Source organism: Cibotium barometz, chromosome 60, assembly GCF_041138505.1.
Source record: "Cibotium barometz isolate CiBa-2024 chromosome 60, ASM4113850v1, whole genome shotgun sequence".
Lineage (NCBI taxonomy): Eukaryota > Viridiplantae > Streptophyta > Polypodiopsida > Cyatheales > Cibotiaceae > Cibotium > Cibotium barometz.
Genome location: NC_141105.1, coordinates 37703725 through 37847903, shown reverse-complemented (window position 1 = coordinate 37847903; position 144179 = coordinate 37703725). Strand labels below are relative to the sequence as shown.

Below are 144179 nucleotides of genomic sequence, written 5' to 3'. Positions count from 1 at the left end.
ACAATGTTTCCATCATATTCCTCAATATTCCAATTCCAGTCCAAGTTCCAACTTTCCAATTTCTATCCATAAAATCCAAATGGACTCTCCGTTGAAGATCAGCTAGATCAACCAACAAGATCCAATTACCAAAAAGGCACCATGGACTCATCCGTTGAGAAGACCAGCAAGGTCAACCAACTAGATCCAGGCCCGTGTACAGAAAACAACTAGATCCAAGCCCGTGTACAGAAAACAACTCCAACTCAATGTTCCATTTCTTCCTCGACACATGCATGGGTATCGTGGGCAATCGAGAGCCGGAAGCACCGTATGGTCATCACCCTCTAGGATCCTTTGCAGGTGACATAGCGCTTCACTCATAGGCCGCTTCCTTGGCCCCTCATCCACCGTATCGGAAGCTCACCATTTTGACCAAACTGAGGCTGGTCAAGACCTCGATCGACCTTGCTATACAAGATGTTCTTATTTGACTCTGCGTTTGGTTGTTGCAACATTCTCAACCTAGGTCCACGACCTCTTTCTAGAAGATATTCAAAGTGCTTCCTCCACCATTCTTGACATAAAACAATCTTTAAAAACAGGTTTCACTTGCAAATACATTCTCCAAGTAAGATTCCCATCTTTACACACACCATTCCTCATCATTTCTCAACATTCCACATCATTTCTCATCATTCCATATCATTTCATATCATTCCACAACTTTCCTTGATCTAGTTATTAGAATTTTCGTTCCACAATCAACCAGGTTAGGAGTACAGTTACTCTACTTCAGTAATAACAATGAAGCTATGGTAAATTTTTCTAGAAAAAAATACATATCTTATTTTTATCCATAATACTAAAAGAGGAACTCCTACCATATTGTAGGTTTAGAAATTCAAAGCAAAAGAATGATTTTGACCATATTTAGGAAAGAATACTTTTTATTGTATTTATGCATAATTATTTAATTAAGAAAAATAAGAATTTTTTATAAATTTATTTTATGTATAAGAATTTTTCTAAATGATCAAAGAGGAATTCCCATGACATTTGGAATTCAAAATTTTAAATGCAAAAAGAGGAATTTTTGGCATATTCAAAATAACGGATATTTTTATTTTTATTTTTTTAAAGAGAAAAAAAAAGAGAGGAATTTTTTTAGAAATTTATTTTATACATAAGAATTTTTTTAAGATGATAAAAGAGGAATTCCCATGACATTTGGAATTCAATCATTTAAATACAAAAAGAGAAATTTTAAGCATATTCAAAAAAATAGATATTTATATTTAATTAAAAAAGAAATTTTTATGTTATTTTAATCATTGATCCAATCTCTCGATTATCAAGATATTTAGATTGTTGGATTTTTAGACTGCAGCTTGTTCAGATCGTTTGTAATTTAGATCGTCCATCTGACACTAGGATTGACATTTTGAGTAGATTTCTAGAGAGTGAAAAAATAACAAAAGATTAACAAAAATCTTAGTTGCATTATTTGCATGCAACCTTGTGTATTCTTTCTATTTTTTATGTTAAGAGAATTGAAAAATACAAAAAACATTATGAAAAGACCATAAAACCCCACTCAACTGACCTAGGAGTTCACTTTTTCCTATAAATAGAGGCCTTCCCCTTTGTTGAAACTCAATAGTGTTTTATGCACTGTTACTCTATTCCACCCAAGCCAAGAACTGTGAATTCATTAATAATTCACTAGTTTTTGACATTTCTCTCTTCCAAAGATTGGTGGCCACTCTTGTTCAAACAAGAGTTGAACCCTCAAACCCTCAAGCCAAAGGAAAGCTATCAAAGTCTTTAGTAAGTTGGTGACTCTTCTTTTTTCACTTATTTCATGGTTTTTATGGTTTAAATGATTTTTATGCTTTATGTCTTCTCTAAAAATGTTATGGCTCATTACAGAAAGACATTCCCCTCTCTTCTCTAGCAAAACCAACCATTCTCTATCCTAGGTGAATGGTTAATGATTAATTATCAAGTTTTTATAATGTTGTTTTAATTAAGAGGAAAACATATTTACTTTAGGATAAATTCAATACTTTTGGTGTACTTTTATCTAGTTTTTAAGACTTAGAAATTTGAAAAATGGTCAGCCATACAAAGGAGGTTATGGCAAAATTTTTAGAAATTAGTGAAATAAAATTCTTCTTTTATTATTCTAAAGAGTAATCCTTATGGTTTCTATATTCCAAAGTATCATTTTTTATTGCATAGAAGTATGCATAAAGGATAAAATTTTTATATCAAAAGTGTTACTTTTATCATTTTTTATTGCATAGAAGTATGCATAAAGGATAAATTTTTTTATATCAAAAGTGTTACTTTTATCATTTTTTATTGCATAGAAGTATGCATAAAGGATAAAATTTTTATATCAAAAGTGTTACTTTTATCATTTTTTATTGCATAGAAGTATGCATAAAGGATAAAATTTTTATATCAAAAGTGTTACTTTTATCATTTTTTATTGCATAGAAGTATGCATAAAGGATAAATTTTTTTATATCAAAAGTGTTACTTTTATCATTTTTTTATTGCATAGAAGTATGCATAAAGGATAAATTTTTTTATATCAAAAGTGTTACTTTTATCATTTTTTTATTGCATAGAAGTATGCATAAAGGATAAAATTTTTATATCAAAAGTGTTACTTTTATCATTTTTTATTGCATAGAAGTATGCATAAAGGATAAATTTTTTTATATCAAAAGTGTTACTTTTATCATTTTTATTGCATAGAAGTATGCATAAAGGATAAATTAATTTATATCAAAAGTGTTACTTTTATCATAATTGATTTTCATGCATAAAAGTATGCATAAAAGAAAATTTTTAATTGGAGGTCGAGGTAAATGAATATTCCTCAAGAAATCCATGTTTTTGAAATCTGTAAAAACGAATATTCGTTGAAAGAAATTTTAGAAAAAGAGAAATTGAGATAGTACCTTCGAGAAAGATAATTTTAGGAAGAACCTTTCCAGACCTAAACTCTGAGACGACTCAGACTATTGACCAAGACCTAATTCCTTCGTCAGTCTCAATCAATGACGATGTGCCTAGTTCAGGGAAAATATACTTAAATCACCTACCGAATCTGAAACTAAGTTAAGACTTGTGATTTTGGATCTGAGGATCAAGTTAACAGAATTCGAGGAATTCTGTATGGAATTGAAAACTGGATCTAGAAGTATTGAGATACGGATTTACGATATACTCATGGTATTCAAACGAAAATCAACACTGTAAACTTGCATAGAAACCCTGCCTTCTTAAAAGACTGTCTTACGCCAGAATGCTGGAGGGAGCATTTGGCATATATGTTTATCTAAGGGAAGTTCGGTTACAACAGCTGCGGGGAGTGTTCGAGAGACAGCTCACGCGGCAAAACCTGCCGAGGTCTTGACCAGCCTCGGTATGGTTAAAATGGTGCGCTTCCGGTACGATGGACGAGGGCCGACGAAGCGGTCCCTGAGTGAAGTGCCAGGACACCTAAGGAGGATCCTGGAGGGTTCTGACCAGGCGATGCACGGGCTTGTGGTGCCGAGGACATCCATGCGTATGTCGAGGAAGATATTATATGATGGACCTATGTTTTTTGTAATCTATCACTGGATCTCGTTGTTGACTCACTAGTCTCAACGGAGAGTCCAGAGTGATACTGTTTTGTTGAGAAACAAAGACTCAATGGAAATTTTGAAGTATGACATGTATAACCCGTAAATTGTTTATCAAGGATTGTTTTTATTAAAGTTTTAATAAAGAGGAGTGTGTGTGTATCTGTTTTCTAAAGCTAAAGTTAAGAAAGGCAATTCAATTATGGCTGGGTGAGTACTTGTTTGGTGGTGGCTAACCCATGGGCCGGATGGGGTTAGGCTGGAATCAGTGGAGTTTTAATAATCAAACTGAAAAATCTTAGGATTACGCTAAGATTCGAATAGTTAGACAATTCCTGATAATTTTTTCAAATAAGTGGATCAACGGCTGTGCCTGATCTTAATCAGGAAAAAAGCATTGAATTTACTAAAATGATCAAAATTATCAGCAATAGTTTCCTTCTATCTGATTTATTCAGTTGAAGGATATTTTAGAATTGATCACGTTAGAAAAATTCGTTTTAAAAAAAAAATTCATAAAGGTGGAATCGTCCCCGCTTTCCGGGCATGGGAATTTTTCCCGATTTCGGTTTTTCGGAGTGAGCACCAACCTAGTCTCGTGCTCGGATATTCGAGGGCGAGGCCCCGAGTGAGAAACCCTACCCCGCGCATGAGGGGGCTGCTTCCGCTGTCAGCTACCGGAGTCCGGCGCGCGGAGGGGGCTCAGGGGTCTCACACGACCATAGCTGTAAACGCTACCCTATACTCAGCTTCAGAGCTAGCAGTGGTGGCCACAGTGGGTTGCTTCTTGCTGAGCCATGATATACATGAATCATCAACACAAAAGAAAAAACCACTCATGGACACTCGTGTGTCATAACATCCAGCCTAGTCCGAGTCTATAAATGCATGCAGCTGTGATTTTCCCCCTTGGGATAAGACAACCCAAAATGCTTAGTGCCCTTTAGGTAACGGAACACCCACTTGATAGACTGCCAATGCTTTGTGCTTGGACTATGCATAAATCTACTTAATACTAAGACCCCATACTGAATTTCAACTCTAATGTTACATAAGAAGATAAGGTATCCAATAACTTCTTGATTGAGGCTAGCATTAAAAGGATCACCTGCATCTTCAAGACTAAGTTGTAAATGAGGTTCCATAGGTATAGATAAGGTATCCAATAGCTTCTTGATTAAGGCCAGCATTAAAAGGATCACCTGCATTAAAAGGATCACCTGCATCTTTAAGACTAAGTCGCAAACGAGGTTTCATAGGTATAGCAAGTTTGCAGTCTCCAAGATTAAACCTCTTCAATAATGCCTCTATGTATTGCATTTGCAGCATAACAATGGCATGATTATGTTGTTGAAGCTCAATGCCCAAATATTAGTGCAACAAGACAAGATGACATTTCAAAAGACCTATGTAAATCAGCTACTATAAAAGCTGAAATATGATCATCATTAGGGCCTATGAGCAGCATGTCATTAACATATAGCACAATGATCAAAAATTCATCTTTAGTCCTCTTAATGTAGAGGGTACTATCAGTAGGAATGTTACAAAAACCTTGTGCAACCAAGTATGCATCTATCTCATACCATGATTTGGGAGCCCGCTTAAGACCATACAAAGATTTTTTTAATCTCCATACTTTTGATTCCTGACCTTTTTGAACAAAACCATGAGGCTAAGATACATAGACCTCCTCATGCAAATCTTCTTTCAAAAAAGAAATTTTGATGTCCAATTGATGTACATTCCAGCCTTTATGTGTTTCAACTGCAATGATAATCCGCAATGTAGATATACGACATGTGGGTGCAAAGGTCTCACCATAGTCAATGCCTTTTTCCTGTTCATAACCCTTTGCAACAAGCCTTGCTTTGTATTGCTCTCGACACTACTATGAGCTTTACATTTAAGGTTGTAAATCCATTGTGCGCAAATGGCCTTCTTGCCATGAGACAAATCAACACCATTTTTGAGTAAAGCATCATATTCAGATTGCATAGCACTCATCAAAGGAGACATGTTCCTTTTCATTACATAAACTTGCAAAAGAGCATGACATGTGTCAACATGAGATATGTGATGAGAACCTGCACGTGTTCTGCTAAGCAAAGGAGTGGCCAATTTACTGTCATGAAGTATTTGCCCCAACCATTTTGGCATACTTTTTGACTCCTCAATTTCCCTTCTTTTCTCATCACTTGCATTATCCACATTTGACTCCTCAATTTCCCTTCTTTCCTCATCACTTGCATTATCCACATTTGCCTCATCAATAGGCTAACCTATGGGCTAAAAAACATGTTGATTTTTAACCTGTGTGGGTGGATTTTCAACATCCCTTTGATTACCCGGGTGCTCTACATCAAAGTATCCTGCATTGAGCAATGGAAGGAGAGTGTCGGATATGTCCTGGTTTTTATGGAAAGATGAAGGGGAGAAGGGAGCTTAAGCTCTTGCAAGCACACACACACACACACACAAACCCTAGAAGAGAACACACAAGGTGAGGCTGAAAACCTGTTCTTCTTCTTCTTCAACAAAAGAGGTCTACAAAAAAGATAAAGTGACTAATACACATACTAGAGTATATACAAGCGCGGTCCATAATGTGAACACGCTAAAGTGGATTGGGTAGGTTAAAAAAATGTAGAGGAGAAGGGAGCTTGAGCTCTTGCAAGCACACACACTCTCTCACAAACCCTAGAAGAGCACACACAAGGTGAGAGGCTGAAAATTGTACTTCTTCTCTTCAACAAAAGAGGTCTACAAAGGAGATAAAGTGACTAACACACATACTAGAGTATATACGAGTGGTCCATAATGTGAACATGGTAAAGTGGAGTGGGTAGATGTGGACTAGTCGGTATAGTCTAGTTGTAGAATCTTTGGCGAAGATATGTCGATGCCAACTACCAAACCCGCCAATGATGTAAATGTCGAATGGTCATATATGCACCTCGTGAGTGTCAGCTCATGTTGAGCTTGACATCTCAACACTCCCCCTCAAGCTCAACTCCAGATCATGAACTCCAAGCATATCTTGAAATCTATGGAGCTTCTCAGCTTCCAAGGCCTTCGTGAAGATGTCAGCGACCTGATCATGCTGTGTGCTGATGTAGGCCAAGTCGATGTCGCCTGCTACCAAGACTCTCTCCCTGATGAAGTGGTAATGTACTTTAATGTGCTTCGTCTGCACATGAAGTGGTAATGTACTTTTCCATGTGCTTCGTCTGCACATGGAAAACTAGGTTCCTGGCCAACTAGGCCAACTATATACTGCTAAGATTGTCATAATATATGGCAACCTTTCTCTCCACATGCATTCCCAAATCAGCAAATAACTATTTTATCAACTTATTTTACATGATATGAGAAGTTATTTACAGATGTAACAGTGTTTTCCTGTGGAACAAATTCAAGTGATGAGGATAAACTGCGATGAGAAGTAATGTGCTTATTAGCACCAGTGTCAAAATACCAAACATGTACATCTGTAATAGTGATGCATACATAATAAAAGCCCAATTATCATGTGCATAGTTTATATAGATTCTTTGTTTTCTACATTAGATGCTGATGGATCAACTCTACAGCCATACTAAGTCTTTCTTTTTCTCGTTCTCAAGCTGCTTCTTGCACTTATTAATGTAGTGACCAGGTTTCCTGTAAATAGTTGCATTTTCTCATTTTGTTTGGCTTGTTGCCTTCCTTGTTTGTAGGCTTGCCCAATGACTCAAATTTTGGCTTATAACCCTGAGGAAAGGATTTACCTTTGCCTCTTTGTTGTGATTGGTATAGTAAAAGCCTAATCTCCTGTACAAATGACAGATCTATTTTGCATGGATTGCTCTTCTTGTTGCAAGAGCATAGAAACCAACTCCTCAAACTTCAAGGCATTTGGATTGCCTTTCATCATGAGTCTCATGGTAGTAGAGTAAATTGAGTAGAGATTTTATTCGTAAGATGTAGAGATTGATGTCGTTTTGACGTGTAGCTCGTAGAGATAAGATCCAGTGTGGTGTGTCTAATGATGCTTTCACGTGTATCTGCACACCCGTCTGATAGATCTGATAATCCTAATCCAGAATCTGATAAAGAACATTGCAAATTGGTCCCCAAAGATGTTTGCAAAAAATTGAAAACCATAGGAATGGCCCCTGAAACATGCCCGAAACAAAAATTTGACTGAATGTCTGGACACTTCACGGTACTCTTTCTTCTCCCAGAAGGGATCTTTGATCCAATTCAAGAAGACAGGCGACTCAGGGGTGGTGAAGGGTAGGCAACAAGGGCGAGGAGCGTATGCTCTCTGATACCAAATGTTTGAAATAGAGTTACATGAATGCAAACACATGGGGAGCCAATATAATCATTAAAAGGAGGTTGTAGGGCCTACCTATGCTTACTAGTGTGCCAAGAAGATGCAAACATTAGCATTGCATTGATCGTTTTACTTGGTAGAATATTGGTAGTGGCCATATAAAAGAATTTGTGTGCCTTGTATGTATGTATGTGTGTACATACATACTTAGATATATTTATATCTATACATACATACATACGTACTCTCATTACAAAACACACATGTAGTAAAAGCATTGTATCCATCAAAAGCTTCACCCTCACTTCACTTTCTTAAGTTAAAATCTCCATGTCATCATCATGTAAGGAAGCTTTTATAGTCAAACTAGAGGTGGCAAGTGGTGTCTTTGATTGTCACATAATAGCTCAATTGACTGTATCTTAATGTACTTCGTGCACAAAGTGATACTGGATTTTAATGTGCTTAGTGCGACCAAGGGAATATCGAGTTCTTCACAATTGCCATGCAAGGTACCTCTGATGACTCCTCTTGAGAGACCTTCTTTCTAGATTGTCGAGAAAACTCTGGTTCCGCTAGACCTATGACCTCTATTGCCGCCTTCTAAGATACTAGTGTAGAGGAGGAGGCTGGAGTGAGCAAGAATTCTTTCCAATCCCGTATTGCTACTGCTTCTTCTGAGAGCTCTTCTTCTTGGGACACCTCTTGAATGGGGTTTGTGTCCAACTACACTATGCCGCACATGATCAAGTACATCCTTTTTGAGTCCTAGCTAGAAGAAGCTTTTCTTCACAGACATATAGGTTTTTATAAACCCTGGATGTCCAGCTATCATGCTATCATGGGCTTCTCTCAGAATTCTTCCCTTCATTCCCTCATCATTGGGAATGCGTAGCCGATTATTATATAACATGCATCCTTCATCCAATTTGTACCCAAGAACTCGACTCATTTCTTGAGGAGTCCTGCTTTCCTGCATCAGAAGGGTAGCAATAGGAGCAAAGAATTTGTCCTGCATGATTCTCTCCCTTGATTCACTAATTAATGGATTTGTCACCACTGTAATTGCAAGCAAGGAGGCTTTTTTGTTGAGTGCATCTGCTACCACATTTTCTTTCACTGGCCGATACTTGATTTCAAAATCGAATTCATGCAGGGTCTGCATCCATCTCCTTACGCATGTTGAGATCCCTTTGGGTGAAGATCCACCTTCAGACTTTGATGATCTGTCATCAAGGTGAACCTCTGTCCCAAAAAGATAATGTCTCCACAACTTCAGAGCCTAAACTACTTCAAAGGTTCACCTTGATCTGTCATCAAGGTGAACCTCTGTCCCAAAAGATAATGTCTCCACAACTTCAGAGCCTAAACTACTGAGAGTAACTCCAAGTCATGGACGGCATAATTTCTCTCATGTGTTCTGAGCTTTCTGGATTCATAGGCCACTGCATGACCTTCCTGCGTAAGAGCATCGCCTAAGGCAAAACCACTGGCATCAGTAACTACCTCAAAAGGTTTCGTAAAATCTGGCAATTAAGGACAAGGTTGGTTACTAAGGCTATCTTCAGCTTATCAAAGACACTCTGACACATAGCAGTCCACTAAAATAGGGTACTCTTCTTTTGAGAAGGTTAATTAAAGGGGATGCTATCTGAGCATACCTGGGTATAAAGATTCTATACCATCCCATTAATCCTAAGAATCCTCTGAATTCCTTTACCGACTTGGGTTTCAGCCAATCTATGACTGCTTGGATCTTTGCGAGGTCAGGAGAAATCCCATCTTTAGACACTATGAATCCCAAGTATTCCACCTGGTCAACAGAGAAAGAACACTTGCTCTTTTTTGCAAAGAGTTGGTGCTTCCTTAGAATTTCCAAAACCTTACGCACATGATCTTCATGATCTGCAACATTCTTCGAGTACACCAAGATGTCCTCAAAGAAGACAAGGGCATTAGTCAATCCAAGTATTCTTTGAGAATATCTTGCATAAGACAATTAAACGTCACCGGGGCATTAGTCAATCCAAGTATTCTTTGAGAATATCTTGCATAAGACAATTAAACGCGTCACCGAGGCATTAGTCAATCCAAACGGCATGACTGTGAACTCATAATGCCCATAACGAGTATCGAATGCTATCTTTGGGATGTCCTGTTCCTTGATTCTGATCTGGTAGTACCCGGATTTGAGATCTATCTTTGTGAACATTTGGGTTCCACTTAACCGATCTAGAAGTTCATTGATCTTAGGGATAGGATGCTTATTTTTAATTGTTAATTGATTCAATCCTCTGTAGTAGTCAATACAGAGTCTTAACGTTCCATCTTTCTTCTTTTGAAAGGGAATGGGCGCACACCAAGGTGAGACACTGGGTCTGACGAATCCCTACTCTAATAGTTATCTTAACTACTCTTAAGTTCTCTAGCTTCTGGGACTGGTATTTTGTATGCACGCTGGGCTACTGTGGCTGAGCTCCAGGGGTTAACTCGATCTCATGATCTACTTTGCGAGACGGAGGCATCTCAGTCAGCTCTTATGGGAACACATATACATACTTACTTAACCACTCTGGTTCTTTAGCCTTGCATTTTATGTCGGACTCATCTTAACGACATAAACAGTTTGACTCTTTTTGAGCCCTTTTAACAATGTAGAAGCCTTGACTAATTGCAGTATTGGGGATCTCGAAATTCCAGTTCTTCGAACTTTATTCTCGTGAAGGTCAAGGAAAGAGATGGTTCCATTGTGACAATGAATGTGAGCCAATCCTTTCCAAGGATTCCATCATAGATTCCCAAGGGTAGGACTCTGAACTGGCAATCTGTTACATTCCCAGAGCTAGACTAAACTGAATAAGGTCTTTCTCAAGGTGTGTGAAAATAATCTTTCCACTGGCCAATTTGCATGGAGGTTACAGGCTGAGCTGGCACTCTTTTGGGGTTACCCTGATTTTATCTCGCAAGGGACCCTTATTGGACTAATACGAAGGAGTCTGTCTCTGAACTCTGGGACCCTGGCTTCCTTGGCCCATAGAAGGAGATGGACAATCCTTGAGTTGGTGCCCAAACCCCTGACAACCAAAACACATGTTCTCACTTCGAAGCTCTTCCCTCTGCATTCTTGAAAGAGCCAAAGTTCATGAGAAAGAGCTTTGAGGAAAAGGTCTTCCTTCATTCCTGAAACTTCTTGTCTCCAGATTCTGATTGCGACCTTGGTGTCTCTTTGGAGGCGGAAGATTAGAAGAACTTCCCGGTGTTTGGAATCTCTTGAAGGATGAGGGAGCTGGCTTTGGCGGGACTTTAACGATGAAGGCTTTGGCAAAGTCCTTCGCCATCCTTACAGCTTCAGCCATGGAAACTAGCTTGGCATTCTTAACCAGGGCGTCTAAAGGTTCATTCATTCCCCGAATGAACCTGAGTTACTCTTCGTCTAGCGGTGGTGAGTACTTGAGGAGAAGAGCAAATGCCTAGTGATAGTCTTCAATAGTTTTGCTCCCCTGGTTTAGCTCTAAGAATTCATTCATCTTGGTTTCTAAAAATCTAGGGGGACAAAATATCTTCCTTAGATAAGCTTTAAGATCATTCCAGGACTGGGTGTTCCTATCCAGATGGTTGGTATCGCAATGGTTTCTCCATGTCACCCTCACTGTTTCCACAATCTTCAGCCTCATGAGAGCCATTTTGCTCCTCTCGTTGTATCCGGTGACATCAAAATATTCCTCCATGGCCTCGACCCACTTCTCCACCACAGCCTTGCCCAAGTTCTCCCCTTCACCTTTGAAGGGACCTGGCTGAGTTCTGTGAAGGGCCTTGCGAACGTCGGGGTCAAGCTCTTCCTCATTAGTGAGAGGATCTGGCCATTGGCCACGGTTCGCTTGCCTCATGATTCTGCCAAAAATGATACATTATTAAAATTTTATTTGATTTCTTCAACGAGACCCTAAGACTTAAGAGGTTCGAAAAATAATTGCTTAACAAGATAAACTCTTATTGGGGATCTATGACATATGTCCGAGTAACAAATCTTGCTTCTTCAATTCGTCATATAATAAACGATCACTTAAATATCAAGGAATTTTCCACAAAACATTTCTTTATTTATATAAAGGTTGCAATATGTACATAGAGCATCTCGGCTCCAGAAAGTCAAAACCTCCTCGGGAAATGCATAGCACGGCGATATTGGGCTACAGACATGGCCCAATACAAATGTTCCCTCACTGCCAACAAAGGAGCTACTATCTTACTACTTGGGATAAAACATCTAAGAAGTCTATAGATATGGCAGGAAAGTCTGAAATCTCGAGGCGTGGGGTGATACTGAATAACATCATGAATCACTTTTAATCTCAATAAGACCATGGCCAACAAGATATTATCCCTCAGCATCATGCGCCGGTTGCATGAGGCGTGGACATATTGCACTACGTGCCTTGTGCTCCCGTCTCTCCACTGGATCTCAGAAATATAAATCCTTGAAATGGCTTGCGAGTCTCTGGCTCGACTCGTTCGAGTCATAGCAGAAGAGATGATATGCTCGAAGGCAAAGGCAGTCATATCTTGTGACTGGGTGAGATCGGGAATACCAGATAAGCGTGAAACTTCCATCTATAAAACCAAATTCTTTGATTAAAAATCTTCATTAATGAAGCTTAAGAAATGAATATACAATATGTAAATTCTCTTTCTGAGTTTTTATCATAAATTTTCTGATAAGAATTCATTTTTCCTTATTATTAGCTTTTCACAAAGCTCTGATACCAGCTGTGAGACCCCACCCCCTTCGAGATACCCCCTCCGAGGGCGCTAGAGCGGCGGCGGAAGCAGCATCAGCCTCTTGTGCACGGGCAGGGATCCACACTCGGGGCCTTGCCCATGGATATCCGGACAAGAGACTAGCCCGGCGGTTCCTCCAAAACTGAACCCAGAAAAAACTTCCCTCGCCCCCCAGGCAGCACAGGCAATTCCACCAGAAAAATCAATAACGGGAGAATTGATCTAACAAGTCAAAGTCTTAACTAACCAAACTGATCCGACCAAACCCGAAAGTCACATGGTCAGATCAAGGAAGAGACTTGCACATGGAATCACTGCTTTTTTTCCCCTTTAGAGCGAGGCACAGGCTGATTCCCTCTCCCACAGAACAAGGGTTTTCCTAGGACTTAATCTAACTAACGTAACTTAATCGTAACTATTTGTATCATAGAAATCCCCTGATCTAGCCTAACCCCAACTGTCCCATGGGTTAGCCAACCACTGTATTGGTGGGATTCCTTTATAAAAATTTGGTTATGTTTTGCTGAGGTACCGAGGAAAAGAGTTCCCAGGCCCCCTAGCCGGCACTTCAAGCAAAATTCAAGGTAGTCATACCACTTACACACCCAATTTGAAATTGCCATTTTAATAGATTTGGATGTCTTTAAAACAATCTTTCAATGAAATCATAGTATTACTGATCATAATCCTCCAAAATATTGAGTCCATTGTTTTATAAAATATATCATCCGAACTCTCCGGACCAGCTGGTCAACCAAACGAGATCCAATATCAAAATTCAGTTCACAAAAGTAATTCTTTTCAGTTCATCTGTATCTTCCTCGACGTACGCATGTGTGTCCTAGCAACTGCGAGCCCGTGCATTACCTGGTTAGAACCCTCTAGGATCCTACTCAGGTGTCCTAGCACTTCACTCACGGATCGCTTCGTCACAGTCCTCGTCCATCGTACCCCGTAAGCACACCATTTTAACCATACCGAGGCTGTTCAAGACCTCGGCAGGCTTTGTCGTCGTGAGCGACATCCCTAGACGACTCCCCGCCAGCTGTTTATAACGAGTCTCTCCTTAGTTAATCACATACCAAATGCTTCCTCCAGCATTCTAGCGTGAAATAGTCCTTTAAAAGAAAATAAAGGTTCTATGCAAGTAGAATTCCCGGTTTGACTTTGATTCCACAGAATCCTTTTCCCATAATCCAGATTCTCTTAATGAGAATCATTGATCTCTCATCAGGGTAATCTACCCATTATTGACTGAATTTCCAACTAGATTCTTGGTGATTTCAGTCAAGGAAAAATTACGCTAATTTAACGGTAGTCTAACCTTTGTGTCAAGAATTGGAATTGATCTCGAGGTTTTTGCTTGATTCAGATCCAAGAGATGGGCAAGTAGTTTACTGGCTGCCCCTCTCACAGTCGTGGTCTAACCAAAATTATTCGGTTTACTTCTAACTTTGATTCCTAAGGATTTTCTTCAGATAAAAATCTACTAAACTTCTAACCGGAAGGAAAATGCCAACTTTATGAATTTCATTCCTTCCTAACCACAATAGATTAAGAAATAGTTCTATACGAGAATATCGAGATTTTACAAAAATACTCTTCTTCCATTAATCCAATTTTGGGTAAATATCAATTTGGTGATTTATCCTCATAAAAATATCTAAGAATATTCTTTCCACCAATTTAATTATCAACCCTAATTTTCTAGGTGGAATTATGGTAAAAATTCCTCTTTTGTCATTAAAATTAATTTAAACCTTTTTCTAAATAGTAGTTATTATGATCTGGATCATAAACGATCTAGAGATAGGATTGATAATCGAAAAAATGACCCTGATTTGACTTTGGAATTGCCCAATCTAAAAGGATAACAATCTGAAAAGAGAGGTGATGTGAATCCAAAATGATTTAGTTTCTACAATCTTAGAGTAGGATTGGTGATCTAGACTCTTGAGTTGAGATCGATGAATGGGATTGGATGTTGGGTTGGGTTGGTGATCCGAATTTGGGATTGATGATCCAACACACTCCAATGTCATGATTTTCAACTAAATTTTACTAAAATCTACAATTATAAATATTAACGCCTTGATTAAGCTAACTTTGGCAGAAAATGTAAAAAATGCTAATGTACACTAATTTCCTAATTAATTTAAGGCTAATACTCATAGTAACGATGAAATCAACCAAGTGAAGAGATAACCTATCAATCACACCCGTGAGTGCTTGCTCTTCATTCCACCACTCCCATGCGATAAAGAATAGAACAAATTAATCACCATAAAACATAAAAAAGATTAAGGTTAGATTCAAAGCCTACTCTAATCATGCAAATCCACTCCTAGCATACACAATCATAGAAAACAACTCAAATCCTACTCTAGAACACATCTCCTTGACATTCTACCAAGGATTTTCATCCAAGGGCAAGATAGAGTAAGAATAATAGAAGATTTTTGAGTATAGGGAAAGCTCTACTTCCTTACCTCATCAAAGACTAATCTAAGACTAATTCAATCCCCGATAGCGATGCCATTTGTTCATATTAAGAACCTTCTTACTCTCTTAGTAAGGAACCACCACTTATCTTGGATCATGGAATTCCCTATTGGAGAGGCTAAAAAGGCTAAGAAGTGTGTTAATCCCTCTTATTTGAGCCCTTCCTTTAGTCTCAAATCAACTGAGTAATCCTTCTAAAAGTCAATGTTTAGGCTAGAAATCTTAGACCACCTTCTTCTCCAATCATGCTCAATCACACTCTCATCACTCAAGCTAGCAAGCATGCACACTCAACACATTCCATCCACATACAAGCATGCATCCTACAATCAAGCAAGTAAGAAGGTAAGAGCAGCAGAGCTCAAGAGAAGAAGAAAGCTTTGCCCTTGAGAAATGATTGAATTCCCCCATTCACATTATCAAAAGTTATATAGTATAAATGGGCTTTGCTGCCCATTTATCAAAAGTTATATAGTATAAATGGGCTTTGCTGCCCATCCACCCAACTTAAGTGGGTGCCCGTTGCCTATCTCTACCTACATGTATAATGGTTATGGTGGCTAACTTTTGATACATCATTGGGCTCACATCCATACATAATGTGAACTAATCCTAGGCTACAACAGGAATGCTGGGGATTTCAGCTATACAAAAAGAGTTAACAATCTACAACCTCAGCACCATTGTCTTTAGTCTCACAATAAAATCATCCACATAAATCACAATGGCTGAGTCCAAAAGCTTTCTTTCTCACATATAAAGAATGGTCTGTAATCTTGTATGTCCTGCACATGGTGCCTGCTCTTTAACCCACATAAAGCCTTTTTTAACCACAAACATAATCTAGGTGTTTTAAATGCTCATATCCTAGTGGTTTTTGCAATTCACCATTCAAGAACGCATTCTTGACATCCATTTGGTGTAATTTTCTAAATGTTGCCAAAGCAATCACACATCTCACTATTGCCATCTATAAGAATGATTCCTCATAGTCAATCCCATAAGTTTGTGCAAACTCTTTTGCAAACCAACTTTGCTTTATACCTGCTTATGGAACCATCCAAATTGTGTTTAATCTTAAACACCCATTTACACCCGATACATTTCTTATCCTTAGGCAACGCAACTAGATCCCAAGTACCATTCTCATTAAGTGTATTCATCTCATCATCCATTGCCAGTTCTTGGCCAATGTTTATGACCCATCGCTTCTTCCACACAAGTGGCCAATGTTTATGACCCATCACTTCTTCCACACAAGTGGGCTCAAACATCATGTATAACCATTGTCATATATGCATAACTCATAGAATCAAAAACATCATAAGTAAGTCTATGTATTGGGGATATCTGACTCTTGGTGGCCTCCTTGGTACACGCATAGACATCATCTTCCTTACACCAGGTGTGTAGATAGTAGAAGGTATCACGAATTCTTCATCTATGTCCTGATCTAACCCACTAGATATGTCACCAATGTTTACACTTTTTTCCTTTCATTGCCACCACTATTAATGTCCTTTTCACTTAGCACAACACATGGACTAGTTTGCCGCAATCTCCATGGTGAAGTAGGTGTGGACGCACTTGATGAATCATGTGGTCATGACATGGTACCTATACTTTGTGTACCTTCCAACCAGAAACACCATCATCTAAATCAGCCCTCAAATCATCATCCTTTGATGAATGCCAAAACCACTCATTTCATCAAAGATAACATCCTTGCCACTCATTTCATCAAAGATAACATCCTTGCTTATCACCATTTTCTTTGTGACTGGATTGTAGCACATGTAGCCTTTATGATCCAGTGAATATGCAATGAATGCACACTTCTCTACCTTAGGATCTATTTTTGGCCTCTTTTCATTAGGCACATGTACATAAGCCACACATCCATAAACTTTCCAGTGACTTATATCTAGCTTATATTTCATAAAACTCTCCTCAAGAATTAAACCATGTACTGGCTATGGGTGTTCAAGTACACTATTGTTTTCACGGATGTACATTCCTTTCATTCATTATAGCTCTTAAAACCTCTTCAATGTGCCTATTCTTCCTCTTAGCAACTCCATTTTGATGAGGTGTGTACCTGCATGTAAGCTATCTACATGTAAGCTATCTCCATTTTGATGAGGTGTGTACCTGCATGTAAGCTATCTACATTTTGATGAGGTGTGTACCTGCATGTAAGCTATCTACATGTAAGCTATCTCCATTTTGATGAGGTGTGTACTTGCATGTAAGCTATCTACATGAGTTCTCAAGAATGCATAGAACTCACTAGAGATTTAATATACATCCCTTTCTACTTCTCAACACAAAGGCCTTAAATTTTTGAAAATGCCCAAATACTTCACTCTTCTCTTTCATGAAATACACCCATACCTTCCTTGTATGGTCATCTATAAACACATAGTAATGATAGCCATTAAGATAAGCTATCCCATACATCTACATGTATAACCTCCAAAGTTCTTCTATTTACATTTCCTTGCTTTGGAAAAGGATGCCACATACACCATGTGTACCATCAACTCTAAACTTTGGCAATACTTTATCCTTTCCGCTATGCATTTTGTCTACATAAGCTTCAATGTCCTCTCAATGTTCACATGACCTATCCTTTTGTGCCACATCTCCATGTCAAAAATGACACTTGTACCAATTGTAAACAAATCACCTTTCACTTCTAGCATACTAACATCTAATGTAAACAACCTGCCATCCTTCTTACCTTTTGTGATAAGCTTGCACTTGTTTCTAAAATCTTTCACACAAAACATCGCACCTATAGCACTTGGTCAACCATTTGGCCCATTGACATAAGATTCTTTATAATAATAGGTACTTAAAGCACAACTTAACCTTTCCATCCTACACTTCAAAGGTACTTTCCTAATATTATGCATAGTTGAGTGAGTAGTGTCATCACCCGTACATGGCAAATACATGGCCTCTAGTAGTGAAAGGTTCCATCTCATGAAACCATTCACCATGCACGGTCTTATGACTTGAAGCACCAAAGTCCATGTATCATACATCATTACGTGCATCATCAACAACAATACCATATATCATCATGTGCACCATACACTATCATGTGCATCATCAATAATGAGACTGAACCCATGGTATGCGTCACAGCAAACAAATGTTCCTACATTGAGCATCCTTACCACTTGTTGATGCATAGTTACCCTACAATTTGTCATTTTTGGCATTCTCTTGCTTCTTTCAAAACTCTTTCTATATATGGCCCTGCTTCCCACAATAAAAGTGCCATCCAAAATTCTAATTTATTGGCTGGTACTTCTTCCTCTAGAGGTACCCCTATGTCTACCTCTAGAGGTACCCTATCTCTAAAGCCATATCCACTGCCACACCTTTACCACCTTGTGAAGTCTGCTCTGTTGTTGGGGTTTTGCTACTGTGATTGGTTGAGGGTTGTACATTGGCCTCAGCCTCTACCTATACCACATCATGAGAGGAGGATCTCCCCTTTCTTCCTCTACCTCTATCAGTGTAACAGACATGTTCACCTCCACCTGCATGACTAGGAGGTCCTCCTAGTCTAGTCTCCTCACTCAGAAGGAGAGGTACCAACTCTGCAAAACTTGGAAAGTTCTCACCAACACTAATGGAAATCTCAAATGGCTTGTCTTCCTTTCCAAGGCCACAATAAGATCATCATCATCAATGGGTGATAATACCCGATGCATATGTAACACCTTTTCACCTTTTGCACATTCTATGGGATAGACGTGGTACCCTCCTTTATGCTATTCAACTCCTGCTTGAGTTGCATCTTTTTTGGCTTTCATGTTTGTCTCATAGAGACCCATAATAATGTACCATGCTCCTTTTGGAGTCGTACATCTTGTATATACACAATCATATGGTCACTGATACTCACATAAACCCAATGTAGCACCTTGTGTGATCTTTCCTCCCATGCCTTGTACATCTTGTATATACACAATCATATGGTCAATAATACTCATAGAAACCCAATGTAGCACCTTGCAAGATTTTTCTTCCCATGCCTTTTACACTCATTTTGCATAAGCCTTCTCTCTTGGTTCTTTCTCATCACCTATAATAAAGCCCCACATGACTTTGCCCATTAGAAATTTCTACATATAGAATTTCCATGCCTGTAAATTATTCTTTTCAAGTTTCTCACATTTGATTTGAGATAGACTTGACTCTCCCATGGTCATTGCGCACAACACTATGTAAAACGCATGCAATGAGTAGTCAAGACCACATCTCTTGAGCTCACCTTAGTGAGTTTCCACAACCAAATGACCTTTGCAAATCAAACCTAAAATATGCTTCCAAGAGCTGCAACAGTTCCATTGTTGAGATTCAAGCTCGATGTCAGTGTGAACCAGCTATGCTATGTGCTGGCAGAGTAGGTAGGAACATGTGTGAGACATAAATGACCGCGTGTCCAGCTGGTCATAGTGTGTGGACATTAGCTAGGGTTAGTTGAGTGTGGACACAACTCATTGTGTGTTGTGTGGATTATGGATTAGTGCATCATGCTTTGTGTGAGAGTGGACATGGCTTCACTCTATGGTTAGGGTTTGCAATATACATTAGGGTTTTCTCCTGTGTGTGTGTCTCCTCCCCCTCTACCGTTCTTTCAACACGGTATCAGAGCCTTGTGCTGTTTATTAGGGTTTATGAGTGAGTGAGTGAAGAGGGAAGAAGAAGCTGTGAAGAGAAGCTGTGAAGCTTGCCATTGGAGCTGTGAAGCTTGGAGCACACCAAATACTATCAGATCTGAGAGCTTGGCCTACCGGGTAAGGTCTTCTAAACATCCTTGAGTGGATTGCAGGTGATACAGGCAAAAACAAAGCAAATCAAAGCAAAGCAAAGCAAAGCAAAATTCTGGTTTTTGAAGCTTTCCATTAAAGCTTGGGAACATTGATGTATGGTGGAAATACGTGTGATTCTGGCAAAAGACATATGTATTTGACAATGAGGGATGTAATGGCAACTCTTATGCAAGCCCTATTGTGATTTTGGAGCAATTTGAATGCATTTCAAAGTGTGAAAATCTCTGGTTTTTGAGCTCTCACAAAACAGTGAAAAAGAAGCCCAAAATTGAAGCATTTGGAGCATGTATTAGGCAAAAATGCAAGCATTGGTGGATTGCACATGTACCTAGGTGTGTTGGGCATCTATTATCATCATCAATTAGCATCACAAACTCTCCTAAATCACCCTACAGCAGGCGGCGCAGCCAGAGAGGAGGAAACAGAGCAGTTTTCTGGTTTTTTGACTACGAGGAGATCGATTTCTCATTGGTTGCTTGATATCTTCCACAACCTCTTTAGCAATTGGATGCTTTACACTTTGGAGAAGAGGGCTATGTGATTTGTTTGGTCAATGATGCTTATTTGAGCTGGGAATGAGCTGATTAAAACAGGCTGTCCACTGGTTGCAGAGAAACAGAGCATTTTTAATTGAGCAATTAATCCTTGGTGTTTTACAATTGGACAAATTCCTCTTACATGAAGCTGATGGACACTATTTCTAAGCCAATGAATGCCTGGTTGCCCAATTTGGACAAATATTGAAGGAATTAGAGCAAATTTTCTACTGGTTTTTCTGGTTTTCTGGTTTTTCCAAAAACAGAGAAAGGGGTCTTCAAAAATCGATATGTACACATGTCAGATGGTGTTGATACTCAACATTGAGGTTGATTAGGTGTCAATGCAAGTTGCCCATACTTTATTGCACCATTACATTGTGATTTGGAGCCTTGGAAGGCGTGTCGATTCAGGGTATCCCGGACTGCGTGTGTCAGTTCATCTTGAATGATTACAGGTTGATTTTCTACATCAAATTTGGAGTTTGTTGGCTACCTTGGAGTATCTGGAACATTCATTGGAGTGTGGTTGAGCTGAGGAAGGCTCATTTATAGATTTGAAGTGTGCGGAAGGTGTATGCATTGAGCAAACATGTCGGACAATCCAGTTCAGATTGTTGGTGAAAAGCTAGATAGGAAGAACTTCCAGGCATGGAAGTACAGAATAAAGAGTTTCTTGAAAGGGAAAGGATTTTGGAATCTCATTACAGGTGCTGAGCCTGAGCCTGAGCTACCTCAGCAACCTACACAGCAGCAGCTTATTGCTCATAAGCAATGGTCAGAGAGAGCATTCAAAGTGCTGCATTATTTGTCTATATGTATTTCTGATGCAATGCTCATACACATTCAGGATGCTAAGAATCCCAAAGATGCATGGGATACTTTGGTCAAGATGTTTGATACAGATATGAGTGCTCGCAAGTCTCAGTTGCGACAGCAAATACACAATGTGAAAAGGAATAAAAGGAGCATACACGATTATGTGCAAGAAATCAAGAAGTTTGCAGATGCATTGGCCACAATAAATGCCCCCATGCCTGATGATGATTTGGTGGATATTACCTTGCGTGGTCTTGGCAAGGAATATAAATCATTTGATACATCTATCTCAGTGAGGAGTACAGGTTTACCCGACTTCGATGAGTTGGTTTCCCTCTTGTTGGTTGAGGAAATCAAGCTCAGTGATTCATTTCTGGATGCATCTACTAGCCATGATGATGGCAGAAATCAGGCTTTCTACTCGCAAAGAGGCTTTAGAGGCAGGGGGAGATTCACATCACGTGGACGTGGTGGTAATGGTCGTGGATGGCAGGATAGGCCTCCACAACAGAATTTTCAGCCTTCATATGGTGCTAGAGGTGGTCGTGGATATGCACCTCATCGAGGCAGAGGTACCCCCCATGGTAGAGGACGTTGGCAAGGCCAACAAAATTCTATGCAAGATGTTGAATGCCATTATTGTGGCAAATATGGTCATATGGCGAGAGATTGTTTCCGCAAACAGAATGATTTGAGAGGGGGTAGAACACAACGTGGTGGTCATTATGGTGGAAATTATGCACAACATGGTGGAAACTATGCATCAAGTAGCAATGATGGAACTGCAAATCATTTGTTTGCCATGAAGCATGTTGTGGGTTCTATGACAACAAATGCTGAGAATGATGATACATGGTATATGGACTCAGGAGCATCAAACCATATGACATGTCATAGAGAATGGTTTGAGCACATGAAGCCTATGGATGTAAAAGGCTATGTGGAAACAGGTGATGATACCCAGCATGTCATTACACATGTTGGAAGTGTACCATTGGTCATGCATAATGGTCAGACAAAGTCTATGTCAGATGTGCTGTATGTGCCTTCGATCACTAAAAGCTTGGCCTCAGTTGGTCAAATGGTGGAACAGGGATTACAGGTTCGTTTCAACGAGCATGGATGCTTCGTTGAAGATTTCAAACATGGATGTAGAGTGATTGCTAAAGGCAAGAAAGAAGGAAGATTGTTTAAGCTGGATGCTGGAATTCCTGAGCTAAAATCAGCCATGTTCTCAAAGAGCAGGAATGTGGTACAGGACATTGATATGTGGCATAAGAGGATTGGACATGTCAATATACAGAGATTAAAGAACATGCAAACAAGAGGCATTGTCAATGGATTGCCTAGGTTCAAATATGATGGACATATGCATGTTTGTGAAGCCTGTCAGTTTGGGAAGCAGGCAAGGTTGAGGTTTCCTAGAGAAGGAAATATGAGTAACAGGCCACTTGAGATAGTACACAGTGATGTATGGGGTCCTGCACAAAACCCATCTATCAAAGGCAGTTTATACTATGTTACATTCATAGATGATTTCAGCAGGATGACATGGATATACTTTCTCAAAGAGAAGAGTGAAGTGTTGGAAAAGTTCATGGATTTCAAAGCTTTTGCAGAAAAGCAGTATGGCTGTTGGATTAAATGTCTGAGGACAGATGGAGGTGGTGAATACACCTCAAAAGCTTTTGAGCATTTCTTGAGGAAGCATGGAATAGGAAGACAGCTGACTTGCTGGTATACACCTCAGCAGAATGGTGTGGCCGAGAGAAAGAATAGAGTCATATGTGAAGTGGCAAGGGCGATGCTCAATGAAAAGAGCATACCAGATTACTATTGGGCAGAAGCATGTGCTACTGCAGTATACATATTGAACAAAACACCTACAGCAGCCATTCATGGAAGCACGCCAGAGATGCGGCTCACAGGTTACAGGCCAGACATTGGACATCTTAAAGTTTTTGGATGCATAGCTTATGTACATGTGCCTGATGAAAGAAGAAGGAAGTTGGATCCTAAGGCAAAGAAATGTGTATTTGTGGGATATGCACAGGATCGAAAGGCATACAAATGTTATAACCCTCAAACTAGACAAGTGGTCATCTCACGAGATGTGGTGTTTGATGAGCTTGCTAGTTGGTACAAAGCAAAAGATGAGGGTGTTATTGAGTCACTTGAGGCTGATGTTCATGTGAACTTGCCACCACAAGCAAGTTCTAGTTCTACTACTATGTCTGGGCCAGCAGCAGAAGCTGAGAGTAGCAGTGTACGTCCATGGTCAGGACGTTTGAGGCATGAGAGTGTGAGCACTTGGGAGTAGTGCTATGGATAAAGGCAAAAAGAAAGTCGAAGGAATTGGAATCACAGGTTATGAGTCATCTAGTTCTGAGAGTTTGGATAAGGAGCTTGGCATACCTGTTTTACGCACACCTGGTGCTAGGCAGGACAGATATGTGCCACCACATGCTAGAGTTATAGGTGTACAGAGTGACCCGCAGGCATTGCGGAGATCCCAGAGAGTCAGATATCCTGTTGACAGGTTGACATATAGAGATTTTGCTATGCACTATGCATACATGACATCTATGGTGAAGCATGTGGAACCTACATGCTATACAGAGGCTATTGGAGAGCATGTATGGAAAAAAGCAATGGATGTTGAGATGGACGCATTGGTCCATAATGATACATGGGACTTGGTTGCATTACCAAAGGACAAGAATATTATTGGATGTAAATGGGTTTACAAAGTGAAGTGCAAATCTGATGGTTCTATTGAAAGACATAAAGCAAGATTGGTAGCAAAGGGTTATGCACAAACCCAAGGATTGGACTATGATGAGACGTTTAGTCCCAGTGGCTAAGATGGGCACAGTGAGAGCAGTCATTGCTATGGCTGCAGCTAATGGCTGGGAAATGCATCAAATGGATGTCAAGAATGCATTTCTGAATGGAGATCTACAAGAGGAAGTGTACATGGCACAGCCAGAAGGGTATGTACACCCTAGATATCCCACTCACGTATGCAGATTGAAAAAGGCATTGTATGGTCTAAAGCAAGCACCTCGTGCTTAGAGTGATAAGATGAGCAGATATCTTATCTCACTTGGTTTTCAAATTTCTACAGCAGATTCTTCACTCTATGTGAAGAAGACACAGCATGGGATTGTTTTACTCGTCATCTATGTGGATGACTTGATTATCACAGGTGATCATAGTGCAGATGTGATGCATGTCAAGAAAGCTTTGAGTGGGTAATTTGACATGAAAGATCTTGGTGAGTTGAGATACTTCCTTGGAATTGAAGTGGTAAAAGATCATGCAGGTACTTGGTTAGTACAGCGCCAATATGCATTGGATATGGTGGCAAAGTATGGCATGACAGGGTGTAAGCCTATGAGTACACCATTGGAGAAAAATGTGAAGCTGCGGGCTGATTATAGCGAGGAATTGCATGATCCTTCTATGTACAGGAAGATGGTTGGTAGTCTCATATACATGACTATCACACGCCCGGATTTGAGTTATGCTGTGGGGCTAGTCAGCCAGTTTATGCAGAGCCCCAGGAAACCACATTTGGATGCAGTGAGACGTATCATGAGATATGTGAAGACCACAGCACATTATGGTTTATTTTATGAGAGTGGTAAAAGCTTGGACATACATGGCTACACAGATGCTGATTGGGCAGGTAGCGCATATGATAGGAGGTCTACTAGTGGATATGCTTTTACACTTGGAAGTGCCGTGGTGAGTTGGAGTAGCAAAAAGCAACCTACAGTTGCTTTATCCAGTACACAGAGGCTGAGTACAGGGGTGCAGCCACCATTGCTACTTGTGAGGCTATATGGTTAAAGAGTCTCTTGGCAGATTTATGTGAGCCTCTTGATGGCAAAGTTGTCATTCATTGTGACAAGTATACAGTTGGCAAAGAATCCAGTGTTTCATGCGAGGACCAAACACATAGAGGTCCATTATCACTTTGTCAGAGAAAAGATGCTGGATGGTACAGTTGATCTTCAGTATGAGACTGATGAGCAGGTGGCTGATATCTTTACGAAGCCACTTAGCAGGGAGAAGTTTGAGTACTTCCGGACTATGTTGGGAGTACATGGGATGAGCTTGAGGGGGGAGTGTTGAGAGTCTTGATATCCCAAGCTCATCTACATCTTCATCGGCAGTACATCATGAGCTTGAGAGGGGCTATTGAGATTCAAGCTCGATGTCAGTGTGAGCCAGCTATGCTATGTGCTGGCAGATTAGGTAGGAACATGTGTGAGACATAAATGACCGCGTGTCCAGCTGGTCATAGTGTGTGGACATTAGCTAGGGTTAGTTGAGTGTGGACACAACTCATTGTGTGTTGTGTGGATTATGGATTAGTGCATCATGCTTTGTGTGAGAGTGGACATGGCTTCACTCTATGGTTAGGGTTTGCAATATACATTAGGGTTTGCTCCTGTGTGTGTGTCTCCTCCCCCTCTACCGTTCTTTCAACATCCATAACCATCGAATGCAATGCCAACATATGAGCAACCATACATTCAATTTGGGCAAAGTTGTCCACTTTGTAGTTGTGTTTCGCTCCAATACAATAATACATATGCATTCTGAATGCTTAATCCAAAGCTTGCAAATCTTTGTAACACTCTTTTAGTTTCAATCAACACCAAGCTCAAATACATTCTCTATATATCATATACATCATCACTATTTTCATCACACATGTGATGGTCTTGAGCTACCTGTAACATGTATTTTTTCTCAACTTTGAGCAATCATGAATCACATATGCTTCAACCTTTTACTAGGATATCACCACATCCACTTATCCTATCCAAAGGATAAATCACACACAGTTGGGATCTTGAAAAGACCTTGAGTAAGGCCCTTAAAAAACTACCTCAAAATGATGATTAAAACTGTAAATGGTGTAAATTGCAGCTCAATATTTGTTTGATTTCTCCACCCCCAATGATGATTAAAACTGTAAATGTCCTATTTTAGTGTGTAGTTTAGGTTCAACTTTAATATTGGCTAGTTAAAGAGTTCTTCCTTTTTATTTGAAAAAGGTTTTGCATGCCTTTCACTATCCTCTAAAGCATTTCGTTTTCAAAATTAGACAATAGAATCTTATTTACCAAGGCAACATATAACCTTCTTTGTCATAGCTTAAACTTGCTCTCTTTTTCTCTAGTGATGAAAACTTTGAACATTTTTATTCTATTTAATGATGAAAAGGTAAAGGGTTTTCATAACTTTATAAATTATAAATAGCTGGTCACCTTTTACGCCTCATGCCTTTTTTTTAAAACAATGCTTTATCTTATGTGTTGTGCTAAAGTCAAAGTTAACTTGAAAATCAAAGTAGTAACTTAACTTGATATCTATGCTCTTAACAATGGGTTGAAACTATGTCTTGAAAATTATGACACGATCCAAGCCCATTCAACACACTTTTTTCATTCCAGTTTGATTATAAAATGTGCAAGGTGCACTTTACAATGGTACAATTAGCTAATTATTTAAGTTTTAGCTATGTTGAATTGATTTGAAAGCTTAAGGAATCCAAATATTTAAAGATATGAAAAGTTACAAGCTCACTCAATGGGGTGGAAGTGAAACCAACTTGGTCAAACTACTTTTATTTTTGATATAAAATTTGATAATTAACATAATTGTTACTTGTTATATACTACCTAAGAAAGATCTTTTGTTAAATGTCCATAACTTGCCAGGATTGAAAGTCTTTGTAAAAAATGAAGACCACCTTGAGTGGGTTGATTAAGGGGATATTGAGTTTTCTTACCTACGCATGCCCAGTAAGATAGAGGTTGCTAATGTTAGAAAGAGATCCTTTATAACCCTTAGACAAATGTGAATGGAGTCTAAAAGATGAGAGATGTCAAATGTGTTAAAGTCAACAAGTAGGTATGTTGCACTACAAGGCACGTTTGAATTAAGTAGGTATGGTTGCACTACAAGGCACGTTGTTTGAATCAAGTAGGTATGGTTGCATTGCAAGGCACACAAAATCCTACTTGATGGGGCATGGCAATGAAAACAACCCTTCCTATGAAGTATGCAAGGGTGCCTTGTTAGAGCAGATGAAAGGGTTTCCATAGCACATTTAGCTGCATCATACTCACCCTTCCATTTGTTATTGTAATTTAGCAATATGGAGAAAGCTCGAGCAACAAAGCCATGCCTATCCAAATTCACATAATTTTTTTTAGAAAAAAGAACAGAGAGACATTTACAAGCAACCACCTTGAAAGAGGACTAGATTGTGAGAATCAATTGGCCAATTTTGATCAATAGAGCGAGTCATGCTAGCCAATAACTATGATCCCAGGGTGAAATGTTTTGGGCCTTGTTGCAAAGGGTGAAAGTTCAATATGCATACAAAAGTGCACCATGGAAATGTGGCCTAAGCGTTTTTGTCATTATTATTGGCATGCCTTGTAAAACATAATACTAAGAGATCTTTGAATATTTGCTTAAAGAGCATTGTTAGAAAAATAAAAAAGTAATAAACTTTATAAAGTATGTTCACATCCTTTGCGTCTTTCCCATGCCCCTCTTTTTTCCCTCTCTCCTTTCCTCTTTTTATGCCTCTCCTTTTCCCCCCCTCTCTCTCTCCCTCTCTCTCTCTCTCACTCACTCACACACGCACACATGCACGCGCACGCATGCGTGCACACACAGATGCACGCACAAAAAAAAAACTAAGGTGGGCCCCTATTTTCTCTTATTGTTGTTATTGGCCTAACTTTCACAAAGTTGAATATTTGCTCCAAGGAATTGCTCAAAAAACAAAACCAAAAAATAATATACCTTATTATTTCATATGCTTAATCCTTTATAGAGCAAATTCAATAGTAGTAAATACCACTTGTAAACAACTCAAGAGATTCTCACTTTCATATAGTGGGAAAAAAGAGAGAGATCTTCTTTGATTTTCTGAGCGCCACGCACACACAGATACGCAGGATTGTCAGACCGTTTGGGGAGCATGTGGTTCGACCTTGTTGTGGTCATGGCTGTTTTCCGGGCTGTCCAGCTTTTGTTTCGACGGCGCACTCATCCAGAGGATGGAGCGGATGGCCTCCTCAAGCTTACTGTCGCCAAATCGTAAGCTCTCAAATCAACACAAGCTAATTTCGTATTGTGTTTTATGCACAATGATGGCACAAAGAGGGTATCTTGCATGCATGCATGCATGTGTGTTTGCATGTACAAAGAGGGTATCATTATGAAGCCTACATACAAAGAAGGTATCACTTTTTATGTGTGTTCATGTATTTGTGTACATCAAACTTCAAGCAATGATGGCACAAAACGGGAACATACATAGGTTGAAAAGTGCTAAGTGAATGAAGTACTCATATGTATGCACCTCCCTCATGGGTGCATGGATGCGTGTATGTGTACGTGCGTGCAACACTATGCACGCCAATCAGCTGGGGCCTCAACTCTTGTTGTGGGATTCTTGGTTGTAGTCTTGATGATGTGTTTTTAGTAGCTCTCAATCACGGCACTAGGCTCATTGGGTTAGTATCTAGTCTAACATCTCTGCAAAATCCAGTGCATGTACCTTACGGAAACAAACACTCTACTTAATTATTATGTGTTTGAAACTTGCCGTCGTTAACTCACGAGTGCTGTCGTATGTTTGTCTTTGGCTCTTTGATGACTTGCACTTTGAAAACAGCTTGTGAGAAGTGCAAGACTATAATCCTCTATGGAGTTTTCATCATTGACTCCATATTGATTTAAGTAGATGGCCACACATTTTATACTCCTCCTTTGACTCTCTTGCATAGGGCAAGAACAAATGCTCCTCCATTTCTCTCTTACAAGTTATTTACCTCGCCCTATATCATCGTGAAGTTTGTGTGATGAGATTCTCAAGTGGCCCATGGAGATCCTGAGTGCACGTGATGTGTGCTCCCAAGTGACCTAGCATTGTGTTAGTGTGAGGAAGTGGTATGGTGTGGTCATCCTGGGCCTTGAATTTAATCCATTTATCTCACATGCGGAAGCTCTGGGAGTCTTCTTTCAGCCCTAAACACCATCATGGAACCTGCTTGATGCAAAACGCATACAAAAGATAGAGAAGAGAGAGAGAGATAGCTAAGTATTCAGTATATTCATAATGTACCAAAAGGTGTACAAACCTTGGCTAGCCCATGGCTGCCATCAAAAGGTAGTAAACACCTACTCTAATCCCAAGTCTATGAATCAGCCCATGGAAGGATTGAATAATCAAAACGATGAGTAATAAATGCCTTAAATAGGCCTTGGTAAGTCCTCATGGACTGGCTGACCTGCCGTCGACGACTGGTCGACAGCCCTCCTTTGTCCTCCACAAGTTCTTCCCTGCCCACACAAGTAGTACATACTCCAAACTAGTCGTGTCTTTTTATTTGTTGCCCCTCAAGGGTTAGCCTTGGGATCGATCAGCCTGCACATGTCTTGCACATGACACCCCCCTTTGCTAAACTTGACGATGGGATTCCAACTTCTATTCTTGGATGACTGTCATCATCCCATTGTCCATTCCTGGAGTTCCAAACCTATCATCCTTCCCTTCTTGGCAACCTTTTCACGGAAAACCCTGCCCGGTCTCCAAATCCACTCCAACTTTGATGATCCAGATGAGCGGCTGTCTGGCCCGCTCCTCAACACAAGAAGGAGGTCGCTGAGAGAGCCCCGGTCTCAGCAGCTCCCAAGCTCTCAGGATACTCAAAGCAAATCTGTCCTCCCATCCTCTACTGAGGCCTGTCCTCCTCATCTCTATGAAGATCCAACGAATCTCTGGTGCCCAAGTGCCCCCTGCTGGGGGCGCTCGAGCCTGCAGCCGCTGCAAGAGGAGCTCTTTCCAAGGATCAGCACCTGGAAGCAGCCCCCGAACAATAAGCTTCCCCAATAAGGCTCTACTCTGATCGACTGGATCTATAATGCCCAAACCTCCCTGAGCCAGCGGAAGTGTAATAACTGCCCATGCAACCTTAGCCCGGGCTGGCTGACCGTCCCGCCCAGACCACAGAAAGTTCCTGATCAGCCTCTGTACCTGGCTGATGCAAGAGCTCGAGAAGATCCAGCAAGACGTAATGTACCACATGGTCGCTAACAGCACCTGATTTGCCACCACCACCCTCCCAGCCAAGGATAGTCGAGCTGTACTCCAATACAAAAGCTTCTTCCGAATGCTCATAAGAAGCGGGGCAATCTGCTGCTCAGGTGACAAATCTAGTCCAATCTGGCATCCCAAATACTGCACTGCTGTGCCTGGAGGAATCCATCTAAAACCGGGGTCCGGGCTCCATGCCGGACTGGGAGCACTACTGATCCAAAAGGCCATTGTCTTGCGCCAATTGATCAATGCTCCCGAAGCTGCACTAAAAACCTGGAGCGACTGCTCTGCTCGAAGAAGATTGGCCTCTTGGCCATACAAAAATAAGCCCGTGTCGTCTGCAAACTCAGCATCGAGCAGGTCCTCCCCCCGGACTGGGAGCTGGAGTCCTCTCAAACCAACCTCCTCTGCCGTCAAATACATACTCATAGCCTCCGCAAAGAAGAGAAAAAGAAAAGGGGCGAGAGGACACCCCTGAAACGGACTGATCTGGTCAGCTCAAAACTCGGCCCCCGTCCTCCTGCAATCAACACCTGGCTGCGAGCTGTGGAATACAGAGCCGCCACCCCTCTGATCCATCCTGGCTCAAAGCCCAGGCGAAGCATAGTGCCCTCTTAGAAACCCCAATCAACTCTATCGTATGCCTTCTCAAAATCGAGAAGCATCACGACCAAGTCCTCGCCAAGAAATCTAGCTCGGGCCGTCGCCTCCCAGAAAGTAAAGATGTTGTCAAGGATACTGCGCTCCTTGACAAATCCTGTCTGAGTAGCATGAATCAACTCCCCCAGGAAGGGCTGGATCCCCAAACTCAAGGCCTTTGCTAAGACCTTGTAGACAGTATTGAGGATCGTAATAGGCCTCCAATGCTGAATATCATCTGATACTCCCTCCCCCTTGGGGATAAGATAGATCAAGCCCTCTGAAAAGCTCTGTGGCATCACCCCAGTGTCCAAAACATACTGAAAGCCCCTGCGGAGGCCTGGCCCCAAAAGGTCCCAATAGCGCATAAAAAAGGCCGGCGTCAGCCCGTCCTCCCCTGGGCAACTATGTCGCGGCAGGACCCTCAAGGCCTCGGCAAGCTCAATCTCTAACAGAGGCGCACCTAGAACTGTACGCATACGGTCTGTGACCCTCCTCTGCACATGGGCCCACACAGTCTGTCTGCAAGCATCTCGATCCTCAGTGGCTGGCTCCGCTGAAAGCAGGTCTCTATAGAATGCAGTGGCAATGGCTCTGATCTCCCCGAGCTCAGTAGCTACCGATCCATCCGGTCTACCAAGCTGACGGACTCCTGCTCGCGCATGGCGGGGTCCAGTGATCTCAAAAAACTCTCCAGTCACTCTATCACCAAGCTGCGTCCACTGAGAGGCATGACGACGTTAGTAAAACTCAGGTCTCTGCTCGTCTGCCTCTCTAACCTCCTGGCGTGCCTGGCTCAGCTGGGACGCCACCCACTCACATGCAGGTTGCTGCTCCTGAAGGCGTTGTAGCGAAGCAAGGCTGCGTCTCAGCCGATGCTCCCGCCCGCGAATCTCTCCCAGCCGTGTCAAAGCTATAGCGTGCAGAAAAGAGCTAAGCTCGATGAGTCCCTGGGCACACTGGCCCGCTGCATCCTGGTCAGAGCACTGACTATCATGCCAGATCCTCTCAATGTCCTCAGCGAGACTGGGATCTGTAAGTACCCTCTCTGGGATCCTCAACTGCAAGCTGGGCTCCCGTGTCCTCTCCTCCAATGTCAAGATAACTGGCGCATGATCTGAAAATGAGGTGCCAGCGAGAATGCCGACGGAGCCTCCTCGCTCCCCTAACCAGTCGCCCACATAGAAGCGATCAATCCGTGATAGATTAGTCCCTCCCTGCCGGCGATCCGACCGAGAGAAACTAAGACTGTCCTGAGACTGGGAGAAAGCCCCATGCTGCCATGCATCAGTGATCCTCAGTGACATGCAAAACCGTTCCCAAGCTGCAAGCTCCGTGCCGTGCACTGTAACATGACTGCCTCCCACCCTATCGGCCGGGTCCTCAAGCATGTTGAAGTCTCCCCCGACACACCAATGTGCGGCCTCTAGCAATGCATCCGTAACCTGGGTCCAGAACTCTGCTCTGGCACTAGCATGATTGGGCGCATAGACGTTGAGCACGCCCAGTAGCTCATCATGCATCCTCAGAATGACATACTGTGCTCTACCAGGCACAATGATCCCTCGATCCACAATGGCCTGCCGCCATACATCTGCAATGACCATGCATACTCCTCTCTGTCCACCCAAAGGACCAAACCCTGCAGACCAAAAAGTGTCCCATCTACCAGGCATCACCGAACCATATCTCCGGATCCTGCTCTCACCCAAGTGGTGCTCTTGCATCATCAAAATATCAATGCTGCCACCAACCAGTCATCTCTGAAGCTCCTGCCTCAAACAACCACGATAGCGTATAAAATGTGCTCCGCCAAGGCCCTGTACATTCCATGAGATGATCCTCATGGATGCCCTGCTGAGGTGGATGCTGTCTCAGCCGTACGGCGGGCCTTCGCAAGCGGCTTGGATGGAGAGTAGTCCCCATCCGAGCGGCTGCGAATCTGCCCACCCGGTGTACTGCAAGAATCTCGGATCAGGCGCCAGTGGCTGTGGCCCATGGCGACTGCCTCCCGCTCTGACAGAGCAACCTCGTGTATACACACATATCCAGGGTCGCGTGCTAAGTCTGCCACTATGCGAACGACCAAATGACGAATCCCTGAGGTATCCACACTGTCGGGATCCAAGAAAAAATGAGCCAACTCCCACAGTCGGCCTATCACATCTGTCACCTCCAGATCGCTCATATGATGAGAAAACTCAACTGCCTGAGTCTTCAAAGTGCTGAGAGCGAGCTCTAGAGTCCACTCCCGGTCGCAAGGGCCACATAGAGGGAACGAGAAGGCCACCACTGAATCTAGTGCCTCCTCTCCCCGCGGGCCGGAGGTATCACTACATGAACTCGGATGGGTGCTGGCTCATGGGGGCCCTCTGCTCCAAAAAGCCGTGTGAAGGCGTAATCAAAAGCCTCCGAGCGCTGTCTAATACCGAGGCGACTCAGTTGACTGCGGATAGATGAAATCCGTGAAGCCCGAATCGGCATGGGAGGTCTCCTCTGTGATGCTCGAGTGAGGTCGGTACTCAACGCCCTCCGGATTGCAGGTGAACGCCAGGGGACTGCCAGGGTCTCTGGGGAAGGTGAGGCGGGTGGAGGGGGAGGAGGGGGGGGCGAGGGGGGTGGAGGGAGCCACTGCCGAAATCGGAGCGGGGACGGGAGGAGGCGATGGTGGAAGCGAGGCGGTGGGAGGGGACGGGGGTGGGGGGGGTGAAGGAGGGGGTGCTGGCATCTCCTGGTCCTCAGTCGTCGCCGCGGGGGTCTCCTCTTGGAGGGGAGAAAAACTGTTCCTCACGGGAACCCAGTGAGGCTGAGACTGTGGCTGCTGCTGCAGCGGTCTCTGGGCGTGCTGCTGTGGCTGTCTCCCTCGGCGGCGCCCCTGTCTAGGCTGCCACTCCGAGGTCTCTGTGGCCTGAGCAGGTGTCCCGGAGGCAGCCTGCCGAGCCGCATCTGTGGGCGGGCCATCAGTGGCCTGCTGCTGTGGTGAGGGTCGAGGTCTCCTGCGAGGGCAGGCCTTGGCCAGATGGCCGATCTGCCTGCAAATGAAGCACTGATTCGGGAGCCCCGAGAACTCCACTCTCTGATCTATCCATCCCCCCCCTATCCTAGGTAGCTGAATGACCTTAGGAAGGGAGGAGATGTCAGACACCAACACTCTGACCGAAGGTAGCCCAGCTGCTCTGGCCACCACTGAAGCTGCTGAGGGGCCAGTCTCTAGTACCGAGCCCACCAATGCTCCTAGCCTAGAGAGGAGCGGAAGATACTCCCGGCGGAGTCCAGGGAAGCAAACTGTAACATGGAAAAGGCGCTCTCCCTGCTCCGCCGTTGCTGGGTCAAATCCATGCTGCCAAGGTCTGAAGAAAGCCCGAGCACCCCTGATGTCAAGGGGACTCATGGCAAGGACCTTGGCAACGCTCTGGGCGGCCTCGAACTCGATCTGGTAATGTCCACGGCCCAGTAGCTGTACGTCCAGGATCTTGCCCACATCTGCAAGAAGGCGGGCCTGAAGAAGATCCCGGATCTCCCCTCTGCTGGGGCGAGTGCCGACTATACGGCAGATGGTGGAATGAGCCTGGAGGCGTTCCACCTCTGCGGTGAGGCTCGCTTCCTCTTCTGGCGAAAGAGAAAGCCTGATGGGGGTGTCCTCAGGGGCGGGCGAGGGGGCTGCTGATGAGTCCCTCTGAAGCGGGGCGGGAGGAGCCCCCATCAGAGTCTGAAGCTGCGGCGAAGGCGAGGCGAAGGCGGAGGTCCTGCTAGAAACGAGCTGCACACAGAGAGGCGGAAGGTGGAGAAAAAAAGAAAACAAAACCCCCTGGGGGCGGAAGCAAGAAAAAAGGAGGGGGGGGGGAAGACGAAGGAGAAACCCAAAGGGGGGGGGGGGGGGGGGGGGGGGGGGGGGGGCGGGAGCTGCGCGCAAGAGGGAGGGGAGGAGAGCGAGCTAGCGGAGGGGGGGACGGGGCGCTGCAGCGGGGAGGAAGGCGCGAAGGAAGGGGGGGCGCGAAGGTGAGGAAGGCGGCGGGCAGAGCAGCTGGGGAGGGGGCGCAGCAGCGAAGGCAGGCGAGGGGGGGGGGGGGGGGGGGGGCTAATGGAGGTGGCGGGCAATGCAGCGAGGGAGGGGGCGCAGCAGCGAAGGCAGGCGGGGGGGGCAAGGGAAGGCATGAGGAGCGAGGGGAGGCGAGCAGGCGAGCAGGCAGGGAGGCGAAGGGCGCAGATGTGCAGGCAACGTGAGCAGGGAGGGGGGCGGGAGCTTCAGCGAGCACCAGTTGGCGATCCTTTCCAGAACTCTGTCTCTATGAGTTCTTAGTCATGCCCTTTGGATTGACAAATGCTCCTTTCCAGAACTCTGTCTCTATGAGTTCTTAGTCATGCCCTTTGGATTGACAAATGCTCCTGCCACATTTAACAGAATGATGGATAGAATTTTCCGTCCTTACAGAACCTTTGTGGGCACATTCTTTGATGACATGATAGTCTATTCAAAGAGTGAAGAGGAGCACAGAGACCATCTGACAGCAGTCTTTAATGAGCTGAAACACAACAGATTACTCATCAATGGCAAGAAGAGTGAATTCTTTCTGGAAGAAATTCACTTCCTTGGGCACATTGTATCAAAGGATGGTGTCACAATGGATCCTGCTAAGATTGAAGCAATCGTTTCATGGCCAGATTTACAGACTGTGCATGATGTTCGCAGTTTTCTTGGCCTATGCTCTTACTACCGCAGATTTGTAAGGCATTTTGCAGAGATTGCTTCACCGTTACATGCGCTTGAAAAGAAGGCCATTAAATGGCAATGGACAGATAAAGAGAAATCAGCATTTAGATGCCTGAAACAGAAAATGACTACAGATCCTGTGTTGATATTGCCAGATCTGTCTAAGTCATTTGTTGTGCAGTGTGATGCATGTGGAAATAGCATTGGTGCTGTCTTGATGCAGAATGGCCGAGTCGTGGCATATGAGAGTAGAATACTCTCTGACACTGAGAAGAACCATCAGATTTATGAGAAAGAGCTGCTAGCTGTGATCCATGCACTTACCAGTTGGAAACACTATTTACTTGGTGCTGATTTTGTTGTGCAAACGGATCATCAGACGCTCAGATACTTTCTCACACAGGCAAAGTTGTCAGAGAAACACATGCGCTGGGCAAATTTTCTGTCAATGTTCCATTTTCAGATAGTGCATGTGGAAGGCAAGAAGAATGTGGTTGCAGATGCATTGTCTCGCAAACCACAAGTGTCAGCTGTTTCTATTTCTTATCACCAGGAATTGGATGATATGAAAGAGCAGTATGCCAGTGATGAAGATTTTTCTAGAATCTATGAGCAGCTAATGAATAATCAACATCATGATCACTATGTTCTGAAAGACGGCTTTCTCATGATGCATGGAAAGCTATGTGTGACTAAGCAGTTAAGGCCGAAAGTAATGCTAGAAAGTCATGCTCCACCGTATGCTGGACATCGAGGCATTGATGCTACAATGAAAGCCGTTGAGACTTTCTTTTATTGGCCAGCTTTGAGACGTGATCTTGATGCTTATGTCAGATCTTGCCTAGTATGCCAGAAGGTCAAGTTTGACAGACAGAAGGCACTTGGGTTATTGCAACCACTGCCTATTCCAGAGAGACCATGGGAAAGTATTGCCATGGACTTCATTTTTGATCTTCCAAGGACAACGACAGGGAATGATGGAATCTGGACTGTTATATGCAGATTCAGCAAGCAGGCACACTTCATTCCTGTTAGAAAGAAGATTAAACCAGAGCACATGGTTAAGATTTTCATGCAGAATATCTTTAAATACCATGGTATGCCACAGTCTATTGTCAGTGACAAAGACCCAAGGATGACTAGCTTGTTTTGGAAAGCATTGTTTGAGAATATGGGCACGACCTTGAAATTCTCATCTTCTTTTCATCCTCAAATTGATGGGCTGTCTGAAGAGGCTAACTCTACAGTCTTGGATCTGCTGAAATGTTATGTGTCAGAACATAAAGCAGCTTGGGAGCATTATTTGCCATTAGTAGAGTATGCTTACAACAATACAGTGCATTCCTCTACTGGCAAGGCGCCTTTTGAAATTGTTGAAGGTGGCAAGAAAGTACCTCCCATTCTGCAGACAAAGGATAAGATATTTGAAGCAGATCGGTATGTTGAGGGATGGCAAGAAGCGTATAAGAAGGTCAAATATGCCTTGGAAAAGTCACAAGCTAAGCAGAAAAGAGCTGCTGACACGCATCGTCGAGAGCTCTTGTTTAAAGAGAATGACTGGGTCTTATTGCGCTTTGAAAAGGCACGACTGAGAAAAAGAAAGGGCAAGAAACGTCTGTTTCCTAAGCTGAGTATGCGATATTATGGTCCTTTCCAAGTCTCAGAGAAGATAAGTGATGTGGCATACAGGCTGAAATTGCCAGAAACCTAGAAGATACATAATGCATTTCATGTGAGCCTTTTGAGGCCTTTTATTGGCAATGTGCCAGAAGATATGGTGCCAGAGGAACAGCCTGAAGTGGAGGAATTGGATGAAATTCTGGTTCCTGAGCAGATTCTAGCCCATAAAGACAGAAAAGTGAAAGGACAAGTTGCAAGAAGATACTTGGTGAAATTCAGAAATTATTCACCAATGGATGCTAAATGGATGGATGAGGTTGAACTGGCTGATTCACCTCAGTTGATGCAACTTTACAAGGAAGCCTTCCTGTTAGAACCTGCAGTGATTTAATATGCTTTTTGAAGCTGAATTCTAAATGACCTGTACATTTGTATTATATGTTTGGCAATGTACAATTTTGACATTTGTTGTCAATGACTTAATCAATGAATGAACTTTCAGTGCTTTGAAGTTGTATCTGTTACGCTTCAAATGAATGATTTACATGTTGTGACACTAATAGTACAAGATATATGCTATCGCCCTGTGTTGCATCCGGAAACATGTATTTGAAAGGCTTGAACCTGCGATGGCACAAATGGTAGTGGGGAATTCCTATCATCGCCCCGTGTCATCCGTTGGCAGGAGATACATGCGATGACACTAATCACCTGGGGAATCTTGTGATCGTCTTGTGTCATCCGTTTGCATGTGGACTTGCAATCGAGGTCGCTTGCTTCTTTCAAGAGGGGGGTATGTCACCAGGAGGTGAAACTTTTTGCAGTTGTTTTCCTTATTTACATTTCTTTATAAATATATATTTTTCTTTTCTTTCTCTTTGGTTGCTATTGCTTTCCCCCGGGATCTCTTGGAAGGGCTTGGGCCATTGCAATGTCAGAATGGGTCAACTAGTGGGACTTTGAACCAGTGGTTGGCTAAGCCTGAGAACTGCACTGAAAGATGAATGACAGTGTCCAGGACATGGCCACTGAATGAGGGCATAGGCCGGTTTACACTATTAAGTGGCCGCCACCGAAATGTGAATGTATCTTGAATTCTAAGCAAATTATGAAGTGACCATAGTGGTCAAGGATGGTCAGCAGACCAGAAGGAATGCAGATGACATCATCCCTAAAATCTAGGGAACTGCTATTTTGGGCAGTGTCGGAATTGAAAAGTGTTCGCGTCAGTTTGTGCGGAATGTCAAGGGGACCAAAAGCTGACAAAGGACTGTTGTGAGAATGTGAACCAGTTAGGAGATTTTTAGCTTGGAAGATTGCATGTGGAAAAGGCTAAAAAATGTGCCAAGTGTCAAATTTATGTGCATTTTCCACATTGAGAAGAGGGAAGCGTGGGAATTTGGGCTGAATGAGGCTCATTTGCAGCCATTATGGTGGATTGTTGCAGGAAAAGAGCTATGGTGGTGCACTCCCTTGCCCTACAACTCATGTATTGAGGGTTGAGCTTGCTCCCCACAGCCTCTCTCTCTCTTTCTCTCTCTTGCAGACTATGGGAATGCTCTCATCAGATAAAATCAGGTACAGTTGTGTGAATTTCATGCTTATATGCAGAGGCTAGTTGCCTCCTTGAACAGGAACCGGTGTAGTTAGTACCTACACCAAAATAGGGACGGAAGAGGGTAATAACCTCTTCAATAAAATGCTGTTCAGCACTGTTTAGGTGCTGTTTTTGGGCTGTTATGTTGCCCGGTTGATGCCAAAATGCAGTAGGACTTTGTTAAAGTCTTCCAGGACAGTACAAGGGTTAATTTGGGCTGAAAACAGAGCTGAAAACAGGTCTGTGCAGAAAATTACAGCAAGCTGAATTGTGATGTTTTGCACTCCATTGGGTAGCCTGATGCCTATGGAAGTGAGCCTGTCAGTTGGGACTCATTCTGAGATGTTATGGAACAGTTTTAGTGCAGTTATGCTGGCAAATTTCTCCCAGAATTTGTAAAACTCAGCTGATGCAAGTAGAGTGCTTTGTTGCACTTGTGCTTTGTATTTTCCAACCTTTTAACAATAAAGAAATACCGCAAGGGGCGCCGGACTTCGGGGCCAATGTGTTGTTCGAGCGAGGGAGCGAGGATTCTGTGATTGTGTGTCTGAGTAAGTCCAGGTTATTTGTGAATGAATTACCGCTTTATGTGTCCATAGACCGGTTTTAAAATGGAACAGCACAAGTGTGGGCATGGTAGTTAGTGAGCAAGATAAATATTAAATGATTCATATTTGGGGTGCCCGGACAAATGGTATGATGTGTGGACATCCTCAAGTGTGAAGGGGGACCAAGGACATTAATATTTTTAATGTTTGAACCTTGGGGTGGCCCCTAGGCATAAGTGACCTTTAATAACTTTAATAAACTTATTAAAGGGCCCCTAGGATATTTTTGGAGAAAGGGGCAACTTTACTTTTGGAGTTACACGTTTCTCTCTGTCTCTCTCTCTCTCTCTCTCTCTCTCTCTCTTTCTCTCTCTCTCTCGCTTTTGGGGAAGCGTGCAAGCTACGTGCAGGGAAGGGAGGAGAAAGACTGTCGACTCGTTGCATAGTGGACTTGTGGATAGGCCGTACAGAGACAGGCCGTACAGTCAAGCGGCTGCAGTTCTAGTGTAGGCAGGTGCAGTCGACAGCTGCAGGTACAGTCGACTGGATCTGCTGCAAGTACATGCGGCGCTGGCAGGTACGGACAACAAGTACAGTCCGTACTTTTGGCTGCAGTACGACTGCAGGTACGGGGTTGCTGCGCACAGGATAGTTCAGGCGATGCTGGCAAAAGTACAGACAGCAGCAGGTACAGGCGGTGGAATCTGCACGTACGGAACTGTACGGACAGGTACAGTAGGGTTTTATTGGCCTGTACGGACAGGTACAGCTGGCTTCCGTACTGTTTAGTCCTTGCAGGCGGTGCATCTCCAGCTGCAGGCGGTGCTTTATCAGAGCATAGTTGGTACATCAGTCAGGTGGTTGCAGGGAGGAAAGCATAGCAGCTATAAAACGCGTATTTTATAAAAAAAATACTCGACGGGACGTTTTTTTGGATAAAAAACGTCCTTTTGAAAAAAAACGTGAGGTTTTTTTTTTAAATTAAAAAATTTGCCAGGCTAACGTTTAACGTTATGCTTGGGCTTTTTTGGGATCCACGTGCGCTCTGGTGCGCTCTGTTGCTTCCTGAACCTGCACACCCAAGTTTCAACCTCACACGTTCGCTTCCTCGCTGTGCTGGTCGCCCCCCTTTCTCCGGTACGGTACTCTCTCCCCCTCTCTCTCTCTCTCTCTCTCTCTCTCTCTCATCTCCGCTCCGCTCGTTCGCCCCTGCTCGCCGCTCCCCCTCTCTCCCTTCGTTCGCCGTTCGCTTCCTCGCTGTGCTGGCCGCTGGTACGGTACTCTCTCTCATCTTTGGCCGTTCGCCCCCCTTTCCCCACCCACCCTTGCTCAGGCCCCCAAGGCAGCAACATAACTCTCTCTCTCTCTCTCTCTCTCTCTCTCTCTCTCTCTCTCGTCTCAATACATATTACATACTATCTACACACACACTCACACACGCATACTTATTACTACCTACAGGCTACGCAGGCGGCGGCACTCGTGTGAGACGCAACATGGGGAGAAAGAAATTAGCGGTATGGGATGAAGTGATCGAGAACAAGGCCGACAAAAATTGGCGGTGCAAGCATTGCAACATTGTCTACACCGGCAGTGCACCGCGTGTTAGAGCTCACCTTCTCCACATTACTGGCCAGGGAGTTGATGTGTATCCTAGCGACATTCTCGACGATGTCATTTTGAAATTAGGTGAAGATCCAAGTGTTGTTCGTGCCAGAAAGAGAGCCCGAGTTGAGGTTCAAGGTACGGCACCTTCCATCATAGATTCCTCCCAGACTTCACCACAACAGGATGTTCCCGCATCATCAGTTGCCGGTTCTTTTCGAGCTCTAGCCTCTTTTCATCCACATAGCGGTGGTGCACATCCATCTTTCACCACAAGCCCTCCACCTCCAAATGTGCCAAAGAAGTCTCTTCAACAAAGTTGGGCCAAAATCAAGCATGAGAATGCAAGACGAAGAGTTCGGCAATACTTCTTCGAGTGCAATGTGCCCTTTGACCATGCTCGCAAGCCGGCTTTTCTACACATGCTTAGTGCGGTGGCGGATGCGGGGCCCACATTCAAGCCTCCATCATATGAGATTCTTCGCACCAAAGAATTGAAGCAGAGGTCATGGACATTGAGAAGGAGCTAGCACCAATACGGGCGGCATGGGCAAGGTATGGGTGTACTATTATGTGTGACGGGTGGTCGGACACCAAACGCCGCCCTCTCTTAAATATCCTTGTCTCTTGTTGTCTCGGCACCATGTTCTTGACTGTCATAGATGGCTCCGGGGAGACACATACAGCTGAATTTATCTATGGGCATCTAAAGGCAGCAATAGAACAAGTGGGAAGCGAGAATGTGGTTGCGGTAGTCACAGATAATGCATCCAATTGCAAGGCTGCCGGCGCACTAGTGGAGAGAGACTATCCACAAATCAGTTGGGTTCCTTGTGCTTCGCATTCGATTGATCTTCTAATTGAAGATGTGGGAGCCATACCATGGGTGGCGGATGTGGTGAAGAAGGCTGAGTTTATGGTAAACTATGTGACAAGAAAGCAACGAGCTCTTGGTATCTATCGGGCAAATTGTGAGACGGAGCTCGCAAAGCCTTCAAGTACCCGCTTTGCCTACCTCTTCATTGTTCTCCAAAAATTGGTAAAATGTCGACGTGGTTTGCGGCATATGATTACGGATGACAGATGGATTTCATGGGATGGTAGCCGCACCGAAAAGGGCAAAAGATTTGAGGATCTCATCTATGAGGCAGTCTTTTGGCATGATGCGGAGTGCATTGTAGCATTCATGGAGCCATTGATCGCAGCACTACGCCTTAGCGACTCGGAGGGATGCACCATGGGCCTCATCTACGAGTTCATGGAGAAGGTGGGCGTGGCCTTCAATGCAAGCAACCTCTTTGATGATGATAGGTATGCTACTTGCAAGTTGTAGGATGTAAGTCGTTCTTTGCTTTTGACTCTTGAGTCTTTTTTCTTATAATGTATTCTAGATTCTAATTTATTGTCTTTTGTTCTAAACTTCTATGTCAAAAGGATGGATGAAATCAAGGAGATATGGCAAACACGATGGGATTGGTTTCATCGTCCAATTCATGCTGTTAGCCACATCTTGCATCCACTTTGGAGACAAGATGCTCAGAGACATGATCGCGAGCTAAATGTGGGATGGAGAGAGTACACCACCAAAGTGGAGAGAGACCCAATAACGCAAGATCTTCTCGAGACCCAGCTTCTTCGGTTTCGCGACATGCATGATGTTGATTTTGGCTCACCACGAGCTAGTCTTCGAGATGCCCAGCTTAAACCTGTCAGTTGGTGGGAGAAGTATGGTGGTGACTGTGCCGAGCTACAGCGCATTGCTATGAGGGTTCTCTCACAAGATTGCTCCTCCGGCGCTTGTGAGAGAAAATTGGAGCTTGTTTGCGGCCATACACACAAAGAAAAGAAATTGCTTGTTGCCTGCACAATTAAAGCGTCTTGTCTTTGTCAATTCCAATCTGAAGCTTCTTCGAAAGAGGGAAAAAATGAAAGCAATCAATGAGATCAATCCCGACACTTTCAAGGTTGAGATTTGCATGGAGGAGCTAGTGCACCCTCGTGACGAAGAAGATGAAGTGTGGGCTTTCCTTGCAGCAGAGAGAGCCTCTTTTGCACATCAGACTCGCACGAGGACCGGCACCATAGGCAGGGGCAGAGGCAGGGATAGAGGCAGAGGCAGGGGCAGAGGCAGAGCCAGGGGCAGGGGCCTTGAGATAGGGGCAGGGGCAGGGGCAGGGGCAGGGGCAGAGGCAGAGCCCGAGCCCGAGCCAGAGGGAGAGGCCAGCATTAGTGATTGGAGTGTTAGTGAGGAGGATGAGCATGACCGTGACCATGGTGGGGATGATTCTAGCTCAGAGTCCGAGTCTTGACTCTGATGAATGACTCATGAGTCACATTTTGTATGCCACATTCCAGTATCTACAGACTAGTGGCTCATTTTTATGTATGACATATGTTCATTGTTATTATGTTGCGGCTTTGTCCTTATTTATGTTAGGATTCAGGATTCAAGATTCCCATTTTGTGATTTTAGATTCATGAGTACTCAGTACATTTCACGATTATCTTGTATTCTCTAATCTCTTTAAGCATGATAATGATTCATAACTCAAGTCTCTCCTTGTCTTTCAAAATTAAAGTTTAAAGTTTAAATGTTCATAAGTTCATAAGTTATAACTCCAGTCTTGAGTCTTAAAGTTCAACACTTCAAGTTTCAACTTTAAACATGTATGTGACATGTCTCGACCAAATGTAATTAAACTAGTGTTTTTTATTTTTAAAAAAACGGCATTTTTTATTTTGGCCCCGCGAAAAAGACGTATAATACGCGTATTATACTTTGCCGTATTATACGTCCCGTCCCGTACGTGGCTGCTATGGAGGAAAGTACAAGTCTTTGTCAAGTACAGACTGGTACGATCAGTCCCACGGGTGCAGAACCACGCATTGAATTGGTAAGCTCTGAACTTGTCCATCTTTCTTTCTTTCCACTGGCTTATGTCTGCTGCAGAATTGTGTTATCTGGCCCCTTGTGAGAGGAGGGGTATGGCAGTTTGAAGGGTGGAAACAGAGACTGGACAGTGGATGTATATTTGAACTGAGTTGTGGAACCATGTTCATGGAATATGCCAGATGTGTGCTCAAGGCTGCCTTGCTGAATGGTCTTGGTTGATCAGAGGGAAGCACAGTGTGTTGCTTTTGTGGGACACAGATCTGTGTGTGAATCCTCTGTGCTAAGAGGTCTTGAGGGCTGCCAGATTAGACATACAGGTTTATTCTCCTGGCTGGCTTTGTTGTACTTTGTTTTACATCTCATTGAATTTGAATAAAGAAATACCGAAAGGGGCGCCAAGCTTTGGAGCCAATAGGTGTCGATTTCATTTCAGTTTTGGGGCATTCTAGCTCCAGTTAATTTTGTTATTTATTTGGACTACAAGTGGAAGGGTGATTGCTAGTCTACTGCACTTTGGTTTCTACCAGAGGCCGGTTTCACCTCGTATGCGAGGGACTGCAGCAGCAAACAATGCTAAGCAATGAATAAGGAGTGAGGGTATGCCGGCTATATATATGCCCAGAAGTAGGCGACCGACCAGCTCACAACGAGGCAAAAAACCCCCACGACTAGGATAAAAAGTGCCCAAGACTCCATAAAATGGGGATAAAATATGGGTAAAATAAGTGAGGGGTGACCAGCCCTTCTAGCTAACATGGTCAGCCCTAGAAGCTAAAATAGGACACCAAACAGGAAGCCAACAACAAGGAGATGATGTCTAACACCCCCTCTCAGCACCGGATGCTGAGTGAACTCCAAGAAGCCAGAGGTGCCGTCCTCGATCAAAGATGAAAGACTGCAGCAACAAGTACCAAGAAAGCTCCACAAGCAATCTCCTCAGCAACTCAGCTACAAAAGCAATAGAACAAGCTGCCAAGTGTACCACTCCTCTTGAAGAATAGGCTGCAACATGCTGCTCCAAATAATGGTGCCAAACCCAAGTGTAAGAACACTCCCTGAAGTCGCATGTCGTGTTTCCAGCCTGGAGAAGGTATGAAAAACCTCATAACCAACCTCATAACCAACCAAGATCAGATCCTCATAAACCAACCAAGATTAGACCAGCCTGGAGAAGGTATGAAAAACCTCATAACCAACCAAGATCAGATCCTGCAGATAATCAATCATGGGAGAAGCAAATTGCTCCTCACTGGAACCCTCAAAAGAAAGAGTCAATCTGCTCCTCTGTACCAAGAGTAGCCAAATGCTGTACAAAAGCATCCTTTGAAAAGGTCGGCATTGCAAGATGTAAAGCCTTTGTAGAAAAGATGAGGTCCATCTGCTCAAACTCCATACCATGAGTTACCCAATGTTGTACATAAGCACACTTCACTGAGGTGGGCATCGCCAGATGAAAGGACTCCACATCCCCCTCAGAAAAAAAATGTCGTCGGACTGGTACAAGCCCAGCCTGATTGTGATCCAAATCCAAAAAACTCTGGAAGTACCATTGTGCCCCAGGCACGGTTAGCAACCACAGATCCAAACATCCCACCGGGTCCAAAAATCCATCCTCCAAAACAACAAACCTGCACACAGCAGCAAACCAAATGCAAAACAGGCAAGGGGAGGAGCTGTTAGAAGTCATCTCCTGCCTTTATCTAGACACCAAGGCCTTTGTTGTGGGTGTGCCCGCCCTCGTAGGTGTTGCTCTCATTTTTCCTCACTCCTCGTATTTTTCCCCCATTTTTCGGTGGCTTAAGTGGCAACCCTGAGGTGGCAGGGTGTCTTTACCTTGGCCAACTGTACCTGCAGTACCCGACTTCAGTTCTGGTGCTGGCCGATTGTGGTACAGGTCGTGGACACCTTGATGATGCTGGCCAACTGTTCATATCTGGCCGACTGGGTATCTTTATGCTGGTCATGGAGATGTAGGTCCTGTCGGCTGCCCTTGAGCAGGCCGACTGCTATATGGGGGCCATATAAAATGGCCCCACAGCCCCTTGCCACATTCGTCTTGTAGTATCTTGTATTTGCGGATCTTCTTGTGTATATAGTCTAATACTTGAAAAGGCCCATGATAGTGCATGCTCAACTTAGGGAATAAGCGCTCTTTACCCTTCATCTTCTTGAGCCTAGCCTTTTCAAATCGCAAAAGAACCCAATCACCCAATGCAAACTCTAAAGCACGTCTGTGACGGTCTGCTGCTTTCTTTTGCTTTTGCTGAGTTTTCTGGAGTGCCAACTTAACTCTCCGATAAGCTTCATCCATACTCTCCACATACTGATCAGCCTCAAAGATCTTATCCTTTGTGTGCAAAATGGGTGGTACCTTCTTCCCCCCTTCCACAATCTCAAAAGGCGCCTTGCCCGTCGAGGTATGGACAGTATTGTTATATGCAAACTCCAGGAAGATACTTTTCCCATTGTTGCTTGTGCTCTGACACATAACACTTAAGAAGATCTAACACTGTAGAGTTAGCCTCTTCCGATTGACCATCTATTTGTGGATGAAATGAAGATGAAAACTTGAGAGTTGTACCCATGTTGTCAAACAACCCTCTCCAGAATAAACTCGTCATCTGTGGATCACGGTCACTAATGATAGACGTAGGCAAGCCATGATACTTGAAGATGTTTGCCATGAACAACTTCACCATATGATCAACTTTGATCGTCTTACGCACGGGAATGAAATGAGCCTGCTTACTGAACCTGCATATGATAGTCCAAATGCCATCATTCCCCGTTTGTGTACGTGGAAGATCAAATATAAAATCCATAGCAATGCTCTCCCATGGTCTCTCTGGAATAGGTAAAGGCTGTAGCAACCGTGGTGTCTTTTGACGGTCAAACTTTACCTTCTGACATACGATGCATTGCCTAACAAAAGCATCAACATCTCTTCGCAAGGTTGGCCAATAAAAGAAAGTCTCAACTACTTTCACCGTGGCGTTAATTCCTCTATGACCTGCATACGGTGGAGCATGACTTTCAATCATAACCTTGAGTCGCAATGGCCTGGTAACACACAATTTACCATGCATCAACAAAAACCCATCTCTGAGAGTATAATGATCATGCCGCTGACCCTCAGACATCTGATCATACAACCTTTCAAAGTCCTCATCATGGGCATACTGCTCTTTCATTTCATCAAGCTCATGATGCTAAGCAAGTGAAACTGCTGAGACCTGTGGCTTGCGTGACAAAGCATCTGCCACAACATTCTTTTTGCCTTCCACATGCACAATCTGGAAGTGGAACATAGACAAAAAGTTAGCCCATCGCATATGCTTCTCAGAAAGCTTAGTTTGCGTGAGGAAATAACGCAAGGTCTGATGATCTGTCTGCACAATGAAATCAGCCCCAAGCAAATAGTGTTTCCATGTAGAAAGAGCATGAATTACAGCCAAAATCTCTTTCTCATAAACTTGTAAATGCTTCTCGGCATCCTGCAATATTCGACTCTCATAGGCTATCACATGTCCTTCCTGTAGGAGAACTGCTCCAATGCTGTTTCCACATGCATCACAGTGGACAACAAAAGCCTTTCGGAGGTCCGGTAATACCAATACTGGATCCGAAGTAAGCTTTTCTTTAAGCTTTTTAAAGGCTGTAATTTCTTGATCAGCCCATCTAAACGGAGTTGCCTTCTTTGTTAAGGCATGAAGGGGCGAAGCAATTTCAGCAAAATACCGTATATACCGCCGGTAATAGGAACACAATCCCAAAAAGCTGCGTACATCATGCACGGTCCTCAAATCTGGCCAATTAAGAATTGCTTCCACCTTCGATGGATCCATACGGACTCCATGCTTAGACACGATATGCCCCAAGAAGTGTATCTCTTGCAAGAAGAACTCACTCTTCTTGCCATTAATGACCAGCCTATGCTTCCGGAGTTCGTCAAACACAATGGCCAAATGCCTTCTATGCTCCTCTTCAGTGTGTGAATGCACAATCATATCATCAAAGAATGTGCCCACAAACGCTCTATGAGGCCGGAAAATCCTGTCCATCATTCTGTTAAATGTGGTAGGTGCATTTGTCAAACCAAAGGGCATAACCAAGAACTCATATAACCCAAAAGTGGTTCAAAATGCTGTCTTATGCACATCCTCGGGTCTAATACGTATCTGATGATACCCGCTTTTCAGGTCTAATACGTATCTGATGATACCCGCTTTTCAGGTCAATCCTACTAAAGACTGTGGAGCCTTGTAAGCGGTTAAAAATGTCATCGATCCTCGGAATGGGGAATTGATTCTTGATGGTATTCTTGTTCAGCGCCGTGTAATCAATACACATGCGCCAAGAACCATCTTTCTTTTGTACTAAGAGTACAGGTGAGCAAAAGGGTGATGAGCTAGGCTGTATCAACCCTTTATTCAACAGCTCCTGTACCTGACTCATAATTTCTTCTTGTTGGGCTGCACTAACACGGTACGGCGGTCTATTTGGTGGAGTACTGCCCGGAATTAGATCAATGGCATGATCTTCTGGCCTTTCCGGAGGAAGTTCTCCTGGCAATGACTCGGAAAAACAATCTTGGAACTCACATAAGAAATCAGTCCTGTCCTTATCTAACGTAGACAAATTAGACTTAGACTCATCATCTTTTGCATCCTTTACATAAATCAAGTACGCGGAAAGATGCTTTTTCATTACTGATGAAATTGCCGAAGCTGATACAATAGGAATAGATTCCCCTTTTAACTTTACATCCAAAATATGTTCTTTCCCTCTATGAGTCAAAGTGATCTCCCTATTGTATGTATCTACCACCGCATGTACTCTGTGGCACCATGGCATAACCAACAAAACATCACATCCATCAAGAGGCATGATGAAAAACTTCTCGCTGTCCTCATAACCCTGCAAATGAAGCCTGAGCTTCCTAATAATAGGAGTGACGGGTTCTGCATACCCAAGACATGCCATGTTAGCCTCATATAAAGGCCCCATCTTCTCTGCACGGATCCCCAATCGGCCAGCCAAATCCGGTGAAATAAAGTTGGCTCTAGCACCTGTGTCAAAGAATATCAAGGCATTTTGATCTCTCACTTTGTCCCATGCCCTGCACAACTCAGTCTCTTCACCACCTGGCTGTTCCCCAACAAGATCAGGAACTAACCCTGCAGAAGGTTTTGGTTTCTTTGACTTGGGCTCCCCTTTGGTGTCAGAGTCCTTTTGGGACTTTCGCTTAGGACAATTAAAAGACATATGTCCCTCCTCTGTACAGTAAAAACATTTCCGAGCATCCATCAAAGCATGTCTCTCCTAAGGAGTTCTCTTGGGCATTGGCAACTTCTTATACCGCTTCTCTATAGACCCTTTTGCATCACGCGAAGCATGCCCTGACTTTTCAGATTTCTTGCTTGAGTTCTTATTGCCTTTAAATCCAGATGAGACTCCAGTGAGTAACGCATTTGCTGTCATAGCATTCTCTATCATCTGTGACATATTTGTTACTCGAGTCTTTATGCAATAGTCACGCACTTCCTTGGGCAGCCCACAGCAATACTTCTCCACCTGCTGAGACAAAGGCACTGCACGATAAGAAGTAACTGGGAGTAAAGCTTCCCAAAACTTCTTATTGTAATCTTCAAGATTTTCACACTTTGATGCATCCAACTTGTGCCATGCTGTTGAAGGAGCTAAAGAAGCTCAGCTGAAACAGTTAGGGTTTCATGTGGGAGACACACACAGAGAAGAAGGGAGAGAGAGAGACATGTGGGGATAGGTCAACTCACAAAGTATGAGTGTGTGACTCCCCTATCACACATGTATATTTGCTCTAGTACACATAGTGCACTTAGTACATTAAAAGTACTAAGTGTACTATGTACTATAAAACTTATGGACTTGTACACATTATAAGGGTGGGCATAATGCCTTTACCCCAACAACCTCCCACTTAAAGGCAAAGTGCCCTTAAATGAAGGAAAAGAAAAAATCAGCATGTACATGATAATATACAAGGCCATATCAAGGCTGAAACTGGCCTCATCCAATGCCCATCAAGTGTCTGCAATGAGCGAACCGCTCTGGAGGCAAACTCTTTGTCAACAGATCAGCCGGGTTGTCATCCGTATGAATCTTGACAAGCTGAATTAGCTTGTTCTCTATCACCTCTCTGATGAAGTGATACTTCACATCCACATGCTTCGTCTTTGCATGAAAGACAGGGTTCTTTGCCAACTGGATGGCACTCTGACTGTCACAATGCAACAATGGAATATCCCCTGTATAACCCAAATCAACCACTAACCAAGATAGCCATAATGCCTCCTTGCAAGCCTCTGTGGTTGCAATATACTCGGCCTCTGTAGTAGATAAGGCAGTGCACTTCTGCATCCTGGATATCCATGACACAGCACCTCCTGTGAATGTAAACACATAACCGGTAGTAGACTTCCGGTTATCTGGATGACCGGCATAATCCGAATCCGTGTAACCATGCACTAATGCATCCTGTTTGCCAAAGCAGATGCACATATCTTGTGTGCCCTTCAGGTATCTCATGACACCTTTCACTGCTTCCCAATGCTTCTTGCCAGGGTTGGCCATGTATCTAGTAACCACTCCCACTGCAAATGCAATGTCCGGCCTGGTAGCAACCATGGCATACATGAGACTGCCACAAGCTGAAGCATACGGAATCTTGGCCATATCAGCCCTGTCACTATCCGATTGTGGGCTGTCCATAGCACTGAGTTTCACATATGGAGGCAAAGGAGTACTAGTCTTCTTCCCCCCTTCCATATTGAACCTCTGCAAAACTTTGCCAATGTATTCCTTCTGAGACAAATACAACACATGCTGATTTCTGTCCCGAAGTATCCGCATACCCAAAATGTGATTTGCATCACCTAAATCCTTCATATCAAAGGTCTGATGCAGTCTCTTCTTCAAGGCATCCATCTCTTTACGAGATTTCTCGGCAATCAACATATCATCAACATACAAGATGAGGATCAATAGACTGCCATCCAAAGCTTTCTTGGTGTATAAGCAGTGATCTATGTCACTTCTCCTGAAATCCTGGGATTTCATGAATGTATCAAATTTATGATACCATTCCCTTGGTGCCTGTTTGAGCCCATAAAGACTCTTTTTCAGCTTGCATACAAGCTTCTCCTTTCCATTCACTGCATAACGCTCTGGCTGTTGCATATATATCTCCTCATGGAGATCACCGTGAAGAAAAGCAGTCTTCACATCCATCTGAATCAAATCCAGATCATCATGAGCAACCAAAGCTAATACAGCTCTAAGTGTGGTCATTTTGACCACTGGAGAGAAGATCTCATCAAAGTCCACACCATATTCCTGCTTGAAGCCCTTAGCCACTAACCTGGCTTTGTATCTTGGCTTTGCATTAGGTGCAACTTTGAGCCTGTAAACCCACTTGCATGGCAAAACCTTCTTGCCTGTAGGCAAATGCACCAACTTCCATGTTCCATTTTTTGTGCAGAGAATCCATCTTTGACTTCATAGCACGCTCCCGAAGAGCCTTGTCTGCCCTCTGTAAAGCCTCCTTATAACAAGAGGGCTCCCCACAGTCAGTGAGCATCAAGTAGTCAATTCCTGGAACAAACCTGTCAGGGGGTCTGGAGGGTCTTGTGGACCTCCGTACCCAATGACCATCATTTGCAGGTTGCTGTCTAGCCTGCATATCACCTATTGGTGGCTCCTATTCCATGCCATAAGGTTGTAAGATCATGCCCGGTATCTCCTCTAACTGTGGGATATCCATAGGGATATCTTCTGCCATCTCTGGCTGTCCATTTGGACCATTTCCAGCACCATTTAAGGGCTGGTTTTGTTGCTGTAATGGCTGATTTACAGCCCTTGGTTGTTGTCCATGATGTCCATCATCATCAAAGATGACTTTGCCAGGCTCCTGTTGCTTTGCAAGTTCCTTATACATGCATGTTTCATCAAAAATGACATCATTGCTGCGTATAATCTTTCTATTCACTGGATCCCAAAGTCTATACCCCATTTCACCTCTGTCACCATATCCTAGGAATATGCATTTGTGAGACTTAGGATCAAGTTTGGTGCGTATTTCCCTGCGTATGTGCACGTACGCAACGCAACCAAACACTCTCAAGTGCTTGTAGGACGGAGGCTTCCCTGTCCATACTTCCTCTGGCACTTTCCCACCAAGCCTCGTGTTAGGTGACCTGTTTATAAGATGAATGGCTGTCATAACAGCTTCAGCCCAAAAACCATGAGGTAACGCAGCATGTGACAACATAGAACGGACCTTCTTCTGAATGGTCCTGTTCATCCTCTCTGCTGTCCCGTTTTGTGGAGGATCGTAAGGAGCAGTGAGCTCCCTCTTGATGCCTTTAGCATCACAAAAGTCCTGAAACTGTTTGGACATATACTCTCCATCATTGTCGGAACGCAAAGCCTTCAGTGTTTTGCCAGTTTGATTCTCAACATGAGCAACAAACTTCTCAAACACTGAGAATGTATCACTCTTCAAATGAAGACGATAAACCCACACCTTGCGTGTGGCATCATCAATAAAAGACAAAATATTTTGCCCCTCCCAAAGAAAGCTGAGGCATCTCACATACATCTGTATGCACAAGCTCTAACTGAGCATCTTTCTGTCCAAGAGCTTTCTTGTGGGGGCACTGGAGTTGTCTGCCATATATACAATGCTCACAAAACTGAAAACTTGAGAACTTTACAGAAGGCAAGTAACCAAAACGAGACAATTGCTCCATTCCTTTGACACTCATGTGTCCCAACCGGCTATGCCACATAGAGATTTCCGGTAGGTCGGTTGCATTTACATTAGCATGGTGACAAACACCAGCATGCATGAAGTAAAGAGTGTCCACCTTAGAGTCTCTGGCAACAACCAGTGAGCCCTTACTAATCTTCCACTTTCCACTACCAAATGTGGTAACATAACCAGCATCATCAAGCTGTCCAGTAGAAAACAGGTTCTTCTTGATCTCAGGCACATGCCTGACATCATGGAGCATAAGCTGTGAGCCATCTGAAAACACAAGCCTCACATCACCTCTGCCAAGAATCTGGCATGCATGGTTGTCACCCAAATAAATTACTCCTTCATTGCCAGCAGTATACCTGACAAACAAGTCTCTGCAACCTGTGACATGAAAGGAGGCACCTGAATCAATGATCCATGAGTGCATACCATGACTATCTCTTGCATGGAGTGAATGGGCATCAAGTGAAGACATGAATAGGACTTCATCCTCACTGTCACCTGCATGTGACACATTGACTTCTTCAATCTTGACTCCACTTTTGCCCTTTGGCTTTGCATCTTTGGCTTCATCTTTGTCTCTGTTTTTGCCTTTGCCCTTTTCCTTTTGATCATTCTTCCATTTGTAGCATTGCTTTTTGAAATGTCCCTTCTTGCCACAATAATGGCATTCCAAGTCCTTTTTGGAGCGGGACTTGCTCCTTCCCCGTTCTTGGCTTTTATCCCTTTGCTGGGATCTCCCACGTGCATTCATTGCATTGGACTTTCCAACAGAGTTGTTTTTCCTGTTCATCTCCTCTTGAAGGAGAGCACCCTCCACATCTGCATATGACAGCATAGCATTTGAATTGCTAGTGGCTGTCCTGAATGTGTCCCAACTATCTGGCAAAGTGCATAAGAGAAAGGTGGCTTTGAACTCATCGTCCATTGCCAACTTTTGATTGATGACCTGGCTGACAACACCATTAAACTCATTTAGATGGGCTGTCATAGATGCCCCTTCCTTCATTTGAAGACCTATGAGTTTCTTCAACCAATACACTTTGCTTGAGGCACTTTGCTGGGCATACAAGTCCTGCAATCTTTGCCACATTCCCCAAGCTGTCTTCTCTTCACGTATGCTGAAAAGTAAAGAGTCTGACACAGACAACATGATGGTGGATCTTGCCAGCTCATCCATATCTTCCCATTCTTCAGTAGTAAGAGAAGCGGGCACTACACCCCTTTCTTTGATGGGCTTGTGCTGCTTCTTCTGGAGCAACACATTATAGCACTGGGTTTGCCAAATGTCATAATTATGTGAGCCTTCAAGCTTTTTGATGTGAAGCAATGAAGAGCTCTCACCTGTGGTTGCCATAGCAATATGCAACCTTTGACTAAGTCAATGCCTGACTCCCTGCAAGATGTGCAAACACTGCACCAAAGCACACAAAGTGCTCACAGTTGTTCTCCCAAAGTTTATCTCCCACTGCGGAAGCACGAATGCAACTCTCCTCCCACTGAATGTGATAAAATCACCAAAATCTGGTTGTTGTAGATTTATGACAGCACTTTAGATGTGCTCTGTTCCCCTTCCAAAATACTGTACAACAATACTAAGTGCTCACCAATGATGTACCAAATCTGTACCGGCAAGTACAACAGCTGAAAATGAGCCTTTTCCTCACTCAAATCAATGTACAGCCATGCCAAAACTTGTACAAAGTTGTACCAAATCTGTACCAGTAAGTACAGTAGCAATAAATGCTCTCCTGGCTGTCCAAATGAGTGAAAATCAGACCTTGACAGTCCCCACCACTACATACAACAGTCCCGGACAGAAATTGGGCAAAAGCCCCTTGACTGAAAGTGGATTACTGAGGGTTCAAGGCATAAAAGTCTTCCCTGCTGCTTTGCCAAGCTCAACAAGCACAAAATCTTGAAAAGCCCCTTGATTCAAGATCAATTTCTGATCATGAATGGTACATTAATGCACATGAAGGCATCCAGAGTCTTCACAATGCTTCCCCCTGGCCACATATACATCCAATACATAAAAGCCCCTTGATTTACTGGCACATTGAGTGCTTGACAGGCATCAACACGTTGCCCAAAACATCAAATGCCAGTGCCTGCATGCAAATCAACCCAATTGGCACAAAAGCCCTTTGATTTACTGGCACATTGAGTGCTTGACAGGCATCAACACATTGCCCAAAGCATCAAATGCCAGTGCCTGCATGCAAATCAACCCAATTGGCACAAAAGCCCTTTGATTTGCACTCCAATTTCCTGCAATTGACCCGGAATGTGCCAATGTCACCCAATGTTGCCAATTGTGCTCAAATCTGAGCCATTAGGACTTGTACCTGCTCAATTGATGATAATGGACATGCAAATCCCAAAAAATTGAAGCAAATACCTCGTACAAATTTAGTAGGCGGGATTTGCTGACGGGCTATTGCAGGCTGCACTCCAGAGTCTAGGTGCTGCTAGTTGTTGACGTGGCGGGAGCAGGGTTGAAGGGCAGCAAACAGCGGGCTCCTCAGGCGAGCTGCAGAAAGACTGTGCAGATGGAGGGCTCCTCAGGTGCGAGTATGGTTGAAGGGCAGCCACTGTGCAGACGGCAGCTCCTCAGGCGGGAGCTCCTCAAGCGTGCAGCAGAAGACTGAGCCGACTCGGTCAGCAACAAGGGTTCGGGCACAAAGCGGGGATGGCACGCAGGCCAAAACGGTGATGACCAAGTTGCCGTCGCCCGCCTCAGCTGTAACCTGCGCGGCAACTGCTGCACTCTCCACAGACTGCGTGCCGACCCCAGCGTTCTCAACGGCCTGCGTAGCAGCTTCTGTAGTCTCGACGGCCTGGTCGGCTGGAAGCGATGGAGAATGTGGGCCAAAAGGAGGAGAGGCTTCAAATCTCACCGACAGGGATCAACAGCTCCAATCGTGCCTTGAAGCTTCAGCAGAAGAAACACACCAATCCTCACCTTCAGGCTCTGATACCAGTTGAAGGAGCTAAAGAAGCTCAGCTGAAACAGTTAGGGTTTCATGTGGGAGACACACACAGAGAAGAAGGGAGAGAGAGAGAGAGAGAGAGAGAGAGAGAGAGAGAGAGACATGTGGGGATAAGTCAACTCACAAAGTATGAGTGTGTGACTCCCCTATCACACATGTATATTTGCTCTAGTACACATAGTGCACTTAGTACATTAAAAGTACTAAGTGTACTATGTACTATAAAACTTATGGGCTTGTACACATTATAAGGGTGGGCATAATGCCTTTACCCCAACAGCTGTCATTACATCGACCTCAAAAGTAGATGTGAGCCATACGGAAGAGAACACCTGTTTAAACTGTACCCAAGTAGATGGTGCTATGCCCTGCAAAAGAAGAGTAGACCACCATTGCAATGCATTGCCTTTGAGAAAAGTCGCAGCTTTTCTCACCTTAGAGGACTCCGTGTAATTACCACCAGAAAAAGCAGCATCAAACTGCTGTAAATCATAATGGTATGTTTGGAAACACGACTGGAATGTATGGCATGCCAGGTGTGGGAATTGGTAATGTTGACCCTATGATGGGCATGAATGCTGGGGGTAGCAATCTTGTGAAGCCACTCCCTTACGATAATCTAACGCCTATGGGTAAGGCGAAGGATTATAAGGAAGGGGGAGCTGCTGTGAAATTTGACACATTCAGTGGGGCCAAAGATAAGCTAAAAGCACTTACTTTCATAAACACATCCATTACACCTGCCAAACGATTTTTAAACTGAGCATCATCTTCCTCTTTACTAGGCATATCTTCTGGCTGTGTTACATCCTCATAATGTTCTTCATCTGCAGCCTGTTCTCCTGCAAGAATATCCTCAGATTCATTTCTCTCAGGAAAGGTCTCTTGCTCTTCCTCTTCATTATAAAAATATTCATCTTCTGTGTCAGACATGTTGCTGAATTTTTCAGCAATGACTTTCCTCGAGTCAACCACGAGCTCACCCCCTTAAGAAAGTTGATGATGGGTCCCGGCAACGGAACCTTGAAACCGGCCTCTGGTAGAAACCAAAGTGCGGTAGACTAGCAGTCACCCTTCCACTTGTAGTCCAAATAAATAACAAAATTAACTGGAGCTAGAATGCCCCAAAACTGAAATGAAATCGACACCTGTTGGCCCCAAAGCTTGGCGCCCCTTTCGGTATTTCTTTATTCAAATTCAATGAGATGTAAAACTGAGTACAACAAAGCCAGCCAGGAGAATAAACCTATATGTCCAATGTGGCAGCCCTCAAGACCTCTTAGCACAGAGGATTCACACACAGATCTGTGTCCCACAAAAGCAACACACTGTGCTTCCCTCTGATCAACCAAGACCATTCAGCAAGGCAGCCTTGAGCACACATCTGGCATATTCCATGAACATGGTTCCACAACTCAGTTCAAATATACATCCACTGTCCAGTCTCTGTTTCCACCCTTCAAACTGCCATACCCCTCCTCTCACAAGGGGCCAGATAACACAATTCTGCAGAGCAGACATAAGCCAGTGGAAAGAAAGAAAGATGGACAAGTTCAGAGCTTACCAATTCAATGCGTGGTTTTGCACCCGTGGGACTGATCGTACCAGTCTATACTTGACAAAGACTGTCTGTACTTTCCTCCCTACAACCACCTGACTGATGTACCAACTATGCTCTGATAAAGCACCGCCTGCAGCTGGAGATGCACCGCGTGCAATCTGTTCAGGACTGAACAGTACGGAAGCCGGCTGTACCTGTCCGTACAGGCCAGTAGAACCCTACTGTACTTGTCCGTACAGTTCTGTACGTGCAGATTCCACCGCCTGTACACCTGCTGCTGTCTGTACTTTGCCAGCATCGCCTGAACTATCCTGTGCGCAGCAACCCCATACCTGCAGTCGTACTGCAGCCAAAAGTACGGACTGTACTTGCTGTCCGTACTTGCCAGCGCCACCTGTACCTGCAGCAAATCCAGCCGACTGTACCTGCCTGCAGTAGAACTGCAGTCGCGTGACTGTACGGCCTGTTTTCCACGTGCTCTGTACGGCCTGTCTCTGTATGGCCTATCCAGCAGTCCACTATGCAACCAATCGACAGTCTTTCTCCTCCCTTCCTTGCACGTAGCTTGCACGCTTCCCCAAAAGCAAGAGAGAGAGAGAGAGAGAAACGTGTAACTCCAAAAGTAGAGTTGCCCCTTTCTCCAATAATATCCTAGGGGCCCTTTAATAAGTTTATTAAACTTATTATAGGTCACTTATGCCTAGGGGCCACCCCAAGGTTCAAACATTAAAAATATTAATGTCCTTGGTCCCCCTTCACACTTGAGGATGTCCACACATCATACCATTTGTCCGGGCACCCCAAATATGAATCATTTAATATTTATCTTGCTCACCAACCACCATTCCCACACTTGTGCTGTTCCATTTTCACAGGGTCATGACACGAGGGTCATGACACGAGGTCTTCTCCCTTCTTGCTCGGGACATGTATTCTTGGTTGATGATATTGAGAGCAGGTTTACACTTGTGTTTACTCTCCATCTTTCTCTCTCACTCTCTCTCCTGTGTTTCCACTTTCCCTTCTTCCGCTGTGCATTCTATCAGTTTGGGCTTCTCCCACTTTGTACACTGTTTGGCTGACTTTCTTGCCCACTCTCCAGGCTGCATTATGCTTGGGTGCCTCAATGCCCATGGTTTTACATAACTCCTTAGCATCATTCTCTGGGCTCTCTCTCTCTTTGAGTCCAGTCAATCGTACATGTAAGGCACGCACTTTCCTGCGATATTCCTCTTCTAATGTGTTGTTTATAACCGTGGTTGATGGCGGGGCATCCTTGTGCTTTTTCACCACTTCAATCCATTTGGCATTTTCTTCTACATGTTTTTTAGCAACTTCGTTCCATGCAAGCATTTCGTTTTGTACATGTATTTTTAAATCCAACATTTCATTTTTTAAATCAGGCATCACACTAATCTCTCCTTCCTCTTTTTTGACAGATTCGATTTGTGCCTTGCATTCCATGACCTCCTGCTGAAGACTTGCAATAATCTCATCTTTCCCCTTAATACATTCTTCCATCTGTTTTCCTATTCTGCTTGCATTTCTGTACATTACCCATTTCAACCTGCCATACGTCTGCTTTTCTGTACATTACCCATTTCAACCTGCCATACGTCTGCTTTTCTGTACATTCTCAATCTCTGCATCATGGGTCTTGCATATGTCCCGAACTGCATTCAAACAATTTTTCGTGTATGCATCTGTAACCTTTTCTGCTTTACTCCATATTGTGCTGTACTTTCCCCCCTTCTCACCTCTGGTGCGAGTGTTAGGGGGGAGGTATTATGATGGAGTCACCGTACGTGAGACATTGCAGGCATTAAAAGATGACATGCTATGCCCAGGTGGGCAGCTGAAGTTGAGTCCCTCAAGCAATTCTCCCACCTCTAACTGGAGCACGCAGTCACTACACTGGTTTTTTGGGAACACACGCGATACTAGTGTGCCCGTATTGGCGCTAGACTCGATACTCAGTGGAAGAAAGGCTCGATGCAAGAAAACTAGCACCGATGAACACCCCCGCGCATGAACCTAGGCACCAAGAGTTACCTTTGATGAAGAACACGCGTAGTAGTGTTGTACAACCGCACCAAAAAGGTCTTCCGGGCATAAAATGATGCTTTGGCCTCTCTAATTGCTCTCGACCAGCCCTACAGCAAGTCGACCAGCATCAAAGCAGAGTAAATGTCTACATGTGATATGAAAACTTTACAATCGGTATAGAAGATGCCTTCTTGGTTGCTGTATGACTGTAAGACCAGTTCTAAACTGCCAACCAGCACCCCGTAGAGGACATCCGGTAGAAGGTGATGCACGTGTAGCAAAGGTGATCAGCCGACCAATAGATTGTAGCAAAAATGATGAGCCGACCAGCAGAAAGTAGAGGTAACTATTTGGCCATCCTACCGCTTTTTCACATAATGGAACATATGTCCAGACACATGGACAGGTTGATGAAAGCATGGGAATAGGGATCATGTAGTTTGCTTGAGAAAAAGCACGAGTCTTGAACAAAAAGCAAGAAAAAGCAAAAAGTCAAACTTGGTTGACCGCGAGCCAAGAGCACCATTTGTTGGAAATAAGTGCACACTAGGTGTACTCTTTTCCTAGTCTAGTATAAACTTTTGTCTTGAGTCTTGTGTGTCTGCCATGTGGCATCTTATTTGTCCCACATATCAGCGTGGCTACTATCTCTTGTACTACACACCTATATATTGTGGGTGTCACATCATAAGAAGTATCTAGCTTGTGTCTTGTCTACACTCATCTCAAGGTAACTCTTTGTCCCTCAATCTTGTTCTTATTTCACTTCTAGTTTTCTAGTTTCTAGCTCTTGTTTCCATATTTCTACACCATTGGCAAGAGGAGACTGAGCTGAACGAAAAAGCAAAAAACTGTTTTTCCAAAAAGCAGCTCCAAGGCCAAAAAGCAAGGCCCTGAAGCTAGAAAAGCAAAACAAGAACTTTTGACTAATGCTGAGTAATATTTTACTATTAAAAAGACCAAAAGCAAAGTAAAAGGCAAAAGCAAAGCAAAAGCATCACTTTTTGGCCAAAAAGCAAGGCTTCCTCAAGTATAAAAAGACTTGAACTTCTCTTGTAGCACCATGAACAAGATCATTGAAGGGGTGAGAACCATCATCAAGCGTTGGAGTTCACCATCATCAACTTCATCAAGATCGTGGAGATCATCCTCAACAAACTACCGCTATAGCTTGTACTACTGCTCCTGTGCGTTGAACCACCTCAGCTGCCCAGCTTAGCCGCCGCCCGCCACCGCTTGTGCAGCGCCATCTGCTGCCCATGGCGACCAATGTTTTCCTCCAGAACCTCAGCAAGGGGTAATTGGCTATCAGACTCATATATCCACCACCTAGGTGTTTGCTTTTTCGAGAAGCTTCCTGAAGCTTTTCTTGAAGATTGGTTGGACACATGTTTGAATTTGTCACAGCAAGCCCTGCTAGGCTTACAGTGGTATCAGAGCAGGATTTCTCTTGAAGAAACTTTCTTGGGGTGACAGAGCTATATCGAGAGCAGAGGGAACCAATGGCCTAATGAAGGGAACAACTGTGAGGCCAATATAGGACTTCAAGATGGAACCAAGGCAGTCAATCTATTTCTCATGAAATCGCAGCCATGACATCAGCATAGTACCGAGATTTTCAGCAGTTTAGACCATAGTTACGAGAAACGGGGAAGGGGAAGGGGAAACGGAAACAGAAACGGAAATTTTGAGGATGGGGGAAACGAAAACGCTACGTCATCCTAGGTTATCCTAAGAGGGGGGTATGGGAAAAGTCACTAATTTGAGAGGCCACATGTATAATACTTATAATGTAAACATGTGCTAAAGCAGTAAAATCTAGAGTCTATAGTGTACATACTACACTCTACATTTATGATTTGAAACTTCACAATTTAAAACTTTAAAGTTACATGAGAAATCAAAGCATTTAGAACTTGTCATAATCACAAAATAAGCTAAATCCATCACTCAATCATCAATGAGTCAAGCCTCAAGAGCCAAGACCAAGTCATTACAAAAAAGTGTAAAATCAAATGCCAAAAGGAAGCTACTCTCTAGAGTCTAGAGTCTAGACTCTAGACTCTAGAGTCCTGACTCCTCAAGACTCTTCTATGCTATAGAAATAGCCTCATCCTCCTGAAGCTTATCCTCATACTCCTCTGGTGGAGTTTCTTCCATGCCATCTTCATGTGTTTGACCATCGCCCTCTGCCTCCTCAACTACATCACTAATGATGGAGCCCGTGTCTACCTCCGATTTATGAAAGTCAATGTATTTATCATGCGTGTACTCATGCTTCATCTTTGTTAGCAAATGCAAGTTTGCGTTAACAAAGACGAGCTCATCTGCTTTCTTGCTCCTAAGGCGATGCCTCTTCTTTGAGTGAATGTGACCAAAGGTACTCCATAAACACTCCAAAGCTGATGAAGAACACACCTGTCCCAAAATACGAATGGCCAGGTGTTGAAGCTCTGGCGTTTCTACACCATAGTCTTTCCACCAAGTGACAGCACCAACATGAAATCTATAACATGAAAAATTGAAAAACCACAATTACACTTCAAACATCATCATATGACATAGATTTAAATAAAGGTTTAAATTTCAGCTTTCAACCTGTCATGTTGTGCGTCACTCCATCCAAACATTTCCTCTTTGTTGCGGTAGTTTGCAAGCTGATCCTTCACCTTGTGTCTTTCCTTTGGAGCACCAACCAACCTTTGCAAAGTGGCATTCCAACCACGTATCACCTCCTCACTGTCTGCTTGCTGCTGTCTCCCCTTGTGTTGAAACTCTAGATCAAGCACATAGGCAACTGTATGTAGTGGAGAATCATATTGGTTCCATCTGCTCACTCCAAGATCCTTCAACTCTTGTCTTCTATCTGCATCAGTCTCTATCAAATAGATGGTCTCAACCATCCGATCCATGGCCCCAGAAATCTTCCCAATGTAAGGCACATCTCCACCCACATGCTTCAAAACCTTAATAATCGGCCAAAATAACTTGAGGAGATGCTCTACAGAAGGCCAAAACTCATCCTGTGTAATAGCAGCATGGCAAAGCTACCCAAGTGCTTGCCTATGAGTAGGCCATGACTCCTAATCAAGGCATGAAACTAGCCTTTAGAAATCTGATGGGCAGTGAAACAAACACTCGCCTACAAAACACTTCATCACCCATGGGGACCTAGAAAAGGAAACAAACAGGGGGAGCTAGAGTGCTCCCCCTGGAAAAGGAAACAAACACTCGCCTACAAAACACTTCATCACCCATGGGGACCTGGAAAAGGAAACAAACAGGGGGAGCTAGAGTGCTCCTGCAAATAGTACAAGGGCACTGATTGGCCCCAAAACGCAGTGGCGCCCCTTGCGGTATTTCTTTACTTGATCAAAATTTGAGTACAAAGTACAACTTGTAGAATCCTCTACCAATAGGATCCCTTATAGTTTTACCCAGGACTTCCAAATAAGAACTCTCGTTATTACAGCAAAGCATTCCATAGAGAAGGCACATCTGTACAACACCTCCCTGCTTGAAAAGGTCTTCCACATCTCTACCATGGATCTCTCAAACCCTTTCCCAACAGTAGTAGGGCTGTACCAAACCATATGTCTTTCCCTATAGCCATAGCTTGCATGTAACCTCGAGAAAACTACAACCTGTTCACATGAATCCAAAGACATGTTTTCCACATGAAACCAAAGACCTGTATCTGATAAACCAAAGACCTGTATCCCATAAACCATAGGCCTGTTTCCTCGATACCAAAGTCATGTTTCTTATCGAAAACCAATGTCCTGTTTCCATGACAGATATACCATCAAATCATGGTTCCCAAAACCTAGAGAGAGAAAGATAGAGGACGTGTCAAGCAATCCCTGGATACACATAAGTCCAAGACGAAGAGCAACAACACATCTCTGCCAAGAACATCATCCTGTGCATCTTAGCCTGATCCTCTGTATCCCAATCTTGTAAAACTAAGCCTGCAATCCACGATGAAAGAGAGAGAGAAAAAGGTCTCTCGGCTATGTATTTCCTGCAACCTCACCTGCTCGCGAAGAGAGAGAGAGAAACCCCTTGGCTGTTAGCCCCTTGGCGCCTCCTCCAGCTCGCCTCCTTCCAAGAGAGAGAGAGAGTCGTGCTGTTCAGCCCAACAGTTACCTTGACATGTCTGCGCTAGCTGCTTCCACACATGCAGCCGCCAGCACCCGCACATGGCACTGCTCCACGCTGGAAAGAGCCTCCCACCTGGCGCCTCCTTCTGGCTGCCCGTTGCTGCCCGCCGGTTGTTGGCTATAGCCCAGCCGCTTGGTGCCCCTTTGCTGGCTGCAGCCCGCCTGGCTGTAGCTCATGCGCGCAGCAGCGCCTGCCAGCAGCCTATGTGCATAGCAGCGCCCTGCTGGCTGTAGCCCATGTGCGCAGCAGCCCATCTGTACCACACGTATGCGCAGCCATACGCAGTCCGATGCAGCCCGCCCGGCGCCAAGGTGATGCGCACGTAACCTGCTCCAAGGTGATGCGCCCGCGTAAACCATATGACGACCACACCACCCTGACCCACCATAGTCACGACCACACACCGGGAGAAGCGCCTCAAGCCACTCGACGACTTGCCACGGCGACCTGCCCTCCTTCAGCTCCGCCACCCTTCGCTTTATAAAGAGGCGATTTGCTTTCTCCAAAAAAGCCAAAAGCAAAGCGCTGCCTTCAAAATAATAATATTTTTAAGTCATCTAAGCTTTAAAAACCTTAAAAACTCAAAACTCCCTTTTGTCCCCTTTGGGCTGGCCACACATATGAGTTTCCTTTTCATATCCAACTGATGTCTGTTCACACTGTCCATCCCGTGCCCGTGCCCGTGCCCGTGCCCACCTGCTTGTTGTCCAGAGGGAAAAACAGAGGGTCGTAACAAGGCATGCCATCATCTGCTTTAGGGCTAGTCTCCATAGTAGCAATGAAACGCGTTTCGCTGTCCCTGAGGCATACGAAACGTTTCGAAACGTTTCGTTGTTTTTGAAACGAGTTTTTTTTTTTGACTTTTTTTTTCCCCCAAAACTGCAATATCCACGTTAAAAAAAACGTGGCTGCCATTTTTGTGCGTTTCTGTGCGAGCGCCGAGCAGCCTGCATCTTCGAAGTCACGCCGGCGCACAGGTTCTCACGCGTCCAGCGGCCAGCCTCGCAGTGCGCACTCTAGCGTGACTCGTGAGTGACCACTGACTTGCCTCTCTCTCTCTCTCTACACCTCTCTCTCTCTCTCTCTCTCTCTCTCTCTCTCTACACACACACACAGGCTACAGCCGTGCTGCATTGCTGTCGTGTCTCTCTCTCTCTCTCTCTCTCTCTCTCTCTCTCTCTCTGTACACACACACGTCACACGTGACACGTTCTCTCTCTCCACCTCTCTCTCTCTCTCTCCCCCTCTCTCTCTACACACACATGTCCTCTTTACACCTCTCTCTCTCTCTCTCTCTCTCTCTCTCTCTCTCTCTCTCTCTCTCTCTCTCTCTGTACACACACGTCACACGTCCTCTTTACACACCTCTCTCTCTCTTTAGTATTTACACCCTCTCTCTCTCTCTCTCTCTCTCTCTCTCTCTCTCTCTCTCTGAACTACAGAATTATGATTAAAGTTATAAGGCTGAAAATTAACCTGAAGTTTGAACTTTGAAGGCTGAAATTTTCTTGAACTTTTTACAGAATCGAGATGGGTCGCAATCGTGATGCTGTATGGGCCCATGTCACCTCACTTGGAAGATACGGTGGGTCTGGGGCCGAAAAGTGGAAGTGCAATTTCTGCTTATTAGTGACCGGCGGGAGTGTAACCCGCATCAAAGCCCATTTGTCTGGCTTGAAGGGTGAGGGCATTTGTGCTTGTCCCAGGGTACCAAAGGCTGTGTATGACAGTCTACAAGAATGGAAGAAAATCCAAGAAGGGGTTGTAGACTCTAACACAGGTACAGGTGTCGAGGAAGAAGAGAGCTCCGAGGCAGTGGCAAAGAGGGGGAAAACTCATGTGGCTGAAAGCCAAGATTCCTTTGCAGGCGGTGTGTATGCAGGTACGAGCTCTATGCCAGTAGCGGCTCTTTCTAAATTGCCGGTTGTGGGGTCTCTCAAGAGAGGCAATATCAAAGCAGGTTTTCAAAAGCAGGCTGTGAAAGAGGCAACTCGAGAGCTCACTAAGCTCTTCATACAATGTGCCTTGTCTTTCAACATACTACGCACAAATCGTTGGAAATGTGCCATGCGTGCCGTCAGTCGGATTGGGTACGAGTGGGAGGGACCCAACTATGAGACTATGCGCACTAAAGAGCTACGCAGAGAGCGTGCACAGGTGCATCACGAAATTCAGCCATTAAGGAAGACTTGGGAAAAGTATGGTTGCTCATTGCTTTGTGACGGGTGGTCAGATGTACGCAAGAGAAGTGTGTACAACATCTTGGTGTCCTCTTGCAAGGGCACAATGTTTTTGCGTGCCATTGATGCATCCCAGCCAGGCACAGTGGTTACAGGAGAGTTCATTTGGCGCCATTTGCGTGAGGCTGTTTTGGAAGTTGGGCCGGAAAATATTGTGCAGGTTGTGACTGACAATGGTTCAAATTGTGTCAGTATGGGCCGCATGCTTGAGGATGAGTTTCCACGCATTGTTTGGACACCATGTGCCAGTCATAGTTTGGATCTTATGATGGAGGATATGGGCAAGCTAGGTTGGTTGCAGGAAGTATTAAATACAGCTCGCTTCATTGTCAAATTTGTCACAAAGCGGCCCAAGATCCTTTCTATCTACAGGGCACAGGGTGAGTTGGAGCTGTGTAAACCCGCCACCACTAGGTTTGCATATATGTTCATAGTGCTTGATAGAGTAGTAAGAGTACGAAAGGGACTCTTACGACTAGTGGTGTCCAAGGAATGGTATGACTGGGAAGCTGAAAATAAGTGTTCAAAGTCAGATAAGTTTGTTAGCACTATCATGGGTGCTGAGTGGTGGGCAACAGCAGAGGGATTGGTGAGGATTTTACAACCTTTCTACAGCGTATTACGAATCACCGACATGGAGGGTTGCACCATGGGCCTCTTATATGGGTACATGGACAAGCTCGGGGAGTGCCTTATAAAGGCAACTGGTATTTCTGACATCCAGTAAGTATTATATTTTACTTCTCTTTAAATTTCAGCTCTAAACTTTATTTAATATAAACTCTAAATCGTGATTCGTGATTCGTAATGTTCAAAAAACTAGGAAGGCCAGCCTCCGTGCTATTTGGCAAGATCGTTGGGATTGGTTTCATAGACCAATCCATGCAGTGGCCCACATTCTCCATCCTTTGTGGAGACACGAAGATCAGGCATGTTGCGAGGAGTTGGAGGATGGTTGGACTGAGTATGTCACAGCATGGGTGGGTGGAGATGTGGATCAGTTGGCTACCTTGGAGCAGCAGCGGCTTGCCTTCCGCAACAAGACAGGAAAGCATTTTGGGTCACCGACTGCTGAGTTGCATTCAGGGATGTTACAGCCTGTATCTTGGTGGGAGAAATATGGTATAAGTGCCCCACAGTTGGTGAGTATTCATTAAAGTTTTATGCTCATGTCACATGATATATCATGATTCATGCATGTGCTTTCACCTGTGTCATGGATAATGAATCATGTCTCATGTGTGATTTTTCGGGTTTGAATTTTGGCAGAGGAGGCTTGCTATGAGAGTGCTTTCACAGGACTGCAGCTCAGGTCCTTGTGAGAGAAATTGGAGTACATGGGCCCTTTTCCATACAAAGAAAAGGAACAAATTTACCACTCCACAATTAGAGCGGTTGGTTTATTGTCATTGCAACCTCCGTCTACTTGAGCAGAGAGGTACTTCTATAGAGCCGATTCAGGTGAATGTCGACAAAATCGACATTGAGAAAGTGAAAGACATCCCAGAGATCCCACCTGATGAGCAGGACATTTACACCATGTTATATGAGGAGGCGATGCAGGGAACCAGGCAAACACGTAGCCGCTCTCGAGCCAGGGTGGGCAGGGATACACATGGTGCTAGCAGTAGCAGGAGTTTTGTACGTGGCACAGATGATGGTGGTAGCACGAGTGTTGCATGTGAGACAGCGACAGCAGCAGAGGATGTAGATGACTCTTCTGATTGGACCACAGCTTCTGAGGCATCTGATGTTGCAGATGAGGATGAGGATCTTGAGTTGGATGATGCAGAGGAGGATGAGTAGGCTCTCAGAGTCTAGTATCTACTTAGTACCTACTACCTAGTCATGACTCATTCTCATTTTCATTTATGATTTTTTGACATGTATGATGTATTATGTCATGTTTGACATTGGAGGCTACTAGCTAGAGCCTTGGATAGTGTTGTTATTTTTAGATATTTTTGAGTTTCTTTCATGTATGGTGTTAGTGACAGTCACATGTCACATGTGACATACTCTCATTTGCTTCAGCCATAGCCCATGTGGCATACTGGCATGTGACATTTATGATGTATCATGTGACATTTCTCATTTTATGGATTGCCACTCTTTGGTCGTGACTCCTTTTGCCATTTGGTTACTTGTAAGTTGTAAATCGTAAATTATTAAGTTGTGCTAATTTATTTGAGCCTGAGATCAAGGTAACATGTGTCCTCCCCCCCCCCGGGGACCCTTGCCGTTTCATACTTCTGGGCTTCACCATGAAACGTTTCGAAACGTTTCGAAACGCGTTTAAAAAACCTTTTTTATGAAACTCCTGGCTACTATGCTAGTCTCACATGAAAGAGATGGCGAAGCATCATGAAACTGCATGCAAAGCGGGTGTCAGAGTACTTCAATAACTCTTTCTTTGCAAACCTGCGATATAATGCAAGAGAGTAATGGTGGCGGGTTATGAAAGAAACAACCTCTTTTTATTGTACACAAGAGGGACATATGTCTTTTAATTGTCCCAAGCGTAAGTCCCAAAAGGACTCTGACACTAAAGGGGAGCCCAAGTCTAAGAAACCAAAACCTTGTGCAGGGTTAGTTCCTGATCTTGTTGGGGAACAACCAGGTGGTTAAGAGACTGAGTTGTGTAGGGCATGAGGCAAAGTGAGAGATCAAAATGCCTTGATTTTCTTTGACACAGGTGCTAGAGCCAACTTTATTTCACCGGATTTGGCTGGCCGATTGGGGATCCGTGCTGCAGAAGAGATGGGGCCTTTGTATGAGGCTAATATGGCTTGTCCTGGGTATGCAGAACCCGTTACTCCTATTATTGGGAAGCTCAGGCTTCATGTGCAGGGTTATGTGGACAGTGAGGAGTTTTTCATCATGCCACTTGATGGATGTGATGTTTTGTTGGGTATGCCATGGTGCCATAGAGTACATGCGGTGGTGGATACATACAATAGGAAGATTACTTTGACTCAACATGTTTTGGATGTAAAGCTTAAAGGAGAATCTGTTCCTATTGGATCAGCTTCAGCAATTTCATCAGTAATGAAAAAGCATCTTTCCGCGTACTTGATTTTTGTAAAGGATGCAACAGATGATGAATCTAAATCTAATTTGTCTACGTTAGATAAGGACAGGATTGATTTCTTATGTGAGTTCCAAGATTGTTTTTCCGAGTCATTGCCAGGAGAACTTCCTCCGGAAAGGCCAGAAGATCATGCTATTGATCTAGTTCCGGGTAGTACTCCACCAAATAGACCGCCGTACCATGTTAGTGCAGCCCAACAAGAAGAAATTATGAGTCAGGTACAAGAGCTGTTGAATAAAGGGTTGATTCAGCCTAGCTCATCACCCTTTTGCTCACCTGTACTTTTAGTGCAAAAGAAAGATGGTTCTTGGCGCATGTGTATTGATTACAGGGCGCTGAACAAGAATACCATCAAGAATCGATTTCCTATTCCGAGAATCGATGACATTTTGGACTGCTTACAGGGCTCCACAGTCTTTAGTCGGATTGACTTGAAAAGCGGGTATCATCAGATACGTATTAGACCCGAGGATGTGCATAAGACAGCATTTCGAACCACTTTTGGGTTATATGAGTTCTTGGTTATGCCCTTTGGTTTGACAAATGCACCTGTCACATTTAACAGAATGATGGACAGGATTTTCTGGCCTCAGAGAGCGTTTGTGGACACATTCTTTGATGATATGATTGTGCTTTCACACACTGAGGAGGAGCATAGAAGGCATTTGGCCATTGTGTTTGACGAACTCCGGAAGACGAACTCCGGAAGCATAGGCTGGTCATTAATGGCAAGAAGAGTGAGTTCTTCTTGCAAGAGATACACTTCTTGGGGCATATGGTGTCTAAGCATGGAGCCCGTATGGATCTATCGAAGGTGGAAGCAATTCTTAATTGGCCAGATTTGAGGACCGTGCATGATGTACGCAGCTTTTTGGGATTGTGTTCCTATTACAGGCGGTACATTACGTATTTTGCTGAGATTGCTTCGCCCCTTCATGCCTTAACAAAGAAGGCAACTCCGTTTAGATGGGCTGATCAGGAAATTACAGCCTTTAAAAAGCTTAAAGAAAAGCTTACTTCGGATCCAGTATTGGTATTACCGGATCTCCGAAAGGCTTTTGTTTTCCAGTGTGATGCATGTGGAAACAGCATTGGGACAGTTCTCATGCAAGAAGGACATGTGATAGCCTATGAGAGTCGAATATTGCAGAATGCCGAGAAGCACTTACAGGTCTATGAGAAAGAGATGTTGGCTGTAATTCATGCTCTTTCTACATGGAAACACTATTTGCTTGGGGCTGATTTCACTGTGCAGACAGATCATTAGACCTTGCATTATTTCCTCACACAAACTAAACTTTCTGAGAAGCATATGCGATGGACAAACTTTTTGTCTATGTTCCACTTTCAGATTGTGCATGTGGAAGATAAAAAGAATGTTGTGGCAGATGCTTTGTCACACAAGCCACAGGTCTCAGCAGTTTCACTTGCTTATCATCATGAGCTTGATGAGATGAAAGAGCAGTATGCCCATGATGAGGATTTTGGCAGGTTGTATGATTAGATGTCTGAGGGTCAGCGGCATGATCATTATACTCTCAGAGATGGGTTTTTGTTGATGCATGGTAGATTGTGTGTTACCAGGCAACTTCGACTCAAGGTTATGATTGAAAGTCATGCTCCACCATATGCAGGTCATAGAGGTATTGACGCCACGGTAAAAGCAGTTGAGACTTTCTTTTATTGGCCAACCTTGAGAAGAGATGTTGATGCTTTTGTTAGGCAATGCATCGTATGTCAGAAGGTAAAGTTTGACCGTCAAAAGACACCAGGGTTACTTCAGCCTTTACCTATTCCAGATAGACCATGGGAGAGCATTGCCATGGATTTTATATTTGATCTTCCACGTACACAAACGGGGAATGATGGCATTTGGACTATAATATGCAGGTTCAGTAAGCAGGCTCATTTCATTCCCGTGCGTAAGACCATCAAAGTTGATCATATGGTGAAGTTGTTCATGGCGAACATCTTCAAGTATCATGGCTTGCCTTCGTCTATCATTAGTGACCGTGATCCACGGATGACGAGTTTATTCTGGAGAGGGTTGTTTGACAACATGGGTACAACTCAAGTTTTCATCTTCATTTCATCCACAAACAGATGGTCAATCGAAAGAGGCTAATTCTACAGTGTTAGATCTTCTTAAGTGTTATGTGTCAGAGCACAAGCAACAATGGAAAAAGTATCTTCCTTTGGTGGAGTTTGCTTATAACAACACTGCCCATACCTCGACGGGCAAGGCGCCTTTTGAGATTGTGGAAGGAGGTGTTGGAAATAAGTGCACTCTAGGTGTACTATTTCTCTAGTCTACATTTGTCTAGTCTCAGTTTTTGTCTTAAGTCTTGAGTGTGTGCCATGTGGCACCTCTATAATTGTCCCATAAGTCAGTCTACTCTATCTTGTACTTCTCACCTATATATTGTGGGTGTCACATCAATGAAAGTGTCAATCTTGTGTCTTGTCTACACTCATCTCAAGGTATGTCTACGCTTTGTGTCTTCTTCTAGTCTTGCTTTCATTTCAGTTTCAGTTTCAGCTTTGTCTCTACCCCATTTTTCATAACATGGTATCAGAGCAGGTTTATCCTGGCTCCCCTCATCTTTGCCCCTGTTTCCTGTGAGCGACTGCCCCTCTTCTTTCTCTTGCTGCAGTCACTTGGTTCAGAACAGGCCGCCGCCTTTGCTGTTGGCCACCGCTTAGCTGGGTGCTGCCCCTGCTCTTGGTAGTCGACTAGGCACCTGAATCCATATACCATGACTCATCTTGAGCATTCTGAGAATCCATTGTCCCCATAACATGCTTCATTGCAAAAAGATGGTTTGAACTCCCATCATTGTTACTGGTAGATGCATAATTTCCATGTTGTGGTCTTCCATTCCTCGCATCATTCTGCTTTTTGTAGCAATCTTTTGCCAAATGTCCAAGTTTGCCACAATAGTAACATTCAATCCCATTCAAATTTTGTTGAGGACCTTGCCATCGTCCTCTACCACGAGCACCTGTTCCAAATCTCCCCCTATGGGATTGAAATCCACGACCTCCACGTGATCCAAATGAGGACTGTGAATTCTGAAAATTCTGATTTGATTGTGGTTGAGTAGACCTGTCATTCCAACCACGTCCTCCACGGCCTCGAGGGGTAAATCTCCCCCTGCCTCGAAAGCCTCTAGATGAGTAAAAAGCCTGATTCCTTGCATGTTCATCATTGCTTGACGAGGATGCAGCACCTGTAATACTCATACCACCAAGGCCAAGCTTCAATTCTTCCACAATGAGTAATGACACAAGCTCATTAAAGTCTGGCATTCCTCCCAATCTTACTGAGATGGAAGTGTCAAAAGATTTGTATTCTTTGCCTAAACCACGCAATGTGAGTGCAACCAAATCATCATCATCCATTGGGGCATGGATTGATGACAAGGAATCAGCATAACCCTTGATTTCCTGAACATACTCATGTATGCTCCTATTCCTTCGTGTTACACTGTGAATCTGTTGCTTCAGTTGTATCTTCCTTGCACCAGTGTCTGTCTCATACATTCGGCACAATATACCCCATGCTTCTTTCGGTGTATCTGCATCTTGGATGTGAATGAGCAAGGCATCTGTTACACATATTGAAAAATAATGCAACACCTTCGAAGACCGCTCTACCCACTGCTTGTGAGCCAGTAACTGAGCATTATTTGGTTGAGGAGGTAGGTATGGCTCCGGATCTTCCTCCGAGACAAGACTCCATAAACCTTTGCCTTTCAAAAAACTCTTCATTCGAAACTTCCACACTTGAAAATTAGTGCGATCAAACTTCTCTCCAACAATCTGTATCGGACCATCTCCCATTGTTGCAAAAAATTAGAGTAGATGTACCCTTTCGATTACAATATACGAAGTACCTGTAATGCTCCAAATCTCTCCAAATCACATCAAATGCTGGCAAATTGTGTGCATTAACATCCCACAATGATTCACCAACAATGTACACTCGATCAAAGTTGAAATCAAATGAAACTCCTTCACAAAAAATTTTCTGGTTTTTTTCTCGCCAGTAAATTCTCGCCAGTAACCAGTCAAGATTATGCTCTAAATCCTTCAAATCTTGTCCAAATTCAATGATTCAACTTGCATTAGCTTCCCAACACATTGCTCCAACATATCCTAGAAGGGTTTGATCCAATTCTTCAAGGGGAATGAGAACCATCAATTTTTGTAACCTCTGGTTTGAATTTTTCTGCACCTGTCAGGTACCGCCTCTCACTAAAATTTCTCTATCTCCTTCAAATCTTCTCCAAATCCAAAACTTTTTGATTCAAAAGTTTAGCAACTCATAGGACTTTACTTGTACCAAAGGAATTAGGCCAATTTGATATAGACAAAGATTAATGCCTTGATTAAAACTACTCTGTTTCTGGACAGACTTTCTGTAAACCTGCACACCTCTGATAAATCACTTCAATGAGCTCCAAATACATGAAATGAGCTGCAACCAAGCATCACAAGGCCTTAGCAATGTGTTTGCTAAACTCCCCAAGCTTTGAATCATTCACTTTGGTGACCAAATGAGTGAAATAGATGAAATCTAATCAAACTCCTCAGAAATCTGCACAGAAAAGCGCCGCCTGCTGTTGTGGGCTGTAGAGAGAGGGGAAATCTCAATTGACTTGATAGGCTTGTTAGCAATGACCTAATCTACCTTGGGTATGAAGGGTTTAGCTCAATTTTCTCTGTAGCTTCTGCAATTGATCCTCCACGGGGGGTATGTCCACTGGTTTTGTGAAAAACCAGAAACTTTTACATAAATCCACTTTCACTTGATTTTAATCAAATCTGTATGCATCAATCTGCTTCAAGATTCTGTATGTTGCTTGTGCCCCACTTTGTTAATGCATTTCCAAGCCCAAATACATGTGCCTTTGTGTATACATTTGCCAAGAGTATACATTCACTTCAAGCTTTCCATGAAAGCTTAGAGAAAAAACCAGAATTTTGCACTTGCTTTATGCACTTCAATCTTCACTGAACCTGCTCTTTGGCACCTGCAATCCGCAGAGGGGGTCTTGCTACACTTACCAATGGTCCTTAGCTCTCAGATCTGATGCCGATGTGTGCTCCACAGCTTCTCCTTTGCTCCAAGCTCCAATGGCTTCCTTTACAGCTTTTTCTTCTTCTTCCCACTTCTCTCACTCACTCTCACAACTCAGCTAATGAGCTCTTGGCTCTGATACCATGATAAAAAACAGGAGCAGGATGTAACACACACAAGAGAAGCAAGCCCTAATCCATAACCATCAACCATAAGGAAGGAGAGAAGCCATAGTCACCATCTCTCTCACACACACAAAGGAGAACACAACATAGTGTTATGTCCACACTACAAAGTAAACCTAATGTAATGTCCACATCACACATGACCAGCTGGACGCGGTCATAAACACACCACACGATATCTATCTACCATACTGTCACTCTGTCAGCACCCATGTGCTATCCTCCAGCTGTATACGAGCTTGATATTTCAACAATCCTCATATCTGCAAACTGCTAGTTCCTCATGCTTCGATGGGCTGTCACATGCTATGGCCTTGACAAGTGGTGAGAGAGCCGGCTTCTAAAAACAGTTTGGATCTCTTCTTTCATTCATTTCTGCAATCTTGTAAGGGAATAGACACTGCCCTTGCATTTTAGCAAGAGGTAAGACCTTCCCACATGGCCTCTTCTACTCATTCTCTCATGTCTATCGACAAATTCAATGGGTCCAACTTTCATACTTGGCAAATCAAAATCAAGTGCCATCTTATGAAAGAAAGTCTTTGGGACGTTGTTCACCATGCTGCTCCCGAAGATTCCGACATTGAGCAAGTTATCACTTATGCTCCCACTGCCAAGAATGACAAAGCCTATGCTATCATCTTGCTCGGTCTTGGAGATGATTACATTCATCACATCTCCGACATACAGTCTGCTTCTCGAGCATGGATCACTTTGGATACCCTTTTTGGACCCCGCTCTAAAAACTCTAAGATTGCACTTATGATCTCATTCTTTGATCTATATATGCAGGAGGGAGCTACTATAGCCTCTCATGTCAATTATTTTCGCAGTCTTATGGTTCAGCTTGCATCAGTAAAGTCCCCCATCTCCGAAGATATTGCTATTGCTGTGCTTCTCAAAAGCTTACCTGACACCTATGCTACTCTTGTCACTACCTTCAAGTATCACAATAATCCTACTCTTGAAGGTATCATCAATGCTCTCCAAGAAGAGGAAAGAACAAAACAACAAAAGGTAACTGACACTGCATTTTTAGCAAAGAAAGGAAGTTCTAAGGTAAGAAAGCCTTGCACCCATTGTGGAAAAACTAATCATATGGAGAAGGACTGCTTCAAGGCTCATCCATGCACCATTTGTGGCCGTGATAATCACCGAGAGAAGGACTGCTACTCTAAAACCTCTACATCAGCCCCTGCATCTACCTCAGCCCATGTTGCTGCAGCATCTCCATCAGTAGATCTTGCTGTTCATTCCTCATATGATGAGGAGTGGGCTTTTTGATTACTTCACCTTTCTTGTCTACCACTTTGACCACCGATGATGTAGGTCAAGGGGTTCTAGTGTCTTACTCTTTATGCTTTTTGACCTCTCTCTTGTCCCTACCCAAGAGGCAGAGATTGCCCTTGAGGAGGGGATGTCTTCAAGGTCCATCTGTTTGTCTACAGTCAGGTCTACAGTCAGTCTTCTGTCTATCTAGTCTTATCTGTCTGTCTATTTGTCTATCAATCTGACTGTGTCTTGTTTTAGATCCATCTTGTCCCTATCCTTGTGGACCCATATGAGGATATCACTTGAGGAGGGGTGTCTCAGGATCTTTGTCTGTCATGTCTTCTGTCTTGTCTCTCAGTCTATAGGTCTTTATGTCTGTCTTCTAGTCTTGTCTTTCTGTCTTCCTCCTAGTGTCCACTTAAGGAGGGTGTTGGAAATAAGTGCACACTAGGTGTACAATTTCTCTAGTCTACATTTGTCTAGTCTCAGTTTTTGTCTTAAGTCTTGAGTGTGTGCCATGTGGCACCTCTATAATTGTCCCATAAGTCAGTCTACTCTATCTTGTCCTTCTCACCTATATATTGTGGGTGTCACATCAATGAAAGTATCAATCTTGTGTCTTGTCTACACTCATCTCAAGGTATGTCTACGCTTTGTGTCTTCTTCTAGTCTTGCTATCATTTCAGTTTCAGTTTCAGCTTTGTCTCTACCCCATTTTTCATAACAGGAGGGAAGAAGGTACCACCCATTTTGCACACAAAGGATAAGATCTTTGAGGCTGATGAGTATGTTGAGAACATGGATGAAGCTTATCGGAGAGTTAAGTTGGCACTCCAGAAAACGCAGCAAAAGCAAAAGAAAGCAGCCGACCGTCACAGACGTGCATTAGAGTTTGCATTGGGTGATTAGGTTCTTTTGCGATTTGAAAAAGCTAGGCTCAAGAAGATGAAGGGTACAGAGCACTTATTTCCTAAGTTGAGCATGCGCTATTATGGACCTTTTCAGGTATTGGAAAAGATTGGTGAGGTGGCCTATCGCTTGAAGCTACCAGATCACTAGAGGATTCACAATGCATTTCATGTGAGTCTACTTAGACCTTTCCGTGGGGATGTGCCTGAGAATGTATCAGATGAGGCTCAGCCAGAAGTTGAGGAACTTGATGAAGTTCTTATTCCAGAGCAGATACTGGCACATAAGGAAAGAAAGGTACAAGGTAAAGTTTCCTGTCGCTAGCTTGTGAAGTTCAAGAACTATTCACCGATGGATGCGAAGTGGATGGAGGAAGGTGACTTAACAGATTCACCTCAGGTTTTGCAGCTTTATCTCGATGCCTTTGAGTTGGAGCCGACTCTTGTTACGGCTCATTCAGGTTCAACAGAGCATGGGTCTGGAGCATTGCCTGATGCTCAAGAGGGGGGTAGCACCTCCACTCCCTTGATACAGACAGGCTCAGATGACATCTAGAGGTCGCTTGGTGCAGCTTTTGTCTCACCCGAAGGTACTGATGGCTGACAGTACATCTGTTTATGGGACTTCTATGATATATGTGTACTAGTCACATTGGATGTTGTGGTTGTGTATGGTTCACAGTGGTATACAACTTGGACTACTACTACACCATTGGTTTGCAGTGAATGTTGTTAAATATGCATGGCTCAGAGAGATTGGGACGCTGATCTTGCCATATTGTATATTTCACTTTGGATATTTTGCTGTATCACCAGATTGCAATCGAGGACGCTTGCCATTTTTCAAGAGGGGGGTATGTCATGACCTTGTGAAAGTGGAACAGCAGAAGTGTGGGCATGGTGGTTGGTGAGCAAGATAAATATTTAAGGATTCACATTTGGGTTCCTGGACAAATAGAAATATGGTGGACATCTTCAAATGTGAAGGGGGACCAAGGACATTAATATTTTTAATGTTTTAACCTTGGATGGCTCCTAGGCATAAGTGACCCTTAGGAAGTTTGATAAACTTGAGAAAGGGGCCACTTAGATATTTTTGGGAAAAGGGGCAACTTTACTTTTGGGAGTTACACGCCTCTCTCTCTCATGAGTATCACTGATGATGGATTTATAGAGAGGCCTAGATACATGGAGGGCGTTTTACCACACGGCTCCCGAGTGGCTATTGGTCAGCTCAGAGTTTCATCACACCGATTGGAGATTGAGACTGGCAGAGCAGCACGGATCCCCCGAGAGGAGAGGGTATGCAGATTGTGCAGAGAGGAGGTGGAGAGTGAGGAGCATTATGTATGCAGATGCAGAGCATATACAGCCATCAGAGAGAGATATCCCATTTTATTCAGAGAGCCACATTCCCTACGCCAGATCTTTGAGACAGCAGACCAGCGCATACTGGGGAGATACATTCTAGACATACAGCGCCACAGAGAGACATTATTACAGGCTCAGACAGCTCCAGAGGGGGGGCGACAGACACAGATTACTACATTTTTTCAGAGATCCATACCTCTCCCAGCCCCTACACGGCAGGGAATTACTCTCCAGAGAGCAGAGACACTTAGAGCCCGCAGGAGACAGAGGACACCTGGCTTTCGGACACCACGCCTATACCAGAGAGAGATGACAGAGATCAGAGCTCAGTTTCACAGAGAGGGTGCGGAGCGACTGGCTCGCTTCAGAGCACACCCAGGCATGTTCTTCAGGGAGCTATGGACACCCCCTTCACTGATGTATACCATTTTATACCCCCAGTATGGTACAGGATGGAGCTAGCTAGGTTGCATATCATGATTGTATACTCCATGCATATAGCTTTGCATTCTCCTAGTAATAGAGCTCCATCCCCTGCACACCCAGATTCAGCTTTTTTATTCAGTACTTTTTCATTTTGTTGGGATGACAGAGGATACCCCATACAGGTACTCCGATTTGTCTCATAGGCCGAGTTCGGTCTTTTGGAAGACGTTAATAAAATCTTTCTTTCTCTCTCTCTCTCTCTCTCTCTCTCTCTCTCTCTCTCTCTCTCTCTCTCGCTTTTTGGAGATCGTGCAAGTTACGTGCGTGGAGGAGAGGAGAAACTCTGTTGACTGGATTTGCTGCATAGAGGTGGTGGTTGCTGGATTTGCTGTGTGGAGAACAGGCCGTACTGAATACAGGCCGTACAGAGCCTTGCCGTACAGACCACGTGGCCGTACAGAGCAGGCGGCTGCAGTTCGTTTGGCGGCTAGTTCAGGTAGCGCTGGAAGGTACGGACAGCAGGTACAGTATGTACTGTTGGTACTAGCGGCGGTTGCTGTGCGACAGCAGGTATTGGCTGCTGTGCATCGGCTGGTTCAGGCAGTACTGGCGACCAGGGTACGGACAGTAGGCGGCTGCAGGTTTAGGCGACTGCTGTACGACAACTGACACAGGCAGCAGTTGCACGTACAGAACTGTACGGATAGGTACAACAGGGTACTACAGACCTGTACGGACAGGTACAGGCGGCTACAGACCTGTGCAGTCCTGAACAGTGGTAGGCGGCGCTTTATCAGAGCATAGTTGGTGCATCAGTCAGGTGGCTGCAGAGAGAAAAGTACAGACAGCCTGTTGCAAGTACAGACTGGTACGGTCAGATCCTCTGGTGCAGAACCACGCCTTAAAATTGGTAAGCTCTGAACTTGTCAATCTTTCTTTCTTTCCACTGGCTTATGTCTGCTCTGCAGGGTTGTTTCATCTTACCCCTTGTGAGAGGAGGGGTATGGCAGTTTGAAGGGTGGAAACAGAGATTGGACAGTGGATGTGTATTTGAACTGAGTTGAAACCATGTTCATGGAACAGCTAGATGTGTGCTCAAGGCTGAATTGTCTTGGTTGACTAGAGGGAAGCACAGTGTGTTGCTTTTGTGGGACACAGATCTGTGTGTGAATCCTCTGTGCTAAGAGGTCTTGAGGGCTGCCAGATTGGACATGCAGGTTTATTCTCCTGGGCTGGCTTTGTTGTACTCAGTTATACCTTTCATTGAATTTGAATAAAGAAATACCGAAAGGGGCGCCAAGCTTTGGGGCCAACAGGTGTCAATTTCCTTTCAGTTTTGGAGCATTCTAGCTCCAGTGAATTTTGTTATTTATTTGGACTACAATTGGAAGGGTGACTGCTAGTCTACCGCACTTTGGTTTCTACCAGAGGCCGGTTTCAGCAGAAATCATCAAGTGCATGTAGATGTTGCTGTAGACCTCTTGGATACTCAGACACTAATACAATATCATCAGCATAAAGCATAATATGTACTGAGGTACGTGCTAGATTAACTCCATCTCCGCCTCCCCATGTAACGAAGTCAGCCACCTCATCAATGTATAACCCAAATAGCGTGGGGGAAAGTGGGCATCCTTGCTTCACACCAATGGTGCTAGCAATAGTCTCGGGCATACCTCCTGGGCATCTGACTCGCCCAAAAACCTGCTCATATAATGCATAGATGCCCCATGTCATATCTGCTGGTATGCCAAGAGACTGTAGGCACTGAAAGAGCCTCTCTCGTGGTACTGTGTCAAATGCCTTGCGGAAATCCACAAAGCAGCAATAGAGCTTTCTCTTCCTCACTCTGGCCTGATCAATCATACACCTCAAAGTGAATACATGGTCAGTGGTAGAGAAAGCTCTCCTGAAGCCTGCCTGCCCTGATGAGCGTAAACCTGCTCGCTCAGCATATAAGCTAACCTCTTGCTCCAACACTGCACCATAGAGTTTGGCCAACACGTGGCCAACCATACCCGTCCTGTAGTTGCTCGGATCGAGCATATCCCCTGTTTTGTGGATCGGCACAATGGTGTGCATCGTCCACTCCGCAGGCAAACCCTCTGCTAGTGCCCTGTTAAACAGGTGTGCAAGAAAAGGAGCCAAAGAATCTACTGCATATATGAGATGCTCACCCTGTAGGCCCATATGGTCGGCGGCCCGTCCATGCTGTAGGCGGCGGATAGCTTCCTTTACCATCGAGTGGGTAAAGAAGCTAGCTGTGGTAGGTCGAGGCTCCTGTGGCTGAGGTATAGGTGGTTGCTGTGGGGCGTGGTATAGGCCCTCTGCATATGTATGCCATGTCTGTGGGTCTGCAATGGGTGTCGGTGTCCGGGGCTCTGTGAAGTGCCGCCATGAGATAGGGCTATCTCTACTCATGAAGAAATGGAAGATCTCTAGCTCCTGTATCTCTGCGAAGGCCCGCCTTTTGCGGCGAGTAAGTCTCCTCATCTCTCTCCTCGACTCCTGCTATGTGATGGCTCCCAAGGCTCTTTGTATGCGGAGCCGTGAGTATAGGGCTCTGCACTCGTCATCATACCATCTGTTCTGGGGCATAGTCCCAGATCTCGCAGACTCTCCTGACTGGACACGATGTGGGAAGCTCAGTAATGCAGCCGTGTGTAGGAGTGATGCCAGCTGGGTTGTAATGGTATCCATAGGTGCCAGGGGATCCATGAGTAGGAGCCCATCCTCTACTCTGCTAGTGTATATGTCTGCCATGTCATGTGTGAAGTAGATGGTAGTGTGTGGCGTCGATATGTGGGGGGCTGGTGATACCGGTGATCCGGCTAGTGAAAATGCCAAGTATGTATGATCTACCCCAATAGGACGAGGTGGGATGGAGAATGAGGTGACAAGCTGTGATGCCTCCAAAGACCCCATAATGTAGTCTACCACTGTGCCTCCGGTCCGTGTACGACCCCCATGTGGGAAGCATGTCAGCCCTCCTGATCCAGGCCACTGTAGCATCCCATTATAAATAACGAGACGATGCCTGGCTCCCAACTCTAGTAAGTGGTCGCCATAATGTCCTCTGTCTGGTCCAGTGTTCTTTGATGCCCGACTAGCCCCTATCTCCTCTGGATCCACAGGGTGGAGGATCTCCATGTCATCATAGTCATACACCTCACACTGTCTACTCTGTGTGTGGGCATTGAAGTCACCCGTAAGAAATACTTCCCCTAGTGTAGAATAATGCATAATCTCCTCTGACAGACAAGTGTCTGGCGAGGCTCCTGTCTCCTCCTCTTGTGGCATGTCCTCTGGAATGACATATGAGGATCCTGATGGAGGAAAGTAACATAGGGCTATGTATATAACCCTGTCCTGCGAGAGCTGTAAGCTGATCCACATGTATCTGGCCTCTGGATCCTGTGCTACCACTCTCAGTCTCCCCTGTAGCTCCCGTCTCTGAATAGAACTGCTACTCCCCCCGACCCTCTCGAGGTACCCTGGCGTGTGGTCCTCCTGTATGCTGTATGCTGACTCCCACTGGAATCCCTCTACTTGAGGTAGCCCTCTCTCTGGGCTCTGATGTGTCTCTGTCAGAAGTCTGATGTCTCTCCCCACCATAACATGCTCCAGTCGTCCAGGCTGCACCCATAGTGAACCATTACAGTTCCATACTGCCATGTGTATCTCTGTCAGTGGCCTGGTCTGTGTCCCATAGGCCCCAAACCGCTAATCCATGGGCCGGCCATCAATGATGACCCGACCATCTCGATAGAAGGCCTTCTTGCCTTCTCTCCTTGCGTGTTAAGACTCGTGGCATGCAAGCTCTCCTATGCTCTAGCTGCATCCTCGTGAGATCATCATCCAAGAAAATAGGAGCTTCCTCTAAGCCTCGTAGTATGACCCTCTTCCTCATGAAGGTGACCCTCTTCCTCATGAAGGTGACCCTCTCCGTCTCTCCTGCAAACTGTAGGATGAGGGCTCGCTTGCGTGTTGAATCTTTCCCGGCTCTCCATGCTTTGGTGAAGGGGAGAGGGTCCTCTTCCCTGTAGCCTAGCTTCATGCATAGAAGCTGTCCATCTTTCTCGGGAGTGGAGTTGGGTGTCTCGGCTATACCTGTGACTCGAATGTTGAGGCGGCGGGCATGCCTCATCTTCTCCTCCTCAATGGTGGTGTGAATGATTTGATGTTCTTCCCTTTGAGTCTCCTCCCTCACTTCTTTGCGGATGTTCTTCTTCACCACCTCAACCCATCTTGACTGCTTGGCTTCGAGTTTTCCCTCCATGTCCTTTGTGATCTCCTTGGAGATCTCTTCTTTGATGGCCGTGAGAGTGTTCTCATTGATCTCCCCTTCTTCCTTCTCGGTGTTCTTGATGGCTACGAGTTCCACTTTCAATGCACTCACCTCCTCCTTGAGTGTTGTGTTCTCTTGTTCAAGGCCTGTGACCCGTGCTTCGAGGGCCATGATGTGCCGGTGTAGTTTGTTCTCCACCTCATTGAGGTTGGAATCGGATGTCTTCTTGTTCTCCTTGATTAGTGCCTTCATCGCCGTCTCGAGGGTCTCGAGTTTCTCTTGGAGACTCGGGGCCATTCCTCGAGATTACTCTGCTGCCCTTCCCCACAGGCAGGGAGGAGAGAGAGAGAGAGAGAGTTATGTTGCTGCCTTGGGGGCCTGAGCAAAGGTGGGTGGGGAGAGGGCAGCACAGGGCGTACCGGACAGGCAGGCGGGCCAGCATAGCACCATCGAGGCGGAAGGACTACTGGGCGGCAGTCCAAGATCCTTTGCATGTTGCAGAAACCACAAGATACGCAATCCTGCCTCCCAAAGAGTCCTCTGCAAAAATGAGCTGGCACAGGGCATACCGGACAGGCAGGCTGGCCAGCATAGCGCCAGCGAGGCGGAAGGGCTACTGGGCGGCAGTCCAAGATCCTTCGCATGCTGCAGAAACCACAAGATACGCAATCCTGCCTCCCAAAGAGTCCTCTGCAAACATGAGCTCAATAGCCTTATCAGGAAGCTCCCGTCCAATCTGGTATTCAGTATCCGGGATTTTCTTGTGTATATAGCAGAGTTATACGCTTCTCTCTCTCTCTCTCTCTCTCTCTCTCTCTCTCTCTCTCTCTCTCCCTCTCTCTCTCTCTCTCTATTTCTGTGTTTTTCTGCAGTGCACTTACTCTAGTATTTTCATATCTTGTCTCACTATCTCCATCCTGCCCTCACCATGAACTGGGATAGTGGATGTATCCCCGATAAGGATATGACCAGAATATCTGCAGAGATCCTGTAAAGCCGTGCGGGAAGGAGTCATGTACTTGGAAGCACCATTTTCTAGAATCCACTCCCGAGTATCCATAGTGGAGAGTCCTCCAACCTCCTCCCTGCACGAAGAAGATGAAACACCAGTGTCCATAACCTCCACGTGCACAAAAGCTGGAGTCTTCACGGTTGCTGCTGAGGATTTTGCACCCTTCTCGGTGCTCCGCTTAGGACATTGCCTCCAATAGTGGCCTTTCTTGCCACAATCATTACAGGTCCTCTCTGCCTTCAGTTTCTCGCGGTCTGAGTCGGGCTTCTTCTCAGAAGACTTCTCCGATGAAGCCTTCCCTTTGCCCTTGTTATTACGGCCTTTCGACCGTTGGCCCATTAAGGCCTCAGAACCTCCGTGCGGTTGAGGGTTAGTGAATCTTTCCTCCTGGTCCAAGACCATGGGCACAAGCTCCTCCCATGTGATGGTGCTGAGCCTGCCACTCGTAATCAATGAAGAGTAAAAGGCTGAGTACCGAGAGGGCAAATGTGACAGCAACGTTATGGCCATATCCTTCGATGATATCTCTTTCCCAGCCTGGAGAACTTCCTGCAGCTTGTTGATGTGCTCCCGCATCGTCGACGACTTTGCAGGATTCATCACTCGCATCTGAACTTCCAAGGAGATCCTCTTCATGGGCGATACCCTATTGTAGAGAGAAGCCAAATGTTGCCAAATACCTCTGGCCAGCGTCATATGCTTGATATGATTGATTACCTGTGGTGTGCAATCGAGGAAAATGAAAGAACGGACTCTGGCATTGACACGATCCCATAACTGTGCGCCTGTGCCTCACGTTCCTTCCGAATAGAGGGTAACTCCCCTTCCTCTAACTCCGGCCGTGGAACCCCAACAACAATGAAATCAACAAGGTTGTAAGACTCCAAAACAGATTCCATCATTACCTTCCATATGCCATAGTTGTTCCCGTCCAATTGACGGTCCACTGGGAACGTGGGGAGTGTCGGGATCTTCACGTGCTTCTGAACCATCTCAAGTAAATCTTCCATTTCGGGGGTGTAACTGAAAAGGGAGGGTGGGTGGGAAAAAATGAAGAACTAAACCTGCAAGTGGCTGTCCAGCAAATCAGCCCGCCTTCCGCTTACTTCTCCTCTTCCCGTACGGCCCAAAACAGTCCTCTAATCAGCAACAAAACAGCCCCCCTCTTGCTCACACAGTTCCCAAGATCTTCCAAGAGCCTAGAGCTCTGATACCATGTCAGATTATGCAACGGAGATGAAGACAAGATCTGAAAACACTAGAGCAAGTGCACTGCAGAAAAACACAGAAATAGAGAGAGAGAGAGAGAGAGAGAGAGAGAGAGAGAGAGAGAGAGAGAGGTGTATAACTTTGCTATATACACAAGAAAATCCCGGATCCAAGATACAATGTGTGGGGGGCAAAGGGGCCATTTTATATGGCCCCAGATGACTAGTCGGCCTGATGAAAAGCAGCCGACAGCCACCAGATAAGTCCACGACCTGCTCTCCACCAGTCGGCCAACACAAATACCTATCGGCCAGCAGTAGTTAGTTGGCCAGCTACAAGGGACAGCCTGGGAGCAGTAGAGTCTAGTCGGCCAGCATCTAGATCAGCCAACAGCCACAGAATAGCCTCCCACACCAAGGAAAAATAGGGAAAAATATGGAGAGTGGGGAAAAATGAGAAAACACCTGAATCGGGCGGGCACACCCACAACAGAGGCCCTGGTGTAAATATACAGACAGGAGATGACTGCTAACAGCCTGCTGGGCTGCTGCCCGCCTGCTGTCAGAGCCCCTAGGGCCTGGCCGATTGCTACTCAAGCCTTCCAAAAGGCTGCCAACTGGTTCCATGGGCCCCATGTTGGCTCATGCTTGGGCATGGTGGCCTCCTTGGCCCCTAGGGTGGGCCACAAGGGGCTGCCCTTCATGTAGACCAGGCTCAAAGAGCCTTATGGGGTGGCCCAACAGGCTGCCCCCTAGCCTACAGCCCCACATACGAATGGTATGCTAGCAAACAGGATCCTGGCTCCTTAGGTGGCCTGGTACACCTCTTCAACATTCTAGAGGGTGTTTTGCCTGGGACACCTCTTCAACATTCCAGAGGGTGACTCATAGTATGGAGTGGCATTGCTTCATCTGCAGGACACTGCACACCTGACCATGACCATGTACGGGACTTGTACATCTGACCATGACTCTCTAGTGGTCTAGTACAAGATGTGGCTGAGAATGAAGACGTCAAATCACAGCCCTGTGACGTACTGTACACTCCTGGGTAGCACTCCGCCTACAGTGAAATGCTCTATGAAGTCCAACACCGAGGTTAGTAGACTACAATGACACTTTAGAGATTAGCATTTAAAATTTGATAGTATGGAAAATCCTTATTACAAAGAACATGAAGTATTGCTTGCTGATGAAGCATTCTCTTTTCCATCTCTTACCTGCGGTAAGGATGTGGCTTTAGTTTCATATAGTGATGATGAATGACTTGATTGCATGTACTATAACCAATCAGAGGGACCCCTTTCCAAGTTTATAACTCTAATGTTTTGATCTTTCAAACAGGTTTCAAGCAGTATATGGGGGAAGTGTTTTTCAGGCTTTGCGCATCCCTGATACGGGTGGTCGAGGACATCAAGCCTTAGATGCACTTCTTCTAACGGATAGGTGAGAGAGACACGCTTACTCGACTCACAAGCTTCAAACTCTATTTTTGGCAAATCATAAGCTTGTTTCTTATCAATATCTGCAGAATTGCATCTTTCTGAAAAGAGGCTTGCTTTGCTGCAGAGAACTATATGTCTTTTCTATTCAAGACTTGTCGGGAATTGTCAGAGTTTGTAGTGATGGTACATGGATGGAGACAGACTTGGAGGGAAATGTGGTAGCACATCCAAATGCTGTGAGTAAAGAGACCTTATTATTTCCATTTTGTCTGGAAGGTGATATTTTCTATCAACACAAACGGGCAAGGGTTTGTAACTTTGGTTTACGATTGATTAGGGCTGCTTCAGACACACTAGACTGCTTCAAGGCTTTCAAAAGTCCTTGACTGTTGCATTAAGTTGAATCAGAGCATCTTGGTGCCACACACTTCACATGGATCTTCCTGACGGTGGCTGGTGTGAGCCTGCAGTGGGACCGTGGGTAGGAGCAGCTTGACAGGAGAAGGGATGTGCAGACAGCCTGGAAATTTTTGGTGGTGCAGAACAATTGCTCCAGCTTCAGCTGGCCAGCAGATAGGGCAGGGTGGTACTGCCCAGTCAGGCTGAGGAGGATGGCCATGAGCTGGCTCAACATGTAGATAAAGTGCAAGCCTGGCCAGCTCAAGCTTTGAAGCCCCCCTTATGTCGAACTGGTTCTAGTCCAGTTTTGGTTCGCGGCTGGCCACCGCACTAAGTGTCTGTAATTGTCCAGTCTTGGTTCGAGTCGGATGATATGGCCGGTTGGTCATTTTGGACTAGGTCGTTGGTTGGCTGACATGGCCGACCTACGTACATGCCGACCCTGGGCACTATATATAGAGTAGTTTGGCATCATCAAGTTCATTGTGTTCAAGTGCTCTTGTAAGCAAGACATCCTTTGTCTAGAGTCCGTTTAGATCGCCATCAAAGCTCTTACCTGGGGAAGAGCCAAACCGGTGGCTTGTAGTGCCAAATGGGGTCACTGGCACTGTTTGAGATGAAGGGGCCCTGTTGCCAGATACGAAGGAAGGCCTCTCGACGTCTCCGCATGTGGTCCAAATATTCCTAAAGCTTCCCACAGTGACTGCGGAGGGTATGAATGATATCTATTCATATATGGCACGGATGGACTCTGCTGGGGGGGTCCACAGACTAGGCCACTACTGGAGAGTCGGGGGTGGGGATAGACTCTATCCTGCAATGAGTGAGCATGACAGCCTGACCGTAATTTGTCTCCTAATAGTGGAGGGCAGGTCGTGACTCCGTCACCCAAGCGACTGCTCTCCAAGTGACGATGCGGAAAGAAGTTCAAGAGGTGGTGAATAGACAAAGAATCCTCAGCCAAACCTACTGCGTTTTGGGGCAGTCCCAAAGGCAGTCGCTTTGTGACAATGTCGATGTGACCCCTGTAGGTGGCTGCACCTCGTGCACTGTGTTGGACGACCAGCAATGGCCAACCACGTGCCAACTACTAAACTCCTGTGAGCTACCTGCCAAAGAAAAAGAGTAACCTTTTGAGGTTGGAAGGTGTCCCATAGTCGCTTCCAGTAGTCTCTGAGAGGAAGCTAGGTGAGATGTCCTGGGAGGACCAGTGGTGTGCTGAAGCAGGAGTACCGTCAATCATGTGCATCTAGATCCAGTAACCTTTTGAGGTTGGAAGGTGTCCCATAGTCGCTTCCAGTAGTCTCTGAGAGGAAGCTAGGTGAGATGTCCTGGGAGGACCAGTGGTGTGCTGAAGCAGGAGTACCGTCAATCATGTGCATCTAGATCCAGTGGCCTAGCCTCGCTGATTAGTGGAAAAAGGGGGTGGTTGGGCTCTGTGCCGAAGGTGTGTGTCCACTCCCATGCCGGCCCTCCTATAGCCAAAGTCTCAAGGACCTGTCTCGAGCAAAGCCGTGCCGGGGTTGCTGGACTATCTACTCTTTGTCTCAGATCTCCACGAGTCGTCTGCCCTTAGTCTCCCGAGGAAGAAGCCACTTGAAGCTAGTCCACTCGTCTGTCTCAGAACTGAGGGGCCCTAGGTTATGTGAGAACGCGTGCCCAGAGGTTGGCCACTGGGCATCCTAAAGAGGCGGGTCCAGATCAGCGGCGGCTGGCGGGAGTCTCTCTGCATCCGAGGCTGGGGGGGGGGGCTGCTAGAGGGATGGCTTGAGCAGCGAGTGTCCAGAGGGGCCCCTCCTATCTTCAACTCCCCCAAGCTTGTCTTTTGTGGAAGACTGGAGGGCTGGCTAGGCAGACTGGGTATGTGTCTTAGCATGCGAGAGCCTGCGTAGGCCCATGCAGATGTGTGTGCCTCCAAGGTGCTAGCGGCCCTTGCATAGAAGGGACATGCAAGCCACATTTGTTAGTTGACCACCATAATCCTCTTTGGTGTGTCGGCAACTCTTGGTTTCCAAGATGGTACCAGAGTAGGGCGAGTACATAACCATTGTCCTATATGTGGATGGCCATCATTATGATGGGGAACCGTGAAGAGAAGATCCAACATACACAGGAGATGTTGAGTTTAGAGTTTGAGATGACAGACCTTGGGGTTATGCATTTCTGTTTGGGGATTGTGTCATGACCCTGTGAAAATGGAACAGCACAAGTGTGGGCATGGTGGTTGCTGAGCAAGAATATTAAAAGATTCACATTTGGGGTGCCCGGACAGAGAGAATGATGTATGGACATTTCCAGGTGTGAAGGGGGGAACTAGAACATTAATATTTTAATGTTTTATTTATGGTTGCCCCTAGGCCTTAGTGGCCCCTAGGGAACTTTAATGTTTATTAAAGTTGGGGCCCTAGGATAAGTTTGGAGAGAGGCCACTCCACTTTTGGAGTTGCATGCCTCTCTCATCTCTCTCTCTCTCTCTCTCTAGCTTTTTGGGGAATCGTGCAAGCTCAAGCGTGGAGAAGAGGAGAAGCAACGTCGACTGTACTGGTTTGGCTGCTGTGCGTTGGGCTGCGTGCTGGATTTTCTGTACAGAACAGGACAGGCCGTACAGCTCTGCAGGTACAGTCCACGTGGCTGCCCGTACAGGGTACGGCTCTGCTGGTACAGGCGGCGTTGACAGAGGCTGAGAGCAAGTAGAGGCTGCGGCGCGTACGGACATCAGGTACAGGTGGCTGTACGACTGCTGACAGGCGGCTGTGCTGCAGGTACAGAACTGTACCATCAGGTACAGTCGGGTACAGCAGGCGCATAAGTAGACTCAGGCGACAGTAGCACAGTCCGTACAGTTCTGTACGGACAGATTTAGTCAGGTGTGCAGAGGCTGTACGGACAGGTACAGTGCTAAATTACTGACCTGTACGGATAGGTACAGCATCTTCTGTTGCAAGCAGAGCTATTCTAGAGCTTGGTTGGTGCAATAGTCAAGTGGTTGCAGGGGAAAGAGTACAGCCAGTCGTTGTCAAGTGCAGATTGGTACGAACTGTTCCACGGGTGCAGAATCACGCACTGACTTGGTAAGCTCTGAACTTGTTCATCTGTCTTTCTTTCCATTAGCTTATGTCTGCTGCAGAGTTGTGCTATCTGGCCCCTTGTGAGAGGAGGGGTATGGCAGATTGAAAAGGGTGGAAACAGAGATTGGACAGTGAATGTATGTTTGTGCTGAGTTGTGGAATCATGTGCATGAGATATGCCAGATGTATGCTCAAGGCTGTCCTGCTGAATGGTCTTGGCTGATCAGAGGGAAGCACAGAGTGTTGCTTTGAGACACAGATCTGTGTGTGTGAATCCTCTGTGCTAAGAGGTATTGTGGGCTGCCAGATTGGACATACAGGTGTATTCTCTTGGCTGGTTTTGTTGTACTCAGCCTTACATATTTTTGAAATTGAATAAAGAAATACCGCAAGCGGCGCCAAGCTTTGGGGCCAACAGGTGTCGTTCTCTTTTCAGATTTGGGGCACTCTAGCTCCAATCAAATTTGTTTTCATATCTGGACTACAAGTGGAAGGGTGACTGCTAGTCTACCGCACTTTGGTTTCTACCAGAGGCCGGTTTCAAGGTTCCGTCCCCGGGACCTATCATCAACTTTCTTAAGGGGGTGAGCTCGTGGTTGACTCGAGGAAAGTCATTGCTGAAAAAAATTCAGCAACATGTCTGATACAGAAGACGAGTACTTTTATCATGAAGAGGAAGAGCAAGAGACCTCTCCTAAGAGAAATGAATCCGAGGATATTCTTGCAAGAGAACAGGCTGCAGATGATGAGCATTATGAGGATGTAACACAGCCAGAAGATGTGCTTGGTAAAGAGGAAGATGATGCTCAGTTTAAAAATCGTTTGGCTGGTGTTATGGATGTGTTTATGCAGCTCACACAAAGTGAGAAGTTTGCTGAATTTATGAGATCCCGTACAGAGCCTGAAAAGAAGAAGAAGAAGAAGGTGCGTTCTAAGAACCTTCCTCAAGGTCATAGTGGTGGGGACAGTTTCTGAACATGCAGCGTGCTTATGGTGCTAACTCACAGAGTTCCTTCTTTGGACAACCATCTATTCCTCAGCAGACTATGCATCCAGGTTATTTTGGTGGTGGCTCGGTGTTCGAATCTATGACTGGGGGTTATCCTCAGGGAGGCATGGGTATGCCAGGGCCTTTTGGAGCTAATTTTCAGCCTGGTATGCAGGGGAATCTGTATGGTGGTATGCAGTCCGGAATGCAAGGAAATATGTTTGGGAGCATGCAACCTGGGATGCAAACAAACATGTATGGTGGTATGCAGCCCGGTATGCATAATGGAATGTTTGGAAACATGGCTGGAATGTATAGCATGCTAGGTGTGGGAATGGGTAATGTTGACCCTATGATGGGCATGAATGTTGGGGGTAGCAATCTTGCGAAGCCACTTCCATACGATAATCTAACACCTATGGGAAAGGCGAAGGATTCTAAGGAAGGGGGAGCTGCTTTGAAATTTGATACATTTAGTGGAGCCAAAGATAAATTAAAAGCACTCACCTTTTTACAGCAGTTTGATGCTGCTTTTTTTGGTGGTAATTACACGGAGTCCTCAAAGGTGAGAAAAGCTGCGACTTTTCTCAAAGGCAATGCATTGCAGTGGTGGTTTACTCTTCTTCTGCAGGGCATAGCACCAACTACTTGGGTGCAATTTAAACAGGTCTTCTCTTCCGTATGGCTCACATCTACATTTGAGGTGGATGTTATGACTGCATGCCACAAGTTGGATGCTTCAAAGTGTGAAAATTTGGAAGATTAGAAGTTTTGGGAAGCTTTACTCCCAGTTACTTCTTATCGTGCAGTGCCTTTGTTTGAGCAGGTGGAGAAGTATTGCTGTGGGTTGTCCAAGGAAGTGCGTGACTATTGCATAAAGACTCGAGTAACAAATATGTCACAGATGATAGAGAATGCTATGACAGCAAATGCGTTACTCACTGGAGTCTCATCTGGATTTAAAGGCAATAAGAACTCAAGCAAGAAATCTGAAACGTCAGGGCATGCTTCGCGTGATGCAAAAGGGTCTATAGAGAAGCGGTATAAGAAGTTGCCAATGCCCAAGAGAACTCCTTAGGAGAGACAGGCTTTGAGAGATGCTCGAAAATGTTTTTATAGTACAGAAGAGGGACATATGTCATTTAATTGTCCCAAGAGAAAGTCCCAAAAGGACTCTGACAATAAAGGAGAGCCCAAGTCAAAGAAACCAAAACCTTCTGCAGGGTTAGTTCTTGATCTTGTGGGGGAACAGCCAGTGGTGAAGAGACAGAGTTGTGCAGGGCATGGGGCAAAGTGAGATCAGAATGCCTTGATATTCTTTGACACAGGTGCTAGAGCCAACTTCATTTCACCAGATTTGGCTAGCCGATTGGGGATTCGTGCAGAGGAGATGGGGCCGTTATATGAGACTAACATGGCTTGTCCAGGGTATGCAGAACCCGTTACTCCTATCATTGGGAAGCTCAGGCTTCATTTGCAGGGTTATGTGGACAGCGAAGAGTTTTTCATCATGCCACTTGATGGCTGTGATGTTTTGTTGGGTATGCCATGGTGCCACAGAGTACATGCGGTAGTGGATACATACAATAGGAAAATCACTCTGACTCATAGAGGGAAAAAACATGTTTTGGATGTAAAACTTAAACGGGAATCTGTTCCTATTGTATCAGCTTCGGCAATTTCATCAGTAATGAAAAAGCATCTTTCCGCGTACTTGATTTATGTAAAGGATGCACAAGATGATGAGTCTAAGTCTAATTTGTCTATGTTAGATAAGGACAGGACTGATTTCTTATGTGGGTTCCAAAATTGTTTTTCCGAGTCATTGCTAGGGGAACTTCCTCCGGAGAGGCCAGAAGATCATGCCATGATTCCTGGTAGTACTCCACCAAATAGACCGCCGTACCGTGTTAGTGCAGCCTAACAAGAAGAAATTATGAGTCAAGTACAAGAGCTGTTGAATAAAGGGTTGATACAGCCTAGCTCATCACCCTTTTGCTCACCTGTACTCTTAGTGCAAAAGAAGATGGTTCTTGGCGCATGTGTATTGACTACAGGGCGCTGAACAAGAATACCATCAAGAATCGATTCCCCATTCCGAGGATCGATGACATTTTGGACCGCTTATAGGGCTCCACAGTCTTTAGTCGCATTGACTTGAAAAGCGGGTATCATCAGATACGTATTAGACCCGAGGATGTGCATAAGACAACATTTCGAACCACGTTTGGGTTGTATGAGTTTTTGGTTATGCCCCTTGGTTTGACAAATGCACCTGCCACATTTAACAGAATGATGGACATGATTTTCAGGCCTCAGAGAGCGTTTGTGGGCACATTCTTTGATGATATGATTGTGCATTCACAAACTGAGGAAGAGCCTAGAAGGCATTTGGCCATTGTGTTTGTAGAACTCAGGAACCATAGCCTGGTTGTTAATGGCAAGAACAGTGAGTTCTTTTTGCAAGAGATACATTTCTTGGGGCATATTGTGTCTAAGCATGGAGTCCGTATGGATCCAACGAAGGTGGAAGCAATTCTTAATTGCCCAGATTTGAGGACCGTGCATGATGTACGCAGCTTTCTAGGATTGTGTTCCTATTACAGGCGGTACATACGGTATTTTGTTGAAATTGCTTCGCCTCTTCATGCCTTGACAAAGAAGGCAACTCCGTTTAGATAGGCTGATCGGGAAATTACAGCCTTCAAAAAGCTTAAAGAAAAGCTTACTTCGGATCCAGTATTGGTGTTACCGGACCTCCAAAAGGCTTTTGTTGTCCAGTGTGATGCATGTGGAAGTAGCATTGGGGCAGTTCTCATGCGCTCCCCATACATGGACATCATAACATGACAACACTCCTGTTGGCACCACATTTTCAACACTCCCCCTTGGTGCCCAAATGGGTCCCATCCCAAGAGAGTAATGTGACATACATGACATGACATTCTTTGTTCCCCATTTGATAGAGACACATATACATTCACTTAGCCTACATCATCGGTAGCTAGAGGTGATTACATCAACATGACATGAGACATAATATGATCATAGACATAGAACATAATCATAGACATCATCATATCTAGAAAAGATGTTCTTTTGGAGCATCATCAAGAGTTTCTTTCACCATTACATCGGATTGTTACTTTTCCTTTGACCAACAATTCTTCTCAAGGTGACCTACCTTGCCACATGTATCACATACAAGCTTGGGCTTGTTTCGATGACGACTGTCCCATCCTTCCCCAATCGTCACATTTGACATTGGTTTTGTTAAAGAAAGCAATCTTCCTCATGTTTGTTAAGTTTTGTTGTGTACCTTTTAGTTTCTTATCCTCTTCAAACAAGGAGGATTCAACACCTTCAAGAGTAAGATTTGTTACTATCGAAGAAAACACTGGAGGCATGCTTTTAATTAAGAGCGCTATTGCATCCTTCTTTTTTTTTTTTCTGAGAAAAGATCCTTTCATTAGTTATATAAAAAACGCCCGTAGGGCTACAAAAGATCTCTCCTGCTCATAAGGGAAACAGAGCAGTGAATACAGCAAGGCAGCCCGGGAGACTCTCCCTAGGTGCTGCAAAATACAAGCATCAGTACTAAGGACTGAGGGGCTAAATCATACAATAGGGGGGGGGAATAGCCAAACAGGTGGCCTGTAATGCCAACGGGGGGATCCCGTGTGTAGGGTGTAGAAGGGGCCGCTGCGCCAGGTGGTGTGAAAGGCCTGGCGCCGCAAGATCGCCTCGTCCGAGTCGCCTCGGATGCGGTCATACTGTCCTCGCAGGGTGTGGATCAACTCCTGCCAGATCCCTCGAACAGTCTCTGCTGGTGGCTCCAGTCTCCCCTCGAAGGCCGTGAAACACCGGGCCCTCCAGGTGAACCAGATGGTGAGGCTGCTGAGAAGCTCCCATCGTAAATCCCTCTCCTGTGTCCAGCTGGCGGACGAGAAATCCGGTGCCGGAACCAGGCGAGGCTGGCCCCTAATGAATCTGATGGCCTGACTGTCCTGCTCCATCTCATAGCCCATAGCAGGCCCTGTCAAAGTCGACCAAGCAGCGGCACCCCACGTGAACATACCCTCTGGAGAGAGGGGGGCCAGAATACGCAGCATCCGCAGCCAAATCTGTTGCGCCTGAGGGCAATCCCAAAGGCAATGTCTCTGTGTCTCCATAGGGTGGCCGCATCGGACGCAGGCCGCCGGAAGACCGCTGTAAACAAGCCAGGTGCCAACTGCTGAGCCCCTGTGGGCGACCAGCCACTGGAAAGTCGAGATCCTACGGGCCTGTCGACTAGCCCGGAGCCGAGCCTAGAAATCCTCCAGGAATTCCTGTGAGAGTCCCTGTAGCCGCCAATGCCCCACTGCAGCTGGAGAGACCATCCTCCTCGCCGTCAAAATATGCCTCCCCAGCCGAACAGTATACTGGAAAAAGGTGATCTCTGTGGCCTCAAGGGATGCATAAGGATCATGCCACTCGTACTCCCGAGGGTCCCACTGTAACCGGGCCAAGGGGCGCGCTGCATATGCCCATATGCGCCAATCCGGGAGCACATCAGCAGGGTCGGGGTCAATATGCCACTTCCGAGAAGCGGCGGCCACTACCCGAATCCTCTGAAAGGTGCACTCTGCAACCAAAGGCGACTCCACCTCCACTCTCTGGAGTCTGCCCTCATCCTGAATCTCATAGTAGAGGCATCTGCCATCCTCAGTGTAAGCTCTGACAGCAATCAGGATCTCCAACTGAGGAAAGGCTCCCATCCACCGTGGGGCCACTGGCTCGAAAGGCGTGAACCACTCCTCTGTGAGTGCCTCCTGAATATCATCCCTCATAATCATCCCCCCTCTGAAGTGACTCAGCCTCTCCACCTGGATCTCCTCTGGGAGACTCCAGAAGGCCTGCCAGTCTCCAAAACTGCGTGCTGGGCCTGCTAGACGAGGCCGAGAACCTAGCATATGACCCTGCTCTGTGCGAACCGCTGGGCTCCAGATGAGCGGCTGTCTGGCACGCTCCTCCACACAAGGAGGAGGTCGCTGCGAGAGCCCCGGTCTCAGCAGCTCCCAAGCTCTCAGGATACTCAAAGCAAATCTGTCCTCCCATCCTCTACTGAGGCCTGTCCTCCTCATCTCTATGAAGATCCAGCGAATCTCTGGTGCCCAAGTGCCCCCTACTGGGGGAGCCCGAGCCTGCAGCCGCCGCTGCAAGAGAAGCTCTTTCCAAGGCTCAGCGCCTGGAAGCAGTCCCCGAACAATAAGCTTCCCCAATAAGGCTCTACTCTGATCGACTGGATCTATAATGCCCAAGCCTCCCTGAGCCAGCGGAAGTGTAATAACTGCCCATGCAAGCTTTGCCCGGGCTGGCTGACCATCCCGCCCAGACCAAAAAAAGTTCCTGATCAGCCTCTGTACCTGGCTGATGCAAGAGCTCGAGAAGATCCAGCAAGACGTAATGTACCACATGGTCGCTAGTAGCACCTGATTTGCCACCACCACCCTCCCAGCCAAGGATAGTCGAGCTGTACTCCAATACAAAAGCTTCTTCCGAATGCTCAGAAGAAGCGGGGCAATCTGCTGCTCAGGTGACAAATCCAGTCCAATCTGGCATCCCAAATACCGCACTGCTGTGCCAGGAGGAATCCATCTAAAGCCGGGGTCCGGGCTCCATGCCGGAGTGGGAGCACTACTGATCCAAAAGGCCACTGTCTTACGCCAATTGATCAATGCTCCCGAAGCTGCACTAAAAACCTGGAGCGACTGCTCTGCCCGAAGGAGATTGGCCTCTTGGCCATGCAAAAATAAGCCCGTGTCGTCTGCAAACTCAGCATCAAGCAGGTCCTCCCCCCGGACTGGGAGCTGGAGTCCTCTCAAACCAACCTCCTCTGCCGTCAAATACATGCTCATAGCCTCCGCAAAGAAGAGAAAAAGAAAAGGGGTGAGGGGACACCCCTGTCGGACTGATCTGGTCAGCTCAAAACTCGGCCCCCGTCCTCCTGCAATCAACACCTGGCTACGAGCTGTGGAGTACAAAGCCGCAACCCCTCTGATCCATCCTGGCTCAAAGCCCAGGCGAAGCATAGTGCCCTCTAAGAAACCCCAATCAACTCTATCGTATGCCTTCTCAAAATCGAGAAGCATCACGACCAAGTGCTCGCCAAGAAATCTGGCTCGGGCCGTCGCCTCCCAGAAAGTAAAGATGTTGTCAAGGATATTGTGCTCCTTGATGAATCCTGTCTGGGTAGCATGAATCAACTCCCCCAAAAAGGGCTGGATCCTCAAACTCAAGGCCTTTGCCAAGACCTTGTAGACAGTGTTGAGAATCGTAATAGGCCTCCAATGCCGAATATCATCTGATACTCCCTCCCCCTTGGGGATAAGAAAGATGAAGCCCTGTGAAAAGCTATGTGGCATCACCCCAGTGTCCAAAACATACTGAAAGCCCCTGCGGAGGCCTGGCCCCAAAAGGTCCCAATAGCGCATAAAAAAGGCCGGCGTCAGTCCATCCTCCCCTGGGCAACTATGTCGCGGCAGGACCCTCAAGGCCTCGGCAAGCTCAATCTCTGAAAGAGGCGCACCAAGAACTGTACGCATACGATCTGTGACCCTCCTCTGCACATGGGCCCACACAGTCTGTCTGCAAGCATCTCTGTCCTCAGTGGCTGGCTCCGTTGAAAGCAGGTCTCTATAAAATGCAGTGGCAATGGCTCTGATCTCCCCGGGCTCAGTAGCTACCGATCCATCCGGTCTACCAAGCTGACGGACTCCTGCCCGAGCATGGCGGGGTCCAGTGACCTCAAAAAACTCTCCAGTCACTCTATCACCAAGCTGCGTCCACTGAGAGGCCTGACGACGATAGTAAAACTCATGTCTCTGCTCCTCTGCCTCTCTAACCTCCTGGCGTGCCTGGCTCAGCTGTGACGCCAACCACTCACATGCAGGCTGCTGCTCCTGAAGGCGCTGTAGCGAAGCAAGGTTGCGTCTCAGCCGATGCTCCTGCTCGCGAATCTCTCCCAGCCGTGTCAAAGCTGCAGCGTGCAGAAAAGAGCTAAGCTCGATGAGTCCCTGGGCGCACTGGCCTGCTGCATCCTGGTCAGAGCACTGACTATCGTGCAAGATCCTCTCAATGTTCTCAGCGAGACTGGGATCTGTAAGTACCCTCTCTGGGATCCTCAACTGCAAGCTGGGCTCCCGTGTCCCCTCCTCCAATGTCAGGATAACTGGCGCATGATCTGAAAATGAGGTGCCAGCGAGAATGCCGACGGAGCCCCCTCGCTCCCCTAACCAGTCGCCCACATAAAAGCGATCAATCCGTGATAGATTAGTCCCTCCCTGCCGGCGATCCGACCGAGAGAAACTAAGGCTGTCCTGAGAGCGGGAGAAGGCCCCATGCTGCCATGCATCAGTGATCCTCAGTGACATGCAAAACCAGTCCCAAGCTGCAAGCTTCATGCCGTGCACTGTAACATGACTGCCTCCCACCCTATCGGCCGGGTCCTCAAGCATGTTGAAGTCTCCCCCGACACACCAATGTGCGGCCTCTGGCAATGCATCCGTAACCTGGGTCCAGAACTCTGCTCTGGCACTAGCGTGATTAGGCGCATAGACGTTGAGCACGCCCAATAGCTCATCATGCATCCTCAGAATGACATACTGTGCTCTACCAGGCACAATGATCCCTCGATCCACAATGGCCTGCCGCCATACATCTGCAATGACCATGCATACTCCTCCCTGTCCACCCAAAGGACCAAACCCTACAGACCAAAAGGTATCCCATCTACCAGGCATCACCGAACCATATCTCCGGATCCTCCTCTCACCCAAGTGGTGCTCCTGCATCATCAAAATGTCAATGCTACCACCAACCAGGCATCTCTGAAGCTCTTGCCTCAAGCAACCACGATAGTGTATAAAATGTGCTCCGCCAAGGCCCTGTACATTCCATGAGATGATCCTCATGGATGACCTGCTGAGGTGGATGCTGTCTCAGCCGTACGACGGGCCTTCGCAAGTGGCTTGGATGGAGAGTAGTCCCCATCCGAGCGGCTGCGAATCTGCCCACCCGGTGTACTGCAAGAATCTCGGATCAGGCGCCAGTGGCTGTGGCCCATGGCGACTGCCTCCCGCTCTGACAGAGCAACCTCGTGTATACATACATATCCAGGGTCGCGTGCTAAGTCTGCCACTATACGCACGACCAAATGACGAATCCCAAAGGCATCCACACTCCTGGGATCCAAGAAAAAATGAGCCAACTGCCAGAGCCGGCCTATCACATCTGTCACCTCCAGATCGCTCACATGATGAGAAAACTCAACTGCCTGAGTCTTCAAAGTGCTAAGAGCGAGCTCTAGAGTCCACTCCCGGTCGCAAGGGCCACATAGAGGGAACGAGAAGGCCACCGCTGAATCAAGTGCCTCCTCCCCGCGGGCCGGAGGTATCACTACATGAACTCGGATGGGTGTTGGCTCATGGGGGCCCTCTGCTCCAAAAAGCCGAGTGAAGGCGTAATCAAAAGCCTCCGATCGCTGTCTAACACCGAGGCGACTCAGCCGACTGCGGATAGATGATACCAAAAAACTGAATTTTCAGATTTTTTTTTGTCCTAGTTCTAAATACTTTCTCTAGCTCATGCCAGGCTTCTTTGGCATGCTCTTTCATGCTGATGTAATGAATGATATTATCCCCAAGACTTAACCCAATGATGGCCGTTTCTTATCTATCTTTATTTATCCATGCTTTGACCTCAGCCTCACTCCCTTCATTGAGCTCATCTCCATTTACTACCCCCCAAAGCTCCTTTTGCATGAGTAGATACATGGCTTTTGTTTGCCATATATGGAATCTTTCACCAGTAAATTTATCTACTAAGATTTGGATAGCCATGGTTCAATGAGAGGGTCTTATTGAGGTTTATAGTTGTATCTCAGCAACGTCTGCTCAATTACAATGATTTGGACAAGATTTGGATACTAATGATTAAGCGCAAAAGGAAATCCAGTGTGAAAAGCCTCTTATTTGAGTCACTTTACGTTAGAACTTTATTACCTTATCTCTATGGTTTAAAAAAATAGATAATCTTATCTTTCTCCGAAATTTGCTGGTACACTTTCATTTTTTGCAGCTAGTATTTTCATTGTGTTTGACGCCACATGGAGGTCTTTTGATCGATTTATTGCTCCCTGCTTAGCATGTTTGTGTTGGGATATGTCGGTGCCTCAGTGTGTGTGAACAGCCCCTCAAAAGGCTTAGATGTGTTTAAGTGTGTCATAGTGTGTGAACCCACCCTTATATGGATAAGGGTGCATTAAATAAGGGTCAAAGGGTTTGGCATATTGAAAGGGCTATATATCCAAAGGCCTTGTACTTCATTTGATATTATCAATCAATCAAATCCTTGTCGTGCAACACCTCTCACTTTAGCATCTCTTTCACTCTCTCTCTCTCTCTCTCCCCTTTCATCATAGCCACGGCTACCTCCTTGGAACCACCATAGTTAGCAGGCTGTACCAACAGTTGGTATCAGAGCTAGTTTTCACTCTGTGTTAGGGTTTCTATATCTTCCACTCCTACTTTGCTGTCCCGGCCTAGTGACACCTCTTGCACGCCGCTTTGGTCCACCGACACTGCTGCACGTATCTACCACTTGCCCAATCCATCGCTTTTCTATAAGGTTTAATAAACCTTATCAAAATCGTCCTTTAGTCGCACGTCGTGACACCTGCGTGCTTCTTAGCCTGTCCAGCAACTCGGGCGCTTCGCTTATGTGCCTTGACCTGCCTGCTAGCCCTCGGGCGTGTTCGACTGGAACCTCCGCCAACCAGCCACAAAGGCTTTTTGTTAACCATGAAGCCTTAGCACTAAGGCTTATTAAAGCCTTCGATTGCAGCCTTCGAAGTAGCTTGCTAGTCCTCGTCAGAGCTCACATGCTGGCCTGTGAACCTGCCTCAGCTCGACCTGTAGAGCGACCACCTCCTTAGCCTATCATCAGCATCTTCATCATCGAAAGCAGGTGAAAATCCTCTGCAAAAAAAAGAGATAAAAAAAAAGAAGAAAAAAAAAGAAAAAAAAAAAAGAGATTTGGGGTTTTTCAAAATAAGGTACAAAATTGTTTAATTAAAGTCTCCAAAATCAATAGAAATTGGGAGTTTTCAAATTGAAAGCCAAATTCATCAAATTGAAGCTCCTGTACTTTATAGAAATTGGGGATTTCTTGAAATGTGCTGAAAATTGTCTAATTGAAGCCTCTACAAACCCTTCAACAACATTATGGCTCTATCAACCACTACAATCGACAGGTTCTCTGGTGCTGGGTTTCCTACCTGGCAAACCAAGATGTAGCTTCTCTTAATGAGGGAGGGCGTCTGGAGCATAATCTCTGGAGATGACGATTACCCAGCAGCCAATGAGCTAGAAAAGCAAAAGCTATGGCGACAATGCAACGACAGAGCTATTGCACTAATCGGTCTCCGTTTGGCCGACACTCTTGTTCATCACATAGACTTCACGCAAATCGCCAAGCAAATTTGGGACAAACTGGAGACTCTTTTTGGTAATAAAATCACTAATTCTAAGGTTTTCTTAAAGTTGAAGTTCTGTGATTTGAAAATGCTAGATAATGAAGAATTAAGTGATCACCTTGCCAAGTTCTACTCACTAGTTCAACAGCTCACTAGCCTTAAGTGTGAGCCTGATGATGACGACAAGGTAGCAGTTCTTATGCAAGATGTTACCCGGTTTCAACAAACCATCAAAGTCATGCACATAGCTTCAACATCATGTGTGTGTGTGTGTGTGTGTGGAGTGCGTGTGTGAGAGCATATCTTGATACAGAGTTCTACACCGACTATTGGGCACTGATGACATTAGTGGGGATGTCGTAGTATCTAGTCCATACTATGCATAATGGAGTTGATAGTTATATAGTCTTGTGGGTTGACTACCATGAGTATATAACATGCACGTTCCTAAAAGGTGAATTTGGGCATGTTCCTGGATTCATCTAGGTATATAATTCAGCCGTATTAGCGGAAATGCAGATTTCACATTGTGAAGTTTTCATCCGAGTTGCGGTCAGTTGATATTGTGCTAATTCTTTCTATCTTTAGCGGTGCATTCGCCCTATCAACTACTTATTTGCTATACTAATTCTTTCTATTTGCTACTTCCCTTAGTGCTAGGCTTCATTATGGATGAGTCTACCCTGCATCTCCGGAGGTTTGACAGAAACTCAGTACGAAGGGCTTTGTGTGAATATATGCTCTTATGTGTGTGTGTGTGTGTGTGTGTGTGTGGAGTGCGTGTGTGAGAGCATATCTTGATACAGAGTTCTACACCCACTATTGGGCACTGATGACGTTAGTGGGGATGTCGTATCTAGTCCATACTATGCATAATGGAGTTGATAGATATATAGTCTTGTGGGTTGACTACCATGAGTATATAACATGCACGTTCCTAAAAGTTGAATTTGGGCATGTTCCTGGATTCATCTAGGTATATATCATTTGAAGATATGGTAGCCTTGGAGCTTGAAAAAGGCAGAAGAAACAAGGAAAGTCAAGCAAGTAGCAATGTAAACTATGACAAAGCTTTTGTTGGAGAACAGAAGTGGAGGACCAACAAGAAGATTCAGTGCAGGTACTGCAAGAGAATGGGGCAAAAGGAGGCCAACTGCTTCAAAAAGCTGGAGAAAGAGCAAGAGAAACACCATGCAAATCTTGTTGCTGAAGATGAAGAGGAACCTGTTGAAGAGTAGAACATATTTGCAGCAACGACGCAAGTCTCCCTTGATGAGGTAGACGATGAGTGGGCATTCTAGCTGCCTTTATCAATGTGTGTATCAAATAAGGGTTCTTTGCCCTGGGTAGTCCCCCTAAAATTGATTGTATCTTGTTGGGATATATCGGTGCCTTAGTGTGTGTGAACAGCCCCTCAAAAGGCTTAGATGTGTGTAAGTGTGTCATAGTGTGTGAATCCACCCTCATATTTATAAGGGTGCATTAAATAAGGGTCAAAGGGTTTGGCATAGTGAAAGGGCTATATATGCAAAGGCCTTGTACTTCATTTGATATTATCAATCAATCAAATCCTTGTCGTGCAACACCTTTCACTTTAGCATCTCTTTCACTCTCTCTCTCTCTCTCTCTCTCTCCCCTTCCATCATAGCCATGGCTACCTCCTTCGAACCACCATAGTTAGCAGGTTGTACCTGATAGAATGTATAGCAGAAGAAGGGAAAGTGGAAACACAGGAGAGAGAGTGAGAGAGAGATGGAAAGAAAACACAGGTGAGAACCTGCCCTTAATATCATTACCAAAAGGAATACATGTCCTGAGGGGAGAACCTCTTAAGTGAGGGATTGCAACTAGACAAGCAATGCTAAGCTGTGAAATATGAGGGAGGCATGCTGGCTATATATACCTCTACATGAAGGCAGCCGACTGGTGATAAATATCTCCACGACTCTGGAAAATCCCAAGACCTTAAAATGGGGAATAAATATGGGTAAAATACATGTGAGGGGTGACCAGCCCCTCAGACTAACATGGTCAGCCCTAGAGGCTAAAATAGGACACCGAATAGGAAGCTAGCAAGTAGGGGATGATATCTAACACCCCCTCTCAGCACTGGATGCTGAGCAAACTCCAAGAAGCCAGAGACGCCGTCCTCGATCAAAGATGAAAGACTGCAGAATCAGGTACCAAGAAAGCTCCACAAGCAATCTCCTTAGCAACTCAGCTACAAAAGCAACAAAACAAGCTGCTAGGTACACCGCTCCTCTAGAAGAAAACAACCATATAGGCTACGACGTGCTGCTCCAAATAATGGTTCCAAACCCAAGTGTAAGAACACTCCCCGAAGTCGAATGTTGTGTATCCAGCTTGGAGAAGGTATGAAAAACCTCATAACTAACCAAGATCAGATCCTGTAGATAATCAATCCTAGGAGAAGCAAAGTGCTCCTCACTGGAACCCTCAAAAGAAATAGAGTCCATCTGCTCCAACTTTGTACCAAGAGTAGCCGAATGCTGTATAAAAGCATCCTCTGAAAAGGTCGGCATCGCAAGATGTAAAGACTCTGTAGAAAAGATGGGGTCCATTTGCTCAAACTCCATAACATGAGTTGCCCAATGTTGTACATAAGCACATGCCACTGAGGTGGGCATTGCAAGATGAAAGGACTCCATATCCCCCTCTGAAAAAGGATATCGTCGGTCTGATATAAGTCCAACCTAACTCTGATCCAAATCCAAAAAACTCTGGAAGTACCATTGTGTCCTAGGCACGGTTAGCAACCACAGATCCAAAGCATCCCACTGGGTCCAAAAAACCATCCTCCAAAACAACAAGCCAGCAGAACTGGCAGGGGGAGGGGCATTCTCAGAAGCATCACAAAGAGATGAAGAGAGACTCCTCACAATGAGGAAGGGAAGCAGGAATATAAACTGCAATGGTAACAAAGTCCTCAAAAGCATCACAGATAGCAGAAGACTGTTCCAGAAGTAGAACGAGATCCCAAGAATCAGCAACAGATAAAGATCCATGTGAAAGGATCACACTGCAAAGGGCAAAACACCCTCCTTGTTGTGCAAATACTGCAAAGAACTCGGACAAAATAAACTCTGCTCAGGATCTGTGAAAAGATCACTGCTCTCCTCCAAATAATTGTAAACTCTTGTCAAAGAAGAAAGTCTCCACAGATACAACACAGCTCCCGAAACTGATCCTCAAGTGAAGTAGCTGGAGAAAGGCCCCCTCTGAGTGTAGAAAACTCTTGTGGGAAGCAAAACGCAGCCAAAACACTGCTATCTAGCAAAAATAGCACTCCACCGCCCAACAGAAGGCAAGGAACATGTAGAAACCGGGCAACCGTGTAGGCCAGGAACAAAACACAGGTATAGATGCTCCCATGGACGAAGGTATCCCAGCGAAAAGCTGTGACACCTGTGGTCTGGTCTGTATGTAACTAGAACAATGCTGCCACCAAGTGACTGCCTCACCTGTAAGGTGGGGAGCCGCTATGTGGACTTTATCCTGATGATCAATTAGCTTTGCCAAAGAAAAATATGCATTAAATTGATGAATAAATTGATTGACAGCTAAATGATCACACTTACCATCATACTTGCTAAAATTTGGTTGAGCTCGGATGACGGTCGTTGATGTTGCAGGAGTCTGGATGGTGGCAGCTATGGGCTGAGAAACTGAAGAGAGGGTGTGTTGGAATTGCAGATGCATGGCCTTCTTTTCCCGCTTGTATTGGAGTATCATTTGTGCTCGATCGAGCTCTCGTTGGTGCTCCCGAGCTGCGCGGTTAGCCTGACGTCGGTCTTCTTCAAGCCTGCGTTGATCTTCCTCATAGTCCCATTTGTCTGCTTGGTCTTGTTGCTTTCTTGCTTCTACTTCAGCCTTTTCTTCCCGCCATATGGCCTCATTCTCTCGTCATTGTTGTTGCATCTGAAAGAAGAGGGAGATGAAGTCAGGGTAAGCTGTAGAAGTGGGTTTTGCCGTAATAGCCTCCAAGAGTTGGAGATGCTCCATGAGAAGTTGGTTTTGTGCTCGGAGTAGAGCTATCGTATTTGTTGTTGGTGGAAGAGCATGGTCTCGTTTGAGGGAGATGTGTTCCTGCTGATGTGTACTCTGCACTGTAGACATTTTACTGAAGTCGGTGGTCGTGCTGGAGTGAAGTTTGACCATCCAAGAATGCTCTCACACTAGGATGCGGTGTGTGTGGACAAGCTGAATCTGATACCAATGTGACATGCAGTGGAATTATGCACAGATGTCGAATCCTGTCCACAAATTCTGACACCACCTTCTTTATCCTGAGTTCCGTGAGTCTTTAGCGATCCACTTTATCACTTCACAATTTAAGAGATGGCCTTGTACACCTTATTGGGTCCCAAATTACCCACTGAAGGGCCCTTTCCTATTGCTAGGAGTATTTGCTTTATTACTTTGAATAGAATGACTGACTTGGGAGTCGGGACTGTAGATAAGCCAAAAGCAAGACCTTCGGAAGACCAAGAGTCGGCCTGAATCGTACACGGCTGTAGAAGCACCAATGATGTCCAATCTCAAGGCCAATGCACTCTTCCAAGGGGCTGTAGGAAGGCTTCAAACTCTGGCTGAGAGATGGGCTGTTTTGGGACAGTTCTAGGCTGTGAATATGCAAGATGAATGCATGAATATGCTGCGTTTACCTTCACCCGAGAGGATGGAGCAAATGATGAATGCGAATGCTGAAACCTGTTGTAGGCTGAGAAATGCAAGGGACTGAAGCGCTTCTTCCTTGGCTGATTGATGATGATGCGTTTTATGCTGCTAAATGCTTCTATGCTTCAAGCGATGATGATCCAATGCTGAATACTGATTCGTTTGAAGGCTGAATGCTGAGATGCAAGCGATTGCTATTTATATGGGCCTATGTGGCTGGTCGGCTAGCTACAGAGCTGGTCAATTGTACATTAAATGCTACACAACTTGTAATAATGTGATAAATGCTGAATAATAATGATAATAATGCTAATAATAATGATAATATTATGCTAAAAATGCTGAATAAAGTTCTAAGGCTTTTGCAATGGTTTACATGCACATGGGGATGAATGCTATGCATGAACTGATGCAAACCCTAAGGCTTCTACGGACTCTACATGCATGAATGATCTTGAAGTGGGCTAAGGGACTTGACTCTCTGACTGACTGACACTCTAAGGCTAAGGAATGATCTCCGTAGCTTGTGCCTGACATATCTTGGACTAAGGATTACAATGGGACCACGGCATACGACATTTTCATATCCTAAAGGGTCCTACTGTTGTACCATGATGCACTGATGATGAGCCATCTTGTCACCATGCACTACAGTGCAGAGTGCATGTGACACGTAGCTTGACTAGATTAACGAGGATTGAAGATGAAGAAATGCATGGTTTAGAGAATAAGTGTGATACTAATTGCAATGATTAAGATGTAAAGCAGTTCTAATCAAGAACTCGCGACTAGCATTTATTAAAATGAGCTTGCATACAACCATTTGTAGCCACTTGCTAGCTATCCTCCACTTGCCCTCATACATCATCAAGATTTTCTGTTTTTTGACCATATTCTAGACTCTTCTTCACCCTTATACATTTCACACATCTTCCTAACCTTTGCTTCATCTTTCTCCTAAGGTACATACGCTCCCCATACATGGACATCATAACATGACTACACACTTGTTGGCACCAGATTTTCAACACTACTTTCAAGTGGTTTGCCCAGGAGGCTCAGGATAGGCTTCTTGCTGAGATCCAAAGCAGAGAGTAGATAGTTCTCACCATCGACTTAGCCATCCCCGCCACCCCCCCCCCTCTTCCCTTCCTCGACTGGGTGACCCCCTTAGAGGATCCCTCCCTTCCCTAGTGCCTGGGATCTTTCACGCACTAGGACATCCCTTTTGGCAGTTCTAGGATCAGACGGGGGTCCAGCTGTCATTTTCTCAGTTGGATGCCATGGGCGTCTCACCCTCTCCCTAGTAGAGGACTTTGGCGGTGGCTCACTATAGAGGGTCCGGATCATCGGCTTCAATGAGCTCTGCTGCACACCCCCTGTTTTACGAGCCTGTGTTTTTCCCTCTGGACAACGAGCAGGTGGGCACGGGCAGCACGGGCACACGACACACAGTGTGGACATGCATCAGTTAGATGTGAAAAGGAAACCCATGTTGGAGGCCAGCCCGTTTTTGATAAGCTGCTTTTGGCGTTTTTATGAAAAACGCTTTGTTTCTTTAAAGAGGGAGAAGGGTGGCGAGCAGGGGAGTGTGATTGCCCTGTGGAAGGTGGCCATGGTGTGGCACACGGGTACTGCCGCCAGCCGCCGCTGCCGCTAGTACAGGCGCCGCTGCCACTGCCAGAGTCACCGTCGTTGCCGGAGTCGGGCGCCGCCGCCGGGTACAAAGGGGCGCCGCTAGCCGCCGCCGCCGCTACAATCGGGTACTGCCACCATGCCGCCGCTGCAATCGGGTACTGCCAGGTGCCGCCGCCAGTGCCAGGTGGAGCTGCCGGGTGCCGCCATCTCCGCCGCTGGGTACTGTGCTGTCGCCGCCAGCTGGAGCTACTGTTGGCCGCCGCTAGCTGTTGCTACTACCGCTAGCCACTGCCGTTGCTGTTGGCTGATGCTGTTGTTGTCATGCTGCTGTTGGGCGCTGATAAGATACTGATGCACATGACTTACAGAAGGGTGCTGCTGCACCTAGGCTCCAGGCAAGTGCTGTTATGCAGGGGCAGTCAAGCAGGTAATCAGGTGGTTGAGCATGGGTTACTACCGGTAAAAAGCGACAGGCGACTTTATCTAAGGGCTACTGTCAGCAATGGGCAGCTAGACAGGCGTCAGGCAGGAGTTTCTATGCAGATAGTTGGGCAGTCAAACGAGGATCAGATGGGAGACTCTCTACGCCAGGTGGCTACATGTGTGGAAGCAGTCAGCGTGGATCTCTCTTTCTATCTCTCTTGAAAGAAGGTGAGCTGAAGGAGGAACCGAGTGGCTAACAGCCAAGGAGTCTCTATCTCTTTCTTCGCAAGCAGGTTTTGTTTACGAGATTGGGATACAGAGGATCAAGCTGCATATGCACAGGATGATGTTCTTGGAAGAGATGTGTGTTGCTCTTCATCTTGGACTTATGTGTATTCAGGGATGGCTTGACACATCCTCTATCTGTGTCTCTCTGAGTTTTTGGCATCGTGATTGGATGATGCATATGAGGATTTATCTGTTATGGAAACAGGACATTGGTCTTTCGTGAGGAGACAGGACTTGGGTATCGGGGATACAGGCCTATGGTTTATGGATACAGGTCTATGGTTTATCAGATACAGGTCTATGGTTTATCAGATACAGGTCTTTGGTTTCGTGAGGAAAGCATGTCTTTGGATTCATGTGAACAGGTTCTTGTTTTCTCAAGGTTACACGCAGGCTGTGACTATAGGAAGGACATATGGTTTGGTACAGCCCTACTGCTGTTTGGGAAAGGGTTGTGAGATCCATGGTTGAGATGGAGAAGACCTTTTCAAGCAGGGAGATATTGTACAGTTGTGCCTTCCCTATGGAATGCTTTGCTGCAATAACGAGAGTTCTTATTTGGAAAGTCCTGGGTGAAAAGCTGAAAGGGATCCTATTGGTAAAGGATTCGACAAGTTGTACTTTGTACTCAAATTTTGTTCAAGTAAAGAAATACCGCAAGGGGCGCCACTGCGTTTTGGGGCCAATTGGTGTCCTTGTCCTATTTGCAAGAGCATTCTAGCTCCCCTGTTTGTTTTACTTTTCCAGGTTCCCATGGGTGATGAAGTGTTTTGTGTGCGAGTGCTTGTTCCACCGCCCGTTGGATTTCTGAAGGCCGGTTTTCCTCCCCCCCCCCCCCCCCCCCCCCCCCCCCCTGCGCCCCCCCAGCGCAGACCCCCACATCGTAGGTAGCCCGAGATAGGTCCTGGAGAGACTGGCTCTGGGAGAGCCGACCCTTGATGCGGATCTAGTGAGACTATGGTGAGTGGGAGTGGACAGACCCCTTTAGCCCTGAGAGCCCTACCACTTGCCTTTTTTCACTACTTGGCGAGGCTAGGCTGACGGATATAGATGCATGAGATTGACGGTACTTCCACTTCAGCAAATTATTGGTCCTCCTAGAACATCTCACCTAGCTTTCTCAGAGACTATTGGAAGCGACTGTGGGATAGCTTCCGACCTCGAAAGGTCACTCTAATCCTCTGGCAGGTCACTCACAGGAGTTTAGCAATTGGCATGTGGCTGGCCATTGGTGGTCGTCGAGCGCAGTGCATGAGATGCAGCCCCACCTGGAGGAGTCGCAAAGACATCGCTTTTGGGACTGCCCCAAAAGCGTAGCAGGTCTGGCAGAGGATCCTTTGACTGTTCAACCACCTCTCAGGCTACCTCCCGCACTGTCACTTGGGGGGCAGTCACTTGGGTGACAGTCATGGCCCGCCTTCCACTATGAGGAGATAGGTGATGGCCAAGCCCTCGGGCTCACACGTTGGAGGATAGAGTCTATCCTCACTCTCGAGGTCTGGTCCCCCCTGGCATTAGTTGGGCCTCAACCCCCTAGCGGAGTCCATCTGTCTATATGGACATACATCATTCATACCCTTCGTGGTCAGTGGGGGAAGGTACAGGGAGGTTTAGACCACATGTGGAAATGTCGAGAGGCCTGTCTACGCATATGGCAGCGGGGTCCCTTCCTCTTGGATAGTGCCGGAGACCTCACTTGGCACTACAGGCCACCGGTTTGGCGCTCTCTCTCTCTCTCTCTCTCTCTCTCTCTCTCTCTCTCTCGCTCCCCCCCCCCATGAGGTAGTTCCCTCCAAGAGCGGCCAGCCATGGAGGTGATTATCCTCCTCTGTGTTTTGTCCTCTTATGTTTGTAATTCAACCTATTGGCTGGTTTTTCATATAACTAATAGAAGGATCACTTTTAAAAAAATCACTTTATACGTAATTGCTTCCTGTTTTTCAGGTGATTCAACTTCAGGAGAAAGCTGCCGTGCTTGCACAATACATAGCCAGAAGAGGTGTTACGTTGCCTAAAGACTTTTTCAAACTTAGAGTAGTGTTTGTGAATGCCATGGCCAGGTACCTTTTTTTTGCTCATCCTCTTCCACTTCTTCTCCTATTTCTGCCTCTGCTTTGTTTTTTTTAAATGTTTTTTCTGTTCTGGTTTATCATGGCTTTATGTATTTTCAAGTTAACTGCAAATGTTGGCACAAAAAATGTTTGAACTGCAAGCATGATATTGCACTCCAATATTTTCAAGCTAGCTGCAAATGTTGGCACAAAAAATGCTTGAACTGCAAGCATGATATTACACTCCAAAATCAGCACATGAAACTTATTTGGTTCTTACTGGCTTACACAGGTCATGTTTTACTTGCTAGATTCCTCTACGCTTTCTCTATAATAGGGTTCTATAAAATGTTGTGGCAGAAGATGCTGTTACCTAGAGTGTCTTTGCTATCTTATGCTGTCCAATATGAGGTGGCTTGCCAGAACATTGAAAGTATCAGGGTCCAAAGCCAGAAAAACCTGTTACTGAGGATCCACCTGAAGTCGAAGAACCAAAAGACGAACTGCAACTGGAGTTTGGAGCAAATAGTTTTTCACAAGGAATGGATGCTTAAAGGCAGGAAATATCAGCTAAGGTTTCTTGTGAAGTTCAAGAATTACCCATTAACCAATGCGAAGTCAGTAGATGAAGACTACTTCAAGGTGTATGTGGCCTAGTTCCCACATCTATCCTAAGTTGAGTAAATGTATGTTCTTAAGTTGGAGCAAAAGAGGCTTATTTCTTAGTTGGGACAAGAGGGCCCTTACATTTTGAGTTCGAATGCAAGCATTTCCCATGTCGAAATATTATACAAAGCTCTTTAAGATGAGAAATTTTCTATGATAAAGAGTTTACGTGTTTTTGTGCCATGTTTAGCTTGTTGTCTAGGGCTAAACATGTGCACATGACTTGCTGCAACAAGACCTAGAGTAGGGGCTAATCCGAGAACTGCCCTTTGTAAGAGTGACACCTGATCCCTCAACTTTTGCATAGCAACAGTTAAGTCGGTCCGGAGTTTGGCCATTTTCTCCTCAAAGTAAGATTTTTCGACCCCTCCATGAGGAGTGGGAGGATTGAAGGACGGTTTATAACGGTTAAGTCAGATGTTTGGGGAACACTAGACTAGCAAGCATCAGTGCGGAGTCTCGAAATGTTTTCTGTGCTGATAATTGATTGATCACAGGATTTTTTGGATCCCAGGGTCTTAGCCTTTGAGAATGAGTGAGCTAGGGAAGGAAGAGATTGCTTGACAATAGTCAGAATATCTCAAGATTGGGACAGATCGCATGGTATATTTCCATGTGGGAGCTGCACAGGACGAGACTTGTCGGATGTGGGGACTTGTGATTTATTTCACCATTGATTCCAGAGGTTTACCGTTAGGATGGACCGCGACATGGGGTGGTGTAGTGCACTGAAACTTAGTTGGCTTGGGAAAGGATTGATCACCTTGACGTGGCTTTACAAGTCTCAAGGAAATTTTATATGGTGTGTTATCCTAGTGGTATGGGACGCTCGGATTCGTAGCATGTAGAGTTTCTGGGTGTGTCTATATTTTCTTACCTTGCTATGTCCTATCCTTATGGAGGGTAAATACCCTACGGTAGGCATAGTTACATAAGACTTGACAAGGTAATCAGAAGGGTAATTTGGATGGGGTTGCTGGGATTGGGTGGGTGAATCTTTTATCTAGTTTTGTGCTGACTGATATGATCCCCTGAGAGGGCTATGTCAGGCCGCTAAGCTGATTTCTTCTCTCAAAACCAGAAAATTCAGCAGTAAGAGCTTTCACAAAGTCTCTCTACCCACTCTACATCGGCGTGCTTGACCATTAAGGTCTTCTATGGCTCAGCCTAGCACACACACGCTTGTGTATGGATGCCAGTGGAGCATAGCTACTTGTGGCAAGACATTGGGGATTGGGGGCTGAGGTTCTTCGTGACAAAAGATGTGGAATCAACCTCTACTTCGACAAAACATGTTTGCAAATGTTTTCATTGCATGGATGTCATTGGAAATCTGGCATGTGATGCCCACCATGAAGCTTATATCTTGAGAAATCCTTGATAATACAAACATATTACAAGGGGGGTCAGCCCTTTCCGGTCCTATTGCAGCGTCATTTAAATTTCAGCAATGCTATCTCATTTTGTTTGGTGCCATTTCATCTTGTTTAATAGTATTAATAGTTTAAGTGTGAGAAGATTGTGCTTAGCCTACTTAGGGGCAATTACATTGGTATCAGAGCCTAGGATCTTCCTCCTTTCTATGTGAAAGCCGATCCTATCTTGCATACACTAATTGTTAGTGCTTTTAAACACCTTGGCAAGCCATACAGGTAGTGGAGTGAATGTATATTCAAGAAGGTAAGCCCGTGGAGAATAGGTTATCGAAGATGTACACCATGGAACTTAGACAAATGATGAACACTATGCTGAAAATGTATCTCATGCATCCCGTGGTGATTATGCACATGAGGGACAACTGTTCTGTAGTAAAGGGAAAGACCGTGATGATTGTGTAAATGAGGGACAACCGTTCCGCGGTAAAGAGAAGATGCAAGAAACTAATGTACTTGATGCTATGCATGCTGAGATGGGAAATCTCAAGAGGCAGCTACGTGAGAAAGATGCCCAATTGAAGAGCTTGCATGAAGATCCGGAAGTTAAGCAGGTATTGGATGCACAAAGGCACTCAGCTTTTGTGAATGATGCATTGGAAACTGTTGCACTTGAATTGGGTGTCAAACTAAGAGAGATGCCACTCTCTTTTCTCATAGATCAAGGTGATGTTGTGGAGGGCAAAGAGGGTGAGCTTATGTCGAAAAGGCCACCTCGTCCAAATCCTCTTGGAGCCGCTTCCACAAAGCTGAAATCTGCAATTCAAGAAGAGAATGAAGAAGTGTCAGTAACCTCTCGCCATGCCTCTACTACTCATGGAATCCCATCTCACAGGCATGCTTCTTCACTCTTAGGTACACATAGTAGGGAACCCACTCATATTTCGATTCCCACAAGGGACCATTCCATTCTTACATTCCTCATGGAGACAAAGGAAAAAGAAGAGCCAACATTGGTGAGGAGAATGTGCATCATAGCAAGAGGGCTAAAGTGTTCAAGGTAGGAGACAAATCTGTAATATTCGAGAACTACCATGGCAAGTATGATTCTACCAAAGCTTTATCTTTCATCTCCTAGTTTGAGATTGCTTTTCGTGAAGAAGAGTTCACAGAGGAATCAAAGCTTAGACATGTTGGCATGTACATGAAGGGGACTACAGCACATTGGTGGTTGGCTGAGAAGCTTTCTAGCAACACCATTGCTACATGGGCTAAATTTAAAAGCAAAATTTATGCTCAGTTTCTGTCCCAATTTTGCGAAGAACATACGCAAAATGTGGGATTGGTTGTGCCAGAAAGCAGGGGAATCAATCACTTTTTATGTATCAAATTTTTGGAAAGTACTATTGGAAGTGGTTCCCTTTATGAAGATAGATGAAGAGGAAAAGAAGAGGAAGTTTGAGTCAAGGCTGCAACCTATCCTCCAAAATGCACTCAAAATTTATCCCAATCAAACTCTCCAACAATTCATAAATTCAGCTTTAGCCTCCAAGCAACTCAATATCAAATGGGTGCAATCAAAGATTGACCTAAGCATGGGAGAAGGGAAGGAGAAAGTTAGTTTTAGCATGCAAAAAGGTGGACAGCCACCAAAAAAGGACTTTAAGGATGTCAAAAGTGCTTCAAAAGCTGAAAATGTACAAGGGAAGTGTCACCATTTGGCCACCCAATTGGTCCACCCATGCTTTCTTATCATGTATGTACATTGGACTGGTGGCCATGGCAGTTGTATATGCCGGGGATTGATGCCACTTATGTGATACTGTGGACTTAGCTTTCCGTTGGGACTTGTGCCTCCGTTTACATGCTCGGAAATGCTTGGTGGATTGGTGTTCCATTGGGTCTAGTACCTCGTGTACTTGCGTGGAGCACGTCTATTTTGGTATAGTCTCATGAACGGGGATTGTCCATACCAATGCTGCATTGCATAGCATCTTTATGTGTTTGCTTGCAATTGAAATTGCATGCTGTTTTCATGCTTGCTTGCATGATGTGTAGTTCCGGGTAAGAGGACGCCTGCCCGGGAACTGTGCGTGTGAAACTGTCTACTGACATGGTTATGTGGCATGTGACAGGTGGTAAGTATTGGTCATAAACCTAGCCTTAGGAGTTAGCACTAATTTATAAGTGAGTGTGTACACACTTCACTAAGTTTTGGGCGACCAAAACTCACTTATAAATTATGACCAACCCGCTGTTCACACACACTGATGTCCCGAGGTGGACATAACCCAATGTCCACTGCCCAGACCTTATCCCCTTTGTACAAAGGGAGTAACCAGCCATATGTCCACTCTAGCTTGCTCCACAAAGCACCTGCTTGCCACCTACACTGGACAACTCACCACCTCACTCCTCCTCCTCTCTCTAGAGATTGGCGCCTCCTTCATGAGGGCTGTTGGGCTGCATTTTTTGCACTTTTCTCCTTCCCAACTCCATTTCCAAGCTTACTAAGGTGTTTCTCAAGCTTCCAAGAGTGTTTCCGGATGCTAATCACTCTCCTACATACTCCCAATGACTGAAATTTAGCAAAACAGCTCTCTTTATTGCTGTAATTTCTGGTCTTTTTACTGAAAACCCTAATTTCAGTCCTCCTTTCTCAAGGTGAACCATAGGGGAAGCTTTCCCAAGGTTCCCTTCATCCTCTTGAAGACTTTTGTCGCGAAGAAATGCGACAAATCAAAGATCTCTTTACTCCAAGGACTTCCATTGCGAAGACTTTCGCTGTCATCGACTCTACTTGCATTTGGTAAGCATTTATGCTTAAATATGGAAGCAAGTAGCAGGAGGGAGAACCGGACTACATGATCACATACCCTGTGTAGTGTTCTCTTGTCTTACGTGCTCTCTTGCAGATTGTTGCTACCATGTGTTGGTGGAACAATAGAGAGCAGATGGTAGGGAACATGGGCACTTGAGAGGGTAGTGTGGATTGCAACTCTACATCGACAACCACTTGTTTGCAATACTGTATTCATATGCATTGGTATGGAAATCTGGTCAGAAATGCTCATTGGCCGTTCCAGCTCATTGTGTGTCTCTTGTCAATTCAGCAATTTACTTCTTGTATTTAAGCAAGTGTCCATCAAATCTTAGTGTATTTAAGTGTATTGATTAGCATTGTGTTCAACCAAGCTACATTGGTATCAAAGCATACGGTTCTCTTTCACTTCTATCATGAGAGATGATCGCCGTGAACACTACACTTAGAACATTATGGACAGCCATACAATGAATGTTGGAGATGCTAATACAAGAGGCAAGGACAATGAAATGCATGCCTCCAATGCTTTACATGATGAGCAAACTCATGTGGTGCACAATTACAAGACCAATTACAAGACCAACAGGATCACCTTCATGCATAAAGGCCGAGAGCATGTAATTGATGTTGGTGAAGAGGGTGATACCATTCCCCTTGTATCTCATGTACAAATTAAGAAAGTAATGAAAAAGAGTGTTTTTGCGTGCTTGATTTTTGTATGAGATCATGTTAAGAAAAATAATGTACATGTAAACACTCTTAGTAATGATAGGTTGAAATTTTTGCAAAAGCACAATGATTGTTTTGCTGATGAGTTACCAAATGAGTTGCCACCCGTATGACCGGAAGATCATCGCATTGATCTTGTATCGGGTAACTCACCACCTAATAGGCCAGCCTATCGTGTAAGTGCATCCCAAAAAGAGGAGATCATGAAGCAGGTGAATGAGCTTCTTGAGAAGGGTTTGGTTCAACCAAGCTCTTTCCCATATCGTTCACCAATCCTCTTGGTTCAAAAGAAGAATGGATCCTTTCGTATGTGTGTGGATTATAGAGCTTTGAATAAGCTTACCATCAAGAATCGGTTTCCGATTCCACGCATAGACGACATCCTTGACAAGGTGGATGGATCGGCATGCTTTAGCCGAATTGATCTCAAGAGTGGGTATCATCAAGTGTGTGCAGTGCCTGAGGATGTACACAAAACTGCTTTCAGGACAGTATTTGGGCTTTATGAGTATCTTGTTATGCCTTTTGGTCTTACAAATGCCCTGGTTACATTCTATAGAATGATGGATCGCATATTCTGTGGGTATAGTAAATTTACAGGTGTCTTCTTTGATGACATCCTAGTCTTCTCGAAGACCGAAGAAGAGCATAAAGCTCATTTGGCCATTGTTTTTGAAGAACTCCGTAAACATAAACTCTTCATAAATGCAAAGAAGAGTGAGTTCTTCTTGTGAGAGATACATTATCTTGGGTATATTGTGTCCAAAGATGGAGTGCGGATGGATCCTGCAAAGATTGATGCAATTCGGAATTGGCCCGAATTGAGCTCGGTGCATGAGATCCGTAGTTTTCTTGGATTATGCTCTTACTACCGCAAGTTCATTCGGCACTTTGCATGGATTGCTTCTCCTTTGCATGATTTGACAAAGAAGAAGGCCGTGTTCAAATGGACTAATGTAGAGAGGGATGCATTCCTCAAATTGAAAGATGCAACTACTCATGGTCCAGTGTTGATCATTCCGGATTTGCAAAAGCCTGTTAGTGTGGAATGTGATGCATCTGGAAATTGCATAGGAGTTGTCCTTAATCAAGAGGCACATGCCGTGGCTTATGAGAGCCGTAGATTGCATGATGCAGAGCTATCTCTTAGCATTTATGAGAAAGAGCTCTTGGCTGTAATTCATGCACTTACTATATGGAAACATTACCTTCTTGGGGCTGATTTCACTGTGAAGACAGATCACCAGAGTTTGAGGTATTTTCTTACCCAAACTAAGTTGTCAGAGAAGCATATGAGGATGGCCAATTTCCTCTCTATGTTTCATGCACACCCCGGGAAAGAATAATGTAGTGGCCGATGCATTGTCACAAAAGTCTTATGTAGCAGCTATCTCGGTTGCCTCTCATGGAGACTTGTCTACCATGCGTGATTTGTATCATACGGATGCTGATTTTGCCACTATTTGGACTGATTTGATGGCTGGTCATGCACATGCCTCATATGTGATCAAAGAGGGTTATCTCATGAAAGATAGTTACCTATGTGTGGTGCCTGACATGAGGCAAAAGGTTTTGGATGAGTGCCATGCTCCTCCATATGCTGGTCATAGAGGCATAATGCCTACTACGCACATGATTGAGCGGTATTTCTTTTGGCTTGGTATGCGGAAGGACATAGAGGCATATGTACGTGCATGTATCACTTGTCAAAAGGTGAAATTTGATAGGCAAAAGGCACCAGGTTTGCTTCAGCCATTACCTATTTCCACGCAGCCATGGGAAAGTATTACAATGAATTTCATTATGGACTTGCCACGGACCCAACAGGGTAATGATGCAATTTGGACAATTGTGGACAGGTTTAGCAAGCAAGCTCACTTCTTGCCGGTCAAAAAGACGATCAAAGCTAAGTATATGGTTAAAATATATCTTGCACGAGTGTTCACATGGAGTGCCGAAGTCCATTGTGGGGGATAGAGGTCCCAGGACTACAAGTCTCTTTTGGCGAGCCTTATTTGATAATATGGGCACCAAATTGGACTTCTCATCAGCTTATCACTCTCAAACGGATGGGCAAAGTGAGGCTGTAAATTCAACCGTGTTGGATCTCTTGAAATGTTATGTGGCGAATTAGAAGTCTTCTTGGGAGAAGTACTTACCGCTTGTGGAATTTGCATACAACAATACGGTGCATGCATCTACGGGAGAGGCCCCGTTTGAGATTGTTTATGGTAAGGTGGTTTTGCCACCCATCCTTCGCACAAAGGATGAGATATTTGCAGCTGATGAGTATGTAAGAGACTTGGATATTGCTTTTGTTCAGGTGTGAACAACCATTGCAAGGTCACAAGACAAGCATAGAAAGGTTGCCGACAAGCATAGAAGGCAATTGGATGTTAAAGAGAATGATTGGGTATTGCTGAAATTTGAGAAAGCAAGACTTTCAAAGAGGCCTGGCAAAGAGGGTGCATATCCTAAGCTTACAACTAGGTTGTCATGTGCATCAGCAATGCCATGGACCTTCTCAAGACTAAATCCAGAAGGGGCAAGCAGATAAAGACTATGAACCAGTAGAAGATGGACATGGAGCAGAACTTGGAGCAAAGCATGGGTCAGAGGGGCTGTCGGCTGCAGGACAGAGGGTGCTGGCTGCCAGAAGAGAGCTGTCGGCTGGCGTCAGCAAGGTGTAGGCAGCATGCGCATCAAGATCCAGGAGGAACCCCCAGTCGGCTGAATTAATAGAGCATTTAATGAATTAATACTGGCCGACCAGCAGTCGGCCAGCTCCCACCTTGTCCAAGACCCTATAAAAGCCACCAAGTGTTCAATGTCTTATTCATTCCACCCACTAGGGGTGTGGGTCACTTAGAGGTCCCATAGGGGACAGAATTTAGGGTTAGGAACCTTTTTATGAAGGCAGCCCATGGCTGTAAAGATCTGTACCTTTTTTGTACATAGTATATACTGAAATTCCAGCACTTCTCACTCTCTCTCTCTACTCTCTCTCTACCTGCGTTTTTGCATCATGGTGCGTTTTTGCATCAGAAGGTCTTCAAGAGTGTTTAGGGCTGAAAGAAGACTACCCAGAGCTTCCGCGCGTTACATTGGTATCAGAGCATCAGGCTCAGCCAAGCTAAACACTGATTCAGTCCCATATGATGGTGTACAGGTCCAAGGTACAGGAAAGTACACGGATTCGAAGCCCAAGGCGGGAACACAGATCGGGAAGAACTCCCAGGAGGTGTGTTGGTGGTGTTCCACAGTGCCAGATAGGGATGGCAGTTCCGTGAGCCAGATGGGTTCTCAGGTTACGGTCCCAAGGGAGGTTGATCCTCCAAGGGTGATGTGAGAGTGCCAGACTCAGTTCCAGACCAAGACCGTGTTCAGAGCCAGGGGCAGGAATGGATTGTGGACTAAAGGAAGACCAGATGCATAGATCTTCATCAGAGACAGAGTGGTTTGGAGAACAGACCGGATTTTCAGAGAAAAAGGTTTGCCAGGGATGGATGGATGACAGAGGGACTTCGGAACAGGATTGGGATGATGACAGTCATCCAAGAGCAGGTTGGATTCCCGTCATCAAGTTTAGCAGGGGGGATGTCATGTGCATCAGCAATGCCATGGACCTTCTCAAGACTAAATCCAGAAGGGGCAAGCAGATAAAGACTATGAACCAGTAGAAGATGGACATGGAGCAGAACTTGGAGCAAAGCATGGGTCAGAGGGGCTGTCGGCTGCAGGACAGAGGGTGCTGGCTGCCAGAAGAGAGCTGTCGGCTGGCGTCAGCAAGGTGTAGGCAGCATGCGCATCAAGATCTAGGAGGAACCCCCAGTCGGCTGAATTAATAGAGCATTTAATGAATTAATACTGGCCGACCAGCAGTCGGCCAGCTCCCACCTTGTCCAAGACCCTATAAAAGCCACCAAGTGTTCAATGTCTTATTCATTCCACCCACTAGGGGTGTGGGTCACTTAGAGGTCCCATAGGGGACAGAATTTAGGGTTAGGAACCTTTTTATGAAGGCAGCCCATGGCTGTAAAGATCTGTACCTTTTTTGTACATAGTATATACTGAAATTCCAGCACTTCTCACTCTCTCTCTCTACTCTCTCTCTACCTGCGTTTTTGCATCATGGTGCGTTTTTGCATCAGAAGGTCTTCAAGAGTGTTTAGGGCTGAAAGATGACTACCCAGAGCTTCCGCGCGTTACATAGGTACTATGGGCCTTTTCAAGTGATCGAGAAGATCAATGAAGTGGCTTTCAGATTGGCATTACCTAGTCATTGGCACATACACAATGCTTTTCATGTGAGCCTCCTTTGCAAGTATGTAGGACCGGAGCCCAGTGAGACGGTCATTGAGGATCCACCAGAAGTGGATGAGCTTGAGGAGATCTTGCAACCAGAGCAGATTGTGTATCACAAGGAACGCAAGCTTGCTGCAGGCAAAGTTGTCAGGCGTTACCTTGTGAAGTTTAAGAACTATCTTCCCATTGATGCTAAATGGGTAGATGAAGAGTTCTTCAGAGATTGCCCGCATGTGCTTCAGACATATTTGGATGCTTTCAGTTGCGGACAACGGTTAAGAAGCCGGGGGGGATGTCACCATTTGGCCACCCAATTGTTCCACCCGTGCTTTCTTATCATGTATGTACATTGGACTGGTGTCCATGGTAGTTGTATATGCCGGGGATTGATGCCATTGATGTGATATTGTGGACTTAGCTTTCCGTTGGGACTGGTGCTTTAAATGTGGTAGTAAAGACCACATATCGTGTCAATGTACAAGCAAAGACAAGAAAGCAGATAAGCCTAAAGTGCACTTGAGTATGGTGCCTGATGTACAAGGCAATACAAGACATGCAAGCAAGGATAGAGTGGTATGCAAAGCATGGGGCAACTTAAAGATCAGCCCACCTTATTCATGTTTGATGACTGCTCTACCGACAACTTCATCTCCACTCAAATGGCTGCCACCTTGGGGATTGAAGTGGGAGACAATGGAACCTGAAATTTATGCATGTGTAGCTTTTGTTGAGAAGGATGTAAAGGTTACTCCTCTCATCAGAAAGCTGCGAATTCACATCGAGGGTTATCTCGACCATGAGAACTTTCTTATTGCACCTCTCAATGGAGGTGATATGTTGCTTGGCAAACTGTGGCATGCACACCTTGATCCCTGCAAGAACTACAAAACAAATAAACTCTCTTTTATGTACAAAGGCTGAGAACATCTTATAGATGTAGGCGAATCAGGTGACACTATCCCCGTTGTATCACATGTACAAATCAATAAAGAAATGAAAAAGTGTGTGTTTTCGTACTTGGTTTTTGTACGTGATGATGTGGAACATAGCAATGTGCGTGTAGATTCCCTTCCTCATGATAGGCTGAATTTTCTAAGTGAGTATAGAGATTGTTTTGCCAATGCATTGCCGAGTGAAATGCCTCCTTTACGGCCAAAGGATCGTTGTATTGAATTGGTGCGAGGTAGTTCACCTCCTAATAGGCCGGCATACCGTGAGTGCTTGCAAGCAAGAGGAGATTATGAAGCAAGTTAGTGAACTATTAGAGAAGGGTTTAGTGCGACCAAGTTCCTCGCCATTTTGTTCACCCATTCTTCTTGTGCAGAAGAAGGATGGAACATTTCGTATGTGCGTGGATTATAAGGCACTTATAAGATAACCATCAAAAATCGGTTTCTTATTTCAAGAATTGATGATATCTTGGACAAATTGGATGGTTCGTCATGTTTTAGTTGCATTGATCTCAAGAGTGGTTACAATCAAGTGAGAATGATGTCTCAAGATGTATATAAGACAACCTTTCACACATCTTTTGGGCTCTATGGGTATTTGGTTATGCCATTCGGTCTCACAAATGCCTCGGCTATCTTTAACCGAATGATGGATAGGATTTTCAGAAATCATAGAGCATTTACAGGCGTCTTTTCTATGACATTTTGGTGTTCTCGAAAGACGAGCAACAACATAAGATGCACTTGAAAGTGGTCCTTTGATGAATTAAGAAAACACAAGCAGCCATTAAGGATGGCCGGAACTTAAATACATACATGAAGTTTGTGGTTTCCTTGGTTTATGCTCATATTATAGGATATTCATATCTCATTTTGCAATGACTGCATTGCCATTGCATGAACTTACAAAGAAAAGGGATGTGTTTAAATGGTCAAAATCTGAAATTGATGCTTTTCTTAAGCTCAAGAGTGCCATTACATTGGGACCAATTTTGGTGATTCTTGATTTGCAAAAGCCATTCAGTGTTGAGTGTGATGCATGTGGCAATTACATAGGAGCTGTCCTAAATCAAGGACATGCTGGTGACCGGTCTATGAAAGCAAGAAATTACATGATGCCGAGCTTTCTCTTGGTATCTATGAGAAAGAGCTATTGGCTGTAATTCATGCTCTTACAGTATGGAAACACTACTTATTGGGAGCTGAATTTATAGTCAAGATGGATCACCAAAGTTTGCGGTATTTTTTGACGCAAACTAAGCTTTCAGAGAAGCATATGAGGATGGCCAATTTCCTCTCCATGTTTCATTTTCAGAATTTGCACACCCCAGGAAAGAAGAATGTAGTGATAGATGCATTGTTACGAAAGTCATATGTAGTAGCTATTTCGGTTCTCTCATGGGGACTTGTCTGCCATGTGTGATTTGTATCATATGGATGCTGATTTTACCACTTTTTGGGTTGATTTGATGGCTGGTCATGCACATGCCTCATATGTGATTAAAGAGGGTTATCTTATGAAAGATAATTGCCTATGTGTGGTGTCAGACATGAGGCAAAAGGTTTTGGATGAGTGCCATGCTCCTCCAGGTACTGGTCATAGAGGCATAATAATGCCTACCACACTTGATTGAGCGGTATTTCTTTTGGCCAGGTATGTGGAACAACATAGAGACACATATACGTGCATGTATCACACGTCAAAAGGTAAAATTTGATAGGCAAAAGGCTCCTGGTTTGTTCAGCCTTTGCCAGTTCCGAACTAGCCATGGGAAAGCGTTGCCATGGATTTTATAATGGATTTGCCTCATACACATTATGGCAATGATGCAATATGGACTATTGTGGACAGGTTTAGCAAACAAGCTCACTTCTTGCCTGTCAAAAAGACTAAAATCGAAGCATATGGTCAGAATGTTTATGTCACAAGTGTTTAAGCATCATGATATGCCCAATTCAATTGTGGGGGATAGAAATCCCAAGACAACGAGTCTCTTTTGGAGAGATCTTTTTGACAATATGGGCACTAAGCTGAATTTTTCATTGGCATATCATCCTCAAACAGATGGACAAAGTGAAGCTGAAAATTTAGCCATATTAGATTATGTGTCCGATCAGAAAAGTTCTTGGGAGAAGTATTGGCCACTTGTGGAATTTGTATACAACACCACAGTGCATGTCATAGTTGTCAGGTACGAAAAAACGGTACGAGTACGGGACTTTTAAATTTTGAAAAATAAGTTCGATTGAGGTACAGTCCACTTAAAAAAACACTTGAAAAATAGATACTTGTACACATTTAGAGATGGAAAGTCTAGAGAAGTTGTTATAAAGTAGATTCTAGAAACAAGTTAAAACATTAGTACAAAGAGACATGAATGGTGAATATATGCGTGTGGCATGCTGTAAATAAGAGCCATGGCCCGCGGCTTGCAATAGTAAAGAGAGAGAGAGAGTGTCATGGCCCTGTGGCCCTGTGAAAATGGAACAGTACAAGTGTGGGCATGGTGGTTGTTAAGTCAAAATATCAAATGATTCACATGTGGGGTGCCCGAACAGAGATAATGATGTGTGGACATCCCTAGGTGTGAAGGGGGGAACTAGAACATTAAAATTTTAATGTTATATGTGTGGTTGCCCCTAGGCCTTAGTGGCCCCTAGGGAACTTTAATATTTATTAAAGTTGGGGCCCTAGGACAAGTATGGGGAGGGGGCAACTCCACTTTTGGAGTCCATGCCTCTCTCACTTCTTTCTCTCTCTTCTTTTTGGAAAAGTGTGTAGCATACATGCTGGTGGGAAGCGTGGAGAGCAAGAGGGAACTAGTCGACTACTGCAGAAGTTTACTACTGATTTTTCTGTGCAAAACAAGCCGTACAAACCAGCCGTACAGCTCTGTACGGACAGGCTGTTGCAGGTACACCTTCTGGTACAGGCTGCGCACAGGTACAGAGTCGTTGCTGCGGGTACATCTGCTGGTACAGGCTGCGCACAGGTACAGAACTACTGCTGCAGGTTCTGTTGCAGGTACAGTTGTACGGACAGTTGTACGGACAGAACAGAGGCTAGCGGCCCTAGACAGTATAGGTGCTGGCGGCGCTGGACAGACCTGGTACAGGCGGCGCTGAACTGGCTGAGCAGGTACAGTAGGGTACAGAGATTGATGGCTGAAGGGTAAAGAGCGCTTATTCCATAAGTTGAGCATGCATTATTATCGGCCTTTTCAGGTATTGGAAAAGATTGGTGAGGTAGCCTATCGTTTGAAGCTACCAGATCACTGGAGGATTCACAATGCTTTTCACGTGAGTCTCCTTAGACCTTTCCGTGGGGATGTGCCTGAGGATGTATCAGATGAGGCTCAGCCGAAAGTTGAGGAACTTGATGAGGCTCAGCCGGAAGTTGTGCCTAAGTTGAGCATGCGTTATTATGGGCCTTTTCAGGTATTGGAAAAGATTGGTGAGGTAGCCTATCGTTTGAAGCTACCAGATCACTAGAGGATTCACAATGCTTTTCACGTGAGTCTCCTTAGACCTTTCCGTGGGGATGTGCCTGAGGATGTATCAGATGAGGCTCAGCCAGAAGTTGAGGAACTTGATGAGGTTCTGATTCCAGAGCAGATACTGGCACATAAGGAAAGAAAGGTACGAGGTAAAGTTTCCCGTCGCTATCTTGTGAAGTTCAAGAACTATTCACCGATGGATGCGAAGTGGATGGAGGAAGGTGACTTAACAGATTCACCTCAGGTTTTGCAGCTTTATCTCGATGCCTTTGAGTTAGAGCCGACTCTTGTTGTGGCTCATTCAGGTTCAGCAAAGCATGGGTCTGGAGCATTACCGGATGCTCAAGAGGGGGGGTAGCACCTCCACTCCCTTGATACAGACAGGCTCAGATGACATCTAGAGGTCGCTTGGTGCAGTTTTTAGCTCACCCGAAGGTACTGATGGCTGACAGTACATCTGTTTATAGGACTTCTATGATATATGTGTACTAGTCACATGGGATTTTGTGGATATGTATGGTTCACAGTGGTATACAACTTGGACTATTACTACGCCGTTGGATAGCAGTGAATGTTGATACATGTGCATGGCTTAGAGAGATTGGGACGCTGATCTTGCCATATTGTATATTTCACTTTGGATATTTTGCTGTATCATCAGAATGCAATCGAGGACGCTTGCCATTTTTCCAGAGGGGCGTATGTCATGGCCCTGTGAAAATGGAACAGTACAAGTGTGGGCATGGTGGTTGCTGAGTCAAAATATCAAATGATTCACATGTGGGGTGCCCGGACAGAGATAATGATGTGTGGACATCCCTAGGTGTGAAAGGGGGAACTAGAACATTAAAATTTTAATGTTATATGTGTGGTTGCCCCTAGGCCTTAGTGGCCCCTAGGGAACTTTAATATTTATTAAAGTTGGGAACCTAGGACAAGTATGGGGAGGGGGCAACTCCACTTTTGGAGTCCATGCCTCTCTCACTTCTTTCTCTCTCTTCTTTTTGGAAAAGCGTGTAGCATACGTGCTGGTGGGAAGTGTGGAGAGCAAGAGGGAACTAGTCGGGTGCTGCAGAAGTTTACTACTGATTTTTCTGTGCAAAACAAGCCGTACAAACCAGCCGTACAGATCTGTACGGACAGGCTGCTGCGCAAGTACACCTTCTGGTACAGGCTGCGCACAGGTACAGAGTCGTTGCTGCGGGTACATCTGCTGGTACATGCTGTGCACAGGTACAGAACTGTTGTTGCAAGTTCTGTTGCAGGTACAGTTGTACGGACAGCTGTACGGACAGAACAGAGGCTAGCGGCCCTAGACAGTACAGGTGCTGGCGGCGCTGGACAGACCTGGTACAGGCAGCACTGAACTGGCTGAGCAGGTACAGTCGGGTACAGAGATTGGGTGCAAGCGGCACATGCAAGTACAGTGACACGTGGCAAGTACGGATTGGTACAGTACAGATTTTCAGGTCTGTACAGTCAGGTACAACACTGAAGTGGATGCAGAGAGGAAGGTACAGACAGGTACACCCACACGTGTGAAGCAAAGTTGTTGAAACAAGTGTGCAAGTACAGACTGGTACAATTACTTCCTCCGGTGCAGATCCACGAGCTGATTTTGGTAAGCTGTGAGTTTGTTCATCTATATCTCTTTCTATTGCCTTATGTCTGTTGCAGATTTGAGCTATCTGGCCCCTTGTGAGAGGAGGGGTATGGCAGATTGAAAAGGGTGGAGACAGAGATTGAACAGTGAATGTATGTTTGTGCTGAGAAGTTGAATCATGTGCATGAGATATGCCAGATGTATGCTCATGGCTGCCCTGCTAAATGGTCTTGGCAGATCAGAGGGAGGCACAGAGTGTTGCTTTGAGACACAGATCTGTGTGTGAGAATCCTCTGTGCTAAGAGGTATTGTGGGCTGTCAGATTGGACATACAGGTGTACTCTCTTGGCTGATTCTGTTGTACACAGCCTTTCATATTTTTGAAATTGAATAAAGAAATACCGCAAGGGGCGCCAAACTTTGGGGCCAACAGGTGTCGTTTTGCTTTCAGATTTGGGGCACTCTAGCTCCAATCATTTTTGTTTTCATATCTAGACTACAAGTGGAAGGGTGACTGCTAGTCCACCGCACTTTGGTTTATACCAGAGGCCGGTTTGAGAGAGAGAGAGAGAGAGCCTAGGTAGTAGATATAGAGAGCTTGAGAGAGGGGGGGGGGGGGGGGAAGTGGAGAGAGGGAGAGTCTAGGTAGTAGAGCTTAAGAGAGAGAGATGGAGCCCAAGCGGGCTGTCTTGCTGTCTTGGGGGGCCTGAGCAAAGGGTGGGTGGGGACATGGCAGCCGGGACACACCATCCAACGGAGAATGGCAGGCTGATGGAGAGAGGCTAGGGCGGTCAGCAATGCCAACAAAAACGGCAAAAAAATGCCAAAAAAAAAAAGTCTTTTTGATCATGCAGTACCAGCTAGGTACAAAACGAAACGATCCGGTACGAAACGGATCGTTTCGCAGCAGCAAAACTATCATTGAAAAAAAAAAACCCGGACCTTGTAACGTGCACTTGTCTCGTTTCATACCGGATTTTACGTACTTGTGGTGCACAGACAACCCTGGTGCATGCTTCTACAAGAAAGACCCCATTTAAGATCATGTATGGCAAAATGGTATTGCCACCCATCTTCTTTGCCACCGACGAATTTGTGAGGGACCTTGATATTACCTTTGCACAGGTGCGGACAGCATTGAGCGTTCTCAAGAGAAGCATAAAAAGGCTACAGATAAGCATAGAAGGTAATTGGACATCAAAGAGAATGATTGGGTATTGTTGAAATTCGAGAAAGCCAGACTTAGAAGAGGGCTTGGAAAAGAGGGAATGTGTCCTAAGCTCTCTACTAGGTACTATGGACCATTCAGAGTCATTGAGCAGATCAATGAAGTGGCTTTTCGGTTGACTTTGCCGAATCATTGGAAAATACACAATGCGTTCCATGTAAGCCTCTTGCGCAAATATGTGGGACCCGAGCCTAAAGAGCCGGCTATGGAAGATCCACCTGAAGTGGATGAGCTGGAAGAGGTGTTATAGCTAGAGCAGATTGTGTTTCACAAGGAGAGTAAGCTTGCAGGTGGCAAACTTCAAAGACGCCACCTGTGAAGTTCAAAAATTATTCACCCATCGATGGATGAGGTATACTTCTAGGAGTATCCGCAACTCCTAGAAGCATAATTGGAAGCTTTTCAGTTGCGGTCAAATGTTTAGAATCCGGGGGATGTCACTAGTTGGGCATTCTCTATGCTTCCGGACCTATGGACAGGCTCCATAGTGTGGACATGACACCTCATGGCAGGGGACTTATGTCTACGCCAAGGGTCATGTGGACTGGCACCTCATGGTAGGGGGCTGATGTCTACACCAGGGGCCAGTAGGCTGGATATGAGAGACTGGGGATTTTGGTCCATGCCTATGTCTAGATTACGGTACTCCGGTTGGCGTGGGGATGTAATATCTACACCCGGAATGACCGCCTGCTCTACAAGCTAAATGAAAGGGAGATTGACCAATACCCTCTTATGCATGGCATACTTGCATGCTTGGAACTGTTTTCATGTGAAATGTTTTATTGCGTGCAAGATTTGTGTGTCTAGTTTATAGGGAGGGGACGCCCGCCCGTGAACCGTGCGCGTGAATCTGTATTTTGACCTAGCTTGTGGGCTGTAGACAGGTGGTAGGTGTGACCCTAAACTCTTTGTTTAAGCTTATTTGTATTTTAGCGCAATGTGTTGCTTTGCAGGTCCACACTTTATTAAAGTACGGTCGGACAACTAATAAGTGAGTTTGGCAGGTTATAAGTGAATTTGGACACTTACTGGATGGAGGCCGGCCAAACTCTTATGAATCAGGCACTCTTTTGAGTAAAAAAGTGTGGACAGATTATTGGGCACCTCTCCACTTATGGGAGAGGTGTGGCTCCTGTTGAGGTGGCCCAATGGCCACCCACTCTCCATAAGGAAAGGCTTATCCTCTCCTCCCTTCATGGGAATTAGGCGCCTACTTCATGAAGAAAAAGGGAGTAATTTTCAGCATAACCAGTCCATACAAATGAGTGCTACACTAATAGCCTGCAAATGAGTGCTACACTGTTGTCCAGCCCTTGGGAGTCCTTCTACACTGCTATTTCTTGGATATCTACATGCTGAAAAATTAAAAAGCTTTGGAGTATATTCGACAGACTTGTGTTTTTCTGATCATCCTCAGTCTGATGGGTAGATGGAGAGGATGGGATGAGGTTTTGGAGGTTATGTTTTGTGCATACAGCTCTAGGCGACCATTGCATTGGGAGAGGTACATCCCTATGGTCGAGTTTGCCTATGGTACTAGTGAGCATATGGTTATGGCAACAACTAGAATATGTTTGGTAGGAGTTGGGTTAAAACTCAGATTATCTTAGAGTTTGATATCTTGAAGGAGACACCGTTGTGGTGCCTGATAGTTAGGAGTCTCTGAGAGTGAGGTATGGTATCCCCTAGGTACGAGGATTTACCATATCTTGGAAAGGATGGGTATGATGTTACAGCTAGCAGATATTTGTCTCGCTGATTTCAGGTTTCCAGTTCCATGAGGAGTTTCTTCAGGGACTTGAGAAAGTGCTGTTTTTGTCTTGTTTCCACGGTGATATGTACTTGATACGTGGCTATGTGGATTGATTAGACAGGTATAAACCTGATTTTGGAGGCAGCTGATGCAGGTAGCTAGTTTCTTCTTCATTTATTTCCAAGTGTGAAAATGTTCTAAGTGGGGAGGAATGTTATGTACCTAGTACTAACCCTTGGAGTTAGGGACTAATCCAGTAGGGTTAGGGGAGCCCTGGGACGAGGGAAAGCAGGCTTGGATGGGTGGCTAAGGTTCAATATTAATAAATCCAAGGTTATTTATGATTGGACTGTTACTTATAGCAGCAATAAGCACTAAATAAGTGAGCCTTGGGTTATTATTGATTCGTTGTGGTCTGGATCTAGACCAAGAGGCTTACTTCTCTTGTGGGCACGGTGGATCATAGGCGGTCTTGCCGAGGGTGCCTTAGGACAGGCTCTGTTGGTACAGGATGCCAAGGCTGACTAGCTTGGCCTGGGGGAGTGGAACCTTAGCCCTTGGCTCGGGGGTAGTTTGAGGATGCGAACCTATGGTTGGCACCCCTTTTATTTGGTTTCTTTAAACCTTTGTTGTGCTTGTGTATTAGATTGAATCGTGGCAGCCAAGACTAGCTACTCTAGGCGACTATGCTGGGGCAGCAGCCACACCCGTGTAGCCTGGGGAGCCAGCCAAGAGAAGCCAGGCAGCTCAGCTTGGGCAGCCACCCCCCCTGGCTCTTTGTTGTAGTAGAGCCATGGGCAGCAGAGGAGCGCACAACAGGGTGGGGCAGCTAGCAGGTACTGTGCGTAGGATTTGGTGACAACAGGGGGAGCTGGGATAGCCCTCTTTTACTCCAAAGCCCTACACAGGGGAGAAAGAGTTGAGGACTCAAGAGACAGTTGACTCCTGGCTCCACAGGTTGGGTACACATTTTGAGTTCCATCCTTTCCCTGAGGACAAAAAGATATAGATGGTACAGGGATTCCTGGCAAGAAAATCCCTTACCTGGTGGAAAGAGTTAAGAGTGAAGCCCACGACATGGGCAGATTTTGAGTGGGTTTTCTGGGAAGAGTTCTTGTAGGCCGAGGATGAGTACGACATTATCTTCAAGTTTAAAAACTTGAAAATAAAGAATCTGCCTTTTGACACATTTGCAAAATCAAGAGTTACAAACTCAGCAACTCAACATGGATCCTATCACTATTTTGGGATTCTTTGTGGATGGATTGGCTGATGGATATTAGTTCAAGATTAGGAATAATCGAAGCAAGACATTGGATGATCCTATTCGATATGCTAAGATTTATGATGAGACCGTGGGTAAGAAAAAGCCAAAGAGACCCCAACAACCCTCTTTGACAGACCAGTCAGGATCCCAACATAAACGAAAGTTTAAGCGTGGGAAGGATTCTCAGACTCTAGTAGAAACCCAAAGTCAAAACCCCAGACTTCGGGAGACCCCAATTCAAAGAAGGCGAAGAAAGCAAAGCAGACACTTCCTTACATTAAGGAGGGTCGGTGCTTCTCCTGCGGTCAGCAAGGGCACATGAGGATGAACTTCCCACAGGCCAAGGGCAAGTCAAACTCGAAGGGAGCCCATTTGACCGAGATTAAGGAAGCTAGGAGTGAGAATGCAGCTGAATGATTACGTATATTTGGCATGTATCTTAGTCACTATTTTCATAGGCTGGCTTTTTTCTAGATAGTGTCCACAACAGGTGATTTTGTTGTTCCATCCATGATTTAGTGAACTCTATTAAACTTTGTAATAAGACAATTATGAAGTGGGCTGTTCCATTTTATTTGACGCTAATTGGAAGGATTCAGTTAGCTTAGATGTATTGGAATATCTCAAGGTGGGTAGCAGTAAATACGAGGGTGATTGAAGAACAAGATTGACGAAGGTAACTATATATATATATCCCTTCCCATACAAATTATTTTTAGAGATAGGTTATAGAGTGCTGCCTATTTTGAAGGTTGACCTTTGTACTTGTGGAATAGCTAGTACCAATTTTGAATACCCTTTGGGCTCTTAGATGCTTCTGCTATGGTTAACAAATATGAGATGATTTCTTTAGAGCATCGTTAGAGAAGATTCAGAGGGAGATTGATTGGTGGACTTTCTCACTAGGTCAAAGACCTTCACATGGTCATGGGATTTACCTTCTCTTCTAGGGAGTGGGTGAGGGATTAATTTAACTTGAATGTTCCTTTCACAACCTTCCTACAGGGAGACTGTGACATGAGGGGAGATATAGTCACATCAAGACAAGGATTGGGAAAGGATTGATCACCTTGACTTAGTCTTGCAGTCTAAAGGAAGTTTTATATGTGGTATATCTTGGTGGTATGGGACGCTGGGATCTGCAACATGTAGAATTTCCCCGGTGAGGCTGTATTGTCCAAGGTGAAGAGGTAAATGTAGGTGAGGGTGGGAGGTACGGAAGCAGGGGTTAGGAAAAGTTAAAGACCTTAAGTAGAATTGGGGAGGCATAGAAGAGCTATGTGAGACAGACAATATTGGTGGTAGGTCCAGGTAAGGAGCTCCATTTGATTAGACCATGACTCAGGGATCATACCCTTTATTAGGATGATTATTGGTTAGTACCTCTATTGGAACGGGATGTTCCGGTCGATAGGTCAAGGTATCGGATAATGTTGAGACGAGGAGAGGATCCTTTAGTGCGCTTTACTCCTACAGCAAGATATCCAGGGATATAGTACACCTGATTTTAGGGATGGAGGAGCGTTATTTCTCTAGAGATCTTGAGAATGAATGGAAGATTATACCCACGAATTGTTGGATTGCCACGAACCAGTAGAGGGCATGATGCTATCCAGGTTGTGGTATATGACCATGGAGACAACCGAGATGGCACAACAGTTGCTGGGTAGCATTTTAGGTTTTGCACAGTTGAGTGAATTTTCCCTAATTATCGTCAGTCTGTTAGGTAACTGGAGGATGGATCAAGGCTTGGTGGAAATGCTTTCTGCATATCGCCAAGAGACCATATGATTGGTCGATTTAGCCTATGAGATGCTGAGCATGATGGTAGGCTACGCTTGGTATGGCTATTTGCCAGATTCCTTGACATTGAAGGACTTGAAGGTATGACAGCTTCTGCTGGATGCTCTATCAGGGATCGTTACCCTAGATAGAGTGACTATTCTTAGGGATTGCGACCCTGGATGAGAATATACTCGGATGTATTTGTTTATCTGATAGCCTTACGTTTGACTTATGTTATCCACTAGGTACAAAGATTATTACCACATCCGGGTATGGTTAGGTAATTAACTAGAACTGACACTAAGGATTGAGCTGCTACCAGACTTTCTGAGTGAGGGAAGTGGTGAGACTGTTTGAGGTTGGGTGATCTGTTGATTTTTTCGCGAGATTTGGAGTTCACATTGAGGCTTCAGAGACAGAGGGTCCATTTGAATTGTTTCTAATGGGTTTGATTGTGAGCAAGATTTTAAAGACAGAGCTCTCAGTTCGAGCTTGTCTTTGATTAATGATCGTTTGACAGCTCATCTCAGGGTCAGAATTCTAGTGAGACTTTCTCAAATCGCTTTACAGGAGAGTAAAGGCTTGAAGGGGGAAGTGTGTTATGTACCTGGACACTAATCCGGTGGGGATTCAGGGAGGACCTTGGACACAAGTCTGTCGAATCTCCGGATGACTTGCTGTAGGAGCGTCACGACATAAGAAATTTCTACCCTAATCTGAGGACAATCTGGCAGACAGACTAAATCAACGCGGAACAACCCCCAATTCCGAATATGGTACTGATTATTAAATCTGAACCATAGCCACGTGAATCTGCCTGCTTTCCCTAATCCCAAGGCTTCCCTAACCCTGCTGGATTAGTCCCTAACCCCAAGGGTGAGTGCTAGGTACATAACATTTTGGGTGCAAGGAGATGCATTGATGCAAATTGGGCTTACATGACAAGTGACTTGGAGTTAGGCATTTGGCCCTCAACTGACTTTAGAGTTGATTTACAGAGAAACCTAGTTGGGATTACATGACAAGTAACTTGGTGTTAGGCATTTGGGCCTCAACTGACTTCAGAGTTGATTTACAGAGAAACCTAGTTAGATACAAAGAGTGCAGTTTTTTTGTTTTTTTTTAGAGTATCATATTAAATTAGGTGTCAGAGTCACGACTCACACTTGAACCCCCTACTGAGGACTTGGGCCGCTGACAGAGTAAACTGAAAGTTTTATTATGGCCTTTCTTAAGGATTGTCTAATACCCTTTTAACTGCTTGGAAGGTGTATTAGTACAATGGTTTCATGACTTGAGGCCAGGGTGGACATGTCACATGTGTGGGTCAGCTTTGAAGTTGATTTTCCTTGTTTCATTTTTATTATTTATATTGTCCCAGTTTCAGCCATATCTGGTTCAAATGGCCTCTTATCTCTTGGCTTGTCTTTGCAGGCCGGAGCAAGAGATTCTACTGCAGCCAGAGGTGTTGTCTTATGACAGGTGGGAGGATATTCAAAAAAAGGGATCAAACTCTAGTGTTTTTGGGATTGAATCAAACATTTCCATACCTTCCATCAGTAAAATCCCTTTGGACTCCCCATACAAGCAACTTCAGTTTATTCTAAGTACAGCTCCAACTTGGGACAGGTGGGTTTTTGAGAACCCATACGAAAATGTTGTATTAAAGTTTTTTAGTTTTCAAAGAATTGCAACAGTATTTCTTAGTGGTTTGTGCACCTTCACTATTTTGGTAGAGCTTATGGGACACTCTGGTGTATGTGCGTGTGTGTGTGGGGTTTGGGTCCTGGGATTTAGTGTTTATTCGAGAACCCTGTTTTTGAGCTTTCCTTTGACTTCGTGATGCAAGCAGATTGGAGTTGCGTGGAGGTGGTATTTTGTTCGGGGACTTTGTGCGTTTTAAAGGTCCATCGCGTGACTTGGAAGCTTTGGCTGTGGCAAAGCGTTCGAAGATAAGTCAATATGAGGCATTCCATAAATGGAGCTTTTGGAGTTTTTTAGGTATGTTATTCTTCTGTATCATGCACTATGCAGCATCTGTATATTTACAAGCACTCATAAAGGTATACTGTCATCATGCTTAGCAAAGCCTACTACCACTCTAGAAAGAGAGTGTTGTATGTATCAGGAGAAATCTGGTAGAAATCTTAAACCTTCAGAGGTATTTGGGCATTTCTATCATAGCCTGTAGGTATCAAAACATTCCAACAGATTGAAGCGGACAACTGTTTTCAAAAACCTTAAGGGTGTGCCATTGTAAAACCTTAAGGGTACATGCTGCTACTTGGGACATGGGTCCATCAATTTAGACTTGCTAACTTATTTGGGTGAGAAGCTTTTTAGTTTGTATGCACTGAGTCAATGATAAAAGATTTGAAATGCATAGGCCATTTTTGGTGGTTGGCTACCTTATGCCCCAGCATATGGCAGGCATATATGTGGAATCGCGATGTCAAGCAAGCATGTCACTTACACAAGATCATTGATACTAATTCATCATTGCAGGCATTCATAACATCGCAGAAGTTAGAGTTGTTTGCACTTTACGTGACTATCGACAAGGATCATCTGTTCAACCTACAAAAGTGGAAATTCCGGTCAAAGGAGACCTTACGATAGTCTTTCACACAGAGGGCACTTCAAAGCCACATGCATATGAGCTAAGGGACATTGTATTGCTCTCATTACGGGCTTAAACATGGTAATGTTGGTATACAATGCAATGTTGCTCTCATTATGGGCTTAAACATGGTAATGCTGGTGTACAATGCTATATTTCCTTGCAAATTAGTGTCATTTTCTATGTAATGTAAAATATTGCTTTCTTGCAGTTTTTATATGCCAAATATGTAATATTGACATATTTCTGGGCCCAATATAATTTATATTTGGATGTAGAAGTGCATGAATTTGGGTTTTTCCAATTCTTAATCTAGATTTTCATTAGGAGTTTTTGGAGTCTTAAAGAAGAGAGGTGCTAGACTTGTCAACCAAGTTAACCAGACCTAGTGCTAAACTGGATATGTAATGATTTTGATAAGCTTTCTATTTGAAAAACTATTACCAAACCTAACTCACAAAATAAAAACAAAAGGCACGGTCATACATAACTCTATGACAATCAGTCGACCATATTCCTACACCTCACCACACACTCTACCTAGGGTGTAAATCAATTGGTTGAACAATAATAAACTCGCATGAACGCCTGTTACAACCTTGGTGCAAGCTAATTGGAATTAATCATACAAAACCTTCGTGCAAATTAGCTGATCACAACTTTAACGTATTACAATGTTTATTTGCTCCTTAGCTTGCAGAGGTTGCAAAGTTAAGAGGCCATTAAAGTTTTATTCAAACTAAGGAAGGAAATTCAAAGAGCTTCAAATCAAGGTGCACTACAATAACTTAAGTCTAGAGGGGCCTACCCTAAATTAGATATCTTTTGTGGACTCCAGCAATCCATATCTCTATATCTAAGCCTACATAAGTTGGATATTGTGTGAACAACTCTTTCACAGAATACAACTACCTCACCCAAAAGCAAGCTATCAAGGAGAGAGGCCCCACAACTTTCCAAGGTGGGGGTAGAAGGTTTGTGTTGGACTAGGAAACGATCAACTCGTGCCTTTTTTAGCCATCACAATCATGGGTAGCCATGTACAATTAGCCTATCTTTTTAAAGGAGTTTGCATTTTCATTTGCACATTGCAATCACATCGTAATTATGGCTAGGTGTAGTTGTCAAAATCCATTCTGTTAGCATGTCACCATGTTAGAAAAGTATTTGCTCAATTCCACCCTAGTATTGTTACTGTGGTGGTGACGGATGTGCTCTATTTTGTGAGGTCCCCTTGATGACGAGTAGCAGCATCCGAGCACGCAACAGTTCCCAGTTTAGATAGTGGATGGTGACCAAGTGTATAGGAGATGGCTTATATAGACTAGTTTGGCATTTATCATTGTTTTCATTGTGTTCAAGCACTCTTGTAAGCAAGACATCCTCCATCCAGACTCTGTCTAGATTGCCATCAAAGCTCTTGACCTAGAGGACACGGTGGGTGGATACTATCAATTTGTAATCAAGTTTGCAAGTAGTAATATTGTTTACTCTCTTCTTTTTTACAATTTAGTGCTTTGTATTGTGTTGATCGTGCTTCGTATTCTTACATGGTATCATAGCATAGACTCTAGGTAAAGTTTGTTTTGGTAATTTGTTATTTGAGATGGCCCAACCTGCAAATAACTCATGTATGTCCTCCACCTTTTGGAGTTGGATGGGACAAATTACACTCTTTGGACGTTCAAGATTAGGTTTATTCTTAATTCACTAGAGTTATGGAAAACCACAATAGGGGTGATGCAAAGCTTGGTTATACTCCAGATCTAGCAAATCCACTATATACCATACCGTTAGACCTTGCTCTCGCTTGAGCGTGGAGGCAAAGGAATGTAAATATATTATATGCCATCATCACCAGCATCATTGATTTGGTGATAACCTTGATTCAACATACTATTCTGAAGCATGGAAAGTTCTAAAGAACCACTATGAGACAAGGATTCAAAACCTTGAGAACCAACTTGCAACAAAAAGGTACTCAAGGAGAAGCAGCAAAGTATTTCATATCACGACAGATAAAGAATTTACAAGACCAGATGGCGATGGTTGGGAACCACTAACACCAGTGAGGAATTGGCACGAAGGTGCATTAGAGTTTTACCCCTAAGTATGGCAGTTTGGTGAGATCTCACTTAACATGCAACTGCACAACTCTCTTACTTTTGAGGAGTTCAGCGCAATACTGGTGGGAGGAGATACGTTTCAAATCCAAAGATGGTAGTGACGCTGCATTCTCCGCAAATGCAAAGAAAGGCAAGGGGAAAGACTCTGCTATTGAAAAGAACAAGAAATCTAAGGCAAAGTGTTTCTACTGCTGACAAGCATCGTCATGTGGTCAAATCATATGACTGAAGGAAGAAAATGAGAAGAACGACACTTTGAAGTCTTAGGAAGAGTCGTCTAGGAGTAGTGTTGAAGTGGAATTGGAGTTGTTTGTGGAAATAGAAGAAATCTATGCAAAGGAAGAGCATTTCTTAACATCTGGATGATTCATGGATAGCATATGACCAATCAAAAGGGATAGTATACCTCCATATAGCTAGCGGTTGAAAACAATGCCAAATGCCTAGCCATGAGTTTAGGTACCATTTCTTTTGTTGCTAGCAATGATGTTAGTTGTCCGATGTTCTTTATGTGCCAGACATAAAGAGGAATTTGTAGTCGGTTGTGGCCATAGCTGACCGTGCCTTGAAGGTTCTCTTTAATAAGGTTGATGTAGTCATCACAGATGCCAGTGACAATGTCTTTGGGAGAGGAGTCCAATGCAACAACTTGTATCAGCTGTGATGTCAGCTTCTACAGCTCGAGCTGATATCAGGACGAGCAAGCATGGCATGAGAGATTTGGGCACTTGAGCCTTGTAGTCTTAAAAGAGAAGCAAAGGTCTGAGATTGTGGCATATCTACGAGCATTTCAAAGATATTAGATGTGTGTGAAGCTTGTATAATGGAAAAGCAACATCGGCATGCATTTCCACAAGAAAGTATGTAAAAGCATTGCCTTGTACTCAACCTCTGTAGTAGAAGAAAGTGGCGCCGTAGATCTAAGATGTAATTCTAGACCCAATAAGAAAATAGATTTCTAGAAATAGATTTCTTGCTATTACAATTTTCTATCCAATCTGAGCCACAAAATCTAGTCAAGGAATTTCTCGATTTGTAAGTGATGCCATAACCAGCACCTACATCCCTACCTTCTAATGGTTCTCTTAGGGACGATTAGAGAACCTTCTAAGAACACCAACTACAAAGTTGATGCCAGGCCATTAGTATTGCTTGCATAGAAAGATCAAACTCTACACTAACTTCATATATTCCTTCATATCCACAAGTGAAGAAAGCATCTTCCATAGAAAGATTAAACTCTTCACCAACTTCATGTACTCCTTCATATCCACAAGTGAAGAAGCATCTTCCATAGAAAGCTTTGCATCAACCTACCATGCCAAATGCCTTCATAATTTCTCTTCCATACTTTTGTTGAGAAATAAAGATTCCATCTGACTCTTGCAAGACTTAAATCTCCCAAATAGAAATGTGTAAGCCCAAGGTCTGTCATATCACACTTGGAACTCATCTCATGTGTCTGCCAGATCTTCTCTTCATGGTTCCCTATATAGGACAATAATCATGCACATGCCCTACTTAGAGAAAATATACAAATTTACATTTGATGGGCTTTTAGAAAGTTCAATACTTATAAAGAAAGCATCTATTCGCTATTGGTACCATACTCGAGGGGCATGTTTCAGTCCATACAAAAGCTTGCACACTTTGTTTTATGAACTAGGCATCTCAAACCTAGGTGGTTGCACTGCATACACCTCCTCCTTAAGATGGCCATTCAAAAATTTTGACTTCACATCCATTTTCAATATCGACCACTTTCTATGAGCAGATAAGGCTAGTACTGTGAATAGTGGGACAAATGTCTCTTGTCAAAACTTTTGACCTATGTAAAGCCCTTCACCAATATACTGTCAGACTTGTACTTCGCCTTTCAAACCCACTTAGGCCTATAACCTTCTATTTTGCAGGACAATCCACAAAATTGAGTCATATTGTGACCCTCCCAATTCGGATCTGTTTGCTCCTCTATTCTCTTGCAAATAGCTAATGGCTCTTCTGTGATTGCTAGTAGAGCTTTCTCATCCAAAATCTACTTCACCTATTTAGGATATGGCCCCTTCTGTAGTGTTGCAAGCTTTTCTTCTTCATCATCTGATGAATCCACCTCTTGTGGAGTTGGTACTATCACTAGTGGTGTCCACTGGGCTACTTTTTCATTGAAGGATAATGTGGACAAAGCCTTCTCCTCCACCTAAGAGGCTATTCCTTGAATACCACATCACGGCTAACAATTATCTTCTTTTTCTTTGGGTCATATAGTAAGTAATCCTTTGACTAGAAGATACACTTCCTGCTCTCTTGAAATCCCACTTGGTTCTGGATGAGTTTGGAACATGCACAAACATTCACAATCAAATTTCTTGAAATATACAACTGAGGGTAGGCTTACTTGAATAAGCTTCTTGAGGCGTCATGCCCTTCACTACCTTTGTGTAGCTTCTATTAAGGATATGCATTGTAGTGTTAAGTGCCTCGGCATAAAATTTTATAATCCTTTGCCTTTCCTTTACCTTTGAGTATACTATGTGCCATCTCCACAACTACGTGATTCTTGCACTTTGCAACACAATTTTATTGGCAGAGCATGAGTAACTGTCAAATCCCTCTTGATCCCGTGCTCCTTATAGTAGGCATTAAACTCACTTGATGTGAATTCTCCTTCTCAATCTATTTGAAACTTCTTCAACCTCTTTCTTGTCTTGTTCACTACTAACTTTTGCCTTATTTTGAATTTTACAAAAGCTTCAGCCTTATCTTGAAAGAAAATACACCCATATCTTCCTAATAAAGTCACTAATTAGTAACAAGGAGGAAAAACCATCTAATCCAAAGGTTGGCATTTTACCACAAAGATCTTATGTACAAGCTCTGGAGGAGCATGCTTTACTTCATGTGCAGAAGTTTGGTTGTTGACAAGGATCTTAGGAGACATGGGTATTGTTCAAAAGGGAGCGACAATGTTCTTGGTTGTGTATTAGAGTTGCATTGTCAAGAACCCGATGTTACATGCTCGCATGAAGCACATCAAGATACATTATCATGGAGAGGTGGAGCTTGTCTACTACCCATGATAGAGAATTATGTAGACATTTTCACAAAGGCTCTAGGGATTACTGGAGTAACATGTTCAACAGACAACGCTGGACCGAAGAGGCAGTTCACCTATGGGTGGACATTGGGAGGGGGGTTGGAAAAGTATTTTCTCAATGCTCCACCCTCATGTTGTTACTATGGATGATGAACATGCTCTTTTCTTAGGAGTAGTTGTTGTGGTGAGCAATCGGGCACTTAGTAGCTCCTAGTTTAGACATTGGATGGTGGCAGATGGTTAGGAGATGGCTTATACAGAGTAGTTTTGAAGCCTTAGTTTATCATTGAGTTCATTGTGTTCAAGCACACTCATAAAACCAAGATATCCTCCGTCTAGAGTCTATCTAGGTTTCCATCAAAGCTCCTTACCCTGAGCATAAGGATGGGCGGATGCCATCAGTTGTAATCAAGTTTCCAAGCAAATCTCCACTTATTTCTGTAATTCATCAAGTGCTTTATATTATGTTGATCCTGCTCTACCACTATTGTGTATTCTTACACACCATTAGGCCACGGTTAATTTCATGTTAGAAGATTCATTTCGTGCTAAGTTACCTTGTAGACTTTGTCCTCTTCATTATGTTGTTGAAGGTTGAGAAAAACGTGGATTCCTAGAGGAAAACAGTGTAAGAAATACACTAAGTGGAAGTTGATCATCACAAGGCAAAAGAACTTGAAGCAAGTGATATGGAGAATAATGATGAATTATTGTTGCAAACCAAAGTTACAAACTGATGGCAACTGTTCGTCACTCCAACAAGAAGCTTTGATGGTAATCTACGTAGACTTTAATAAGATATCATGCACATACAAGGGTGGACTACTAAAGTGAAGATAGATCTAAACTGAATGATCTCTATACAAAATGAGGATTACGAAACTAGTCTATATATAGTATTGACCAATGTCACCCAAACTGATCACATTACCCAAATGATCCATATTAGACTATAATGAGAACCTACCATCTATGCACAGTTTCTAGACCCATATTAGGTCTTCTAGATGTTTGAATGGGCCCTACAACCCAAGCATAAGGTGTTCCAAGAAGTTCTCCTTCTACTCAAGCGTGCAAGCAATCAGCCCACAATAACATGCATCCTACTTAGCATGATGCCATAAGTTTTCTCCTAAGCATTCAACCACACATGGCCAACATCCACCACAGTGCCTGAACTGGGGATTGTATTCCCAATCATTACAATGGCTACTCTTCATAAGGGGGGCTTTAAAAATAGAGCAACCCTGTTGGAACTAAGTGCTCACTACGAGTACTTTTACTAAATGCTCACTTTTAGTCTTGGTCATCTCAGTGTATGCCATGTGGCACTCAGGGATTTATCCCATATGCACTCATGCTCAGCTCTTGTACTTTCCCCCTATATATTCAATGGGTCACATCAATGGAAGTATCTCAGCGTGTTTTTGTCTTCTCTGATTTCAATTTTCAGCTTTAGTCTAATTTCTGCTCGCCATGTTTCTAACATGGTATCAAAGCAGGTCTCCACCTAGCTCCCATTTTAGCCCTAGCTCATCTTCATCTTCTTCTCTGTACCCTCAGGCATCTCTTCAAGCATCAACAATTTATCTTCAGCAAGGCAGTGTTTTTCTCATGCAGTTCGTCATACCTTCTTAGCCTATCTTCGCCATGCACCCCATCTTCGACACGCTGCAGTTTCTTGTGCAGCTCGTGGTTCACATGGTGGTACACCTTCTTCTTCATGGCGATTTTCCTTAGCAACCCACGCATCTTTTTGCAGCTCGTCATATCAGTAAGCAACCCGCCAAGCCTAATCTACAAACGGTTCATCAACAGCAGCACGTTTTTCACTGTTTTCAGGCTGCGCAACCCCTTTCCTCATCGATTATCTGCTGGGACCATCCCGTCTAATCAGTCTGCTGCGTTTTCCTCTTTGGGTCACATTTTGGTGCAAAAGCACGTCACCCTGCATCAACTTCTTTATGGAAAGCAGGCCCAACAAGTGTCCTCATGCTGGCTACTCAATTTCCCTCAGATTTCAAGGTATGGGTGGTCTTGGTTCGACAATTTTTCAGCAAGGCCCAAGTGCCCTTTTTTCTTTCATGACCAGCAACCTCTTCATGCTCAGCCATTCACGGGTTACCCCTCTGGATAGACGGTCAAAAATATGGTTTTGAAAGAGGGAAGACCTGCTCAGAGGCTAAAGCAGCAAAATCAAGAATTTTCATTTTTCTTTCATATTCAAACGTCATTTTCATTTTCAATGTACAGGAATAGACACTGCCCTTGCTCATTAGTCAATGCAAGAGGTAAGACCTTCCCTTCAATGTACAGGAATAGACACTGCCCTTGCTCATTAGTCAATGCAAGAGGTAAGACCTTCCCTTCATCTATCTATCTCTCATGTACAGGATTAGACACTGCCAAATATGGTAAGACCTTCCCATCTCTCTCATATTTGTCTATGCTTTCATGCTATCTACCACCGTTGATCACCAATGATGTAGATCATGGGGTAATGTCATGTCTATTTGTCTACATGGACTTATCTTTGTCCCTATCCAAGAGGCACCCCTGCATTACCCACTCTGGTAGGAGGATTGCCCTTGAGGAGGGATTATCTATCAAGGTCCATCTCTCTGTTTATCTACAATCAGTCAGTCTCTCTGTCTATGTGTCTATCTTGTGTGATCTTACAGTCACATGTCTCTGACACTCTGTCTATCAGTCTATATGCCTATCTTTTGTGGATTAGTTACCCACATGTCTTTGGCATTTTGTCTATGTCCCCATCTATCATCTAGTTGTCAGACTCTCTAATGTCTATCTGACAGTCTCTTTGTCTGTGGGACCACTCTACTGGCTGATTGTCTATGTCTAAGTCTATGATCCATTTCTGTCCCTACCCTTGTGGACCCATATGAGGATATCACTTGAGGAGGGGTGTCTTAGGATCTTGTCTTATGTTTCTGTCTTTCAGTCTTAGTCATTTTATCTTGGCTTGTCTGTCTGTCTAGTCATCAGTCATCAGTCTCTTCATCTTGCCTTATTATCTATCTTTGTCATCTGTCATCTTGTCACTCATGTCCTCCTCGTATCACTTAAGGAGGGTGTTGGAACTAAGTGCTCACTAGGAGTACTTTTACTAAATGCTCACTAGGAGTTCTTTTAGTCTTGGTCATCTCAGTCTATGCCATGTGGCACTCAGGGATTTATCCCATATGTACTCATGCTCAGCTCTTGTACTTTCCCCCTATATATTCAAGGGGTCACATCAATGGAAGTATCTCAGCGTGTTTTTGTCTTCTCTGATTTCAGTTTTCAGCTTTAGTCTAATTTCTGCTCGCCATGTTTCTAACAAACCCCTCACCCGCACAATAATAGTGATGAAAATGCATCTTTGATTTCCACTACTCTCCCTCAATGTCCACCTGTAGGTGAACTACCGCCTCGATCCAGCTCCGAGTCGATGAAGGTGCTGCTCTAGCAAATCTCTCTATGTTGGCGGGTAGTCATCAAAATGCAGAGGGGTATGCACACACATAGAGGGAAATACGAATGGGGCCTATGGAGAAGATCGAGGATTACCGAATTAGTGTGGTTGGATCCTAATAGACATCTGGAGGTGCTATACACTGCACGGGGATAGCATCTTTGGATCAAGTTTTGGCAAGAAGTAGGTGCCTCAGTTGGTCACCACCATGAACATTCAGATTATATGGTTCAATGCACCAGGGAATATCCATCACAGACGGCATTAGTCTCTTTAAATTCGTGCTTTGAAATTTTTATATTTATGCAGATTCTAGTAGATTCCCTCGCCAATCTATGATTGTGTTGAGCTGGAGACTAGCATGTCAGGTTTGCTTCCTCCTGGGTCGAAGAGGTCTGTTGTATCCACACTTCCATGCGAAACTTCATCATGGAGCGATCTCAGCGTGTTGTAGCATCTTGAGCAGATCTAGTTGAGTCTTATTAAAGCTCCATTGAATCAGACTTACCCGCCCCTGCCGATGATTGCAATGGCTCC

At 44.7% G+C, this 144179-nt stretch overlaps 2 protein-coding genes across 2 annotated transcripts; both read left to right on the top strand.

Moving 5' to 3' along the window:
• Positions 1 to 28329: 28329 nt before the first annotated feature.
• On the top strand, positions 28330 to 135224 carry LOC147605320 (uncharacterized). The gene is made up of 7 exons (XM_086793854.1): positions 28330 to 28567; positions 86178 to 86279; positions 86403 to 86514; positions 110238 to 110353; positions 133762 to 133956; positions 134180 to 134328; positions 134833 to 135224. Exons 1-7 carry the CDS (start codon positions 28449 to 28451, stop codon positions 135021 to 135023), a joined length of 984 nt encoding a protein of 327 aa, XP_086649980.1. The 5' UTR covers positions 28330 to 28448; the 3' UTR covers positions 135024 to 135224.
• LOC147605321 (uncharacterized) lies at positions 65280 to 68042 on the top strand. The gene is made up of 3 exons (XM_086793903.1): positions 65280 to 66712; positions 66813 to 67131; positions 67259 to 68042. The coding sequence occupies exons 1-3, from the start codon at positions 65280 to 65282 to the stop codon at positions 67793 to 67795; spliced, it is 2289 nt and encodes a 762-aa protein (XP_086650029.1). The 3' UTR covers positions 67796 to 68042.
• Positions 135225 to 144179: the final 8955 nt, after the last annotated feature.

What these genes read in the sequence shown, in the direction of transcription:
- LOC147605320 (XM_086793854.1), top strand. Translation starts at nt 28,449, where the DNA reads ATGTGGTTCGACCTTGTTGTGGTCATGGCTGTTTTCCGGGCTGTCCAG. An exon ending in GCACTTCTTCTAACGGATAG is followed by an intron (nt 86,280 to 86,402) that starts GTGAGAGAGACA and finishes GCTTTGCTGCAG; the next exon opens with AGAACTATATGTCTTTTCTA. An exon ending in TTTGTGAATGCCATGGCCAG is followed by an intron (nt 110,354 to 133,761) that starts GTACCTTTTTTT and finishes TTGTCTTTGCAG; the next exon opens with GCCGGAGCAAGAGATTCTAC.
- LOC147605321 (XM_086793903.1), top strand. Translation starts at nt 65,280, where the DNA reads ATGGGTCGCAATCGTGATGCTGTATGGGCCCATGTCACCTCACTTGGA. An exon ending in ACTGGTATTTCTGACATCCA is followed by an intron (nt 66,713 to 66,812) that starts GTAAGTATTATA and finishes TCAAAAAACTAG; the next exon opens with GAAGGCCAGCCTCCGTGCTA. An exon ending in GTATAAGTGCCCCACAGTTG is followed by an intron (nt 67,132 to 67,258) that starts GTGAGTATTCAT and finishes GAATTTTGGCAG; the next exon opens with AGGAGGCTTGCTATGAGAGT.